The following is a 142,104-nucleotide window of genomic DNA, read 5'->3' as shown; positions in this document are numbered from 1 at the left end:
GAGTGACATTTCTGTACATGTATGTGTTTTTTGTTTTGTACATAGCTGTAATGGTTAGCTTTCATTTTCACATTGACTCACTCTGTTTCTCACCATATTTTATGGCAACTCCTTTGTAGCTTCACTTTGGCAGTCAAATCCAGTGGTGTGGATGGAGGATCCATGCCCTCCCTTGTCCAAACACTTGACTCTTAGAGAGTCAAGCCGTCCCAAGATCCGCATTCCTGCCGTGCCCTCAGACGGGCCGTCTTGTGCAGCATAGTTCCTTGTATAGTCTTTAATAGTTTATGTTAGTGCTTTCGCAACTAACCAATGTTGTGCTAGTTTATAGAACCCCCTTTTTCTGGCTGGTCTGTAAAAGGCCGTTTCACAGTTAAGTCCCAAGCAGCAGTCTTGTTCAGGGGTGAGGTGAGAGACGCCAGAAGCTCTGAAGGGCCAGTAACGCTGGTCCATTCACTCCAGCCAGATGCTAGACCAGTGGTTCCCAATATTTCCCTTCTCTTACACTCAAAAGCTTTTCAAGCTCCTTCTCCTTTGTGCCATACTTGATTATTTTAAACTGCAACTCATGCAAGACTCGCTGTAATCCTTATTATTAGGAAACACTGAGCTAGCCCAGATAGACCAGCTTTTTGTAGCATGCAGCTAATACGGCTATTTCAGCGATAAAACTGGCTGTTTGAAGTATATATTTCTTGTAGCAGTATTAGACAAAGTACACTGTAATGAAAGCTGGAAGGACAATGTGTGTGATGATTAAGCTTGTAATATGACACTTGTGAGCCATGTAATACATACATTTAATCAGGAGCATCTGATGTTAGCTGTATTAGCTACAGTTGCTAGCCTGTTGGGGTTTTAGTGACTGGCTGGGGTAAAGGCCTGTATAAGTTGTTGCCCTTCAGGGCCCTGGGGCTGTCTTTGACCTTTGACATTAGGATCAGGAACCATCTCTCAGGGAGAGGCTTGAACATCCAAAGGCCTTATTCAAAATCTGGAGGCCAAGATGCAGGTCAATGGCGAAAGAAGAAAAAGTATCCATCCACGGTCTGCATTTACTTAAAGTAGTTAAGACGTACAAGGTTTTCATATGAACAGGCAAAGTTGAGATTTTGTTGAACAAATATTCAGTGGAGGATACTTTTTCACTCTTGCATTCCCCTGCTCTCCCCTCAGTCTTGCTTCTCAGCTTTCTCTCTCCCTCTCTTCCCCTTTCGTTCTCCAGCTCTTCTTTTTTCTTCACAGGCTGTTCTTGTCTGGCAACTCGGCCTCTGGACTACGGGGAAAGTAGACGGTCGCTTTGTGTTCCTCATAGCGATCGATGTGCTTGAGGTGTACCACCATGTGCAGGGCATAGGCTAAGACAAGGAGCAGGATCAAAGATGTCACCAAGCCCATCAGGATGGCTGGCGTCAGGAAAGTGGCACAGTCACTTGCCGACGCAAACTTGTCTGACTGCACATTGAAGGCCTGGATCTGGAAGAGTCGAGAGAGGGCGGAAAGATCAGATTAGACAGTACTAAAGAGGGCAACTGGCTCTTACTGGGCTTACCAGGCACAGAGACACTGGGCACAGATGGACAGGTTGAGACAGACTAGCAGATGGCTAAACAGACAGACTGACAGACTGCCAAACAGACAGTCAACAGACCGACTGACAGCCAAACAGGCGGAACACAAAAGGAAATGGCTGGCAAGCAAACAAACACATGCACACACGTAGGGACCAGGGGAGAAGAAGGACTATGATATAACTGTGATTGTGCAGACAAAACAAGAAGAGTTACACAACAAAGGCTGGGCCCCGTGTGCAAAAGTGTACCTGGAAATCAGTGAAAGTGATGTGCCAGTTAGCAGATGTGTCAGTGTGGGAGCTGGGCACTAGCAGAGTGTCATATTTGTGCAGGCTGCTGACGTGCTGGCAATGGTAGGATGAAGTGGCAGGAGCGTAGACCTCGCTGGCGTTGAACGTGGCCTCCTGTGTCCAGTTGTAGTGGATGTGAACACTGTCCAGTGTGAACCAGTTTTGACCAGCTGCCTCATAAAAAGTGTTGGACATCTGCAGCCTGACAGAAGAGACAGTGTGGTTACATATGTGGGCTGGGGGTGTGTCTTTTAATACAAACATGGACTAGTCAGTGTAATAAATGAAAAGTCTAAGGAGGGTAGATATAAAGGTTTAAGGTGAAAATATCTGAAGCAAGCATTGGCATTTTACCTGATTACTAGACCCCGCAAGTCCTCCACATCACCAAACCTCAGTGAAAGCCTGTTGCAGAAGAAAACCGTAAACATTAATGTTATCAGATTTACCATAGAAAAACGAAGGTCAATTCGCAGCAGGCCACAGCAAATATCAAACCATAAAACCGTACTTGGCATTTATGTAGGTCACTTTAATTCATTTTCTATATCTCATAATAATGTATCAAATATAAGTTGTCTTTTCTCTCTATGCAGATAAGTTAACTTTTGTTATTGTTGTCTAGCACACTGTATGTGCCATTCCTGTCTTGTAATGTACTGTATTTCCAACCTTTTACCCGAACAAAGTTGTTTTTCTGACCCTCTCTGCCCACAGGTGGATTTGACTTACGTAGCTTTTTCCTTGGTGCAGATGGAGCCTTTAGTGTCCACAGGTGAGCTGGGGTTAAAAACCCTCTCAGTCAGATCAATGAAGGTATGGTTTCTGTAACGGATTGCCAGGCGCTTTGCCTTGAACAGGATGCAGGTCTTCCCATTGTAAGAAACACTCAGAGGGCCGTAAGGTCCCATCAGAGACTGGAGCAGCTTCCTCTTATTGTGAGACATCCCTGGCTGATGCCAGTGAAAAGGCTGCAAACATATGAAGAAAGGAATTCGGTGTGAGCAAAAAAAGAAAAAAAGAAAACTGCAGTGAACTGGCAAACAAAATATGGCCAGCAGCAGTTTTGCATTCTTTGACTGCCCTCTAGGGGGCGATCAGGCTTTTATTCTGACACATAAGATGTGCCTCATTTCAGGGGCTGGATGTGGCCCACAAAAGTCTGTGCTGTGAATGAGTTCTCCATCCTCCTGCTCCTCTGTGAATCATACCAAGCATGACAAAGACTAAAACAAATAGTGCTTTTATGCACGTTTATTTGGCTGTCAAATCAAATAATTATTGGTTTACAACCAGGAATTTGACCTCAAATTGCGATATATACATACCGGTATACATATATATATATATATATATATATATATAGCAGTAAATAGATGAAAGTCTAGAAATACAGACTATTTCAGCCACTTAACAAGGACACAGCAGCAAGCAACAGGAACACAACACGACATGCGTTCAAGCTATCCTGACCCTAAATACAGTATCCAGCCAGTTATACAACATGTGTCTGTGTTATCTGTGTACATCACCACCTCGTAGTTTATGATTTATTTCATAAAACTGACCAACAACAAGCGTTCCATGGTGCACAGCCCACTCCACCTCCCCTTATACATGCTGTTATATTCAATTTCAAAGGGTAATTGAAAAAAAAGACTCTTCATTGTGTTCATACAGTAAAATGTCCCACTGATGTGTGGAGTTGTAAAATATGTAGAGTTAAGTGTTCTAGCCTTCTCTGAACTGAGAGGTGGTTGGAGCGAGGAACCTTGTCTTTTCCATACAAAACAGGGGCTTTCTGAATTTGCATATAATAGTGTGATGGCTGTTAGACTGCTTTTCTGCACTGTGCAGATAGAAACTGCCCCCTCTAGCTTTTTAATCTCTTTGCTCAGAGGTCTCATCTCATTGGAGAGCATTTGGGCTAATCCAGCACTATTTTACAAGACATTTAAAGTAGCAGCCACATCAGCTATGAAATGAGTATTATTTTGACCTGTGTGTTTAACATAAAACATATGATTTATAACTGGCATTGTGAGGTATGGTAAAGGATATGACAATTTTCCAAAATATATAAAAGCTACTATACTGAATCCAGTAGTTTAGGTGAGGTTACTGCAAGGAATCGGTTAATCCATATGACATAATGTAACCCTGCCTGGATGCATCAGCTATCAGCTGCTACAGCATATGGTTTCACTGAATTTTCAGTGAAAGTGGTCCTATGTGTGTGGGTGGCAAGGATGTTTTACCTCCAGTGAATGTGAAACCAACAATATTCCCACATCCAAGGTCAAAAGCGGTGTGGCTGAGTGAGTATGCTTTGTTTTGTTTGCGGGCACATTGTGTGACTGTGTGTTTGTGTTTGTATGTACAGATAAAGAAAGCAGGCTGATGTGGAGATAGTGGGGGGGGGGGGGGGGGAGTGTGTGTACCTGCAGTATTCTCCTGAGTGGGTTTTCATCTTCAGGCGCCAAAATAACCTCTTCACTTTCTAAGCCGTACCCACCATCTTGACCTGAAAACGCATACACACATTAGCGCACCATGAAAGACTATATCTGTGTACATACACCAAGATCATTGCAGTGCTGCATTGCAGATTGCAACATAATCATAAAAGCCGTGCCGATTCCAAACACTACAGACACAAGCACAGAGAGATTCTGTGTACACCTCAGCGCTCAGGCTCCTATCTATTTCCAGTTGTTTTGCGTCATCACAGTGACTCATCAGCAGTTTATTTCAAAGCTACTAGAGTATTGTTCAGTGTTTACAAATACTCTTCATCTTGTTCCAGAAGCATATGATTTCCCATCATATGATTTTAAGAGGTATCACTATATAGTCAAAAGGCCTATATTTAGCCACACATCTGAATTGCCACTGAGATGTGTGGGTCACACACATACACGTACATACAAACACATATACAGAACATATTTCTAAGTCGTTTTATAGTGCACTGTGGCAAAGATGTCTCCAGCATCAGGAATGAAATGCATTTGTCAGGACTATCTATCCAACACATCAGCTTGAAGTTTGCCATGGCAGGTTTGATTGAATCAGGCCTTGTGTCACACTAGATTTGTTACTTACTTGATGTGACTCTTGTTGCTTGTTTGGGATTCTCTTTGCTGTGGAAGAGAGAGAAGACACAATAAGGTCTTTTTCATCACAAGATGCAGGGAGAAGTTCAATGTTTTTGTTGTCTTTTTTCAACAATTTTCCATAATGTGCACATGATGCTTATCTGGCACATTCCCTTGAGTAAGTTCATGATCGTACGATGCAGCAAATGCACAGCAATTAATGAGAATATTAAATGTTGTAAAATGTAATTTTCAAACTGTGCACAATTGTTTTTTTGTCAGTGCTTGTATATGTAGTCACAATTGATTGCACGCACTCTTCATATACATTTTAAACATCATTTTGATTTTAAACATGAGTATACTAAAGATAGTGTGTTTACTTTCACATACAAAGCTGTGGTTTTGAAATTTAGTTTGTGGTGCTGTTGTTCGACTGCATTGCATTATACAGAGAGAGGTTTATGTTGTTAGCCCTGCCTCAGTGATATAAATGACGTGGGCAAAGTAACAGAAATATGTGCTGCCAGGATACCGCACCACAAACTGCAGCAAAAATTATCATCAATTTGAAAAAACACCCCTCAACAAAAAATGAACATTATAACTTTTATGAAAGAGGAATTAATTGCCTGACTGACTGTATTAGCCTGTGTTACCTTTAGATGTACCCCAGAATTAGCAACAGTGCATCCATACAGTAGCTGCTAAACTGACAAATATACACATTTTTACAATATTTGTTACAGTGCTATACATGAGGGTTGTATGACCCTCTCCCCTCCTCTCATTTCCTCTCCACTGTTACATTATAAAATGGTTGAACAAAACATTGTAATCATATTAAGAGATTTAAATAATTGCATGTTTTACATCCTATATCAACAAATAGATACAACTCTGTACAACGTCCCGTACCCACAGAATTTAATAAGCAGTTCACAAAGTCAGTAGGTCTGCTCGGTGTCTATGTCACAGAGATTCAGTCTCAGTGTGGTGTATTGCTTTTACTAAATGACCGATCTTTGATGTGGGACTGACCTACATAGTGCACCAGGGAGAGAGGACTCACTATTTTCTCTTCCTTTACATGTTTGCCCTAGCTGTCCTCCTCTCAGTCTAACTAAACCCTGTATAGCCTTGGACTTCTTGGAGCTAATCCTGATCCTTTTAACTGTCTAATCAAAGACGTAATGCGGCAGCAATGGGCTTACTGAGCGGCGCTGACATGGTCAGTTTTGCTTGTTGTGATGGTCCACCCACTGCTCTGACTGCGTGGTCTGTCCTATCCTGGCCTGTCCTTCATGATCATCTGCCCTGACTCGTTAATCTCCACACAATAGCCAGTTATAATGGGCTTGTAAAAGGTAAACCCTAAGACCTGTGGGAGTGGATGTGACAAATGACGTCTTTGTTTTGTGTCATGTCACCAGGCAGCGCTGCAGTTCGTTTATTTTTCAGCTTCTGTCATAGATATTTTAAGTCCTTTTATGAATTGCAGCACAAGACACAAAAAGACACAAAAACAATGTGTGTTAACAATTTCATCTGTCACTGATACTCTGTTTTCTTTGTTATTTCTAGTTGAATGTCAATGCTGTGATCTTGTAGGAAACTCCTTTTAATAGATACATAAGATAGACTGAAGGTGGCCTGAATATTCACCAACCATACAAACACCAATAAACAGCACTGACTACTGTTGTCCAGGGCAGATCATACTTTGTTTCTCTCATTTGGTGACCCAGACGGTGGTTACCCAGGGCTGGCCCACATAAGTGATCTATATCAAGAACAACTCCACCCTATATTTTGTAGTAAAAATTAGTTTGGAAATAGTGATTTGATTGCTTAAAAACTGCTTTAATAAACATCTTGACCCAAAGGCAGAATTGCAAACCTATTTATTTGTTTGGTTTGGTTGGATGTTTGATCCCTCAGACACAGCTGATGGCATACATCTCATGTCAGCTTCTCAAAGTTTTAGTGATTGACCCACAGAGGACGAAGCGATTGCAGGTCAAAACAAGGTGAGCAGACTAAGCAGAGGCTAACAAAGGAAAAGGAATTAACAAGTCCCGTTTCTGATCACATGCTAAGTTGTAGTTTTAAAGGTAGGTTGCCAGACGTATCAATGCCAGCAGCCTGAAGCAATTATCTACCCGTCTGGTGCAGTTTGCACCTGGGCAATATTGTATAGTTGAGTGCCAGATGGATTAGGATTAGGGGTAAGTACAGGTTAGGTCCATTGGAGAGATGTGGTCCCTGAACAAGATGAAGAGATTAAGCCATGATGTCAGAGCTCGTGGTGCTGTGGACAAGAGCTAATTAATATATTTGAACTGACCTTTGATATCGTGACTTCACCATGGTCATTATATGATATGGAGTTCAAGTTTAACACTCATGATAATTCTGTCGCTGTACTGAACAAAGGTTTTGTATTGTTGTTCATATTTTGTACAAATTTGAACGTGGCGTGTATTGGGGGTGGGTGGGGGTCCCTACAAACACTGCATCATATTCTGCAGTAAAACCATCCATTTCATCCAATAAATTGGGAGTACAGCATGTTGACTGTCCCAGGTCCCTCATCATCACACACTGCACAAAGCTGTTGTTTTAAAACAAGTTTCAGCCTAGTTGACCAGACGACAGCTGCATGATGAGGTCTGTAGGATGTGAGTCAGTGATCAGCAGGAAAGTACAGAGCTGTAAGAGAGTAAATGAGCTCTTCAACTTACATCCCATTGTGCATGTGCGTGTGTGTGTAGTCTGAGTCTGTGGGTATGCATGGGCCAACTTCAACGTCAGCATTGTTATTGGCTTAATTAGAAACTCCCTGGGATGTGTACATCTGTGCGCATGTGTGTCTGCACATGCTATTGGATCCATTCCTATGAACTTGAATGTAATCTCTGCATAGTAGGCTACTTTATGAGTAACGATATGAGAGATTATGATTATGGTTAATCCAAATATTTACATTTGTCCAGGTGAATGCTGGCTAAACTAATATGGAAGAGCTGTCAAATGTACTACGCCTTTGGCAGACGGCAGTTGTGGCTGAAACCTCAGTAGCATGGTAGTTACCCCCACCCCTCCTTGTTCATCCCAAACACAAGTGATAAAGCACTCCTTCCTTCCTCTGCACCTACGCAGGCCTCAGCTGGCTGAAAGGGGCCAGAGGAGTCTGTGTAAGCGTGAGCGTGTGTGTGAGTGCGAACTAAAGCCCAGCCGTTTGTTCCTGTGCCAGTTTCGCGAGGTCAGCAACCCAGGACTGCTGCGGCCCCGTCATTGGCTCAGCCCATCACACAGTGCCTGGGTGCTGAACAGGCCCTTTATATAATCAAAGCCATGCCAGGGCCACTCCTTGGCTCACCTCGCTCCCCGTGCATACCCTTAGATATGTGCACATGCAAGTGTAAAAACATGCACCTACTGTACACACAACCACACACATATCTATTATCTCTGTGATACTGATTGTATCCTTCTCTTTTTTTTAGACATCCCTATTCAAGCCCACACATGGACAGCAGATTATCATCACTCATCCGTGCCTCTGGTATGCTGCCTAGCAGGGTGAAGGTGTGGTGTCTGCTCCCCAAACTTGTAAACAAGTTGGGTTTGCCTCTGCCACCATACAATGCTCAGCCACTGCTCTCAGACTCAGTAAACCAGGACCAGGCCATCCAAGCCTCTGCATCCTTGACGTTAGTTTTCCTTAAATACAGTGGTTTCCCAGTTGTGTGGTTCATTTGGCTCGAAGCCAGCTGCAATTTTTGATATCAGCTGAATGTGAACCTTTAGCCATTAGGTATTGTTTTTGGGTTCCCTAGAGCAATAGTCATTGTGTTTATTAAGAGTGGATCAGACGATGAGCGCTTGTTCTTATATTTCCTTGTATTACACCAACATGAAATGTCAAACCCAGCCATGTTGCTATTTCTTGCAGTGTGAACTACTTTTGCAAAGTGATGTTACTGTCGGCGAAACAAAAATATGTTATAATTTCAATAATTAAGAGCCACACAATGGTTTGGTAAATTATTGTGAGCCTGCCACAGTAGGGTAACATGTCTTAATCCCACACTGGGCAGGTGCTGGCCTATTAATAGATTTATTAGTGCGGATTAAGCTTTAGGTGTTTACTAAGATGCCGCTCAGAGCTCTTCTGCCATTTCAGTGTAACTTTGATTGTGGCTTCAAAATTGACCTTAGGTCACGGGATAGACTTTAAATCTTCTTACTCTTCTGAGATCAAATGCAACAGTGGTGTTGTGTGCAGCCCTGCATCATGACTGCATCAAATATTTATACTGATGAATATTCACGTTTCTCACTCTGTTGAATTCAATCATTAAAATAAACAGTTTTAACATTTATATGATATAATGCTGTTTATATAACGTTAAATAAGCGTTGAATGTTGCTAAAATTAGCTGTTGATTTTTTTTTAACTCTATAATCTTCTCTGAAAGGAGATAAGTGAACAACTTTCAAGTGGAAATCCAATACCTTGGCCTCTAATCTGTACCAATATTTGGGTCAGTTCATCAGTGTTTAAGAGTTTTAAGCACATGTTGACTGACAACCTGTTTAAACTGCAGACAAAATACTCCTTACCACATAAACACGTCACTAAATTGCACAGCTAATCAACAAGCTGGAAATGAGATGAATTCATGATTCTTGTGTTCAAGTGTTGACCCCATTTAATCTCTTTAAATGTGTCAGTAAGCGTTTTGCATTGGATAGTGTGAATGATATAATATCATAAGAGTATGCTGTTCCAGGCTCACAAAATTGGGTCATATCTAATTGGCCTGTGTAGTTTTTGTGCAATGTACTAGGCCAGGTTAACTTAACAGGTCACAGTTTTTCAGAGGTTATTTAAAAAAATTGCATATCTATTGTATAAAATGTGACTTCTACATATATAATTTAATACTGTACCTCATTGGATAAGGAATCTGAGATGCTAAGACATGTTTTAAAAAATAATTCATAAAAAGCTCATCTAGTAATTATATAGTAATTAGAATCATAGAAAATATACAATCTATCTTATTTCCCCTTAAAATGTGTACGCACATACGACTCATTACAACATTAAATGTTGTAATGAGTCGTAAAGGGAAATAAGCATGACCAGCTTTGTACAATACCCCTTGTATTAGTCTGCACTCTTCAGGGCCTTGCTGTAAAAAAACAGCTTGCAACAGCAACATTTTTTTATTTGCAAACAAATTGTGAACAACAGCTGCAAAATCGCATCCCATAGTTTTGCTCTGATGATTTATCTGAGCTTGTGCTGTTAGACTCGGTCTGGATGAGTGAGGAGGTTATTTCCAAAATTACAACTTAGTCTTCTGACCCCTAATCTGTACCCATATTTGGATCATATTTTCAGCAGACATGTATTATGCTTGGATTGCTTTACAAATATCGGTGCCATAGATATAATTATATAAAAATTAGTCATCATGGCAAATTTGTCAAATTATTGATGATGTTTTGAACTGTAATTCATTTGTTTTAGACACCTGTTTCTAATAGTACATGATGTTGAATGGGGTTGTTACATCTAATAAATATATTATATCGCAGTAGGACCTCTCTGACTGGTATTTTTCATTATGTTGTAAAGTGTTTAGTTTAGTATTAGTGCCACACAGAAAATCAGGCTTACTGAACATTTTCTCTTCATTAACTTTGTGCAACCTCAAGTCTTGCAGCAGTAGAGGTTTCTAACCCACTGTACCTTTCCTTCTGCATTCCCAACCAACGTTATGCACCGTACAAGGCCGATGAAATGAAAGCCATGAACGGCTGCTCTTATATAACAGTATCTTTGAGTGTGTCAGAGCTGCGAACAGAGCTGTGACTGGGGGACCAGAACTGTTACGTTGCACAGTTACGTACAAAGTTTGATCCAGGGAATAGGCTGAAAACCCCGGGAGAAATTAATGTAGCCATTCTCTGTGGGAGAGACTGCGGTGAAAAGTCAAGACGGGGATCTGTCAGAATTTTACAGACGGTGGATTGAGCTGGAATGAGAGCAGCCCCAAGAGACGGCATATTGGATTCTAAATCTAAAGTTATTTGCCTGTGAACATTTCTGCAAATAAGATTGTTTGTGCAACACACGAAAGCATGACAGTAATGATGTTTCATTCTGTGGCAATAAGGCAAACCATTTTTGACTGATGGCTAAAAAGCATTATGTCAGAAACTGCAGCATATCATGGCTTTGAAGCATTTACACTATAGAGGATTGTGTGGCATAAGTGTGAAGAGCCTTACATGGCTTTGGCATAATATTATACTGTAGGTCTTTGCCTTAATGTTTCTGTAGGCAGACAGGGGCTGGTGCGAGGACAGGCCCCGGCTGCCGACTCAGTCCCGTCCCTGTGACACTGTTGTGAGTGCCCCCAGGTTTGAGACCTGAATATTTTATCCAGATTTGACCTGCAGGACTGCATATGCATTATGCAGACATGGCCGGCTTGAATTCCCCCCCCCCCCCCCCCCCCCCTCTCTCTCTCTCTCTCTCAATGACTGCATCAGTAAACAGACCCCAACAGACCATCCCTGATGCATCCTTTCCTCTCCTCCCTGTCCCATCCTTGTTTACCTTCCCTCCGTCCGTGCTGCTTCCCCTTCTTCTCTCCTTCCCTCTCCCTGATACCTCTCCTGTATAGGCCCACTGCCCCAGCCTTATTTAGCTCCCTCCTGCCAGACCAACACTACTGTACAGAGACAACAGCCCCATCCGTGATCGATGAGCAGCGTCTGATGCAGTCCCCAAGACTGAGACAAACAAAGCCCTCGCAGCCTCAGCTCCCACTGACACACCAGCACTGCCTGCATCCACGCTTTCTGAGAACTCATACCCAAGGTGAGGTGGGGAGGAAAGGAAGGGGAGGCGAAGGAGAGAAAGAAAGACCCTTAGAGAACACATCAGCATCCCAGCATCCCTGCATGCATCTACCCCTCCACCCCCCACCCCCTCCCTCCACTCCCCCACCCCCCCGACACCCCTAGCTCTGTTCAACAGCCATAGAGAGGATGGATTTACCTTCTGTCCAGGATTTCAGGCACTTCTTCATAGACGAGTCCCGGCTGCGACTCTTCATCATCAGTGAAGGAGAGCCCAGGCCGGCTGAGAGCGGACAGCAAGGCGAGGGAGCAGAGGAGGAATGCGTGTGCAGCCATTGAGACAATGAGAGGAGACTGCCGCTGGTTGAGCTCCGCTTCATAATCTGCTCTCCTAGCATTGGCTGACTCCCACCTCCTCTGACTGACAGTCGCCGTGGCCAATCAGCGGCGAGCAGGAGCCGATCAGCGTGCATCACAGCCACAGCGCCCCTTCCTCTCCATCCCCTCGCTGCACCCTGACTCCCCCTGCCTCCCGCCCTACTCCCGTCTTTGTCATCCTCCCTCTGCCTCTCTCACTCTGCTCACTCTCCCACATCCACTCCAGTGCTCTCTATCCTCTCTTTCATGCACACATAGCCGCAGGCAAGCCCTAAGTATAGGCAGCGCGGCTCATTGTTTTTCATAACACATCTCATCATACCTGTGATACCTCCCACAGAACACACTCACACATGTAGACACACGCATGCTCCCTCGTGCATCCGTACACATGTTGGTCACGTAGGATAAGCGCACGCAGACACACGCGCGCGCGCAGTCATAACAGGAGCAGGCTCACAGACGCATGCACACTCACACACACCTCTGTGGAAAATCACCTGGGAATGTCAAGGTCAGATTGTGTTGGCAAGGAGGAGGACGGGAGGATGTTGACATGACTTTATGTGGCCACAGAAAGAAAGAAAAAAAACATGACTGCATGACCCAGATCTCCAGTGCGCTGCCACAATAGCAGAATTAATTCACTTGATCTATGTGTTGTTGTGAGCACTGAGAGGCCCCGCAGCTGAGGAAATTGTCCACTGAGGCTGCAAATATGGATGACAGGAGCAGCTGAGCAGCCGTTGGATGAGACGGGAACGAGGGTCCGACCCTGCCGACCCTGACGGCTGATCCCGTTTCTTCCTCATTATTTAGCCCCCATGCGTGAGACGCCCCCAGGATCTTCATACATCCTCTCTCTCTCTCTCTCTCTCCTTTATTTCCATATCCGATGATGTGATGATTTTCAGTGCAAAAACATTAGGGGTGGTTATATAACCAAATGTTGTGACCTATATCATGGTTGATTTTCACATCGATGCGTGGCAATGAGTCACACTGGAAGAGTGACTGCAAAATTTTTAGACTCTTCCTGTTGTTTTTCTTTCATAATTCACACAAGAAAGCCCCCCTCCTCCTCTGAAACACATTGGATCTAAAAGAGTTTCTCGTCATCACTGTGGGATATAGAGCCTCTACCTGAACACTCAGCAGATCTTAACACTATTTGAATTATGCTGCTGCAATCAAAAAAAAGCTCCATAACATGTGTGACAATCATAACATACAGAATGTCTATGCTAACACAGGTAGACAGACAATTACCTGACTGATTCAGTTTGTAATACTTACCTGTCTCTAGGCAGGTGAATATAAATGGATTAGTGTGTGGTGTGTATCTGAAATGATGCACAAACAACCTGAGAAAATAATAATACATCTGGTTGGGAGAGATATAGGGTTTACCAAAATGACCACACAATATAGGCTTGTGTGCCTATATGTGGCTCACTTACATGTGCATCCTTGTGCAATGGTTTATAGGACTAAATATATCATCCTGCGCTGCATGTGTTTGTGCTAAGAGGGCTAAAGTATTGCTGAGGGTATGAGAGGTCACCTGTGTCTCCGAGGTCATACGGTAATAGGAGGTGACTAAAGGCTGTCTCAGCCCTCCACGCCTGCCGCCATGGTCGCTTCGGCAGGCCAGTGTGTCAGTCCACTGGAGGGAAAGAGCAAACTGGACTGTCACTGCTGCCGTCAGAGAATGACAGCATCACAGAACATCCAACAGGAAGACATCCAGGTGTGATGACTTTAAAGAGATGACACGCAATACACTATATTAGGTTTAACATTAAATATATTCATTTTTTAAATACCAAGTGCAGAATGATAGTTCACCCCAGAAAAGCACTATTGTACTATATGTGCTATTCACAAAAATTAGTGGGCAACTTTCAAAATAAGAACAAATGCAAATGAAATGTTAAGTTAATGAATAAAAACAATAATGAACAATAAAACATAACTTTGTCCAATTTAGCAGATTAATGGGATTCGCTGGTTTGCAGTACATTATGGTGGCTAATGTTAGCTAATGCTATTTTTAGATTAGATATAAGATATTTACTGAGAGTTTTTATTCAATCAAGTCCTAAACTGTGAATTTTGTGTCATGAAGTGTCATGCAGGAGGAGACCACAGAATAAACTTTTAGTATTATCACATGAAATATACCTATACCCATAACACCCTGCATTATCAACAGTATGCAATATTGGATGAGTGAGGCCTCTAATGTGAGAGTATCAGGTGTGTTAATTCAGCTCAGTGGTCCTTCTGGAGGCTGCAGTCTGTGTTGGTGTTGCATTTGAACTGGTTGTTGAGGTGCCCACACCTCCCCCCTCCCCATTTTATGAGTTTGTGTTTTGCCCTCTCGCGGTGAGTCATACAGCAGTTTTGATTATGAAACAGATCGAACATACACAGCTGAGGGTTACTATCTATTTATAGGTCTGATCTCATATCCAACTTTTTAATCCTGCTCTTTATGCCCACATAGAACACAGAGGCCTGCAATACACAGAGTGATGTAACGGCCTAGAGCAGTTTTTGATCGCTGCGCAGCATGTGTTTATGATGATGATATAGGACTGCTAATCTAGCGGCAAGCATGAGCATCTGATGTCCGCAATGTTTAAGCTGGAGCAGCATTAATCAGAAGGCTGAAGCTTGTATTCATTAAGAGGCCTCAAGTGTTGTGGGAGGATAAGTGCTTCACTCTAAGGATTTAAGTGTATAGATCAGTGCAGAGGGTATTTAAGTGTGTGTTTTATGTGTTTGTTAATGACACAGGATTGAGAGAAACACATTTATGATTATGGGTTTTTATTGGTATACATATTTGCTGTCTGTCACAACACCGTAGTTCACTGTTTCTGTTGCCTTTTTTGCTGACAATCTATCTGCACAACATGAACACACACACACACACGCACACAGTCATACGCACACAATCTTTCATCTGATAAAATCAGTAAATAAGGCAACCAAACATGATGCCAGACTTTAATAGGTGATGCAAATATCATGGTACTTCCATATAAGTGATTTAATGTATTAATCTCATCATATAGTATGCCCATAATGCACATCTCCCTATTCAGGAGGTTTTCTTCCATTGCATTTACATCTTTCAAATGTGTTTAATGACAGAAAACTCATGATGAAATTAACTTAAAAAAAAAAAGTTTAATTGAAGTCCCAATCCTGGTTATTGACTTCATTTAACTACACAGTATATATTTCCAACACTTGTGACACATCCTTTATAAAAACTATCCTATTTATTAAATATAGTAACAATCTCCAGGTAAGCACACAGTTTTCTGATTAATCTGCTGAGATTACATAACATCCATAAAGGCATATTTCAACATTTTGGCAAATTTGCCCATTGCCATAATCCCTATAGTCATAGTAGCAGTAGGTTTGTTACCTTTAATTGTCGGTGCAAGCTGTTTTTCGATCAGCGGGGCAGAGATATGAGCTACTCAGCTAACGCTACGGAGGCTCATGGGATTGCCAAGTGAATGTGGTGAATGTGCAGGTCACAACTTGTCCACGAGAGTTGTTGGATTGTGTATTTTATGAGTTTGATGGGGGAAACCTGGAAATATATGCCTCCATAGCGTAGCTCTGAGCAGCTTGCACCTCTGCCCCGCCAATCGAAAAACAGCTTGCACCGACAATTAAAGGTAACGATCCTACTACTATGACTAAAGGGATTATGACAATGGGCAAATTTGCCAAAATGTTGAAATATCCATTTAAAAGCATTCAGTGTGTCACTACTTCATATCATATAGGCATTGTCCAGGGCAATATGATAAATGGAGGCTATATTATCTATTGATATGCAACTAGATAATTATGATGTATAAAGTTAAGAAATTAAGTCTTATCATCTCTCTATGCACTGTCAAGACAATCTGTTTGTACAGCACTCTTTGTTTAAACCAGGTAATATTTCTCCATAAATAAACATATACTCCTTGTATAAATTGTATATCCATTCATAAATCACACACCATGTAGTTTTTGGTTCTATTAACCAGTAAAGTTCATAGAGTTGTTCTACACCTTTAAGCTGGCAGGATCAATCATGTGATACAACGCAATTGAGAAACCCTCCAAACAGAGCAGTGCAAAGATTTGATTGGCTGAAACCTATGAATGGCCAACGTTAAATGATTAACATTCATGTCACAACACTGCAGTTTCATTCAGTCCTTGGTTTTTCTTGGGCTGGTGCTATGCCAGACTGTGCCACTTGAGGGCGCTCACACACATGACCCAGCAGGATGCCTTCAATCCTTCAGTCATATCAGACTTATTCATGAGGCACAATGTTACCATATGAAACGTGGTGATATGGTATAGGTGAGAAATTATTTGCTCTACAAAGGAGCTATGCAGTTGTACAGTGTCACCACTCCCATTGTCAAATAGCAGCATAAATCCTACCAGTGATCAGATTCAAGTCCCTGTCCACAAACTTAGCACCATACCTAATAAACTCACCCATCACAAAAAGGTAAACTAGGATGGACACTCGAGAAAAAAAAACAAAAAAAATTTCTAATAGCTGATGTGGAAAAAAAGAAAGAAAACTGAACACCAGAAATAAATAGTGGCCTTTAGATCACACATGCAGACAACAAATGAGCCAAATGACCTATAATATACATGTTCCGATTTGGTATCCTCCGCATGATAAAATTATTTTCTGTCTAACACATGAGTGTTCTCATGCTTTTAGATGGACTGAGATCTTTCTCAATATACTGAAAGACCCTTTGTGAGGATGTCAGGCCTTCTAGTAAGAAGCTCACCTAGATCTATACACACCGCTTTATCGTAACTATGAACACTTTTGTTATTAAAACACAACTGGAAGCTGGCAAATGTGTAGTCACGCAACGCACGTTTGCTTTTATCCCTATACCTGACTTACCTAAAATAAGAATTATAAAAAAAACACAGATAATATCAGAAGCACAGGTCTATAGTCAAACTAGGACAACAACTATCATGCCAAGTCTATGTTTATCTGACAGGCGTAAAGATAGTCATGATAATGTTTCCTTACTTTGTTATGTGATTGGATACAGAGCTATTGTTTGATTGTCTAGAAACTAAATGTAAGAGAGAGAGAGAGAGAGAGAGAGAGAGAGAGAGAGAGAGAGAGGCACCAGACTGTAAGGAAGGACAAGTAAAACAAACCAGTAAACAAATAAAGAAGTCTCTATATAAATATAAACTCTAGAATTGTCTGATAATTATGGAGTTGGTCAGCGCTTGATCAGTGCACACAAATATAAAACGGCAGTCCAGGAACAAATCGTTTGTTCTGATCGAGCATCAGCTTTATCCTCCCCGCTTTCTAACTTTTGCCAAGAGGCAGGAGAGGTAAGAATTAACCCCCAGGTCAGCGTCTAAAAGCAACTATACCAGAACTTTACCAGTCTATAAAATGAGCATAAAAGATAGAAGGCACAGAAACACAAACCCACTGTGGAGTGGGGTGGACTGACAGCAGCAGTTTTTTTTCAGGGGGGGGGAGAGCAGACTTGATGAAGCTGCAGGTCTGCTGACAGCAGATGGGTTGCGTACAACTTGCAATGTCTGGAAAAGAGCAGAGATATATATATTTGCTGTCTCATTTTCATTTAGTTCATTTTGGACTTCTGTCATGAGCGCCAGTCACTTTCAGCGGATGTTAAACCAAGAGGGGACTCAGTCGCGTACCTGAATGCAACCTCTGTAGACAAAAGTGGCTTCTTCATTTGATCCATTGCATAACTATCCCTAAACGGCACTGACCACAAAATGCTGGTGTACTTGAAGTCCCACGAACGCAACAAACTACTTACCTCCATTTGGTCTTTCAGATCAACATGAAGGAGGAAGCCACTTAATGCTACAGATGTGATGCAATCCTTTTATCACACACCTCCCATTCATCTCATTCTATTTCATCACACTGCCTTTCCCATGTCTTGTCTGATTCGCTGTTTTTGACCGTGCAGGTTCTGTTTTTCCACCGACCTGCTTGTGCACACTCATTTGTGCCCCCGCAGACACTTTCCTCAGTTCTCTCTTTTCCTGTTTGCCTGTGCCTTCAGACTTGCTGGTGCTACGTTGGTGAACAGGGGTTGTTGTTTTCAAAGGGATCGGTACTTTCCCTGGTGGCAGACGGGGATCTTCTCCAATGTTGACAGTGAGGTTGGTGTAGAGAGGCTCCAGCTGTTTGGACAGGAGCTCATAGGTCAGAGAGCTGAGGCCATCAGCGCGCCAGTTAAGTCTGGTCCTTTTCAGAAGGTCAAACCTGGAAAGACAAATTCAGGGTTGAACTTTAAAGGAATAGTTTGGACTGAAATATATAGAATACATCTTTCCTCTCAAGCTTTAGGTGATGAGCTTGATACCACTCTCTCATAACTTTCCACAGAAATGTAAGCTACAGTCCGGGGGCTGTTATCTTAGCTTAGCAGAAAGACTGTGGGTCGGGTGAAACGGCTAGCATGACTCAGTCCAAATGCAAGAAAAACATAAATTCACATGACTTTCTGGACTTTCCACTGCAAGTTACTGCGTCTGGAGAGCAATATTCTCAGCATTTATCACACCCTGGAAATTAACTATAATAATAATAATAATATATAGATAACAAATGAGACACAATGTGTTCATTAGTGAGCTGTAAATTTGCTATTATGTGGGTGTTACCTTTTAAGAGCCAGGCCAACTGTTTCCTCATTGTGCTTAGCTTGATATTTCATGTATAAACATGAAGAGTATTAATCTTCTTATCTAATTATAACAAAAATAAACACTATGTGTCTACCTTAAAATTATGAAGTAACACTACCACGTAAAAAAAATACCTTTCCATAAAAGGTAATAAAGTCCCCCGGACATTGGAAAAATAAGGTCTTTATCATGTTGAAGATATATTCCCGTGAGAACGTGACTTTGTGGTACTACAGCTGGTTTGCAGAAGCTTGTTTTTCTAATCAAGATAATCTATCTAAAGTATTTTAGACGAGAAAAAAAAATTTAACCAGAAAAACAAATGAGTAGGCTGCCCGTGGCTACAGAAATAGTTGGCACCACCGAGCGGGCAGAGAAAAATGCCAACTCCGTATAAAACAGCATGTCAACAAAAAATGAAACAACCATTATTGTAAGAGCAAAACCTGTCAGGAACTGAAGGCAGGACAGGTTTGGGCAAAAAGTTAACTGAAGCATAATCCTGATGCCTGTCTCCAGCAATGAGAATGAAGCCTGGAGTATTGGTGGCACAAAGTAAGTGATTATCTGTGACTTAAGCACACTTTGTTATTTTATAGTCTAAAATACATCCAACTAAAAAGAGACAGATTCAACTTTAACTCTGAAAAAAACAAAAAAAAAACAATGTATCTCTGTACCTGCGTGGGTTTTGCTCATTGCCTCTGTCTCCTTTATGCTTGATCATCTTGTAATGACCAATGGCCACTGGGGGGCGCATGATCTTCATGCCAGACAGACGTACCCTGAAGAAGCAGCACACAACAGGAATCAAAACAGCATTCTCCCAGTCAGAAGGACAAAATCGGAAAACCTAATCTCAGTCAGGATAATATTGGATCTACAAACCTAGTGCTTAACCATTCGCAATATTGCTGTTGCTCAAAGTAATAAAGTTATTTAATCTAGATACATGTAACCTCTAAGGGATACATGAAAACAGGAAAATAATGTAAACAACACTAGAATTGTGGGTGATGTATGAGAGTCCATACATGATGTATGAAAAACATGGCTGTTCCCTATTTCCTTCCTCTGGTGCTTGTGTAACATCCCAGTCATCTAAGTTGATTAAAACATCTAAGTAATGTTGTGAATGTCATCTATATGATCATTTTTTAAGATGCAAACTTAAAAGTATGAATGATATTAAAAGTAGGAGAAAAATAGTGTATTTTGGATTATCATCATCATCATCTGGCAAATGCTAGACGAGCCAGAGAGCGGAGAGAGGGAACCAAAGCATCATAGAAATTAGATGAGCTTCAAAACTGTTAACGCCTGCAGCCCAGCCCAAATTCACGGGCTAGTCCATGCAAATATACTTACTGAACCCAGTCCAAGAGACACACAGCAAAGCCACAGCAGTGGGAGGGCACATGTAGATGAAAGATGATGTTAGGGCACATAAAATAAAAGTTAATGGAAAAAGGAAAACATGAGGCAATGAAGCTGTGAACATGAGAAAAAGGATGATGATGGATGGATGGGCGCATGGATAAGCAAAGCAAAAGATATTGAAAGAGTATAAGTAGTGGAGAGAGACACTCGAATGGCCATGCTTGTAGTTGCAAGGTGTGGACAAACAATTCCCCTTCCTCACCTGGCAGCAATGTCATCGTCTTCTCCACCCCAGCCCCAGTACTGGTTGGGGAAGCCATTCATCTTCATATACTGGTCTGGGGTTACTGCAGACACCCCACCAAAATACTGTGGGTACGGCAGCCTAGGAGAGTCATATCACATCATTACATATCTCGGCATGTGTTAACATAAGTCCAGCCATGTGCACACACACACACACACACACATACTGTGCTTTTTACCTGTATCTGAACTTGTCCATGGCCACAGACAGGTGTGTGGGGAACTGTTTGTGGCAGGTGTAGGTGTTGTGGTCATTCTCAGGCAGCAAGTCAACGTCATGCAAGAAAATGCAGCTCCAGTCTTCATCTCTGAGAGCCTCACGCACCCCAACGTTAAGCAGCTTGGCTCTGTTAAAAGTACCATTCCCCCACTGAGGCCACAGACAGAAGCAGAGGAGAACACTTAACCACACATTAATGCATTCATTTAAAAAAACAAAAAAACAAACACAGCCTGTGTTAAAGCTGTTTGTGAGTTTTGGTTATATAGCCAGCATGAGCATTATCAAATGTTAATGCTAACGTTAATGCCTGAGGAAGAGGTTACAGTAGGCCTAGGCTACATCCTTTGTGAAGAGCTGAGGACAGATAGATAGAAGAAAGGAAGCAATAGAAGTAGGAGAGGGTTGCTTTCTGCTAACCACTGCTGATGACAGCTCTCAGCAAGTTAAGGAATTGCATGTGATGCTAAACTACAACACCTGCTTTAGAACGGCTGCTAATGCTAACATTGACTTTATGAAGCAATACCAAAACAAAAAGAGTAAACAAATGTGTATTTAGTTTTCAATTTAGTTCACATTTGTGCTACTTCATTATTATCTTTTGTACCAGCTAGTAGGCCAGCATACTGGTCTCCAACTACACATCAGCATTACGCAAGGATTATGAACATAGGTGTCACAACCAATACAAAATACATAATAATACTAATGTGGTAAGACATATTATTATTTCACCACTACTATCTGTGCTCTGCATAAATGTATAATCTTACTATTGTGAATATCAGTGTGGCACACCAACTATATCTACCAGCATTACACAATTCATGTTGCACAAGGACAGAGACAGTGATAACCACACACTGATCCTTTATCCAACCTGTACACACACAAACACTCGTAGATAACCAGACCTGCTGCACTATGTAGATGCTGTAGTGGATCTGCTGTCTCTGCAGGAAGGGGTGCAGGTGGTAGAGCAGAGCGCGGAGGTGGGTCTGCCGGTTCCGATACGGCACCACTATCGCTGTGTGGTGCCGGGGTTCACAGTCTGGAGGCCGATAACGTCCACCTGGCATCACTAATGGATTCCTCTGTCTGATCTCCTCTAGGGACAGAGGAGAGGAGAGATGGACAGACACAGGTCCAACTGGGGGGAGGAGAAGGACAGGACAGGAAAGGAGTTTTAGTCATGCTCTCTGGCTTATATCTCAGCAGAGTACCACACACTAACACTGACTGTTTTTTTTTTTTACTGGATATGCAAGTCATAACAGCACAAATGTAATCCCTCACTCCCTTACCAAGCAGTGGGGAGGGGATCTGGCAGTCTCTCAGCGGTGGTCCTGTGGCAGGGGGTCCAGTGCCAGAGTTGCGGGGCGGGGGAGGCGGCACTCCCAGATGACTGAGGTTGGTGTAGACGTCGTGAGGACGGGAGTAATCAAACTCTGGCTCTGTGGTGTGCACCAGGACAGACACCAGGCCTTTAAAGCCCCCAAGGGAGAAGTAGAGAACAAAGGCAAACTGGAAGCCCACCAGCAAGGCTAGTGTGCACGGGGAGTCCAGAGAGCGCCCGAAACACGCCATAATAAAGTGAGATCACAGAGATCTAGAGAAATTCCACGTGGGAAAATTCGATGGAGGTGTAGGAGGAGAAACGGGGAGGGGGGAGCAAGTGGTCGCTGGAGAAGGAGGGGGGAGGAAAAGGTAGAAAATGAGTAAGGGGAGGCAGAAGGAGAAGGGGGCGGGAGAGGAGGCAGGGCGGTGGACAGACTCAGATGTGCAGGTGGTGGGTATCCATTTGTAGGAACGGGTAATAGTAATGGTGAAGCTCAGTCAGCACTGCCATCACCTCTTGACCATAGACGTCACTGAGAGGAAAGAAGGAAATGATTGTTCGTTAATCACAATTACTGCTGGTTCTTATTGTCAAGTGTTTTCTATCAGTCTAAGTAAATGCAGCGTACCTTGATTTTACAAGGCTCAAATTAAAACCTGTCCCAGGCCATCAATCCACTCCACCTCTCTCCTCCTCTCCCTCCTTTCATCATCAAGCCTTCTGAAAGAAAATAAGACTTGAGTGAGTACCAATGCAGCAGCAGGTTTACCTCAGTAGACCACTGCTGTGTAGTCCAGTGTAAGCTAAATTAAGCTGGGGAATGACAAGCAGCTACAAACAAATGTCATGTTTGCTTCTTTATTTAGACTGGCTTATTTTCAGTATTTCAGTATTTATTTCGCACAACACACATGACATTAGTAGACAAAGCAGAAAAGAACAGAAGCAGATGTGTGGAGCGCCAGGTCTCCCAAGAAGCTATTTAAAGCTTATGGCGGGAGCAGCAGTGACATATTCCATGGAGCATATAGGCTTCCCTTGTGCAGGCACAATCGATACAAACATTCTTTTGTGCCTGTATCAGCCAAGCTTCTCAACAGCAGGAAATGATATGAACATAGGCTATGTGGAAATGAATGTATTATGAGTCAAACTATGGACGTATGTAAGTGAATGGATTAATGTATGTTTGAGGTTATGTGATGCTGATATGAATGTATATTTATGATTATAGTTAGAATAGCGGCCTGGATGCACAGGATTGTCCAGTGGTCTGTTTACTCCACCAGTCTTTTAACTTGATGTTCTTTTTGTACTGTATGTGTTTTTATGTATGAAACATGTTCCCTGTCTCCGCAACAAATTTCTCCCAACCAAGAAACTAACCTAACCTAACCTAATATATGGAAGAGAGGCTGATGCCTGGGGATCAGATTAATCCAACATCACAGTTCAAAACAATTTAATGCTACTGCAAGTCTCTAGAGACTGGACTCATCAATGGAAGTGCCCCGAATTTCCTGAGACAGGAAACAAGAATCCATAGCTATTAATTATAATAAAAAACAGAGGAGAAACAGCGCCATGGTTTATCAGCAGGCTGATCCAGAGGGCTCTCCATCCAGGTGATCAGCCTATCAGCATCAACCGTTAGGCCCGTGCAGGCAATCATGGGCAATATTTACATGTCTCGGGCGAAAATGGACTATGTCTGAAAAAAATTGAGTCTACGGGGTTACAGGCTGAGGGATTTGACAAAAGCTGTTCGTCATTCTGTCATTTTAATTACCGGGGCTCAAATAAAAGCTCCGTTGCACCAGCCGACTCACCAGCACGTCCCTGCGACATTTCAAATCCAGCCCCCGGCTTCCTCTGACAATCGACGGGCCGCTGCCACCGAGTGGACGCGATGGACCAAAAGATAGCCTACCGTTTTTTTTTTCTCCTTTGCCTTTCTGATGTTGGTCGCGCCTCCTCCCCCTCCTCCTCTTCCTCCACCTCCTCCTCCTCCTAATCTCGCATCCGAGCCGAAATCTCCCCGTAGCTGCTTAGAGAGAGCTGCAGCTGCAGACGCTTTCACACGCAAGAGCATCGCCGCATATCCGTCCAGTGTCAACACAGGCACAAGCGCGCCTCATCCAAACGCGGCTGTATCATCCAGTCAGATGGGCCGGGGCGCACCGCCGTGACGCGGTGGGCGGCATGTTTGAAAATGGAAACGGAAGTAATGATAATGCTTACACTAACGATTGACTGATAAATGCGTAAAATCACTGCTAATCACTGTCCAAAAGCAATTTAAGTGGAAGTCCATATAGTGGGCCACTCCACATCTGAATATTGTTGTCAGGCTATTTAAATTCATACTTTTTAGTCATTGAGAAAATGCAGGGTAACACTTATAAGGGTACCTTTAATTAACGTTAGTAAGTACATTATTAAGCATTAATTGACTGTTTACACATATATTAACAATCATTATTATGTATTATTTAGGATTAGGAAACACATTAATTAATGTAGCCTATTAGTTAGCAGTTAATTAATGTTTACTACTCAAAGTTAGTTAATAAATTATTAAGTAATAATACAAGTTGAATAATGTAATTAGTTATAATTATTTATGCATTACTCAGCATTAATTAACACATGAGTTTATATACTAATGCCTAATAATGTACTAATTAAGGGACCCTCATTGTAAAATGTTACTAAATGCAGTTTTCATATCGGTCTCTATTTCTGTGAAGAAACATTAAGATGTATTTTCTAGAGATGAGATCATCAGCCTGCTCTTTTTCTTTAGGTGTGTGTTAATCTGTGACAGCCTAGATGGAAAGAAGATCTCCGTGGGGGAAGAGCAATAGCAGGAATGGCTTTCACAATGCAGTAGGTACAGAACTACAGGGCAATCAGAGATTATACACTTTCATTTTCATTCTATTCAACAAAGGAACGATCACTGTTGGAGACATTAAATGTGTGAAAATACACAAAAATTGTCATAACGACCCCGTTTGACAAAAAGACTACTTTAACTTTATTTCTCACACGACATCCAATCCAGGGGCATCAGCTGTTCACTGGCTTAATGCAGCAGGCTAAAATGTTTTTATTCACATGCAGCAGTAGCTTGTCAGATTACAGAACAGAGACAGGACAGAATACTTATGGCTAAAGTAGTTCCACATAGGTAACCCCCTCCTCAGTAACCCCCTCGTAACCCTGAAGCAGATAAAGCATAACAGAAAAAAATGTGCAAAACAATGCATCAACACTACTATTGTTTGTAGCACTATGTGAACACACTGCCTTCATTGTCTCAAAGCAAAGCGGGTGTGTGTTTTCTCTATCTGGGGAAAACCCCCTACAACCTCAGTGTCCCCTCAAGGAATACTGTATTAACGTAACATACAGACAGCAAAGTGTTTAGTAAAGGCACAGAACAGACTCCTTCCACAGGCACACAGGTGAATGAGACAAGGTGTTTAGCTCTGGTGAGGGGAATTATAAACCGTACCTGTAGGTCTTTTAATCACTCAACCACAGTGACAAATACAAAAATGTTTTAATATGTACCGGCATTTTTAACCCTTTTGTGCAATTGTTTTTGTGTCTGCATATGGTGGAAAATAGCCCCAATTCTGTGACCCAGTTGTTTATCAATACAATTCATTTAATCACAGAGTTGAGGACCAAATGGCTTCAGACCAGTGGAACAGGGACGATGTGATGGAGCTCCCAAATCAGCACACACAGAAGAGTCACACAGAGCACCTTTATATTTATACTGTATATCTATATATATATAAATCTATAAAGCATTGCCTTTCTATTTTTTTTTTACTCATAAACCTAACCAAAATGTTAATAAGACAAGAAGGACTTCTATCACAAAAAGCACTATTGTGTAAAAAAAAAAAAAAAAAACATGGAATGAAATGAAATGAAATGAAATGTTTCACAAGTTTTCAGTACTCATTTTTCTTTGATTTAGACTGTGGATAACATTCCTCTCAGACAGTCTTCTCTTTTTCCTTTTCAAATGGTAAAACTCATAGTAAAAAAGTAAAAAAAAAAAAAAAAAAAAAAAAAAGATGAAGTACTGCAAGCGCTTTCTTTTCACTCACTGCCTTCAAGTTGTGATATTATATTGTTGACTTCTCCTTTTATTTCATCAGTTCATTTTTTCCATCACTTATCCTCTCTCCAGAAAAAAAAAACATTTATAATAATAAAAAATAATATGCAATATGAAGTCCCTTTCCTCTATCGCTCAAGTTTTTTTCATTATTTAAATTATCTGCTCCTCCTCCACCACCTTCCCCTCCCTCTCTCCATCTCTCAGCATCTCCCTGTCTTTACTTTTTGTAGTTGCCGAACTGAATGGCCAGCCGATCGCTGACGCAACGGAACGTCGCAGGCTGCACCTCCCAGTAGTTGACAGGGTTTGCGAACAGGCTGATGCCATTGTAGAACGCCCTCTTCATCCCAAATCCTTGAGGGCAGAAGTCATTCACATTCACCCGGTTGATGTTGTTGGTATGCAGGTACACCACCTGGAAAAAAGCAAAGTTGTAATATAGATGGTGAGTAGAACGTCAGTGTGAAACATTCAGCCTCAGGTGTTTGCACTCAATTGTTCTCACCTGGAGGTATTTCATCTCTGGGAGGCCTTTGGGAACACGAGTGAGGCGGTTGTTGTCCAGACGCAGCTCTCTCAGCCGGGTAAGGTAGCTCAGACTGCCGTTCTCTATGTGTCGGATGTGGTTAAAGCTAAGGCCCAACCTGGAAAAAGTAAGACAAAGGGGGGGGAAATATGAAACAGTCAGAAATCAGGGCACTGCATGGTACATTACCTTAGCTGTTAAACTGCTTAGCTGAAATGATTCTTATCACTGCAATGAAGTGATATTAAGCCAGGTGAGAATTAGAGCCACAGCAGCCTGGCAAAGCCCCGGCCTGTGACCATAAATAATCCCATTAGGGATTACTATGGTGTGAAAGAAGAAGGTAAGAGAAACAGAGTAGTAAGGAGAAAATATGTGAGATACCTTTTTCACAGAAGATTGTGTTGAACATGTCAAGAGCAGGAAAGCACAGTTGTAAATAATGAAATTAATGATTCAATTCCATTAACCTGCTTTAGTTTCAGTGTCCTTGTGTTTGTGCACTGTAAAATGTGATGAGTTGAAAATCTAAGAAACTGAAAAATTAAGTAGCCTAAATATAACTATTAGTTTTAAGTGATGTTTACTTTGTATTCACTTCACTAAAATTAAGTCACATTTACTCAGATTTATGAGGTTGTTCTAATATAAAAATGGAAAATGTTCTTTGCTGGGCTGGCCCACTGTGACACCATCATGGCTAACTGGGACACTGAACAGGCACAGCTTTGTTTCCTACTGGTAAAGATGTCTGCTGAGGGGCGGAAAAAAGGTTTGTTAAAAGTGCAGAGATCATCTCCAAGTTCTTGTTGCTGAGCTTGTTTTCATCCCACGTTTGATGATTTCTGTATGGCTGCTGTTGCGACTGCAGGTACAAACTCTCAGTGTCATCCAGCAGCTTTGAAGTAGCATGTCAATGTAGTTCATATCATTACCCCTAAGAGGCACTGCTGACAGGCAATGTATTATTTTTTCAAACCACTGAATAATTCCTTAAATCTGCATGCAAACCCCTCAGGATGACAGAAATTGGTCATGGGTAGAAATTAGTAAGGATCGGGGCAGTGTTTAGCTCAGTTGGTAGAGCACCAGCCCCATGTGTTGAGGCTAGTCCTCTACAGGCGAGCCCGGTTCGAGTCCCGCGCCGGGGTCCCTGCCTATTCCCCCTCTCTATGCCTCCCATTTCCTGTCTCTCTCAACTGTCCTACATTAAAGGCGGAAAAGCCCCTAAAAATATATATTAAAAAAAAGAAATTAGTGAGGATAATGGTGTGGAAAGTACCTGTACAGGCTTTTGTAGCGGCTCAGGTCCTCCAGCTCTATAGCCTGGATCTGGTTGTGGTCCAGATGAAGCTCATGGAGACTCTCTGGGAGATCTGAAACACAGACAAACTATCCGTAAGACTTCAGTTTAGGGAGAGGTTCGATTTCACCACCATTGTTGTCTTTTTCCATGTCCTACCAGTCAGTCCTTCCAGCCCCATTTTTCATGTTTATGTGAGATGTTGATAAGAAAGGGGGCTACTGTTAATAGCAGTATATTTATAATGTATTTCCCAGAATCTGTATTTCCTTTAAGGACAGCCTAAAACAGTGTATGGGGAGTATGATAGCATTTTATCCACACAGAGCAAATGTTACCTTTTGGCACCCCTGTCAGTTTGGACTCTGATATGCGGAGATAATTCAGTTTCAGTCCCTTGAAGGCTCCAGGCTCAAAACCGCTGTTCATGATGGGGTTTGCTCCCATTTCTGCAAGATATAGTGAATATTTGTGGCACATCAAAACAGCAGTCTCTTTAATCTTCAAAATCCAATGTCGGTGCCATAAAGCGGCAGAGGCAGTGGTGAGCACCACAGAATGTAGCCTAGATTTATGTCATCAGCATTTCTGACCTATGCAGTTCATGTTGACCAGGCCTGAGAAGGTTCCAGCTGCCACCTTCTTGATGCGGTTCTCATGGATCCGCATCTCAACCAGAGAGGGAGGCAAGTTCTTAGGGATGGTGGTCAGCAGATTTTTAGAGAAGTAGAGCTTCTGCAGGTGCTTGAGAGGAGCAAATGCTCTGGGGTGGACTTTGGAAATCTGGTTGTTCCTCAGGGACAGACCCTGAAATACAGAGAGAGAGAGAGAGAAAAAAAACAGTAACCAAGGGGAATGTGTGTGAAAACATCAGTAGCACCCTAACAGTCAGAAAATGAAAAGAAACTCATATCCAGAGTGGACAAAAGCTCTCTAGTGTATGTGTCTGAGTGAATTAAAACAGATCCAGGAACACTTCACAGCAGTCTATCATCCAGTAGACTGTCTCTCCACCTGTGCTGGCTGGAAGATGGAGACAGATGGAGGCTGAGGTAAACAAACCTTAATAGAGAAGTTATTGTATAATGTCATGTTGGGAGTTTCCCAGGCTGCCAGACTTAATATTGCTCTTGGTCAGCACTCTTGAATAAGGTTCAGGAGTGAGCAAAGCCTGTCTGCTAAGAGAGGCTTGAATACTCCCATTTGGGTTTGAGCTCAAACTTTAATACAATTAAAGCTCTCAGGGTGAAGGGCGGTGGAGGGTGAAAAAGAAAGGAAATGAACCTGTAAATCCCAAAGGAAACAGAGGGTCATAATCATATTTCACACCACTGAGGCCAATACAAGCTGAGCTGAATCAGTTGCACATCCTCAAGAGGTGCTGAGCCGACGCTGAGCAGGACATTATGGGTATGACCAGACTGTGTGCGTCTCTTACGTATAAGTTAGTGAGGCCTTTGAAGTCATTCTCTGTAAGCTCAGTAATACGGTTGTTCTGCAGGTCGAGGAACTTGGTGTCCGGTGGAATATTCTTTGGCACCTCAGTCAGACCTGAAGACAAGACCAATAAAAACACAGAAGGGAATCATACTCCATTAAATGCTTCCATGAGTGACTGTGAACCAACACCCAATGGGCAAACTCTTTAGGATATCTTAGTCAGACATACTGTAGACTCTGGAAAATAAATAGTCACTGTGTGTTTTAAAACCTCCATCAGGCCTAAGAATTAAACCAGTCATGCTCCCACACAATCTCAAATGAGCACTTTGGTGCTCCTCGACTATTATTTTAATGAGAGGTGGACATACACACAACCATGGAGGTCACACGCAGACGTCAAAAGCAAGACATAACTAACATTACTGGTTTTGTCACTGTCATAGAAACGCACACACATATTCTTACACAGACAGACACACAAATTCCCCTCACACCAGATGGGGACACCAGATGTTTCCCATCTGGGTTCCATTTGGTACATAGGATGTGACTTAAATACCTTCAGCGAAATCACACGTCAAATGAAAGGGAGACGGACGCAGCTCAGACAGATACAAACTGTGGGTGATAATGTATGAGTGGTGAAGCTGCACTTGTGTTTGGGAGCAGTTGTGTTTTAATTTTGGCTTCTTTGCAACAGTAAACACCTGCTGAGTAGTAGTGAAGAAATAGTGAGAATGTGCGGTCAGTGACAAGCATAAACACAAAAAGCTGTTATGGTTAGGCTTATTGTTCACCCAGCCATAAATTCATACAGGCTAAGAATGGGTTACAACAAGTGGACAGCGTTAAGAAATACACCTGCATTATTCCAGTCAGGGATCTCTCTGGAAAATGACTCAGCAGACGAACAAACACAGCAACCAGAGGTCATTAACAAGACCACATCACAGAGCCACGTCGACAAGTGTATCAGATGTGGTCGGTGGCACAGACAGGCCACGGTAAGCGAATCCTCTACAGGGGCCGACCTCATCCCTCAACCACAGCCATGATGCAACCAGGCGTACTGGAGAGATGGTGCCAGCTGTCCCACTGGGATCCAGTCTGCCACCAAACCACATCTGACCCACATGACTCTACCCAGAGCTGTCCATCTAGAGTTAAGTTTAGATATATGGCTTTGGCTGCACTGTGCCACACCCTCCATGTCACCACACAGGATCAAACCCTCAGCAGTTTCCTCTGTACAAACCATGTCCAAGCAGTGCTGAGAAATCTGGTGCTGTGGTTGAGGAGGCCTTATCCAAGGAATTGAATAAATTCATTAGTTGTGAGTAAAAGATCATGTTTCAGTACAAAAATACTGTTTAAATTATAAACCAGTTTTGGCCGCTGTGATTTACTTTTCTCTGTAATGAAGTTATTACAGCTGCCGTGAGAGCAACATTACTCCAGAGGGTGCATAATGCTACCAGGTGGATTTGTGTGGTAGGAAATATTTACCTCGCAGTCAACACCTGCAGCTTTCAACACACATCCTGCCAGCTGGGAAACTTTGAATTAGTGTGCCGGCATCAAACCTCCCAGACATGATAAACAAACCTGAAAAAAAAAAACTTTCACCAACACCCTGATTAAGCGAATCCCTTAACCCTCCGAACCCTCAAACCACAGCTCTTCACCCGTATCTGCCACCAATCGCAAAGACTTTACCACAAAGTGACAGAACTAGCACCCTCCTAAACCCCAGCGCCCCTCAAGACAAATACCCGACATCATGCTGGATGCACACTGAGAGGAGACAGACGCCACCGCCAAAATACATGTGTTCTAAATAAGCACTTGACATTGTGGAAATTATATGCTTCCACATTTACCCGCTGCAGAAAGACCAGGGACAGTAAATATATAGAGCTTGTAAAATGATGATTTGACAAAACCATTAAATCTAAACAGAGACAGTTTATTAGAGTTATAGAGCCAGTATAATATGAGGAATCTTTATGTCCTCAAATAAGGCTCAGTTAAGTTTCTGGAGTTCTGTAAAAATAGACGAGTCGGAACTTAGAATATCTACAGTCGGGAAATTGGAGCATTATGTTTATATGGAAACATGACTAAAGTTAAGTCTCAGTCTGACTGTAAAAGCACCATGTGAAAGTCATATTTTGAGAAAGGTTATGTTTTCTGGATTTGTCCAGAAAGAGCACAATATTTTTGAATAATAATGGCAAATTTTCATAATCCTGATGTCATTATTCAGATGCACATTTTTTTTTATCTTTATCAAACATTCCCTTTAATCCTCTCATCCTCTTTAAATCCTTTTAGACTAAATAATTCTTCCTTCCATCCTCCCTTCCTGTTTTGGGTTTCCATTGAACATCCTGTCTGCGTCCCAAAAACAACATGAAACAGCTTCTAAAAGACAGTAAGGATATTATAAACTTTGCATCTGCTCCCATTAAAGTGTCCCTTTTTTTTTACCGACACTTCTGTGTCTTTCTCTCTAACTCCCTCTCTGTCGCTCTTGATTCCATTTTATATCTCCTATTTTCTCTTCCTCCTCCCTTCCCTTGACTCAGTCTTTTCTCCCTTTCTCCTGAAACCATTTCTCTCTTCCTCTCCCACCCAGTATCTACACACAAAATCTGGAACACAAAATCCCTCAAAGAGATGTTTTCCCTTATGAAAATACACCAGTGTTGTCCTGGGGGAGAAATTCCTCCCTTAGATAATACACCAAAGGGGGGCTTTATTCTCTGGAGAGATGGAAGTCATGAAAGGCTCAGGTCATGCTCACTCGTTCATTTGTTTTCCTCTCCGAACCTCCTGCCACACTCACACACTGAGAAATGATGACAAAGCGTCACAGACATGCGTCTCAGTTGTTCTCACACACTCACTGACCGAGGTCAGAGCACTGGACGACCCTGAGCCGACAGTGGCAGCCGAAGGGGCACATGGGCATGTCAGGGATGATGGGCTCCACGGCCGAACCCTCTTCCTCGTCCCTCATCATCGCCATCATCCCGCCGCTGTCCATACTGTCCATGGCAAAATCCAAGAAGCCCCTCTGCTCGAAGGGCAGGGCAGAGGAGGGAGAGAGCAGCCGGACCACGCATAGCAAGAGCAGGAGGGAGCAATGTGGCAACATATTTTATTTAGACACCTGAGAAAACAGAAGAAGGAGGGAAGAAGGAGAGCAGTGTCAGTTTTACTAAACACAGTTATCAGTTTACACACCATTTTATTAGACACCCTGCAATAAATAAAGCTTTGTTTTTTTTTTGGTGAGGTTGTTGTAGAGGGGTGTTGTTCAATCTGAAAGTTTTACTACTGTATGTGGTGCTGTTGAAATATAAAGTATTATACTAACATCATTTTCCCATTCCATCAATAAGGAATGAAGATGTGCATTGGGATGTTGAAAAATGAAGAAAAGAATGAAAAAACTATTGCATAAACCCAGCTGGATGACCAAGTGGACAATGCAGATGACCGCCCAAAATCCCTGGGGGCCCCTGACTCCCAAAGGCCCCAAATGTCCCAAGATGCCTGTCAACTCATTTTTCTGCAGGAAATATGCTCTATTGTAACAACTGTCTACTAAGACACATGACAGTGCATTGTTACATATGATTGTTAAATATTTACCTATCGTACAAACTACAGCAAGAGCCCCTGAACAGGTTAATCCAGCCATGTGTATTAGAGTTATAAAATAACTGTAACACAGGTAGCAGTCAGTGATAAATGGACATTGAAATATTATGAAACGGTCTGCTTATTCTTAATTACAAAGCCCTATTGTTTACACCACACCTAACGGGCAGAGCAGGAGCTAGAGGCTGGGGAGGAGAAGTGCACTCATTCCCCCTGGTCGACTTGCCAGGAACCGCCCCTGGGAATGAAAGTCACTTAAACCACACTGGCGAAATGTCACTGTCTGCTTCCTGCACAGGGGAGAAAGTCTCTTCTCATTGGCCAATCAGATAGTGTGGAGGACATCACCTCAGCGGTGGAAAACTTTATTCCTGCAACCAAACAGTCAAACAAAGCCGCCATTCATTTAGAGAGGAAACTGGGTGTACTGCAAGACCAAGTGCAAATGCGTTTGTGTGTCTGTGTGTGTGTATGTGCGCATGCATGTGCACATGTTCCAGTGTATGCATGTCATGAAACACAGACGCCATGATGTCATAGCTGTGCACACACTCGTGGCTAATTGAGGTCACCAGACATGCGAGCATGTGCGTCCCTCTGTGCTTGCTTTGCTTTATCCTGCCTGCACTGACCTAACTAACACTTCAACACAGCCACTCAACCTAAAACCTATTTCCTAGAAAAACAAATTATTACCAGGCCAACTGATCCCTTCAGCAGGAAACTGTGACCCTTAACCTGAGGCTAAACCTATGAAGTAAAGCCCAGTCCTACAGTGGATGCAGGGCTGAACTACAACCTTATAATCTCTAACCTTGGCCTGTTAATTCCCCGCCTGATCCACAGCTCCGTAATCCACAGAGGCGTGGAAAATCTTGATACCAGTTGTGAGGGTATATTCCGGATAAGTTTAAGGGTCTGTCGCAACATGATCAAGCTTTCATTGGAGGCAAGCAGGAAACAAATTTGGGTTTTAGCATTATCAGGACTAAAAGACATGAAAGGAAAATGAAGGAGCGGAGGCTCACAGAGAAATTGACAACTCAAGAGAGCAAGAAAAAAAGTTGAATGTCATTTTTATCTCCCAGAGGTTTTAAAGTCGAATTTCTGTCTTTTTATGTGTTGCTAAAAAAAATCTAATTGTTCCTCTATGAAATGTGACACCATTCAAATACTTGCTTGATCTTTGCCCTGGTTATTTGGCTTAATAGGCCAAGATATTTGTGGTAGCAGAGTGTTCACAAGACTTTCAAATGGCCTTAAAGGGAGGCTGGAATAATACAACTGGTGAGGGGCTTCAAGGGCTTTTAAATGTTGGGGGAAATGCTTCTCATTCCACCCTTCATAAAAAATGCAAAAATAGAGCCTTAACAAAAACACTTCACACAGAAATCCAAAAATGTGTTCAGAGTAATACATCACAGTGAGTGGGCGATGAATTAAGAACACATGCTTATCAATTCAACTTCAGTACTTACTGACCACATTCATTGCTTCACATATCAATTCAGCTTTAAGCCCCTAAACTACACAGGACATCCAGTGCATGAGAAATGATCATTTTCCGTCTCTGCCTTTAAAGCTGCTTATGCAATCCTCTGCAACTGTGAAGCATTTCCATCTAGTCAAAGAAACAAAAAATATATATTATTTAGCGACGTTAAAAACTGTAAGACAAAGAGCCTGTGCATAATGTGGACCTGGCCTGGAAGAATGAATAAGTGGCCCCTACAGTCTGCTCCCTGCAATAAAAATAGCTGCCAAATTATACCATTTTGCAGAAAATAAAAAAACCCACTGGCCTTGGCTTGGCCAGAAAAATGCAGCCAAGAGGACATGGCTAGGGCATATATAGTCAGCATCACACAATGACACGCAACACACAAAGACACACACACAAAAGAACTGGAACACATACAGAAGTCACCACCAAGCTTATTCATATACCTACAATTTCTGCAATGTTATGGGAGGTATAACAAGTATCCTGTATATTATAAATCTAAAAATGTGACATCCATGCTGAGTTATGTGGAGACATATTTCACTGATCAAACCAACCAATTTGTCTGCCATTTGTAGGAAAGCATAGATAGAATGGATAGAGATTTGCAGACAGAAGTGCTGAAGGGGGGGCAACAAGGGAGACAGGAACAAGAACAGCCTATCATCATCCAGGAATGACACATATAAGGCTACTGCAAACACAACATGACGATAGGTCTAAGCTACATCCCACAATCAAGGAGCCTCTCCGGCTGTAATAACCACTTATAACAAACTACGGTGTATCAATGTTTTTCCTGTCCCACCGGTTAAGACCATGAGCCATCAAACATCCGGTCTGAGATGAAAAGGCTTCAGTCCTTCAGTTGTTGTTGCCTCAGCTCTCCTCCCAGCCAAAGGCCAAGAGGGGTTTAATGGATGGATGGATGGATGGATGGATGGATGGATGGATGGATGGATGGATGGATGGATGGATGGATGGATGGATGGATGGATGGATGGATGGACGGACGAATGGATGGATGGATGGATGGATGGATGGACGGACGAATGGATGGATGGATGGAAAGTTAGATTGATGGATGGATGGACGGACAAATGGATGATGGATGGATGGATGGATGGATGGATGGATGGATGGATGGATGGATGGATGGATGGATGGATGGATGGATGGATGGACGGACGGATGGACGGATGGATGGAAAGTTAGATGGATGGAAAGTTAGATGGATGGATGGATGGATGGATGGATGGATGGATGGATGGATGGATGGATGGATGGATGGATGGATGGACGGACGGACGGACGGACGAATGGATGGATGGAAAGTTAGATGGATGGATGGATGGATGGATGGATGGATGGATGGATGGATGGATGGATGGATGGATGGATGGATGGATGGATGGATGGATGGACAGACGGACGAACGGATGGATGGATGGATGGATGGATGGAAAGTTGGATGGATGGATGGACGGACGGACAAATGGATGGATGGATGGATGGATGGATGGATGGATGGATGGATGGATGGATGGATGGATGGCTATTCTTCCTCACTCACTGTTTGTCTCTATAGTGCAATGAAGTGAGGTATAGGGGGAGCGGGATAAGTGGAAGATGTGTGTCAGGCAGCGATGAAAAGGATGTGAGAGATGAAGCTGTTGTAAGTGTCTGATCGACACCTGCAACAACAAAGCAGTCATGGGAGTAACTTGGGAGTAACAGATCTGCTGCACTGTATACAGGTGGAAAACCACTGTAAACTATATAAAGGTCTGTTTTTCAGGGTTTAACCAGGGCCTCTCACTTAAGCATCCAACACCTGTGAGCTCAGCTTCATCACACAGCAGCAGTGTCTGAACCCACTAAAGCAAATCCCTACAGCCAGGCCAGAAGAGTGGAGACTGTTACATCAGATTCACAACAATGCAGTGATATTTGAATTAACCTGGGTGTCAAATCCACATACTTTTGGTCATAGTACTTAAAGGTGTACAGAAATGGCTGTTTGTCGCGCCTGTCGCGCCGAGTTGTCACGAGCTGCAACACGAGTTTACCCGAGTAAGGAAAACGAATTTGATTGGTCGTTATCGAGCGGGCGGGATATTCAAAGCTGGAGGCGAGCCCGAGCTCCGTGTGTGTGTGCATGTCTCAGACGTTTGAATGACGGATTACGGATCCAATATCAGTGGCTGGTGAATCGTGTACAGGCTGACGTATAATCCGTGCGCCTGCATTATCCAATGCGAAAAAAAAAATAGACACTTTTGTCCCGGATTTACTCAAAAATAGAATTTTGCACAAAGTTTGGCCTACAACGTCTGATAGATGAGTTATTACACTAATTTTATGATCCAGAGTGGGCTCAAATTCAATTTTCTTTTCTGTACACCTTTAATGTGATGGGGCCGTCTCTCTACTCTACAGCAGTGATTATTTTCCTTCAATAAGACAGTGGTGAAGAAGCAGCAGGAAATTCCCCAAAGTCAAAGGTGTGTCAGTTCATGCCAGCTCTCATTCACACACACACACACACACACACACACACACACACACACACACACACACACACACACACACACACACACACACACACACACACACACACATGGATAATATGACTGTCTGCGCCTCTAAGTGTGGTTAGTTGTCATAACAGGCAACAGAAGACAGACACTTTAATGAAGAGAGAATTCCAGTGGTTTGCTGTTGGAGTTGAAAGGTGAAGATACAACAGAGAGAAAAATCAGAAGTGCATGAATGGCTGGATAGATACATCAACTGATAATGAAAAAAAGGAAATAAGCGACAGTGTCAGTGAAAGCCCCATCTGGTGAACAATCCACTCGACAAGTGCATCATTTGTTTGAGTTTCCCACACTGGGTGCCAGAGATTAGCTTTACATTTCCTATATACACTATCCATCAAGTGGTGGGTACTTGTCAGCCCTCACATCCACTGCAATTACTTTGATGTGCCTAGGGTTCCCACACGGCAGCCTTTGCCCTTGTCAAGCTAAACAAACATATATTTAAGCTATATGCTGAGTGTGTTGCCAAGAATAATCATCTCCTCGCGATACAACACACACTGTTTGTTCTCCCATGACCACAGGCAGGAGAAAAGCAATCACCATTACCTCCCACCTAGTAGCACACAACCCCCTTTTTTCGCTCTCTCTTCACTCCCATGAATCGCTGCCACCTCTTCTCAGCAGAGAATGTTTTAATTGGTGTGACCACAGAAATCATCAGATTTTATATGCACATAACCCCCTTTTTATGGCTGCATGGTTTATTCACAGCTGCTGTTCTTGTCTGAACCTTTTGGCACTGCCATGAACCCTCAGAGCCGGAGGTGCCAAGATCCATCGCTATATCGATCAAAGGCATCAAAATGCTGGCTCGTCTCATCCGTGCGTTCATATTTAGGAACAGCTCAGCTCCTCGGGGCGCGCTGGCAGTTGTGCGAGCAAGAGTTAAGGTGGGGCAGCAAGCTCTACCAAAAGTTCCAGCTGGCGCCTCAACACTGGTTTATTGGCAGCCGCCACGTCAACACTCAGCACGGATTACCATCACATGGTGGCTCAAACTGATCAAGGTGCTGACTGTGCACAAAGCATTTGACATAGCTTAGTATTGTGTTGCAGGGAATACATTTTGGCTGGAGTCACTCCATCGGATATGTGTTTGTTTTCACTTAGAGGTTTGTGTTTTATTTTTTGTAAGCTATCGTTTTTTTCTGTGCAGGATCCAAGCTGACCCCCTAGGAAAAAAGGCACATAATAATCACACACATGTTTGCTTGTGGGAATGCAACACCTACTCACATGTATACACACACACACATACAGTATGGTATGTAAACCGTCTTTGTAATTAAGCTGAAGTCCAACTCCAAAATGATCTGGTACCTCCCTCATTTTCTCATGTCATGTCTCCTTCACCTTCACACACATGAACAGACACAAGTAGACAGACAGGCACACACACACACACACACACACACACACACACACACACACACACACACACACACACACACACACACACACACACACACACACACACACACACACACACACACACACACACACACACACACACACACAACCCAGATTCATGCACGCCTCAGATACACAAGGCTGTTAGTGCTAGGCGGGTCCGGTAGGAGCGTTCGGGTGGAGTTAACTGCTCCAGCGGCTGTAATTTGGTGACTGCTAGCCCTAAAAAAAGGAACTGTTTGGCAGCTTCTCTGTTGCCGCCAAGCTTGGATGTGGTGGCAAGCTGCTCAGCGCTGCAGGGACAAGGCCTAATCGGAGCAGAAAAGAGAGCAGAGCTACACAGATCATCAGAGGAAAAAAAGAAGGTAAAATCCAAGCCAACAGCAGGAGGACAGCTGATCTGGGCATCCATGTCTGTAGTGGGCAGATGAGGCTCATTCAGAGTATGTGAGGCATTCCAAAGTTTGTGCCAGTTGTAAGTGGCCTATGAATAGAGACTAAACAATGGCTCCCTTTTGACAGACCAAATAGGAACAGTCAGCGAATTTTATTGTCAGGACATGGCACAGACAAGATTTCCAGAGTATGAATTTAATTATAACTTGAATTCAAAATTGCAATAGTAAGGGGAAACATGTAACCACTGATTTGGCATCAAACTAAAACTGATCAATGATGGCACACAGAGAGGAACACGGAGCTGGAAGGCAGCTGTGAGTTTGAAGCTGGACGGAAAAGTCGGAAAACGAGACCGAGCTCTGAGGGGAATGTGGAGACAGACAGGTGGATGGACAGACAGACTGCTGGAATCACAGACAGGCAGCAGGTGTCGGGTGGTCAGCCCACAGGGCGGCTAATAGGCAGTCACACAGGAAAGTCAGGAAACAGACAGATTTCAACCATCATTTTGACCGTGTGACGATGGACTCCACAGTCTGACTTATAGTGTTTGATGAAGTCTTCAGCACAGAACAGAATGAGGCCTCACAGAGGGGAAAAATATGCTCCTTTTAAAGGACTATGTATTTGTTCACATCATATTACATATATATAATAATAATCTTCGTGCCAAATATCAGACTTCTCTCAACATATTTCAATATGAACTCTGTGTGGGTGCACTGAGAGGCTGAATTTGAGGGTGGAACAGGCCTGTGCACCAGATCGGGTTGACTAGATTGGCACGTGTCACTATAATTATTCTCTCTAAATGAGGATGCAGGGGTGGGGGTAAAAGTCCCGCTGTACATTTAGAGTCTGATGGTGAGAGAATAAATGTGCGTTGATCTGGGGATAGAGTGAGCGGAAATGAAAGGTTTGACTAATTATCATCCGGCTCTCTGATGATATGCTCCTGTTGAAGTCAGTGGAGACTCGGTGCGCCATCTAGTGTTAGTTTGGAGGAAGAGCTGACCTTGAAATCTCCAGTTTAAGATCCGCGAGGCACATGATGGAACAGGTTGCGATTTACGGCAAATAATAAAGACGGTGCTTTACATTATTGAGAGAAAATCTAATCTTTAAGATTCAAATTAAACAAATTCAAGTGGAAACTGTGTGTAAATATGACAAATCTAACAGAAACATAAACATTCACAATATAAATCTAAGCAAAGTTCAAAGAGTTTTGGAGAAGAAGTTAAAAGCTGCTTTGTCACTTGATTTCACTACAACAGTCCAACAGTATGAAACTTTCTAAATATCATAATGACTTTGCAGATTTCCATAATGAAATAAATTGACCGTTGGCCAATTAAAAGTTTAAGAATGACAGAATAAAATAACCCATCTCCCCTACCTTTTGGATAGTGATAAGAAATTAATTCCAATTTCCAAAATCAAAAATAGTTGAAGGGTGTTTTTTTTTCTCTCCCTCTGTGCGTCAGATTATCCTGGAGATTAAAAAAAAAAAACAGAAGTTGTCCTATATGTTCATCACATTTAGGGATAATTGCAGTATTTCCCTGTGGTCCTCTGACATCCAGTCGCAGCTCCTCCGCCACTCCGTGCCACTGCGAACCGCGTCAGGGAACCGTGTGTGCGCGTTTCAGTCCAAGCCGAGGAAATGACTGAGAGCCGGGGGGGTCGAGCCCATAAAGTTAACAAGCCAGCCTCCTTCTCGGATGGAGGGAAGAGGAGGAGGAGAACTGGGGGTGCGGCCTGAGTACAGTACCTCTGTGCTATTACAGTAACTGGTACAGTAAAAGTGTAGGATGTTACTTTTAGTTTTAGTACGATTCCTGTGATGATCAAGTGACACCATACAAATATCATGGACAATTTAATACCATAGAGACGACATTAAGGTATGCTGTTGTTATATTTCAGCTTTTTTCCCCCTTCATCAGTCTATAGGCATCAGATAATGACAAAGCAGCATCACAGTTTTTGAAGAAATTGTCAATCTCAGTCAGGTTGAATAGTGACCATCAGTGGACAGCCCTTTTTAGGTCCTGTTTGACTGGGACCAGCTCAGTGCTCCAGCTGGACATTCACAGAGTTGTCCCCCAAGCAACAGGGTCATCATTCTGTCAGAGGTTGAACCTCCAGCCCAGTCTGAGGTCCTGAGAGTTCTCACTCTGGTTTTCATTAAGGACATCTCTGCTTTGCTCCATTGAACTTTGTGACCAGTTTACTAGTCCCAGCAACTGAGAAATGCTCCCACAACACTGATGCTGCCACCACCTACTTCACCATGGTACTGTTCTGGTGCCCAGTTTCCTTCTGATTGAGACTTAAATGTTCATTCTTGGTTTTATTGTGTGTCGTAGTCTGAGACTCCTTAAGGCGCTTTTTTGTTAAAAAAAAAACAAACAAAAAAAACAATTAGTAGTAGAGACTTCAATCTGGCCACCCTGACTTAAAGCCCAGATTGGTAGAGAGCTGCAGTGATGTCCAGTCTTCTGGAAGTTTGTCCCATACAGGATCTTTGGAGCTCAGCCAGCATGACCTTATCGACCTCTTTTAGCAAGTCTCTCTCCCGTGAAAACTCATTTTGCTGAGCTCTTACAAACCATCAGTGCAGCAAATGTTTTGAAGCCTCCGTCAGATTTGTTTTTGGTTCTTGCACTGACATGCATTGTCAGCTGTGAGACCTTCAGGTGTGTCTTTTCAGATCATGTCAAATCAGCTGAATTCACCACAGGTGGATCCATTCGTGGTCTAGAAAGATAATCAAGAAAAATAGCACAGTGTCTTATTGTCAGTGTAACATCACAGTTTTTGCTTTTCAATTGATTTGCAAAAAGTTATATCATGTTAGTTTGTCATCACTGAATTAAAGTTATTTTAAATCTAGGGGATGGACAAAATAATAGGAAACCCTTTCCATGCCTACAGTAATACAATCAATTAGACCTACAAAAACTGCTAAAATGTTTTAGTCTTTGGGCTTTTTTGCCTTTATAATTGATAGGATATGTTCTTGCACTGTACTGTATTGCACTATGTATTGGTTTTGTTTTGCATTACTGTCTATCATTTAGTGTTATTGTCTGATGGATTCTGTTTTTTACATGGATATGTTGTGTTTCTATCGATGTCTCGACCTCTATGTCCTTTGTGTCCTTGTTTCATGACCTTTGTGTCCTTGTTTTGTGTATTTTAATGGCCTGAGGTCGTTTTACGTAACATCATTCCGGAGGACTAGTCGTAAGTTAGGCTTTGGCTAACACTGGCACATTTACAGAAATGTTCATTAATGTGCACTGTCCTCTAAATAAATAAATAATAGACAGTTAAGAAAGACAGAGAGAGGGGGAATGACATGCAGCAAAGGGCCACCAAATCCAGGACTTGAACGGACTGTGGTGAAGACTGTAGCCTCTGCATGTGGCGCCTACTCAATCCACTGGCGCCCCAAAATGTTTTCAGTTTTAAAAATACTGTATAATATACAATAACCCTATCCTGACACAGTGGCAAAAAGATTTGATATGGTGCACAGTGTCAGGGAAAGGCTGATTCACTGGATTTCATCATATTACAGGGTGTTCATCTTAATTTTAGAAATATTACCAGTACCAAAAAAAGAAAAGAAAAGCATTTCCCCAGTAGGAATGTCTTATGATATTTCCTCAAGAAGAAGAAAGGGATGAAGACAATGGACTTCATTTGAACTTTGTGTCTGAGGTCTGTAATTGCCATATTTAATTGCTTTTAAAGCCAATTTAGAGAGCACAGGACATAGTAATTTTAGCACAGCCAGTTAAAACCCAAGTTGAAGAATGGCACATCTCAGACTGACTCCACTACAGAGCGACTACAGCATACTGTAGCACAATGAGGTAAACCAAAGTGAGCTGTTTATTGTTGCTCCTGTAATGAAATATTACAAAAAAGAGGAACTAAAAGTGTGTAGTAATGCAATAGTATTCAAATATGCTCTGTTGAAGACGTATTGCAGTATGATGTTAGTTAGACCTTAGAGAGGTATGGAGGCCATTCATTCCTGGAAAGTGGTGTTTCCATGCATTATTTTACAATTGCAGAAAGTGAGTGAGTGTGAGTTGTTGTCACAGTGTTGGTTGGATAAAGAGTCTCTTAGAATCCCAGGTCTTAACACCTTCTCTGGAGCTGGTGCTGAGTGCATTGTTTTTGTCTTAAAACCATGGGTGTTTATGAGATTTGCTGAGCCATGCTTATATTTTTCTTTTCTTTTCTATTTTTTTGTTTTGTTTTTTAAATTGACCACCACTTAATTGCGTAAGCCGAAGTCACACATTTGTCTCTGATTAGCACTGGGAGAGTACACTGCGATGCTACCAAGCTTCACCAAAATCAGGCAGCAAATGTATTTCGAGGACTGTGATTATAAAACGTATGATTTTGTGTCTTCTCACGGTTTTCTATTAAATTTTGTTTTGGCAGGATGAAGTGTTCTCTTTCACTGACTCTCTGATTTCCTCTCCGCATTGCCAGCACCCAGAGCAAGACAGCAAGTTTGGCAAGCCACACCATCTGGGAGCCTTCCCGACCCTGCACAAAATCAGCCACACAAGCGTTTGCAGTGATCTGCACATTATCTACCAGCTCTGCAGAGATAGGGCTTTAGCATTAAATTATAATCGTTTTCCTCATCATCGAGATGATTGATCATGAAATTGGAACTCTTTCTCTTAAAGAGGGCAGCGTAGTGGTGTAATAAAAAAAAAAACACGTGGAGCAGAACAGATCAGTGCCCAGGAGGAGTGCTGGCAGGGGACACAATTTTGATAAAGGCTTTTGTAGATAACATTCCCTCTCTGCCTGCTTCCTCTCTGTCTCCCATTTTGTGGATTCAGCCTTACACTCCGTTTCTCGCTCTCCATTTCTCTGTCTCTCTCTCTCTCTCTTGCTGTGGTTCAGTTGATTATGGTGTTGGTCTGTAGCTAGAGGGCTTGGCATCCAAATTAAACTCTTTTTGTCCTACGAGTGTTCAACTTAAGTGTCTCCAGAGATTAGCACACCCACTTGTTTGCTGCCATGCGTGTGTGTATGTGCCTTTCTATGCGGGAGAGAAGAAAATAATATTGACTAAAGTGTTGTTTTCATGTTTTGTTTCTGGATTTGGAGTTCAGCCCAATAGAGTTTATTTCATGCTTGTTAATGTTGCAGGCTATCATGGATGAGAACATCAGGGCTGATGGCCGAGTGGTTAGCTGCCTTGCACCCTGCAGTAAGCACATTCTTGCTGATCCAAATAGTTGACCCTTCACACTGGAACCCAATCTCATGCTCTAGCAAAGGAACTGTCCTCCAACTTCTCTGCCCTGCTTTACCCACTTCTCTCTGATGTGCTTCAGAGCCAGGACGAGGAATTCTTTGAGCTGTTATTCTGTGTGAACTGGTGCTTTTTATTTTATCAGCAAGCGTTCTCCCTCCCTCCCTCCCTCCCACCCTTCATACTCCAATAACAAACACAGGAAGCTGCTGTCGCCGGGTAGAACAGACAGTACATGGGAGAAGAAAAGCACCACGGCGCTCTACGGTCAAACGCTTTCAAACGGACTCATGGCCTCAGCTCAGTGGGACGCGAAACATCTGTTGGGTGTGATGTGATGTCGGTTTTAACAGTTTAGTCATGTCACACGCGGCATGATGGATGACACTGAAGTGGCAAAGCCTGTCAAATTTGAAAATACCCCATTTGATGGGTCCACACAGAGGGGAGGTTTAAACATTTAGGATCAAAACGAAAAAGAAATCCATCTGTGCAAAACTACAGAGACGGGAATGTGCAAAAAAAGAGAAGTGCTGCAGTCTGGCTGTTTTTTAGGCAAAGCTTTGCACTGCTTGTACGCGCAGGAACTGCAGTATAAATGTGAATGTGTAGTTTCTTAGACAGTAATGTGCTGTTTGCAAAATGACTGTACAATTATGGAGAATGAAGACTGCACCACATGCACAAGACTAAGAGCAGAAATCTAACATGTGATTACACGCCCAGGCAGAGAGAGTGAAAAGTATAAATATATGTGTGTGTGTGTCTGCTCACGGTACATATTCAGAGCATGCATGTACTGTACTCTTATTTACTTGTTAACTTTCTCAGCTACTGGCTCCATTATCTCTCACATTAACTGCCTGTCTTATTCTGCCTCCATCTTTCTTTCTGTGTGTGTGTGTGTGTGTAACTCTAGAATCTGCAGGGGACCTTGCGTTCTTCATTTTGAGCTGCAGAAACACCGCTCTGTGTTGAAACCTCATACCTGGAGCCGGCTATAGTCAACCCAACAAGTGCACAGCCGGTAAATTACAACTTCATACTAAGTACACCGAGCACAGCTCAACATTTGATCATTTTAATTACATTCATTCACTTTTAATGATGTACTGTGAAGTGTGTTGGATCATTGTGCAGGTGGGTCGACAAATGAAAGAGACTCAACTCGAGCGTTGGGTTGCTCGCGCTTTGCATCAGCTCTCATGAAAGATTTAGTTTGTTGTTGTTTTTCTGAGTGAGATGGCTAAGACACATCGTTTCATTTTTGCTCAGCAGGAACTGGTGTAAAGCAGTCGCTTGAAATGCGATTCAGTTTGTCTACATGCCATGTTCACTTCATGCTCCTCAACCTCAGTGATTGATGTTAACACCGGATGAGGGGAATAAATAGAATTAAAAAGTTTAATGGAGGGTTTTGCTCTCGTTTCCCCTGTGGCTCTGTTATGTTCACATCATGGAGTAACTAATGAACAACTAATATGGGCAAGACTCCCGTTCATGTCATATACTGTATATCACAGAGCTGTAAACATTGACAGGATTCATGACCATATATGAGGGAGACAGAAGAATGGTGCATTGTTTTTTATGCTTTCCTGCAGGAAGAGGACGATGAGACAGAAAGCCATGAGGAGAGGGACAAACAGCAGGAAAGATGGACAGAGAGATACAGTATTGGCAATAGATGCGTAGAGAGGGAAAGACACAGAGAGAACATTGAGATCTGGGCAGTTGCTTCGTCAATAAGGCTGGCAGGGCACCAGAGCTCCAGCGGCTTTTATTCCCAGATGGGAAAAGAGCTCTGAACACGCTCCAGCTCCCTGCCTTCCTCTCTGTTTTAAATCTCCTTCTCTCTCTGTCTCCCAGCCACGTCTTATTGGACTCAACTAGACGTGAACTGCTACTCGTCTCATCTTTCACTGATTAGCTTTGAGACTTTCGGAGAACAATCGCTGCATTGTGGCTCAATATTGAGCTCCTTGTTTTTTGTCCCCCTCGAGCTCTGCTCAGCCCTAACATGGTTGTCACCTTTCTCCTGACTCCCCTAGTGTTCTCCTGCGTGATAGGCTGCCCCTCTGCTCTCACGCACACATACATACTTGCGCCCCAATTACCATACACAATCCTATAGTGAATGACGTTACCTCGACATGTTTGGAGGCTCCGACTGGGGCCCAGCTCGCAGTCAGAGTGACCCTGTGTGTTTTTACTGAGCGGCTGGTGGTAGATGTTTATGTTGGAGCTCATCTGGTCATACAGAACCTGCATGATGTTTATATTTTCCTTTCTAATGGGCTCCTTAGCTTCACTCTGTGTCACCAGAGAGTTTCACTTTTTTCTCAGGGACCCCCATGCTGCAGATGTCACATCCAAACAGTTTTATTTCCTCTTACCATGAACAAAGGCTCTTTCTGTAAGTCCTGCAAACAGCACCGACTCAAACTTGAGACATTACTTAATCCTCTTCAGTCAAAATACTCTCAAAGTATCACATACTCAAGTGAAAAGAATGAAAAACATATAGAACTGTATTTTGTGCAAATCCGAAGTCCACTGTAATGTATTATCCTTTACAAAACTGAGACACATTTCTTATAATAACCAGTTCCATCACTGTGTAAATTACACATGTGCTTCAATACATACAAAAACATAACAGTCATTTTCCTGATCAAAGGTGAGATGTGGAAGAAAACAATGGATTTGTTGATGCTGAAATGAAAGCTCTGGGTGGCTAAGCAAACTACATGATGAAGCTGGGCCTGATTCTGGGATGATGATTATGATGAATGGTGTGAGCAACGAAGGCAAAACGTGACAGAAAACCCCAAGAAGAACTCGTGTAGTTGTGTGTCATCAGGATGATGCACATTTGTCATTTTTGCATATCTGTGAAGCCTATTGGTACGTGTCCCTCTGCTGTGGACGGAGGACCAGTCCCTGGGCATCAGCGAGACAGGAGAAGGCTTTTGGAGAAATCTTCTCCACCTCCAGTAGATTATTTTCCAAGTGGACTGAAGCCAAGGTGGAGCCCGTATTACCAGGGTGGCACACTCCCCACTGCCTCACCAGCCTGAAACCACAACATACACAACACTTAAATTTAGATACACGACAAACTGAATGCTATACCTCAGTGACTCCTGACCAGGAACACGTGTCCCACAGCAGCTAAATCATAATTGTTGCTTTGGTCTCCAGTGTTACTGTGTTCAATCAAAAAAGAAGCTGTGTCTGTTCACAGAGGAATAAGAAATTGTTGTGACAACAAAAGTCATGTTCTTCATCCTAATGCTGATGAAGAAGCATTAGGAAGAAGAAGAATATGCAACAATATCCTTCTTCACTGTTTTCCTCAGAGGGATTACCAAAGGGAGCAGCGCTGCCAGAGCTAATGATTTTAGGAATGAATGGCTACCAAGCATGGAAACACTATCCCTGCATCATGATTGAATGGCGAGTGTTGTTCTACCTGATCTGGTTGTTGTCCAGTCTCAGCACCTGCAGGTTCTTAAACTGTCGAACACGGCGAGGGACCTCCCACAGTCGATTGTTGTCCAATAGGAGCTCACTCAGTGAGCGGTACGTTCCAACAAAAGAGACTTGCTCTATACCTTCGTTGCTCAAGGAATTGTGGGACAGATTGAGGGATTGTAGGCCGGGCTGTAGGCGGCCGAACGCGAAGCCAGGGATGCGACCGATTCTGTTGTGCTGGAGACTCAGTGTACGGAGAGGACGGGGCAGATTTACTGGGACAGAGGTGAACTGGTTGTGGGACAGGTCCAAGGTTTCCAAGGACCTGCGGGGAAGAAACACACAGAGGAATCAAGATTCTCAGTCTGATACGTATAATAAGTTGTTGACGTTGTTAAGCTGCAAACAGATGTCACTCTGGTCTCAAGCATAGTACTACCTGGGAGATTGAGAAGTAGGGGGGCGGGGTGGGGGTCTAAGCTGTGAGAGAGACATGAGAAGCAGCAGGAGAGAAAATAATGGGGCCTACGGGGCTGCACTGTAGGAGAGCATGGTAATTTGAGGGGGAATTTGTGGCTAAGTGGCCCGATAAGGAGCATGCAAATGTTTAGTTTGCGGCACAAAGAATCAACTGCCGGAGACATAGGGACCAGATCTCATGGGTCTGAAGCGAAGATGCAGCACAAGGGCTCAGTGTTTTCGTTGGAAGATCCCACACAGCTGTTGTGAGTTTACAAAACAGCTCACAGCAGGAGAGGAACCTAATTTCCTGTTCTTCCGCCATCCGTAGACCACACCGAAAGGGCCAATGGGCTCGGAACATCCTCAGGTGGCCAGCCAATGACCACACAGCGAAGTTTAACAAAGACCAATGAGGGAGCAAAGACAGCGGAGAATTACGAATGTGAGAGATGCTGGGATTGGCATCTGACTGATGTTCGGGATTTCAGTGTTTCTGCTACTTGAAAGAGTGACTTACAGTAAACCCACTGCTTTGACTCCTACGTTACACTCTCCACTGCTGTTTTTGCAGGGGATCAATATTTCCATTAGATAAATGATGTGTGACGATGACATGAACTTAATATACCTAATATTAGGACATTAAGCAAAGTCTGATCATTTATCAGTAGGTTATGCCGAGTATAAGTCAATGTTCCCATAGTTTGGTCAAACGAGATCAACTGTGGACTTCACGAAACCTTAGGTCAGTTACATGCCTCTCCGCTAAACACAGATATAATATAACACCACATCAATACAACCATAATGTCTCAGTGAAAACCATGTCAAGACACAGGGGAATGAGCACTGACAGCACAAAAACAGCTCTAATTCAAAACACGCAATCACACCAGCCAACTCTCCCTGTGTGCGCAGCAGGCCTTTTGTTTTACCTATTAGGATTATGGCACCTAAGGGTTGCTGTGAAAGTGTTCTTTCTGCTTGAAAATGTAAACCCTGAAATATTATCACTCTCACTGTTCTCAGTACCAGTTCAGACCAGTTGTGTGCTGTTGATTTGTATTCTAAATCTCTGCCAGGAAGCTCAGCTGCAGTCCGCCGCTGCTTAGAGCTCCACATGGTATTAATGAGAAGAGGGACACACAGTCCTCTCCTCTCAGAGTCCTCCACCCTCTACGCCCCCACCCACTGGCACCTACACAGATGTGCAGCGCACACACCAACGAACATGCAGGCCCATGTTCCTGCAACATGATGTGGAGAGAAAAACACCAACACAAAGGGAGAAATATATAAAAATACATGTAGATACAGAGATGCATAGAGACAAACAAAAACATGCATTTTAAAATGCAAATTCATCAATAGAAACTCAACATACCATACATATAAACAAATGTGCTTTCCTCCAAAAGATTTATTTCTTGGAATTAATTTCCTCATTTCTAAAACATTTATAGAGAAGAAAAACAACTGTTACACATAACCAAAGGTTTTTTATGTGCGCAAAGCATGGTGACCATTAATCAAACTGATGGCCTGCCCATCTTCGGGATGCTGAGTTTCAATGGGAGCCAGCACACAGAGCGGTTTGTCTCATTCTCCTGAGCACAAATACAATACAGCTCCATCTGTGCCGAGCCCACCATGCCAGCACTACAGAAGATGGCTTACGCACTGACAAAACCAACTAGGTTAGGTAATGTAGGCAGGCAGAGTGGAGGATAGACGGTATGATGGACGGATGACTGCAGACCGTGGCTTATCTTGTCATTTTGGCGCAGACTTCTGTGTGCGCTGAATTTATTGAAGTAGACTGATATCTGGAAGCATTTTAGCCACTTCTCACATCTGTTGAATAGAGACTGCAGCACATTTGGATTCGTTTAAACACTGAATATGACTTGGATAATCGACTGAGACAGTACTGTATACTATTCCCCCACTGTGTAATGTATCTAGAAACTGCTGTGTCAGATTGGAACGGCCGCCACTCCCAATATAATGTGTTTATAACCAAACAGGAAACCTTGAAATGTGAACCAAAGATCACTTAAATCAAAGTCGGAGGTTTTCCCCTGACATGAGTATGATGCTTTAGCAAAGTTGGTGTGTATCGGCGTGGTGGCGTGTGCATGTGTTCTTGTTTTCCCATTTATGTAAGCTTATTATGAAACCAATTTGCGCCGGTCCAAAGATAAAAAAAAAAGCTTCCATTTGAAAGACCTATCACGTTCAGACACGTCAGAACACAATTTTGATGTAATGATCACTGAACCTGCACCTCCATGCAATCAGCCCCAGCCTGCAGCAATGGTAAATCCAAGTGGAGACCCTCTCCAACGACAGCCTCTCTGTCAAAATGACTCATCTAATGAAAACCAAGTGGGAAAAAAGTTATACAATGCCATTAGCAAAAAAAATGCTTCCAGTTTAAACATAAAGAAAGTAAGACACCATTACTTTGTCACCTCTTAATTAAGTTTTACTTGATATTTTATAAGTTAATGACACGTTTACAAGGCCGTTACGTTATGCTGCAGCACTCAAAAAGAGTCCAGATTGAAATCACTTTCCCAATAAAAATGCTCGATTGCAGGAATTAAGAATTGTAATTTAAAACATATTATCCATAAAATATAATCATTTAGAACATAATTTAGGCATGTTCTGCTCTGTCAGTGAACATGTGTTTGGAGTAAGGTCTGTCAGCAACAGTGATGTGAGTCTACTTTTAAGTTTTGAGCAGCTAAGAGATGAGTAGATATGGAGGCTTTTAAGACTGTCAGTCTAGATGACAGGTTCCTAAAGAGCCAGAAGGAGACGGCAAACAGGCTGTGTGTGTGTGTGTGTGTGTGAGAGAGAGAGAGAGAGAGAGAGAGAGAGAGTGCTGCAGTTATGAGCTCAACAGTGAACACTGATATAGCAAGGAGAAGCAACTTCAAAACTGATTGTATGCTGCTGCAGATTTGGGTTTTGTTACACAACACGAGAAGGCTTAATGCCTATTCATGTTCATATTCATGTATGCAAAATTCCAAGTAAAAGTAAAAATACAGAAGCATTGTACTTGAATAGAGCACTTTTCCAGCTCTGGCTGTAAAAGCATGTGTTTTATGTTTGAATGATGTCCACACATTGACAGCATCTGTAAACACAACCAGAGGAACACAAACTGGAGACAGAACTCGGATATGTTTACAGCTCAGCATAGCACATAAAAAAGGACCTGGAAAACAAAGACTAAAAATTGTTATTAAGCTCATAACATAATATCAGATTGTTTTAACGAAGAACGGATCTGAGCTAACATGCTCAGTCTTAACAAGGTACATAATGAAGTGGGCTGCTGGCAGACAGCTTGGTCTGCAAGAGACAGAGTCCAGGTCCAAGCTTCACTCCCCGGTTTCTTGTAACCCCCTGTATCCTCCACTCATACCTCCAATCCCCAAAGCCCAGCACGAGGCAACAATAACACTGACTTCATGACATGGAACAGAGGCGCTCCGCTAACCAGAACCAGCACACTGCAGTTTATTTTGTCATTAAGCAATTTACTTTTCATTTTGTTGCTCCCCTTCTTCAAATCCTTTCAGTCTCACACCTCTGCAGAGCAACACGATGAAGATGTCGTTTCAGCAGGGACCTAATCATTATCTGCACAATGAGACAGAGTCCACCCACAGAGAAGTAATGACCCTCGCCCTTTAAGGTATCTTCTCTCGTGGTGTTAATTGAATTGGTTCACACTCCACTGTCTATGCAGTGCTGAGGGGAGATTTTAAAGGAGGCTAATAAACCTGCAGTGCCAATGGGAACGCTGCTGCTCTCCTCGCTAATGAGGTCAAGTGTCAGGCGTCACATATACTAGAGTCAGAAGTCAAATGAAAGTTTAGTGCAGCCAGGTAGAATTGTCTCCAGTGAATAATAACCTCTCTTTTACTGTTTTCCAAACTGTGATTACAAGATCTCATAATTTCTTCAGTCATATACATTCCCCGCTTAGGCTTTACTCAACTTTTGATTTCTACAGCACCTCCTATTGTAAATAATCGTTTCAGTCGTATCAATCCAATCTAAAGTCACTCCAGTTGTACTTTTCTGTACTTTTATTCTCTCCTTTGCGTTTTCTTTTTCTCAGTTTTCCCTGAAGCTTCCACTGTGGTTCACAAGGATCCCAGGGAGCAAAGAAAAATCCACTGGAATTCACTATATTTAAACAACACACACACACACACACACACACACACACACACACACACACACACACACACACACACACACACACACACACACACACACACACCATCTAAGCACATACGGAGCCATACACAGACACACGTACAGGCACACCATTGCCCTGGAGCTCTCCTTCACACGTCGGCTCATCTAAATACACAAAGTCAGCTGTCATAACTTCTGTGATATGCGTGCATGTGTGTGTGTGTGTGTGTGTGTGTGTGTGTGTGTGTGTGTGTGTGTGTGTGTGTGTGTGTGTGTGTGTGCGTGCGTGTGTGTGTGTGTATAAGTGTGATAAAGAGAGAGAGAAAGAGAGAGAAGAGGAAAAGAGAGGAAGAATGTCTGCCTTTGTGTGTATCAGTCAGAGTGTCAGCCAAAGACATGCAATATTGAAGCCAGATATGCTAAAGCAGCTAAAGGTACTTTGACTGGGTGTGAGTGTGTGTTGAGGTCTGTGATTCTGGATGAATCATAGTGTCAAACTCAGATTGATTGATATCAATAAAAAGAACAGTGAACTGATCTGTCCGAAACCATATTGTCTTTTAAGTGGAATGCACTATTTTGCATATTTTCAGTGCCATAATCATCAACTGATAACCACTAACAAAGAATGACAAAGGTGTTTAGGTTCCCAAACGACACCAGTCTGCCCTCTGGTGGCTGATACAGGGATTACAGAACATTATCATTATGATGATGATGGATGGATGGATGGATGGATGGATGGATGGATGGATGGATGGATGGATGGATGGATGGATGGATGGATGGATGGATGGATGGACATACTTGAGACCGGTCCAGGCACGATCATCGATGCCTTGCTCATGCAGCAGGTTGTGACTCAGTTCCAGCACCCTCAAATGACTGCAGCCCCTCAGCACCTTGTCTGGCACCACCCCGATCTGATTGTCATTCATTTCCAGCTTCTATACAGGAAAAAAACAAACAGACAGACAAACAGTCTGCATGTCAGTATCTGTCTCTCTGGCCAAGCAGACTCCCTGTATCTGATGCAAATAAGAAAAATCTTAAAGAGGAGGATTTTCCCCACAGGATTTCAGTAGAGTCATAGCAGTGCACCTGAAGTGATGGGGGAAGACCTGGAGGGATGGAACGGAAACGGTTGTTATCCAGCTTGAGGTTCTGCAGCTTCCTCAGAGGTTTGAAGGCAAGTGATGACACACTGCCTTCATGAAGTATGTTCTCTTCCAGCTCCAGTTTCAACAGGTTCATCAGGCCTAGAGAGGGGGAAATAAATATCATCGTCAGTATTTAAACTTTTTTTTCCCCCCCATTGATGCTCACTGATGCAACTCCTACCTTTGAAACACTGAGGGGTGAGGGTATTGAGTTTGTTGTTGTTAATCTTGAGCTCCTCAAGGGATGATGGCAGTACTGGGATCCTGGTGAGCTGGTTTCCATCTAGGTTGAGTTTCCTCAGAAAAGTCAAGTTCTGAGTGACACACACAGCAGAAGAAAAAGGAGAGGTGCACGGGCCAAAGAGATAAAACAGACAAAATGGTTACTTCACAGAAAATCCGCAATTTTCCCCTCTGAGCTTACCCAGAAGAACACAAAGTACACCAAATGAGAGAATGTCAAATCTGTGCATCTCCATCTCATCTATCATGGTGTATTTTTAGTAAAGCCACTCTGTGTGGCTCCTCGGTGAAAGCTGCTGTGGTTGGTGTGTGTCAAATAAAAACAGTGGACTGCATCTTTTGCAGTATCCCTCCAGCCAGGCCATCAGTCCTCTGTCATTACTGGGATGTGAACAGAAATCAAGGGAAAAAAATCTCTAAAAATAATTTCCTTTTATTCTCCACATCATTGGCTGCATCTGTTTTCCAACAGGTTTTATCCAGCCAATACTGTGAGAGTATGTCAGTGCTGGTATGTAATGATTGGTCAGAGTGTGGTGGGCTGCCTCAGTGTGGTCAGGATCTGTGTTTGGCCTGTGGTCAGTTAGAGGTTAAACCAGGGGTTATTCTTAGAAAGGATTAGTTAATGTAATTTTCAGTGCTCTTTTATTGCTGTAATGATACAGGATGCAGCCTGCTTTTTATTTTAATTAGATGCAAAGTAACTCATAAAACTGTCTAACTCACAGATTCACCCATTCACAAGTAGCAGGCTGCAGATTCTCCATGAGAGGGAGCTTTTCATGCCAGTATATAGCACCTATAGAAAAGGTAAATAATTGCAGCTGCACCATCTGTACTGAGGTTTTACTCTTCCAGTACCACAGTAACAGATGTTATTTAGAATTTGACACTTAGTCAAAACACTTTAAAAAAAAGAAACGCAATTCAACCTGTGGCTCATGTTTTAGCTCTAAGGAATTTATCAATTCTTTCCTTCCTTCTTTCCTTCCTTCAGGCTTAAATAAATAAAGCTTGCATCTGTGACATCAGACGGTGTTAACTAATTTCAGTGACAGTTACAGTTCAAATATGTGCATGTAAACAGCAACATTTAGCTGTTTATTTTCCCTTGGGCACTTTTTGTTTTGTTTATTTTGTCTTGTGGACAAATTGGGTTTTGCATTACATACTGATAAATAAGAGTAATTGTGAGAAATAAAACTAGGTGGATCCAAATCCCTGCAGGTTGGACTAGAATCAGAAGTTTGAGGCAGATTGCACTGCGGCAGCTCTGCACTTAAATTCTTTTCCGTGGATTTACCTTTGGGTGCATTTTATCACTAACAACGAGTGGCCTCTAGGATTTTATCACATGCCAAATACACAATGCCATACTCACAGACAGCGGGTTTTGGCTGAACGACTCATCGTCCAGTTCATTTTTGCTCAGGTCCAGCTCGTCAAGGTTGATCAGGCCAGAGAGAGCAGGAGGCGAGAGGCTTCTGATGTTGTTCTCTTTAAAGATAAATCACATTTCAGGTTATTATCACACAAGTAAAGTGTTTTGATAGGAAGGTGATGAGGTCATGTTATGTTGGCATATTTGAGCTGGACTTTTCCTCCTGACATTCATGTGAATAATGTCAATAGCCAGTGAACTTTGTAGCGAGCAAAACAACAGTACAGTATTTTAGGTAACGATTCACTAACGTTAATAGTATTCCCTCCTAAATGACTTCTAATTGAATCCATTTCATCTTAAATAAGCCTAGATGTAAGGATGTAAATGACAGAACACACACACACACACACACACACACACACACACACACACACACACACACACACACACACACACACACACACACACACACACACACCTGCCACGTCCAGCTTTGTGGCGTCCAGGTTGTGAATGATTGGCAGCTGAGTCATGCCGAGGCCCCTGCAGCTGATTTCTCTGTCAACAGTCTGACACTGGCCCGGAGGAGACTCAGTAAAGCTGCTCTCTGTTTCAGTTTGATTGCTGGGAACCTCTGTTGTCTCTGCTTCTTCTTCCTCTTCTTCTTCTTCTTCTCCTCCTCCTTCTGCTTCTTCCTCCTCCTCTTCCTCTTCCTCTTCCTGACACAAAAAAGAAAATGATCTCATTACCTTCACTGGATGGTTGGAAGAAAATCAAAGGTTGTATTTGTCCAAAAGAAATAACCTCTTCTTCTTCCTCCTCCTCCTCTTCTTCTTCATCATCATCATCGTCGTCATCATCATCATCGTCGTCGTCGTCATCGTCATCATCGTCGTCGTCGTCATCCTCCTCCTCCTCCTCCTCCTGGGCTTTCTTCTCATTCATCAGCCTTCTCTTCTCTGCGTGGAGTTCCCTAAGTACGGCCATGAGAGCGCTGGATCCCTCCTCTCCCTTCCCACGCTTCCTCCATCCCATCAGGGGTCGCCCCAGCCCTGCCTACGATAAGCAACACACCACATAACCTCATAAACCAAAGGTATAAATCAGTGCGCTCTGACACAGTTCTTAAACGAGTGAAGAGATGAAGAAATCATGTCTTATGTCTGTGTTCGTACTATTCTGTATGCATTGGCCTCCACTGGGGATGCGCGTCTCCTCCTCCCCACGGCACCTTCAGCTCTGTGCTGCTCTATCTCCTCTTCTGCCTCCTTTTGGAGATGCTCATCCTCCCTCTCTTCTTCAGTGATGATAACAAGTCAAAGCAGAAGAGAAAAAGAAAAGTTTGTGTTTTTTTTTTCAATCTGAAGTATGAGCTGAATTACTTTAACAATCAGTCATTAACAACAACAAAAAACATCTTACCAGCAGGAAGGGTTGAGCTTGAGGAGAGTGCATCTGATGCTGTATTAGTCGCTGGAGGAAGAAGCACTGCTGTTTCTAAACCTGGTGCCTCTGAAGATGTTTCAAAGTATGTTTCCACATGCTGGCTTAGTCCTGATGAGATTGTCCCAGTCAGACAAACGAACACGATCCACATCCTTGGTGCCTGCATCGCTGGATGTTAAACTCAGTTGTTCTCAGCTGGGAAAAAAACAAACATCCAAAAGATCTTCTGGGGAAGAAGCAAATCCCAAGCAATCGCAGACGATTATGACAAACAGAAGAAAGTCTCTGTGAGCAGCAGTCGACGTGACAGTTTACACCAGGATGGAGACACAAGGACAAATTTCCACAAAACCCTAGAATTTCAGGTTGTAAATAGCAATGTGGTAAAGTTCCTCTTGTGTGAGTCAGCCTAATGCACTACTAAAATGTATTGCACATGCCCCCTTCTGAGAGTGAAAGCTGAAATGAAGAAAGGGTGAAAGGGGATGGGAAGGAATATCTACAGGGCAGAGAGGTAAAAAAAAAAAAACTGACATTGTTAATATGGGCCCTTGTTCATCGTACCATGAAATACGCAGACCCGCCCTGCTCCTCCGTGTCTCCTCTCCCTCTCATAACTGTCTGCTGACACTAGGTGGAAAGACAGAGGTTTGTGGAGGAGTCGAGAGACGGGCGGGCAGCGAAAGATAGCAACTGGAACACAATAAGTTTCATACACCTGTGATACATTCTAGCTGACATGGTCGAGCGGTTTGAAACATGAATTTGTGACGCGCTGTCAGTTTTGTGTTTTTTTCTCACGACTGGATCAGACTGTGTGCTCTGAGCAGAGTGTGCTGATCTTGGACCCTTTCCAATCCAACACAGAGACAGGGTTGGTAGACAGTTCGGGTCAGAGTCGACCCTGTTTTGGTCAAGTTCCACTGGCATGTATGTATGAAACAAACACGACCCCTGAGGAGTGAACAATGAAGACATCTTGATGCTCTGTACATACAGACTGTACATGTGTGTGTGTGCATCCTTACGCTCAGTGCCACGCCAAACAGGTGCCACTGGCTGACTGTTGAACCAAACTGGGATTTTCACTGTGGGCTGCAACCTGCTGACAGCCCCTCTGTATTTGCTCACCAACCGCACACACTCTGTGAATCTGTCGAGATGTGTACGGACTTTGTTACGTCCCAGACGACCACTTCTGTTGGTGACAACATGGGTTTACACAGTATGAGCTGTTTGTAAAGCAAATGGAAAATATGCCCCCATATGTAAGGTTTTTGTTTTTCTGCAACTGGAGATGGACGACAGCAGGACCCAGACATATTCCAAATGGCACACTGGACAATTTAACACTAAACACAGAGGTCCTAATGTGATCTTCCAAGGTAAATAGTCATGTCTTCCAAAGACTATTCATTGAAATCTTGACAGGAACATGCAGTAATCCACTGACCACATTCAACTCCTTCCTAAACATCTGTCTGACCACACCCTGGATTAACAATTTCCAAAGCAGAGACTGTTACCCAGTACGACATATTCAACAACTCTTTCCTTTACTTCCCTAGTGATATTTACTGGTTTGAGACACAATGCGCATTTTTTTTCTAACCAACTCCTCAGTGAACTATTGTACTTTTTTCTCTGCCATCTCACCACAACTTTACTAGCTTGTTTTCTCACTCAGAATAAACATGGCTTAGACGGTCAGTGCACTGCCAGCTCTATAACATCTCTGACACTTATTTGTAAAAAGCCACATGTAGCAAACATCCAGTAAAACTAAATCAAGACTAAAATGTCTACAACAATGCTAGCGGCTTTGTGAGATGTGCTAAGGCAGAGTGGCGCCTCAGTAACACGAGTATGCTCACATGTTGATGCAAAGCAGGTACTGTTACAACTTTTACTACTACTGCTGCACAACATGCCCACTAACGTGTGCACAATACAAATCAAAATCAGTGGGTCAAACAGTGCTACTTTCACAAGAAGTGGAATTCTGACCTAGATTTCAGGGAGGGTCACCAGGGTGATTGTAATTCATCATTAAAGGGGGAATATGAAGGGCTGTGAGATGTCACAACCAGGACAACAGTTACCAAATTTCTCTAAAAAGCAGCGATAAACTCTTATGGTTGCACTAGACTAGAGGAAATGTCGGGGGAGTCGCTGGACTTCTCCACAGGGTTGTACGACTACTTTTAATTCATGGGACTGTGGATAAACCAGGATGTATTGATGTTTTGCAATTACTGTGTGACGCGTGGAAATGGATAAAGTGTCCTGTGCCATAATTTCCTTTTTTTGCCCGACAACCAAAATGATCAGTTTGTTCTTTTGTCCAGCTTAACATGTGCGCACAGATGTAAGGTGGGTTCCCTCGAGCTCAAGACTGTTCACAAGGCCAAAACGTTCACCCCAAACCTGACCTATGACAATATCCATCTGTCAAGAACAATGTTTGGACCAGATTTTAAGACATTCCCTCGATGCGATACTTGAATGTCACATCTGCAAAACTGGGAGATGGAAAACTGAAAATGCCGCCAGCACAGAGGCCTGTAAGGTAAGGGGGGGTGGGTCAAAATCAAGTCGGAACATATGTGCTAGAACAACTCAAAGCAATCTGTGCAGCCATGGCTAATAAACAACACAACCAATGTCATCAGGTTAATTCTTTTAATTCAATACATCACAGCAACAATAGCACGACAGGTGACCTGCAACGGCAGCAACACTGTGTGATGGCCACATGGTCAGGGATCATGAGAGGAATGCTATTACAGTTTATTACTAAACTGGTGAGACTTTACTGTGACTGAACACAACTACAAACGTGATCTAGTACATTAGATGTAAGACAAACCGTAACAGTGCTTCTTAGAAAAAAGAGCCATGAAAGCCAGCTGAGTGAGAGGACACAAGGGGTAAGTGTCAGGAATGTGAGAAAGAAATGAGGGTTTGGAACACAATGGAAGTGGTGGTCTGACAAATCAGAAAGTGGACAGGCTGATGGTATCAGCGGGGATTTGAATGGACCTGTCAACCTGCCACATTTACAGTATTTAGTGATTCTTTTGTCCGAGCCACTTCCAAGACCAAATGAAAATAAGGTACGGGATCAAAGAAAGGAATGTTGATGCAGGAAGAACAGAAAACATCTGGGAAGAGAAGTGGAAGGTGGAACGTTACCATCTCCAATTGACCACACTTCACTCCTATCCCCATCTAGCTCAAGCTGTGAGAGTGATTAGGTTAGCAAACTACACTCGAGTCAAAGCTGCGAGATGGCACTTGAGCACAGAAGTAAAAAGAGGTCTTCGTGTGATCATGCCAGGGAGCTGTTAAATTAGGCAGAAAGTTGGTCGACACTCAGAGCAAAAAGTGGGAGATTGAGGTGCAGTTCTTAGTTTGCAAAGGTCTGGCGCACGGCGTTGGCGATGTGCTTGGCGCTGATGCCGAAGATGTCAAGCAGCTCTTGGGGCTTTCCGCTGCGGGGAACACCGGATACCGCCAGCCGGGTCACAATGATGCCGGGCTCTGCGCCCACGGCAGACAGCACGGCTTCTCCAAGACCACCTGGACGGAGGAGACAGACCATCAGGGAGGGCAACAATGCATAACAGAGCTGTCTTGAATCATGTCCCCTGGTGTGTATGCAAATCAAAACCTAGAAATTCTGAAATGTCTTTGGCATATAATTCCAAATAAACCTTTAAGCAAATATTACAACAGAGAACAACCCACCCTCCTTGTAGTGGTCCTCCACAGTGATGATCTGTCCTCCTGTGGCTCTTGCACTGGACAGAATGGTAGAGGCATCCAGGGGCTTGATGGTGAACGGGTCAATCACTCTGATGTTCTTTCCTAGAATAATTTATTGGTAAAATATTAAATTAGAGAGGTTTATTAGGCCACGCTGGTTGACCATATGGCTGATGACTTCATCCAATGAGTTAAATACTTTAATTGTACATGGAGGTTTTGAGGCGTAGGCCTCAGATCAATTCCTACATGCAGCCACTAGAGGGCAATGTGAGTTTACCTTCACTGGCTAGCATATCAGCAGCAGCAAGGGCTTCGTGCAGAGTAACACCAGCTCCGATCACAGTGACCTTGTCACTGTCAGACTGGCGCACCACCTATTAAAATGCAGACATTAATTTCTGCATCAGTTCTTGTCCAGTTGCATTTTTTTTGTTGCCAGTGGTTCATTTGTGCAAAGGGATTAAAGTGTGTAAAATTATATTCTGTCTTTACCTTGGCTACACCAGGTTCAAACTTCTCATCTGGGGAGTAGAGGACAGCAGTTTCTGGTCTGCTGGTACGGATGAAACAGATACCCTGAGGATAAAGAGCAAGGTGTCACAACATAAGAATGCTGCTCCCTGGTCACTGTGAAGATATCTTTCTTGACATCAGCTGGCCTACCAACCTTGGTGTTGGCTGCTAGCTCAACTGCCCTCTCTGTGGACACTGCATCACTGGGGTAAAACACAGTGCATGTTGGGATGGCACGGAACATGGCCAAGTCCTCCAGAGCCATCTGGGAAGGACCATCCTCACCTGAAGGGACAGCATCAGTCAGGGCCCGGGTACATTCAACTGTGCACTATAGAAACAGAGTGACGCCTCGGTAGAAAGCTTACCGATGGACACTCCACAGTGGGACCCAACTAGGTTGACGTTTGTCTGGGAGATGGCTCCCATACGGATCTGGTCATAGGCTCTTGACAGGAAGGCAGCAAAAGTGCTGGCAAATGCAACTGTGCGGTCACGGGCGGCACAGCCAATGGCCACTCCAACCTGCCGCAACAAAGACATTAGTAAAATGGGTTAGTCTTAATGACAGTGGAGGCGATTAAGTGTGAAGGCTCACGTAAACCAGGTGATGAGCAGCAGTGAGGTTGAGATTATCAGGCTAGAGAATGAATAGTAACAGATTAGACCAATTTGGAGCGGCCTATGGTCCTGAAGAGTGCAGAGGGAGCCAAATATATCCGTCTTTCATAACCGTTATGAGTGAGGCTTCACAAGTCAGAGCTGATTGGTTGGTTGACTGTGCAGTGCAAACTGACCTGAACTAACCCTAAACCATTTTGTTAGTAAAAATTTAAGATTTGTGTTTACATCTTCTTGAATTGTCCTTAGTTTCATGTTAGCTACACTTCAAGTTCACCGCATTAGTGAGTAAACCACACCAAACTGAGCTGATGTACCATATTCTGTTCAGCGATGAAGCACTCGATGTAGCGGTCAGGGAAGGCCTTCTTGAAGGTCTCTGAGAAGGTGGAGTTCTTGGTGTCTCCATCAAGAGCCACCACTCTCTTGCTTGCCTGGCCCAGCTTAGCCAGCGCCACACCGTATGCTTTCCTTGTTGCCATCTGAAGGGGACACAAAGGGAAATGACCATGAGAAATGACAAATTAACAAGGCAATTAATAAGAAATAAATCCCCACAATATTCTACATGCAAGTCAATCCTGGAACTGGTATCATTGTGAGGCAAGGCCTCCACCCACTAAGCTGATAAGAGACGTTTTTGCTAAAACACTGCTATCAGTGACCTTTACCCAACTGACCATTATAGATCGATTAGGCTTTGCACCATCACTTTAAAATGCTTCATGTACGTTAGCCGACAATAGTTAACAAGTAAAAGTACCTTCTCTCCCTTTTTGTAGGCTGGGGGTGCGGGCAGGGAGATGGGGCTAAGGTCAGCAGGTGCAGCGTCCTCTTTTGGCAGTTCAGGACACAGGGTCTTGTTGGGGACTTGGATCTGAGCCTTCAGGTCATTCAGGAGGTCAGTCACTTTGTCCTTGGGGATGGGTTTTCCATGCCAGTTATCAAGATCCTCAATGTCTACAGAAAAGATACAAACACTTAAATCGAGGGCCTTCAAAAAGAGAAACATTTTGAGCATACCAAAACCCCACTTACTTTTGAGTCCTTTGCCCTTGAATGTCTTGGCAACGATGGCAGTGGGTTTACCCTTGACCTGCTGGGCCTGCCAGAAAGCTTTGCACAGCTCCTCCACATCATGTCCATCCACCACGTATGTGTTCCACCTACACAGACATGGCTCAGTTTTAACAGCATGCCGAGCATTACAACAAATATTAACCCAAAACACAGGGATGCATTAACTTCTGAACAAACATGCTGCACATCAAAACATTAACTGAGCAGAGGTGGAGCAGGTCAAATTTCAGAGGGGAGGGTACAGACACTCCTGCAGGCATGTGAAAAGGGGATGTGCATGACGAGTAAAATTACAAAACCTGTGAAAATCAACACCGTTAGAAATTGGTGATTTCATAATTATCCAAATGGAACAAAGTAATCTATAATTCTGGTAGTGTATTTAGAGACGTTTCCAAGTCTGTTATGCGCCAACCCGTCAAATTGTTTCCTTTGATATTAAATAAGAGAAGGAGTGGAAAGTTGGAATTGCTTCTCACCCAAAGGCTTCACAGCGTTTGCGGTAGGTCTCCATGTCGTGCTTCAGGGGTGCTGCCTCACTCTGACCGAGCCTGTTGACATCTAGGATAGCCACCAAGTTGTCCAGCTTGTAGTAGGAGGCAAAGGCCATGGCCTCCCACACTGAGCCCTCTGAGCACTCTCCATCACCCATCATGCAGTAGACACGGTAACTACAACACAAAGTACACAAGGAAAAAAGTCAATATTACCGTTTCTCCTCCAAATGATGAACTGCAACTTTCTCCTTTTCCCACTTACACTACAGTGAAAAAAACTAAACTACTGCATCCTGTGGCTCTCAAAATCCAGAGATATGCATCCGTCATGATAATATCAGGTGCAAGAAAATCAAATAACCCACAACAGACTTTTGTCAAATGTGTGTGGTGCTTGACAAGTATAAATTATCTTGGATTCCCATGTAAATCAAACTATTTGGGCGATTGTTCCCTTTAAATTTCAATAATTCACCAATAGCAAGGGGTCAATAAGTTCCAATCAGATGAACAAAAGTATCTAGTAAAGACTACAACTTTTGAGCCCAGCCTAAACACCTCTTGGCACTGCTTCATGCTCCCTGCTGGGGTGTGCTTCATTACAATTACAACTACACTACTCCAGATTTATCCCCTTAACAGATTATGGTGCATTGCATGCCACTGTAGCAAAGCAGTACTTAAGGCATTAAATGGTTGTCCTGCAATGCTCTTGTTTAAACAGTGTTGAGTCAAGAACACAGTGTATAATATTGCACCCAAACACAAACAGACTAGTTGGAGTATGGAGAACTCCTGGCCTTAAGCTACTTTAAACGTCAGGTACTATAAAAAGGATGCTCACTGGACTAATGCTGAAAACTCAGCAAAGACGGACCAGATCATCACACAGGTTTAAAAATATCGTTAGGACTAATCCCACACTGTCATCCTCGTTATGACTCCATAGTTTCTGCTAAAAATTCACCTGGATTTGTCAAAGTATTTGCCAGTGTAGGCCATCCCACAGGAAGCCCCAAGACCCTGTCCAAGAGATCCTGTTGCCACGTCAACAAAAGCCAGTTTCTGATGAAGAGGAGGGAGAAGAAAAACTCAGTATTAAACGCTAGATTTAGTACAATGGGTACATATTTTGTTTGCCTGCCAAGGAAACATGAATACCAAAGAGGAATTTAAGACTCTTGGCTTACTGGTGTGGGGTGGCCCTCCAGATCATTGTCAATCTTACGCAGGTTGAGCAGATCAGACTCCTTCACATAACCTGCCTCTGCCCAGGCAGCATACAGGACGGGTGCAGCGTGACCCTAGAGACAACGGAGGAGAAAAAAAAAAGGTTTTAAAAGAGACACTCATGTTACCTAGTCTCATGTGTATGGACCAATTGAATATAACTGAGTCGTTTATTCATGCCAACCTTTGACAGCACAAAGCGGTCGTTGCACTGGTTGCGAGGATCATCAGCTTTGTAGCGCATGGTGTGGAAGAAGAGCACCGACATGAGCTCTGCTGCACTGCAGCATGATGTTGGGTGGCTGGAGGGACAGAAACATCAGAAGAAGCCCATTAGAAGATTACAGTAAAATTACACCTTGTAAAAAGATGACAATATTCACACGCCATGCACACATGCATGTTCCTCCTCATTCAAGAATCCTTACACCGGAGTGTCAGCCATGAAAAGATCACACGTTACACCTCATTAAAAAAAAGCAACTGGTTTTAGTTTGTCAATGACGCTTCAGTAACAAAAGACAAACCGTTCCAGTCATTCCAGTAGAACTTGATGCAAACTTCCAAAACACAAGCCTCGACTTCTGAGAAGATCCTCTCATCATTAAGGATTATTCATACCACTCATATCAATGGATTGTTAATTTGCAACATGATCAACTCAGTTTGTTACTGCACTTCAGAGTTCTTTAAAAAAAAGTGTCTCAAAAAGATATGCAAACTTGTGAAACTGTTAGTTGTTGCAAACTGGTGGTACAACTACTGTAATCGACGTGTTTAGAAATGCCACATTACTCAACGGCATCTCTGTTTCCGTGTGTGGGTCAAGTTACAAATGGCATAATATAAAAACATGCTGGGAACACACAGGGTTATCTTACTTACAAAAACATACATTATGATCACTGTTAAGTTTTACAATTAAAAAAGAAAACAGAAATCCCAGTGCTCCATTTACCCCTGGTCCTTTTGCTGAGAGACAACCTGCTGGGAAATAAACTCAAGTAAATTCATAAAGACCATTACAAAAGCCATGTTTTGTGTGCATGAAAACAGCAGTACCAATGCATCTGCAGCTAGGCGCCATGATGCGGGTGTTTAGGATAATACTCGTTTACTTCCTCAAAGGACAAAAAGGAAGTGAGGAAAAACAGGTTCATCAACAAACATTTTGTTTCTGGACCTTACAGTTTTATCCTAAGGTGATTACACAATGCTGGATTTCCTCAATGGGTGTAGCCTAGATGTAATTAAATGTGTAACTATGCAGATAATATAAAACACAGTACTTCTAAATACTATGGTGTTGAAATTCCTGGCCAGGTGATTGACATGTGTTGCATACAAGATATTTATTCACTTCATATTTTAAATAAGTGTGTTCACTTTCCCACTGTATTCTGGTTCATCTGTTTAAGGCTATTAATGTGAATATAAATACAATCTATATAAAACAAATCAAAAATAAATAAATTACAATTCATTAACTGTGATGGCCTACATAGACAGAAAAATACATAATACATAAATAAAACATTATTCAATTAGGAGGCATTTCTGGCTTTTATTGAGTAAATTGTGGTTTTGATTTGGATGTCTGGAGGACCAGGCATAGCAATAGTAATCCTGATAAACAAGGAAGTAAAGAGCAGCCTGATCAACAGGTAGTTCACAGAAGTGATATGGTAATACTCTGAACAAGGACGGAAATCCCGGAAGCTATAACTATTCCCGTTTCAGCCTGTGGTGACATTTATTACAGTCAAAAGGAAAACGTCAGGTTACAACTGTAGTTCAGGGAACTTTGACTTCCAGGATGAAGCAACACCACAGGTGTACCTTTGACTAGCCGCCTTCATTAGGGTTATCACAGCCGACCTAGATTCCCTGGCGGCGGCTCGGTGGGTGTGCATTTTACACCATTCATTAGAAACATTCATTCATTCACTGGCGTTTTAGGTCGGAGCTGTAACTTTAAACTGTAGCGTCAAAATGACCACGAGATTCACTAATTCGTATGGTCATATGATTTTCTTGTTAGCTAGTAAAACGCGAGTCGGTGCTAATATATCTAACAACCATGTGACTTCGCTGCTAATAATTGTTAATACGGGGCATGAATTGTTGAGCTGAACTGTGCAGCTTTCACTGTAAACGCTGCCATTAGTTTTAAATTGTCGGCAACTACATTTAACGTTAAGGCTAACACACACAGAGACTGTTAGCATGTGCTAGCCATAGCTTGGACTGTGCACTGAACTAAAGTTAACTCACAAAATCTAACTGAAATGGGAAAAAGTACATTTTGTCTATTTGCACGCTAGCGGTCTAATAATTGTGGCTACGCTTTTCGCCGCGTGACGACAGCTCTGCAGCACGTGCAGCCACAGCCAGGCCGCACAGGTGAAGCGTGCGCGACCTACTGTATCATTATAGATACACACACACTTCTGCGTTTGTATCCTCTTCATTTTCAGTATTTGAAGCTAAGGTGAGTGACTTTGATTCACTTACCCGGAGTTAGAGGCGCATGTAGCGTTGATGGAGTGGATCCTCAGCTTGTTGGCGATGTCTCTCAGCCCCTGCAGGGTTTTTTCGTCGGGTTTGTGGTAGCTAGACATGGTTTCTGGCGTCTTGTCTTCACAGTCGTTTCCACTTGAGAAGTTGTGTTCAGGTTGTGTGGGTCACACAGGTGCTTCGAGGTGTCGAGGATAGTCGCTGAGCTGCGCCACGCCGTTGCTAGCTGCCCGGTACAAGTACAACCGAGAAGGAGGAGGAGCGACGGCAGAGGCAGGGGGACTTAAGTCTTCCGTGACAGCCACTCCCACCTAATGCAATCATTGGAGGACAAGTGGTGGTGCAAATTGCTGCTTTTCACACAAACCCCTTTCAGTTCATGAAAGATACAGATCTACGTTTACATTGTCTTATCATATCATTCTCTTTTTAAAAAAAACATGCAAATCGCCAAAAATAATAGCAGTAAGAGCGTGGGTTGCCAAAGAGGACATGAATTATGACTATCTTCATAGTTAGCCACTGTGCAGAGACCTGCATATAATAATATGGCATTGATGTGACATTATCAGGAAACAAAATAACAGAAATTCAACCTATCATATTGAAATCTTGATAAAAAAAAAATGTGCTATCTTCCCAGTGAACTTCCTGGTTGTGGTATGTATGCTGGTGTGGTGTGGATTGGAAATGTCACCAGCAATTTAAGATACAACTGCTAGTCATACACAATAGCATAATCTGATAAAAAAAAGAAAAAAAAAGAACTATATATTTATACTGATTGTATATTTCAGTACATGTCGATGTCCCACTCATATCACAATGTCACTGTCCCTTTAAAGCTGCAGCTGGATGGCTGCCAATAGGGAAATGGTGGTAGATTTTGCCCTCTCATCCTTACTCAGGGAAACAGAACAGTTTGGAGACGCAATGGACACCAACTTATTTCTTATTTGTAGCCACTGATACCTTGCTTTGTAACTTGAACTTGAACATGTCAATGGAAGCATCAGCAATGTTTTCATTTTTTTTTTTTTTATTGTTTTAAAAGTAGATAAACTGTAATAATTGCAAGCTTAATGTACAATGTATAGATGATGGATTATGTAAGATGCTTAATCAAGACACACACACTTATCACAGACAATGCAATCACAGTTACCCACCCACATTCTTTTAAAAGAAAGTCAAGGAAGTCAGACACTTCCTCATTTTGGCCCTCATTACAAATCTTCTGGATCAGGTATTTCCTCTTCTTTAAGTTCCTGAAATGATATTCATGCCATGAGAAAATCCAACAAAGGAGCAGATTGTGTTTGACAATGCCACAGAAGGAAAGAAGACAAGATGTTTCTTAGCTTTACCCTAATTCTCTCCCAGGCCTCAGTCCTCTCATCGATGGAGACAGGATCTTTGTCAATTCGCTCCAGCTGTGGCACAACAATCAGTACACTTAGGCGGTAGTCTGCCGTTTCCACCAGTGGGTTATCAGAAAGGACCAAGGCGCGCAGAGTGTTTGACACAAGTCTAAGGTGCTGTAGGGCCTTCTCATCTAAGATTCCATTGCCTCTAAGGAAGGGAGACAGAAATATTTGAGACTTACAATGTGGCATATAAGATCACATATAAGTTTGTCTTAATTAATGATGGAAGCATCAGGGACACTCTGATCTGATATTTCCTGCTTCGATTCAGCAGTGTACCTGACATTGAGGTATTGAAGACACTTCATGTTGGGGCTGAGACCATCCAGAGAATCGAGCTTGTTGTCCCGAAGGTGAAGAACCGTGAGACGTTCTAACTTCTCCAAACCCTCCAGACGATTGATCGTGTTTTGGGCCTGAACGGAGACCAAAGACAGTTACAAGCAGACTGTTGTCTAGTTGTCAAATAGTTACCGGTGCTATCAACCATATCAAAGTAGTTTTATTACCAGATATAATCGTTGCAGGTTGGGAAGATAGATGCCATCAGTGGTGTCTAAGTGGTTTCCTCTAAGCTCTAGCGATACCAAATTGCCAAAGCCGCCACACCGTAGACCTTTCATTGTCTTGATACTGTTACCTGCCAAAGAAGTTCCAACTTATCATGTTAAGGCCCTTGCAAAAATATACGCTCAGTGTCAAATATTTGATTGAAATCTTGTTGACAGATAAGAGTCAGCATTCTTAAAATTAAATGGTTACATGAAGAACAGAGAAGCCCTAACTGATGAAAAACACATTCCTATGTCTTCTTATCAATTCCCTAATTTTAAATGACAGCAAAAGTTAATTATTCTTAAGTCAACAAACATCTCTTTAGAATAAGTCACTTTCATGGAATCATGACATAACATAATCTTGATACTGACATAAAAAACCAACACACCAACCTGTAAGACTGAGACTCTCTAAAGCAGAGCCAACTAGACCATCTAATTCTGTCAGCTGGTTCGATGCCATACTCAGCCACTGCAGGTAAGGTAATTGATCAAAAGGTTGCCCTTTGAAGCATGCAACAGCATTATGGTCAACCTGCATCAGAAGAGGTGCATTCAAGTTTACAATCAACTAGATTGAGTAACTGTTAAAGCCCAAGTATGTTTTTTTTTTTTTTTTAAGAACAAAAATACTCCTTGCCTTCAGCCAAAGCATTTGGTTCAATGATGCCAGAGGAGAAAGATCAGTAAGGCGGTTGTTGGATATGTCCAGAAAACGAAGGTGAACGTAATTGCTGATTACAGCAATGTCAGTCAGTCCTCTGAGGAGTGCAGAAATAACAAATGGAACATTTTTAATGAAATGAAGTCAGATTCATAAGGATAACCTGAGGTAAAACATACAGGGCAAACATGCAATTCTGCTTGGCATGTATTTATCCCCTCCCTTACTTGTCTTTCAGGTCCAGTTTGACAAATGCATGTGATAACCCATTTCCTGTTCGACACAGTAACGAGAGCCCCTGGCTTATGGTATCTTGTGTCAGATGGCAAACCTGTGTCTGTGGAGCACCGGGAAGAAAATATGAAACAAATTGAAATTATTGGTTGTACAAACTGGGGGGAAAATGTACCACTGAACACCACCAATTTATGTAAAGGGCCACAAATTGAGCTTATACTGTAGACTGTGCTATGAATGTATCCTAATTTATAATATTTGATATGGTCAACCTGGATCTCAGTAGGCCTCTACTAGAAATGGGAAGGACTGTAAAAAAAACAATAAGATCATCTTTATATTTAGGATGACAACCAGGATTTGTAAAGGTGTTCATTGACGTTATTTTGAGTAGTGTAGCTTTAAGAAGATACTCATGTAAGTTAGCCTAATGTCTGCAAACATTGGTCAACCACATAATAGTTGTTAGCTACATTTAGCCACAGCTCTACCTTCTCGTCCTCTTCGACTCCGTCTTGATGCGTTTCCTCTTGCCAGTCTATATCCGACAAGACAGCATCTTCATCCACCTCAGACATCCTCGTTAACTGTAGCTTATGTTATCACAAAATGTAAAAATGACTGTAGAAGACCAACTGACAACTGTCAAAACTGCTAGCTGCCTATCAATGTTTCTGTGTTGGCTAAGTTAACTTTACTAATTGAAAGAAGCTAGCAACATGCAACACTTCAGCTTTGTAGCTTTACTTTACAATGTTTACCCAGACCGTGAATTGATCTTAAAAAGCAGGTTTTAACTCTTTCAAAAAACAAAAACAAAGTTAACTTCGGGTTACGTCTGACACCTCCGACGAGCTGGCTAAGCACTGTTTACTACTGTTGCCATGGAAACTACAGGTGCAGGCATAGACTGTAAAAAGAAGGGTGCAGCGCAGGTCAACATACAGGTCAATGTGCTACAATTAGTGCGGCCCAGGGCTCAAGATGTTGCATTAGAAACCTCATAAAGTGTAACACTATATTCCTCTTTTTTTTAAACCACCGACTTGCAAAAACACCTTTGGAAATTTCAAGTTAAAATGTCGAAATAATAGAAGTTCACTCGCTTGCCCATCCAAGACAGACCAATAATGATGAAAATGTGTAATTATTCTTAATTAATTTACATGAACTTAATGAAACACAGTCACATTATTCAGCAAATACAGACATAAAAAATAACTTTCTCCAGAGATAAGTATGTATTACATTGTGAAATCATACAGCAGTATGAAAAATTGAGACACTTTTCATCTACACACTAGTGTTAATGCGACCCTGTCCAGTTCATTAGGCCACAGTCTCTTCGCTCCCACAGTGGTATAAAAGTGCTCACTCTAAAATGTATACACAGTTCATGCCCAGATCAGTCATTCACTGAATGGTAAGGCATATAACATTAAATTAAAAAACTCTATGGTGCATAGACAGTAATATTAGAAAATTCAATTTGCTGCCATAAAGATCTACAAGGATCTTTCACTTTCATGCAGCAAATGTTTCCCAACCACATTAAGCTTGTTTATCACACACAAGCTCTGAAGCAAGTGAGAACTCAAAACTGCATCATACAGGAAGAAAGCAAAAAAGGTGCATTCTGTGCAATATCCTGACATCCATTGCTACAGGATCTGTTCATGTTTGTGTATTACCACGGTTGAGGTAATTGTAATGTCAAACCAAAATGAAGAGGTTTATCTCTAGATTTCTATATGATGTTAATGGTGAAGCGTTGCGTGCTGGGCTGTGTCCTTGTCCTGCCCAGGATGTTGAGGATTCAGGGTGTGGGCTCAGTCCACTTGCATATTGCGCAATAGTCCCTTTTTCACACCTCCCTGTAGCATCCTGGCACCGAGGCTAGTGCCCGTGATCCCATCACTGGAGAGAGAAAGACAACAGAGTGAGATTCTTCTCAATTAATTTACATGCACTTTATAACACATTATTCAGCAAATACAGACCATAAGTATTGTATTATGAACTCATGACTGCAATATGACAAAACGGCTACACATTAGTGTTAATGGGACCCATCATTCTTTTGTTTGGAGTACACACAAGTCATTACAAACTAGTTGCATTCATGAACATCACAATACATGGCTGTAGATAGAATGGAAAACTCTGACTTTAGCAGTACAAGAGGAAAATTCAATGCAGCATCCAAAATGTTGTTAATGACAACTTCAGCACATCGAGCACCAACTGAACACAGGGAGTCTCTTTATTACTCTACTGCTGCTTACATGGGGCTAAACTTCCTCCTCTTAGGATCAGGAGGTTCAGGTCCATCAAGTCTCTGCAACCAAAGAAAGAGAGGACAATGAGACCAACTCCCAGTGCACTTAATCAGCAACAATCATATTGACTCTGTGCAATGTTGTCAAACTGTTGTCATACCCCAAGGCATGACCAACCGACCTCTTTGCCTGCAGCTTCCTGCTGGGTTCTTCTCTGCTCCAAGTTTTGCTGAGGGTAGACAGATAACAAGGTCAAAGTTTAAACATGATTACAAAAGAAATGTTATTGGGCTGCACCCTTTTTTTTTTTTAACATTCTGATTGGGCTGCACCTTTGTCATTATGGAACAGCCTTTGGATAACAGATAAGAATGTATATGTGCCATCAATTGAACAAATGACACAGAAACATACTGGCTTGTTAACAGCTTCTCTTTGTTCATTATTTATGCAGTGTTTGCAGAGGCATGAAATGACGTTCAGGCTGTTGGTGCAATCACCTTATGGAGCTCAGAGAGCTGCTGGTGCCTGATGAGGGCCTCTTTACTGGGGAACTGTCTCCTACACAGCAGACAGGCCAGTTTTACCCAGTCCGTCATTCTCCCCTCCTTCTCATCTTTGTCGCCTCCTTCTTCTTCACTGTCAGTTTCTCCACTGTAGGCTGGGACCAGACCCTGCTGCTGAGGAGGAGAACTCTACAGATAAAAAGACACAAGATCAGAAACTGATGAACAAAAAGACATGGGATAATGAAAGTATGCTTGAGAATACACATAAAAGGATATGGTGTTAGTTCTCTAAAAGCAAATATGTAGCAAGCACATCATGGTGGACATGTCCTTACTTCTGCACTTTGTCGGATCTGGTCCAGAAAAATCTGAGGCCGTTCAGACAGCGCCCCCTGCAGGACAGATAAGCCAAAGAGAATAACAGGTCAGTTAATCAACTCTTTTCATATGCAAATACATGTCTTGCTCTGCAGCAGGACTGGTTGCAGGAGCTTTGGCTGATCACTATGATAAACAGATGTTTACAGCTATGCGTGTAAGTCTGTGTAGGGATCATCCACCTTTTTCTCCAGAACAGCGTAGCCTGCATCAGCACTAGCAGACTCCCGGCGGTCATCTTGGCGACTATGGCCCGGTGCCCTTGTGTAACCGGGAGGCAGTGCTGTGGAGCCAACGGCAGGGGAAGAGGCCACAGAACGCATGTTCTCCTTCTGTCTGTTGAGACTCTTCGCCCAGCGCTCCATATCTTTGGCAATCTATAGATATCAACACCAGGAGATAGATATTAGCCAGTGGAAGGTTTTCAATTAGTCAATGTTATATTCAGGACACAGAAGTCGGCTTTGAAATGAACAGCTCAGTTTAATTAATATGTTACTACTTGAACTTCAAGTCCAGGATGGAGGGTACCTGTTGAGCAGTTTTATTCTTGGGCTTGTCTTTTTTTTCCTTCCCAGATGCAGCAAACAGCGAGTCTGAAGGTGCTGTGCCATCGCTCATGGAAGCACCTTCAGCATTTGACTGGCTGGCAGCAGGGATATAGATGCGTTTCTCTCCATCCCAGTACATATACTGCTGGGAGTGAGGGTTGTAGTAGTACTGCAAAGAGGAAGAGAAGAGAAAACCAGACTAAAAACCTAAGGCAGAAGAATCATTCATAAAAGTCTTTCAAAAGTGACGTCTTAACCTTCTGACTGCAGTACATTCACCACACTTTTTACCTGGGAGTTAGGATCATAGTAGAGTCCAGTGAGTGGGTCGTAATAGTAGCCAGAGCTTTCATCATACTGGTATGTGGACACATCTGGCACAGCTACAGACAGAGACAGGACATTTGCCTTAAGGTCAGAGAACAATTTAAAAAAACACTGAATCAAAAAGATTAGCTTGACTGTTAATTCTTCCAATTTCAAATACCTTACAGATAAACACAGATCTGTAAGGAACATTAGCCACAACGGTTCATCCATTTTCAGTTTTCAGTGATGATAAATAGTCACAGTAACGGGTAAAAGTGAATACACAAAGGCTTACGGTATTGCTGGAGCTCGTGTTCAGTGCCTGGGGTAGCAGGTTGGCTGGGAGCAGCTGGTTGTGGTTTTCCGACTATTTCAACCTGTGGCGAGACAAAGCTCTTTAATACCGACTGTAATGGCTGAATTAATGCAAACAGCAGGGAAATCTAATGTCATACCTGTGTGGCTGGTAGGGCGGCAGCTGTGGTCACGAGAGCAGTGTGCGTATGAGCGAGAGGCTGCTGTACGACTGCTGATCCAGATGTCACTGCCTCAGATGAAATGGCAGCTGCACATACCGGTAGATAACCACCCACAACGATTAGTCAAATGTACATAGCTACACAGATCACAAGGGTAACAAGCTCTGTGTATGTGGCATATGTGATACCAACCTGGAGCAGCTCCTCCTGTGTATGCACCCATCAGTGCTGCTCCCGCACCGGGTAAAGCAGGCACCCGGGCATCTGTCTGGGTCTTGAAAGTTGTACCATCTAGCCCAGAGTATTCATGTCCCTCTTGATTGTACGTTACTGCTGCCCCCTGCTGATACACCGCTGTATCTATACTCTGACCTCCACCTGATCCGTTCTGAGCAGTCTGTGTGGGACGATTGGGCAAAAAAAATGAAAACACAAGAATGAAACATCTGGTGTGAGATGAAAGACATGTTGCAACCACATGTGTTATTTGCTATAGTGATTAGTCATCAAAGCTTACCTGTGTGACAGCCCACTGTGCAGCAGCTATAGCTGTGCTGGCCACTGTGGCAGCACTTACTCTGCTGCCGTCAGTCAGGAACACATCACTGACAGAAAATATAGAGAAAGAGGAGGTTATAGTGATGTTATGTCTTTTACCGGAAACATTCATTTCAACAGCATTTCTTGCGAAAAAATTCAACAGACATTAACATTTGTTCTTCTCCTAAGCCGTTTCTCATCTACTTTATTCACATAGCCAGTTTAAATATGACTTAAGGTCACAATATTATCCCTGGTGTAATAACCAATAATTTGTGGTGCACTTGTGTTTCCTTTGTAGACAGGTTGGGGTGTGTGAGTGTTTACCGTTTGGAGCCTTTGGCAAACTCCACCACAATAGACTTCCCGTCAATAGAGAGAGCTGGCTGGAGAGCCTGCAAGATCTGGAGCAGCTGAGACGCCTCCTATAAAAAGATACACAGACCTGTGACTGAAGTGCAGGGGCATTTGTAAGGAATTGTCTGTATCTATGTATGTTTTGGGTAAAGCTTATTTTGAGTGAATGGCAGTACTCAAACACATGTTTCTCACCACTATAGTAGAAAGCTGTAGAAAGGCAAAGCCCCTGTTGAGATGCGTGTGCTTGTCCTTGATAAGACGAATGTTGGAAGGGGAGAGTGTGGCAAATGGAGCCAGAGCAGATAAGATGGCTTCCACTGAAGTATGAGGACCAAGGTTTCTAAGTATCAGAGCTGTTGAAGGAGAACGGGAGAAATTATTAGAATTTCAATTTTTAAAAAACAAAAAAACAATTCAGTATTCAAGTATACCCCTTTCTGACTTGTAAACAACATCAAAACATGGCAAAAGTATACAATTCTTCCATTATCTATGTACAATTAAAAAAAAAAACCACATGCAAATATCAACAACACATAAAAATAGATACTTCCATGGCAATAAAATGTCAAGAGACAGACTCACTGTCATTGGCAACATCTGCTTGTTGTGTAGCTTGTCCCGGGGTGACAGTGGGAGCAGACGAGTGGTAGGGTGCTGGCAGGGGCAGTAAGCCCTGGGCTCCTTCCTTTTGAAGACCAACAGGCAAATCCCTTTGCAACTGGGGCAGCTTCAGCTCAGCCTCTGGGAAAGACAACATGACTTTTATATAATGTGTTATGGTGAGAGAGGGAGCTTGTGTGATTGTAATGTTATCATCAACATTATTTACAACAATTTGTTTTTAAACTTTACCTGATTTAGGAACACTGCATTTGAAGCACTTCTCTCTCCTTTTAAAGTTTTGCACACCACACTGTTGAAATGGTACACAAGCTTTTGTTAGATCATTTCTCCAAAGAGAAAGCCACTAATGTGACTGCAAGTCATTTGAGCATACATATTTAGATTTCATGCAATGCAATGCAAACACACACACAACCTTGTTGCAGAGCCAGTCCTCGTTGGCACGCGGTTTTGGGTCGCTGTAGTGCATCGACACCCTTTGTCCCAGAATCAACAGCACCCCCTGAAAGAAAGAGAAAGAGAAGGAGGGGGAACAAAGAATGATTATCAGTGATAATTAGGCCACACATGCCAGAGAAAGGCCTCATCTCACAAGAGATGAGAGAGAGTGAAAGGGACGAGAGGGACAGAGAGAAAGAGAGAAGAACTGAGGCTGAAAGAAAGAGGACACGAGAGAATTGCAACCTTCAGCTTTAGGAAATTGGGACGGACTGAGGTGGTGTATGTGTAGTGTGTGGGTGTCCATTTTTAAGGACACAGTGTGTTCTGTTCAATTGTGTCATCCCTCCCCCCTTAAGGGGAACCTTTTCTCAGTTTGCCACACATTCCCATCCCATCCCATTGTCATCACTTTCGCCTCCCAAATAGACAATAGCTCCAGCCTAAAGACGTAATAATGGTGGATGACCTTGATATGAAAGGTTCAAAAACAAGAAAATGAAGTACTATAGTCGTTCTGATTCAACATACAATAGACCGTTGTGTGAGAAATTATAGTCATACTATCGATACTACCCCAGAGGTGATAAACTAAGGAGACAGTGAGAACATGTCGCTGACGACACAGGAGCATGTACTGGACAAATGAGCGTGTGACTAGGAGGGTCCAGATATGAAAACTATGCAGTTGGGCCAAAGACAGACAAACGTCAGCATGATATAACATGAATTTACCTGTTTGTGCAATTCTGTATAACGTAGAAAAGAAAGGTAGTGTAAAGATTTATCTACTTCAAGGACAAACATTAATTTCTCCGTACTAGAATGCACCATTTGCAAATGACAGGGCATGATATAGTGTGTTTATCCTGTATTAACCCACATGTCCCATTTTATGCATGTATATACATATATGTATGTGTGTCTGTGTAGGGGAGAGTGACCTGGTTGGTCTCCATCCAGCGGGTGGCCTCCTGTATGAGATTAAACTCGACGAAGGCGAATCCTCGGCTCTGACCTGGACACCGCCCAGCGCCATGGTAACCGAACAACAACAACAACAACATAACAACAACGCAGTGAGGGGTTAGTGCTTCATGTACAGAGGAGAGAGAGACCCTGTATCAGCACTAATAAAATAAACCATTGCTTCCTCTCGCCCTTGGAAGTAACACATTTGACAGCCAGTTGGAGAGCCACTGTCAAATTCTCTGCAAGGGCGGGAGGATGCAACGACAAGTATCTCAACAGGGTCAAGGAAAGAGGGGGGAGAGAGAGAGGGAGAAACCTACCCACTCATCAGTTTGAGGCTGAGCTCTTTGGCTTTGAATAACGAAGCACCCAGGCACCAACACAACAGACACACACACACGCCCCTACTCTGAGAGTCAGAGAGCTGGCTAAACTATGTAGCACTGTGGTGGGATGAAATATCTTTAAATGCTCCACATCCTGTCCATGCATTACTGTAACTGAACACACTTATTTAATTCAACACATTTTTAGTTTAAGAACTTTTTTTTAAAGCAGCACTGTGTATCAAAGGTTATATTTTTAACATTTAAAACTGAGTGGTTTGTCTTATAAACAGTGATGTAGGAGTGAGAAAGACAGTAGAGCAGAGGACAGTAAGTGTGCCAATGTCACACAGGCACATCTTACACAGAAACCAATGAGTTCAGCAAAGGGTGAGGGCCAGTGAGACAATGACCTTTATGGAAAACCTTTAGAAAAAGGTGAGCTTTCTGAGTGGTATGGATGACACTCTCATAGCTGAGAGATAGCTGCCACACTTGTATCCTGACACACACTCAAAAAAAGCTACGATGACAAACTCAATCAAACACACTCTTGCTTCCGCTGTTCATGTCTCAGGTGTTACTGTTAGTTTGTGAGCAATGTCCATCTAATCAGACACACCTCGCTTCAGGATGGATGAGGCAGAATCATGAAGGGGGTCAAGACAAGAAGAGAGCCAAAGTGAGAGGGAAAATTAAAGCCATGGAGTGAAAACCTATAACCTATAACTATATTCATGCATTCTCTTAGAAGCAAAAGATAGATAAAACTCTCCTTAGAAGCGTGCATGGATGTTTTTGTTGCCCTGCGGGCGAAAGCGAGATTACAGACACTGGCAGACCAGGGTCAAAGCAGGAATATAAGCACAAGCCCGTATATAAATATAAATGTGTTCTTTACATCAGCTATTTACTCTGCGTCAGAGTAGGAAGAAAGAGAGTAAGAGAGGAGGAAAACGATTGGGAGGACTCTTATTAATAAGAGAGAGAGGACCAAGCAGATAAGAGAGTCACCTGGAAGAGAAATGAAAATGACAGAGCGGGCTATGGATGAGTGTAACATATAAGAAGAGAAGACAAAAAACAAAACAAAAATCGGGGCAATGGTTAAGTTCTCACCTGAAGATTTGTTCCTCATGAGGCGAACCTCTCTAGGCTGGATCCCCTGCTCCTGAAGTTGTGCCCGTATCTATGAAAACGGACAGCGTGTAAGCCTACTCACAGAAAGACCCATGCATCGTCAGACTGCAGAGACAAACATGTCCAGGAGACATCCTCTCACCTCATTGGCTGTTGCATTGGGTGGAAGCATGCGGAGCATTATGATGTTGCTGGGCCTCTGGTTGTGGTCCAGATCTGCCCGGTAATCCTGATCCCTCTGATCCAACTCCTCGAGGGACAGGTCTGGAGCAGCATTCCCAGATCCATGCTCCTCCGACCCCACTGGAAAAGCCTTCACCAGACACAAAAAAAACATTTATGTAATGTACAGAAGAAAATGTTATAAGCACTATAAGAGGATGAAATTCTTACGGCTTACCCTCCTCTTCACTGCCCCACGAGAGAACCTGTCCTCCTCTCTCTGTCTTACTGCATTGTAATCCACCTGTTCAGAGTGGGCGCCTCCACAACCCCAGTTGCCCTCCCTACTCCCCGAGTGAGGGGCACTGCTGGCACCAGTCTCTGGGAAACCTCTTCCGCCTTTCCCTCGACCCCTGTCCTGAGGGCCGCTCCGTAGCTGCTCAAACTCCCGCCTGGATCCCTCCTCATCTCTCTGGAGCATGGGAAGGGTTAGATCAGGCTGTGACTGAGTGCAGGGGGCCCACGGGAGCCCTTTCCCCTCATGCGTGATGTCCCCTCGCCCATCGGCTCTCTGATGAAATCCAGGGCGATCTTGAAGGCGCCCCGGTGAGAAGTCAGGGGCAGCCAGTAATTTATCATCACGTCCGTACGGTCTGTCCCCCTCTGCTCTGACATCATACCCTGGTCCTGCCTCCTCGTCCTCTTGGCCATAACCTCTGTAGTCCATATCCCTAAAGTTGTGATCGTTATGCGTGTTGCCATAGCGACCTAGGCGGTCACCTCGTCCACCCCTGCTAACAGTGAAAAAAAAAACAATATGAGAGGATTGGTCTGGCATGGTGTAGCCTACACTTTAGGCGGAAAGATATAAAATAACCGGTTCACTCACCTCCGCTCATACTCCATGCCGATCCACTGACTCTGCTCCTGGTCTTATCTGATTTCAGAGACAAGGAACAATCATAGACAGATGCGCATTATATCTTACACACCATAGAGACAAGATTTGTAAGCATCGATATTAAGAGGAAGCTATATCCAGGATGCACGACTACAATATACAAACTGTGCAATCGAGGTAGCGCTACCTCTTACCTGTCACCAGGTTAGCTGCATTTACGGCACTGCGCTGCACAGACTTACCCCCTAACTTCAAAAATTAAATCTATCCGCGCTGCTACACACACAACTCACCAGCGGCAACAAATAAACAAGAGAATGACCCTGCACCAATAACAGGCGTGCACTATGTACGTGCGGTGTACATGTCCAAACTTAGGAAGTAATCAACAATGACGTATGGCGGTCATCCCCTCGTAGCGAACATGCTAACTACTTTAGCCTGACGCTGGCTAGCTCGTCCCAGCGTAGACGCTGCGAAACGGTTGTCGGCTGTTGCAAAAACACAAAAACTTCGGTTGTGAGCGAAAGTGGAGAGACACTCACCAGCGTCACATGTAGCCGGCAGTGGCTCGTTGAATGTCACGCTGTGACCCTGGAAAGAAGCGTGTTTTATTTCTCTGAGATCCTAGTGTAAAATGGCCACATCAAGACAACATTTCGGGGTGGGCGGGGCCAATACCTGACTCGAGTGTTTGATTGGTGCTTAGAAAGCGAATGCATTTATCTGGACGATGATTGGACAAGACGGACAGGCCAACCCTAAACTAGTACCCCATGACAGAAAGACTGAGAAGACATAAATTTGATGCGTTTTTCTGTCATCTTCAGATAGAAATCATAGAATCAGATATTTCAGTTATGATATTTTTTATTTGGGGGAAAAAAGTAAAATTAATGGTAGAAATATACCGAGAGCGGTTTGTACTTATTAATGAATACATGGGTCAAAGACATGAATACACCATACAACAGAAAACCCTAATACCAGCTTTATTTGGAAAAAAAAAAAATCCAGAAATCCCAATATGTCACAGTACAAAAGAAAGAAAGAAAAAAAAATGCTCTAGCAGCCCACCCCCAAAATCTTCCAACCTTGCACCCCAAGCTTGACCTTCAGTTAATTAAATGAAATAATACTACGGTTACAATTTATCATTAAACTGACATAAATTGATCATAACAGCAGGATTAAGTATAATGATTAAAAAATACTAAGAAAATTTAGAGACATCAACAATAAAAAGTTATAGTACAATAATGACAATATCATAAAAAGGGCAATGGGGAGGGTTGAGTAAAAGGCAAACTTGAAATACACATCATTAACATGTCCTTACAAGGCCTTGTAAGACATACAGTACATAATGGACATTATAGTAATAAGATAAGCCTATCATCTATATGAAAGAATATTTCAACTTATCGACTACACCACTCATGATTTGACCCACTGATTAACACAATCAAATGAATCTCTGGTATACACAAAAAAGGTCCTAAAAACTCATAATATGTTTAACCTGATTGTGCCTCTAGCTATAGTACTATGTCTTCCAGTAAAGTGAAGTTTTCTATGTCACTCTGAGTATCTGTTAATTCCATTACCCGTCTGAGCCAGAAAATGTGGTCATCAGGGGTAACTTTGGCATGGAAACAAGGGGTTAGGTCATTGACACAGGGCTTTTCCATGCATACAGTACGTAGACACATATGTTAATACACACACAAATACACACACACACACATTCACTGCATGCAGACCTGCACTGGAAAAAACAAACCACCATACAGTTGCACACAATATGCGCACGCACACGCATGCACACACACACACGCACACACACACACACACAAACATACACTCTGAAGTTCAGGTAAGTAATTCAGTATGGGAAAATATCTCATACAATCTAGTTTAGGCATACCCCTGCATAGCGCCTGAGTCAGAATATGGGCCTGAAGGAGCCAAGCCAATGACAGGGAAAAAGCATTCAAAAACGTGAAGTGTGGACACTACAAATGACAAAATAACACCCCATCTAAGTTATGAATCCCCACCCCTCAACTTGCTCTTCTTGACCACTGCTCTCAAGGCACTACATGTAGGCGATACTGTGTAAAATCCACTTAGACATGGTCTTAATTCAAAACTATTTTATATTACTGTCTTTTTTTCTCTCTCATGTTCCCATTGTCTTTGGCCTGGTAAGGACCTTTTCTCTCTTCATTCCCATCATGGCACATATCAACTTGTTTACATCAACTCAACTTCAAACCAGCCCTCCCCCCCACCACCTGCCCTACAGACTTCTAGGTCTGAAAATGTTTTGATAGGAGAGCAAGATGGCACGTAACCTAATGTATGGACTAAGGACCGATGAGTGGAAGCCTATCAAATCATTTCAGACCTACTTTAATTTACTGAGGATAACTGGATGATCCAAAATTGAGCGTCTGCAAAACTTTTTTGGGCCCCTCCCCAAATATTCTCCCCCATGTCAAATCTCATTAGAAGCTGCCCCCTCCATCTGTGCTTAAGAGCAGCTCCCTCCTTTTCTCCCAGAGCCTATAACAGAAGACAGGTGGACTTCTTGCCACGTTTCTTGGCCTGCAGTGCCGCCCTAGTTGCCATCTCAAAGACTTCCCTCACACCATCTTTGGTTTTGGCAGAACATTCCTGGTAGCCGTAGGCACTGATGCGGTTTGCCATCTCTTTGCCGTCCTCATATTTAACTGGTTCCTGGAGGACACAAGTCAGAGAGAGGGTTATGATTTGGAGACTTGCACCAACAAATGTGAACATTCCTGTGTGTTTTCAACAAAAATAACTGACCTGTTTCATTTTGGCAAGCTCTCGCCGGGTGTGATCATCATTGCGCAGATCTTTTTTATTACCCACCAGGATGATGGGAACATTTGGACAGAAGTGTTTTACCTCCGGGGTCCACTTTTCTGGAATATTCTCTACAGTGAGTCAAGGAAAAGAGTGCAGTGGTTAGCAACATATGTGATTTTTTACAATTATAATGTGTTCAAAATTGTGTGGCACAAGTGCTGCAAAGACCATACCTAAACTGTCAGGGCTGTCTACGGAGAAGCACATGAGGATAACATCAGTGTCGGGGTAGGAGAGGGGCCTCAGTCTGTCGTAGTCTTCCTGACCTGCTGTATCCCAAAGTGCTAGTTCTACCTGAGAATACAGAGACAGACTGATGTGAATGGACAGTTGCATAGATAAAAATTGAGAGTTTGACTGTGTAATTAAAGTATGTGACAGATGAGACTCATTTCATACGGTTTGTATGCTTAATTTAGGAAAACAGGAGAGATAAACAGTTTCAATCTCAAGGAGATATTTGAAAACAAGACTAAAGAGACTCTAAAAACATCATTACAACAGTAGTTGTTTATGGGTGGATGTGAATCAGATTAGAGCTGTTATTGGCAGAGATCATTTAGAAAACTTGGATTTCTATTAGAGCAGAAACAATTAATTGATTAAATGATTAGACAGGTGGATCAAAGTCAGTAAATTATTCATCAACTCTTTTGATAATCCCTAAAGTGTTCCAGTAATTTATAAGGCATGACTGCAGGGGCAGGATTAAGCATTCACTATCTGTATTCTAAAACGTGGGCATTTGCTGTGATAGGAAAGTACAGCACTGATTAGTTGATTAATTAAACCACTGAAAATTAACCAGAAGCTACTTCTGAGGTGAGGATTATTTGCTTTCCAGTATCCTGAATAATAAAGGCCAAATTGTTTAGGGGGTTAAAGACTGACAATTGACCGAACCACTACTTGGCAAATTAATAAATAACAATACAATAATAGTAATAGAAATTACCCTTTACTTGAACATATTGTATTGGATTCACTATTTTGACATTTTATTGACGCCATATGCTACTGATATTATACAAAAAAATGGACGTTTAATCACAAAAGAAGACTAATCAGCTGAACCCAAAGTTCAGACAAAAAATTACCTTTCATCATTCAAAATACGTGAAGTCATTTTAAAAACAGCAACCGAACTAAACTCATACAATATTCTCATAATCTATTTTCTTCAATCAACTACGGTAATTGAAAAAAAAAAAACATGAAAAATTGGTATAATACCTTCTTACAACTCAGAGGTCTTGAATGGTTTGATTCAGAGCTCAAACCTCAAGGGTATTCAATTCATTATCATCAAAACAGAAGGGCATTCATTTCTCCTATTTAAAACCCAAAAGTGATTAACAACATATCTGCCAATCCAAAATTTGTAAATGAATTATTCAATCATTAACTAATTTTTGCAGCTGTACTGAACAATGTGATGCATCAGTGTTTTACAGTGTGTCTTACCTGTTTCCCATCCACTTCAATGTCTGCCACATAGTTCTCAAACACAGTGGGCACGTAGACTTCAGGGAACTGGTCTTTACTGAAGACTATAAGCAGACAGGTCTTCCCACAAGCACCATCCCCAACTATCACCAACTTCTTCCTGATGGCTGCCATCTATGGGGGGAAAAAAGAACAGAACAAGGTTATACCTAGACTATTAAGTACAAAGTCACCCACTTTCCACTGACAATACACCCGAACAACATTTTACTACTAGTGTACTAATGCTCAAACAGGGCGAGCCAGGCGATCAAGCTCCCTGTGTTGTATGCGGTAGCTACAACTGCAAGTCTCATGTATGGTATGTTTCATCAACAGTTCCTCCTGTTAAGCAGAAGTAACACACACACAACGTTGGTAAGGCTGGCAGGCAACCTTCCGTATGTCTAATATCTTATTTTAAATATCCTAATGTACGATTAAATTAAAGCTAAAAAAAAAGCCCCGGCTGGAAAACAGGGAGGCTGCCTCGGCGGTAGAGGGTGTAAACAGAGAGCATTTCCGTGCTGTGTTCTCATTCCTGCTGAAAGGCTGTGCAATGTAGTCCGGGCCTGTCAAACCAGCTAACAGCAGCTAGCAGCAAAGCTAACGGTGTTTCCCGTGGTTTAAACTCCTGTCACTCCAGGTATTCTCTCTGAAATCACGACTACATAAGTCATCGCACTACCGTGGCTCTCCTGTGACCGAAACGAGAGTCGGCTTAAAGTTTAAAAGCTGTAGCAGAATAAGATTACCGCTTGATGTTTCAGTGTCCGCCTTTCTCCTCTTCCTGACCGACTGGAAAACTCCGCCCACGACTCATACGCATGTGCGCAATTACGTCACCCCGTCAGCAGGATGCGGCTGCGGCACCTTTATTAAAGATGCCACATAATAACACTTCTCTGAACTGTCTCTGCCTTTACTTGTGCGGCATATGAAAATGAAATGTTAGCCTAGTATATTAAGATCGTTTGTGATATATCGATATATGAAACAGTAGCCTATAACAGTCGAATATAGCCAGGCAAACTATCCATTTCTGTCCATTTATCAGCCTACTACTGTATTTTAAGTAAAATTTAGCATCTATTTTTCACTTGAGTAATTGCGTTTGCGAAGTTGAGCGAAAAAACTGAAAACTTTGTGTGATTAGTAAAACTAGTTGCACTTGGTGCACCTTTGTCAATAGTGCAATATTATATTAGTTACAGAGGCTGACTTTAAGCTAAACAAGTAGCCTTTTTACTTCTGCGGACAGACTGATACATAGGCTCACCTTTGATTAAGTAAAGGATATGACAACAACAAACACAACAGTATCAATGGTAAATTCAATAGCCTTTAACTAACATTCAAAATCCAAGTCTAATAATCAGACTTTTTTATGTATTGGTATTTAATTGACTGTTATCAATAATATCAATAATGCATTACATTCACTTGATTTCATTGTGTACAAAATGTTCTTAGGATTTTATGCAGTAGACACAAACGTAGAAAAATATATACATACATATACATGGAAATTATAATAGGGCTAGAGAGAAAATATAGCTCATTTTAATATTTTCAAGTTTCAAAGTTAACTGTACATATGGAGAAAGATGTAGATGAAAAGATGGCATAGGGTACAAGTACATATCTTAACAGTAGGCTATATCCTACATATATTCTCAGAAAACTGTATAGCTCAAAATTAGTCCGAGATTTTTAGCAAAAAGTTGAATCATGAATCGTTGACTAATTTCTATTCCACCCAAGAATTACATTTCTGTATTTGGACTTATGTTAGTAAGCATGAATCACAGTTATCTTACATTTAAAGCTCTGCACGGTGTGCATGTATATGGCTCACTCACTCCTGCCTGAGAACTAGGGCACAGAGACTCTTAAGGCTACAGTCTGTCTGAGCTGTCTCAGCTCTCTCACTCACACTCCTCAAAAACATCCTTGTGATAAAGGGGGACGAGGGGTCACCTCCTCAAGCCCCCTTGAAAGCAGCCATGGCTTCTCTCTCACTGAGGCTGAGAGGTTACAGCAGTGCTGCTTCTATTTGTTTCTATGGACACTGGAGGTAAAGTTGCTCTGATTGGCTGCCTGACTCAGCCAGTCTGTGCTCTATTTCCTGGCGGTGGCGGTGCTGTTGCTGCGCTGGTAGAACAGCACATAGGCTTGATTGGTCTGAAGCTGGTTCTCTGAGACTGGAGTCACACTGCAGATGAGTAAATTGAGAGAAGTTGTGAGAAATAGATCCAAGTTTATACGGAAAGTGTCTCAACATAAATGACCCATAGATACAGTAACCTAGGTAAATACTGTCTGTCATATGCAGTTGACAGGGTCATCGCTTGTCAAACGAAATGACCTGGGTGCAGGTGGCTCTCACCTGCAGTCATTGTAGAAGCACCAACCATTTTCATCAGAACAGCAGGCTGTGTAGTGGCCCATGTTCACGGTCCCAGAGTGGTTACATATTGCATATAAATCATAAAGAACTGGGCCTGTGGGGATGTCACATTAAAAAATAAATAACAACAGAAAGCGCATGAGCTGTGGATGAGTTACTGATTATGCATTTATAAACCATTATTTTCTATTAAATTGTATTTTTTTTGATTTTTCAAATCAACTGTAGCCTATAATTAGTTGTTTTTAATTGAAGTCAATATGGAATTGATATCATTTTGTCATTCAGTCGATTATAGTTATATATCTGTAAGATTGACTGATGATCTTGAAGCTCTTCATTGTATCCACCTCTCCTTCTCCTTGTGTTTCTTGTTTCTCTGAGCTGCCGACTATCAAAGTAAAATGTCATAAAACAAGAGTTTAAATGTGTTGTCATTGTGTGCTCTGCTTCCCTTTGTCAAAATTAATTACTTTCACCCATGTGTTGTTCCTTCTCTTTCTTCTGAACAGTAGAACCTTGATAAGCCTGCTGTTTTCTAACCTCGCCTGCACACTATTATTTCAGCTCAGCCAAAGCACTGCATTCGCATAATGAATGAAACAACACTCAGTGACATGATTGTCCTAAACATGCAAATCAAAGCAGGAGAGGAAAGAAAAGTGTGGTAGATTTACCGCAGTCAGCAGGTCCATATCGTCCAAGGTCTAGGTTAGTGAGTGGGAAGGACACATATACTGTACTTTTACTGATAGACCACCGTGATGTTGTGAAACGATTCAAATCTGATTCAGGCTGTTAAAGCATCATGACCTGCTGCACATGAATTTGACTTGCCCACAGTATATAGACACATTAAGGGGTTGTTGCCAAGGATACGGATCACAATAACCTGTGGAAACCTCTGGATGGACAGCCGCTTGGTACACTCTGTACGTCTGTTACACCTCTCACACATCTGAAACACACACAGACAAAAAGACACCTCAGCATTTTACAGCACAACACATTATTACTGAATATTATGTTCTGTCAGCTCATTATTGGATCCTGAGTGAACATGTTAAGTCTGTTCTGTACCTACTGTTCAGTCTGTGTCATTTCTTTATTGGTTTGAAGTGGGTGGGGCTAAATTGAGGATGTTGTCATGTGTGTCTATGCAGCAATCGCACTTAAGCAACAGAGTCAAACTGTGATGACAGCCGTGAGTTCCTTTGTTTATGTTGCCACAATCAGTCAGTGCAACTTTTTGATCAAACCACACCCTGAGAGTCCTGCTGAGACACAATAGCTGAGTTTTTGAGCCTTAAACTGTGATTAGATGATAGATTATTACTTTCTTTTCAAACTTTACCTTAGTTTGAGTTTGAGTTCTTATTATATCACAAATATTTAAGTTTTTCTCTGTAATGTGTTTTCATACACTTGCTTCCTTGAAACATTCTCTAATTTTCAAAATCAATTGTCAGACAAAGTGTCCTTTAATTTCCTTTTAGATTTATCAAACTATAACAATAGAGAGGAGATTTAAATACAAAACCGGCGTCGTCAATTCATGTCTTGAAGACACAGTTGAAAAACAATGGTGGCAGATAACCTCTTGTTAGTTTGGACAGTTTTCTCTTCTTTAGACTGAATTGTCTTTTACCATGCTGCTGTAATTTTGTGAAACAATAAAAAGCAACATAAAAGAAAAGGTAACTCTCAATGAATCTGATGCAAATGAGAGCCACAGTGCTAGCTCATCTTATCTACAGTTTACATTTCACATGATTAATAAAATATAGGTCACAGATTGATGGAGGGGGGTTTATCACTCTTTCTGTATTAACTTACTGGTGAATTCTCCTTGTCCAGTTTCTCCTCCTGAGAGAAGAGGTCCAGACACTCCCTCAGCGTGACCTCCCCTGAAGAGCTCCTCTTGGGGATGGGCAGCGACAGATCACAGAACACATCGAATGTGTTGGAGTAGTGGGAGCACACTGAGCAATGGAGCGAACTCCGCAGCTGCCCTGAGAACAGGTCTGTCAGATGGGTGGAAAGAAACATCATCAGTGCTGCATTGACCTTATTTTTGGAGATGATAGTGACTGGATTTTGGTCCTCACCTACTATTCTGCTATCATCTCTTTCTAAGTGTTTCTTCCACATGGAAACTGCCTCCTCTGAAAGTCTGCAGGGGGGGGGACAAGAGATGAGTTAGGGGGGGACAGAAACTAACTGTGGTCACATGAAGGGACATGAGAGTTTCACAGATTACACTTTACAACATGAACACACTCACCTAATTCTAGCATATTTTTGTTCAGGTTCCTTCCCTGTCCGCCGAACGTAGGCCCTGCGGTTGATTTCTGTGTGCAGCTTGTCTAACAGGAACCTGAGAAACTCCTGAGCATCCTGTTGACTGGGTTAGACACAGAGAGATTTCTTAATATGACTGTAACAGGCAGCTACATTTATACAGGCCCCGATAATAAAACTGAAAAACAGCATGACAAAGCGGAGAGCTAACAGAAATAGTTAACGTTTTTTCTTGTGATGGAAACTATTCTGCTGATCTAAAGGTGGCCTGCTGCACTTGCACTTTTAGCATTGTGCTAGCATTAATATTGCCTGGACAAAAGCCTCTATAAATGCTGCAGTTAACCTTGAGGAAAACAGAAAGGTAACCAATAACATTCTTACCTGTAACCACTGAAATAAGGCACAGCTTCTTTAAAGATATTGTAAAACTGTCGTGGATTAACAACTGTGTCTCCTTCATTTACATCCCACAGGCCTGACAGCACCTGAGAGAAAGCTGGTACAGGAGGAGAAAGATGCTTTTAACAACAAGGGAAAGAAACATTATGTGCGAGAGGGAACATGGAAGTGAGAGAGGAACACACCTTCCATGAGCTTGGCGTCCTCTTTGGAGAACTTCTCATGCTTGTAGGCCTTGACAAGGCAGTAGTCCCTTAAGCCACGTGTGTGAGACAAACACTGAACCACTGCATTCAGGAAACACTGATTGGAAACAAAGCGAAGGGGGAAGGTGAGCATGGTGATGTGAAAAATGATTTTGGCAATCCCGGAGGTAGAGATATTATTTCAAGAGTTTGCTGCTGCATCAACACTTACTGTGTTTCCAATGTTTCTAAGGCCAACCCTCCCGCTTCCTACTGTCAGCTGCTCTTTCTGTAAAGTAATTTTTTAAAACGATGACAGGAAGCTACTACACAGAACTGCACATACAAGATGTAGATGAATATTCATTTGTCTTTAAAAGGAAACGTATGCACAAGTACAGTACGTTGTGTCCTACCATTTGACCCCTGGCTGTGTCTGTCTGTCCGCTGTAACCCTGCCATGTCAGTGTGTGTAACATTGGTAGGACAGATTTAGTCTTCTTATCTCATTAACATAACAAGAAAGTCTAAAAGGAGGTCAGCCTCAAGCAGTCATCCTATTAGTGACCAAGGACTGCTGACAGGTGCTGAAACACGTGTGTGTTGATATGTACTCTCCATTAATTCCTCTATACGACTTATCTGTCTGTGTTTACATTTGACTCATGAGTGTCCCCGTCTACATTCGGAGCAAACTTTCAGGACTTTTAGCGGTTTGAGCATGCAGTGTGAGCTTCTGCCGTGTTGTCATGTTAAGTTGTGCGCACCTCATTGTCGGTGACCAGCAGCAGGCCCATCAGTGAAGTGTAGAGGACAGACTGGGAGATGTCAGCCGTCTCTCTCTGGATGCCTTTCTGAGACACCAGGGTTCGACACAAGGCCTCGCAAGACCCCTCCACGTTGACACCGCTCGCCCCTGGCATCCTGATTTACCAGTAAACCTCACAAGAGTCCTGACAGTGATACAAGAGTCTCCCAAAGAAATGCAAGCCAGGTGGTTTTTGCGCCTCAGAGTGGGTAAGATGCAGTTTTTTTCACATGCAGGATCAAAGGTGAGCAGGAGGTGGTCGTAGTACGTCAGCTGTGTCACAGAGAGTATTAGCCTTTCTTCCCAGGAAAATCACGCGGGACGTCATTCACAACTGAGGGCACAAGAACAGGATTAATTTGTGAATGAACATTCCCCTTTAGGTAAATCCGTATCTTGAATAGATGCAGTTTATCCACTCTGGCTCACGATTCTCCCTACTAATTACAGCACACTAAGCAAGTCTGAAAGCCACGGTCTGGGAGAGATCTAAGTGAAACCAGATATCAATATATCTTCTAGAGAGCACATGGTTATGAACCGAAGAGGTAATAATAGTTAATCAAGTGCCCATTGATTTAAATGTAAAAACTTGACTTCAATTCAATATGAAGTCTGAAACAGCACAAGCCAATCTGACAAACAAGGTGCGATCTGACTCAGTGCCCGAAGTAGATTCTCGCTGTTGTTTAGTGCAGGCAAAGGATAAAATCTTGCAAGTTAGTTTGCAAATAATGCCTGATAAATTCTGAAGTAATAGCAAAGAAACAGAGCAGTTCGGACTCACCTGATCACTTGGTCACTCTATCTCTGGACAAACTGTCCCAACCAAACTGTTCCCATCACCTGCTGAGCTGTTAAAAATGCATGGGGACGTCTACTGTTTCACTCTGTCTGTAGGCTAGGACTGAAAGTCTACCTCTCTCTCCCCTGCACTGCGACCAGTGTCAGAGTAAGAGGGTGAGAAAGGAGAGAGGGAGAGAGGGAGGGAGGATAATCATCTCTAATCTTTTCTCTGTAGATCTCGTGGCTATACTTAGACTTTTCTTTGTATACTTTTCCATGAAGTTCTCAATAAACTTTTAAGTGTCAGTTTATTAAAAAAAAAAACAGGCGCAAAAACATTTAACATTGTAAATTCACATTCAGTATCACTGTTCCAAAGCTGTACAGTTTGCATCATCACAAATCCATGACAAAGAGCAAGAGAAGACAATCATCCACGTACGAAATGCCATGTGTATCAAAGCACAATCATCTTTTACAAACAGTCCCTTTTATTTTCTCCAATGTCAATAGTTAACATGTGGACCCCACAGGCCTCCTGGTGCTCAGTCCGCCAGTCAGCGACTGGTGTGGTCGGCCATTTCTGTGTCCGAGCCGAGGCTGAGGTCAGCTATGTGACACAGGGTGGGGTCGGGGTGAGGGGAGAGCTGGCTGGTGTTGGCCGATCGGTCTCTTGACTGGACGATGGCCTGGCGCAGGCAGGTGATCCACTGCTGCTTGCTGAAGGAGTCGTTGGCCTGCAGGCTGTACGGGTGAGCTTTGGAGCGCCCTCTGCTGCTCACACGGAAACAGTTCTTCACTAGAGGCGACAGAGAAGGTAGAGAAGGAAATTGAAAGGAAGCAAGGTTGTAGGGTTTCATGTCAATTAATGGGACATCCCTTGCAAATATGAAACAAAAAGTATAAATAAAGGACACAGGTCATGGACACAGGTTATAATCATCAGTTGCAAGCCCACAAGTTTGTCTTATTACAATGAGCACAACATATTTATGTGTTACCTTTATCATTTCCCCCAGTGAAGGCTCCTCTGAAGGTGCTGCCCCCACCAGCCTCCCCATCTGGGATCTCCTCTAGATATAACGAAGCATTGGGCAGAGGCTGTCTGTACACGTTGAATACCGGAAATCCATCCCTGTCCTCCGCCGGCTTGGTCAGCACCAAAGCCAACTCAAACAGGAACACATGCAGCCGCTGTCAGAGGACACAGTCATGCATAATGTGAGAGAGATGGCTTTATGAGCATATTTACTGCTATGGTTAGATATATATTAATAAAATGAAGGTATAGCAACTATTATTCAGATTTTATGGTGAAATCTTCATAAGGATGAGGACATATACAGATATTATTAATATATATATGTACATAGCTATTACACATCACATATGAATGTAGAGGATTTGACCCTCTTTGGTTCAGATATAATTAGGTCAAATAACCACAGGAAAACCACTCAAAGTTCAACCAACGGAAAGTTAGAGTTAAACATGACAACAGAGTGCCACTACCTGGCCCTTGTTGTTCTTGAGCTCTCCGTGACAGTAGAGGAAGCGGGACTGTTGGATCTCTGGTAGTCTCTGGCTCTCTTCGAGATAGCTGAGCCCTCGTCTGTAAAACTGACACTCAGCCTCCCCTGTTTTCTTGTTCACCTCCGCCACGATTCTATGGATCAGGTCCAGCTGAGAAGGACAAAGTGTTACACAGCATCAGCAAAAACCAAGCGAGACACTGTGTGGTTGACATTTAAAATCCTGAGTGGGACTAAAATAGGACACAGCTCCCATCATGCATTTGAGATAAATATGGGGTACTGTATGTTTATAATGGCAGCATCCTATTTTACTCGGGAAGAGCTGGTACAGCACTACTCTATTTTAGTCTCTACCTATAAAGGATACATGTACAACATTTATTGTGATATTTAATATTGCACAATTTTAGGATTTACCGGTAATCATTATGTTATAGGCTAATCAATAGAGCCTCATGGATAAATGTTATTGTTCATGCTTTAAGCATCATGTCAATCTAATGCCGATAACCTGAGTGAAAGCGTGTTTGTTCTGGTGAAACAAGTGAGATCTGAACTCTCTGGTGCATTTTATCTCCTTCCTTCTCCTACACAATATGGCTGACATTTTTATTAAAACCATCCTATATAATTTTTATATCCTGTACGTACAGTATGTTTATATTGAGACATAAAATGCACAAGCACAGCAACTCACAGCTTCAGGCAACGTGTCCTCATCAGGGTGCTCCGGAGGGGTGCACTTCTTTATTTCCTTCAGCAACAGTGGGTATTTGACCAAACGGCTTCGAGGAAGATCCAGGAAGTTCCACAGGTCCAGCTTCCTGCTGAATGAAGACTCCTGACACAGGCGCAGGAAGTGCTCCACTCGCTTCTCCTGCTTCTTCTGGTCCAGCAGGGCTTTAGCCCCAACTTGATTACAGCAGTATGTAACATAGGCCCCCAGATGAGGGAACTGCAGAGAGGAAAGTGTGTGTGGGTGGGTGGGCGGTTGGGGGGAAAGGAACGATGATCAGGTAAGACATCTGAAGTCAGATAAAAGCTAAGATGTACAAAGACTGAACTCAGTGACTTTTGTAGAGGAACATAATAGAGGGAATACAGGAAGTGGAGACAGTGAAAGTGGGTTGTGCCCTTATCTCTTCTTCTCTCTCACCCAGTCAATCAGCGTAGGCCCAATCTCCCCAACTGTCTTCTCCGATCCCCTCAGCCGCTCCAGACGACTCAGCAGATCTGATATGAAACAGCAAACCTGATCTGGTTTATTCTTATTACTTTTAACGACTGAATTAAAGCATCACCACAGCCATTGTTGAATTATAACACATAATATAAAGAGTGTGTTTGGTTTTTTGTTTTGTTATGTGTTGTTTTTTACTGATGTAGCCATCAGCAAGATTATAGTTCCTGTTTGGAAAAGTTGAGTGATAGTGTGAAAATTAGAAATCAGATCAATATGATTCCACTGAAATGATTAAGACAGATGGAGGTGTTGCAGATGCATGGGTGGAGATTGAGATAACAGAATAGAGTGCAAGATGATTTACCTTCATGCAGGGGAATGAGGGAGTCCAGAGTACCAAAGATCTGCCCGAGCTCACTCTCTGTCATGATGTCCAGCTTCAGCATGGGCTCATAGTACACCTGGCGGCACACGCACACACACACACAAACACAAACACACACATACAGGGCAAGAGGCCAAAGTGAAGAGAGAAGCAACTCAATTGCAGAAGTGTGAGAAGCTGGTGTCAGGGTAACTGGAACAACTGGTTAAAATGATGAGAGGTTCACATGTATTCAGTGTGTTCCACCCAGGTGGAAGTGTTTTATTGGCCATTACCTTCTTAACCAGACTGAGGTCCTCGATGAGTTGCCTCTCTCCCTGAGTGAGCTCATAGATCACCTGCAGGGAGGGAGAGACGTGACCGTTTGAAAGCTTGCAACCAGACAAGTGGCACCACCATTCGCAGACACCATCATGTGGATGCAAACACACAACTTGCACAAGTGGTAAAATACACAGATGGACTGCATGAGCTTTCACAGCTGATTGTTCAATAAAGGAAGTTGAGCCTCCAGTGCCAGCTCACATCCTCTTTCATAATCCCCGTGTAGAGCTGCTTCACAGAAATACAGAGCAGGCTCTTGTCACCCCGCCCACACTGCAACCACAGCCCCACAGCTTGACCCACTTACCCCCAGACACACACAAAAACATACAGAAACACACACACACAAGCGCTTTATATTTAATGGACAGGCAGGTTGTACAATTCTGTAAATGAACTAAATATAGCCCTCTGCTTCTCGCACCTCTTGACGTTTGATCTCCTTCGCCGTGAGGTCATGACTCTCCACTGTGTCACTCCAGCATTGGCTGTTACGCCGCCGTGGAAACGACGAGGCCTTCGTGCGAGGCCGCAGGGGAGCCGGGGGCAAAGGTCGAGCCTCTGTGCGAAAACTAATGGACCGCTGTGAGAAGAGCAGAGCAGATGAAATGCCGGCACGTATTAGTAGTTTATGCTACGTAACAGTAGGAGTTTGTGTTTGTGCATTCTTACTGAAATGGACTGTCCGATGCGTTTGAGAGCGGGGGTCTTCACTGGGGTTATGACACCTGTGAGGCTATTGGACTTTGCCACAGGTTTGACCCTTTTATAACTTGGCTCCTAAAATGAAATCATCATTGAACTTCATGTTGATGCGTGTTAAAAAAAAAAATCCAAGTGGTTCATTTATCAAACTACAAACTACTGTCTACTTTAGAACAGCTGCACACACATCTGGCACCTGCAGAGAGGGAAGCACCTCACCTCTGACTCCTTCGTGTGGTCGAACATCATCTCACCCTCCTCGTCTTCCTCTTCATCCTGCTAAAACAACAGGATGGAAAGATGTAAGTTAGAGGTGAGGTTGAAAAACACACGATGGGGGTTCAGGAAAATGGAAAAAAGACAGAGATGTCAAAAGGGGTGAGATACTATGGTGCAGATCTCTCATTTCCTGTGTGACTCTTTCAAAGAGGAAGGAGGTTAAACTATGCCTCTGTAGTAAAATACAAGATGTCTGCCAGTTTTTTTTTCTCCTCCACACTAACCACATCAGCTGTATATTCAGTGTAGTAACACTGCGAGATGTATTGAACTATCTGTGTTTTTTTTTGTTTAATCTGTTGCATAACACAAAACGAAGCTGAAAGCAAAACAGGATTATTTGGAAAGTGGAAAAATTGCTGTGGTTGTGATGTGACAAAACGTGACAGTGACATGATTTGAAGGTTTGTGGAGTCAGAGAGGGTCTACAGCCACACTGCAGAACACTGTGTTCATATCACTCTTGATGCTGAGCTCTGTGCTCAGCATTGTGGTCACAAAGGTAAGGTTGACTAACTTCCGCTTGTTACAGAGAAACACACAAGAAAAATGAAGACACACAGCAGCGACACACGTTATTGTCAGATATCACACTCACCTCTGTGATTCTGATCACAGTCTCAGGGGCCGGGTCTTGTTTTCTCTTCTTCTATAAGTACAAATTTTAAAGTGTAGGTGAGTTTCTTTGGTTTGTAGGATCATACGCAGATACGTTTCAGACAGAATTAAATGAGGTGATATGTAATAGATTAGTGTGACATACCCCAGCATGGTCACAGTGGCTGGAGTGTGTCTCTCCTGACCTAAAAAGGGCAACACTGTTAAAGTGCAAACGTGCTTACACACTGTGTTATTTTATTTGAGCTAAACCTAAAAAGTAAAAAGTAGCTGAGTAGGATTCTAGTGGCCTGGTTACCTCTAGCAGCGCATGTTGAAATCAATAGTTACCCTTACATAAAAGAAAACTAATCATTGAAGGTTAATCTATTTTGTTCTTATCATTTTCAATGTCAAAAGGTTGAGTTTTGACACCATGAATCCAGATATAAACCAACTTTAAATAACATTCGTACATTGTTCCCAGGTCCAAACAGAGTTTACAGCACCCAAAGGTGGAAAGAGTTGTTAACAAATATAAAAAGAAAAGGTATCATACCAGGAAGTCCTTGATTCACCAGTCTCCTCCACTTCCATCTTGTCTTTGTCCTCAATGCATCTTCAGAGAATCACGACACGGTCCCAAAACGAGAAACTTTGAAATAATCCAAATTTTTACACTGGTTTTTAATCTGCCCCAGTGGTACAGAGCCGATTGTTTGCAGGCAGCTTGTTACAGAGTTCTGTGCACTTCTTCCTCATCACAGAGCCGACCACATCCTTTAGCGTTGCACACACTCATGTATCCGCTCTTGTCAGGGAGGAGGGTTCAAAACTCTACTTCAGCGTTATCACTCAAACCTGTCAATTGGTTAATGGAACTTTGACACTTAACAGAGCAGAGGAATGGGATTGAATATGTGAAAATGCTGCAAAAGACAAAAGGAAGTGAGAGCAGCTTTCTATTTAATTATTAATCGTATGTGCTTTGGAATGAACTCCATTACCTATAGATACATATGTACAAAGAGCCAGGAAAGATTATTGTTGTATCCCCTGTTAAATGACCTCCATCCTCTGACTGACAGGGTTTCATTCGAAGTTTATCAGAAGGCGTTTAGCTGATTCAGGCTGTGCTTCCCGGATGTGTTATGATGAAACTTCTGAAGCGCTTCAAGCAGGTCAGACAGGAAAAACACAAATCTGACATGTTCCAGTTCTGTTTGAAGTGCCACACCACATAAAAAAAAGATCCCCTTAGTTATAAAATTACAATTTCCCCTTAAAAACGGTCGAACAATGTGAAAAAAACACTCAAGACTCAGAAATGTTTTTACATGTTTATTCACTATCACACTAAGTGCTCGCATTTCAAGATACATCTCATTGCCTTACTCTTACACTGTAATGTCATTTGGAGTTAACAAAGTAGAAAGAAGACAGTTTATGATCTACAAGGTGTGTGTGCCAAAACATTGCACCCCCTTACCCCCACCCTTCCCTCCCAAAAAGAAAAAAAAATCAAATATAACAAGACACATGAAATATAAGAGAAAAGAGAGAAAACTGATGTCATGTGCAAGAGCCCCTCCAAAGTCAGAGTGCTGGATGAGGTGGGTGTGGGGGTGCTTCCTATTCTGACAGTGTGAGATTATTTTCCAGTCAGGAGAGGCAGTCGACTCAGGTTTAACTGCGTTTGTGGGCGCTTCTACAGTTTCAAATTCAGGGTCTCAGGTAGAATTAAGGGCAGTGATATGACCTTGTGGCAAAAATGGATTTTGAATACATGTGTCACTACTTTGGGGATTTCTTAGCTCAATGTATATTACTTAATGAGGTGCATCTTTGAAAAGAAAAAAAGACGACAGCAATGTGGGACCAGGTCTACGAGACAGGGGTTGAAGGAGGGAAGAGAGCAAGTAGAGTGGAGGGAGACAGTTTGCTGGATTAAAAAAAATCCCTCCTTTAGTGCTGAAGGCTAGTAAGAGTGTGTGGATATTTCAGAGGGACACTAGTTGGGCTATGGAGTGCCAAGAGAACACTAAGGCTTAGAATTAAACTGAGCAGAGCCTCTGCTACAGAGAAACATCAGGAGGTCCAGTATACATGCTCCCTTCCTCCAATGACACCCCCTGTTCCCACAGCTGAGCACCAACTGGATCCCTAACACACATACAGGATTCCTTATGTCAGCTTACTGGGGCTATGTACACTCAGGCACAGGTTTACACAAACCACAGGCCTAAAAAAAACTGATTGATCCAATAGAGCTGACGTGGATCAACCCACCCACCCACAAATCCCCACCTGAACTCCTCACTTAGAACACCCAACCCCCCGTCTCCCCCTGCAACCCCCACCCTCCAGTGGGTGGGATCAATGTGGAGCTCAGCGGATGGTGTATCTGACATAGGGCACTTCCACGTCTTCGTCTGACATGTCATTACAGCACAGCTCGAACACCAGGGCTTTCACGTGCTTTCCCAGCTTCTTTTTGGACACCTTAGTCACAATCTCTGTCATCCTGTGGAAAAAAAAAAAGAATACAATTATAGAAACAGATCAACAACAAAAAAAAAAAACCCTCAGATTTGACATGCGTCATAAATGTTGAATACTCACGGCAGGTCCAGTCTCTCTTTCAGTTTGGCAGCAGGCATGAAGAAGGAATAGAGCATGGACACTCCCTGAGAAAGCATGGTGATCTCCAACTTATGCTCATTCTAATGACCAACAGAGGAAACATAGGATTTTGGTTAATTGTGGACCAGAAACCACATGGCAGCAGACAAATGAGATGAGTGGTTGAGAACATACTTTAAAGTAGTCCAGAAACTGTCGGAGTGTCATCTCCTCCCCATTGGGCTGCAAACCTGTGACCTCAAAGCGATCCCACAACGTCCAGTCCATTTCATAGTACTGCAAAAAATAATGAAGAACAGTGGGGATTATGAGATGTTGGTGGCACCGAAGGATCTCTCAAAGACAAACTGTGATTGCTGTTACAATTAATTAAAAAGAAAAAGAAAAAAGAACACGTTTGAAATACAAATTATTCTCCTCAGCACACACTGATCACATCAGTGTGAGAAGGTGAGTTGCACTCACGTACACCCAGGCAGACAAACTGTATCTGCCTGATGCATCAGTATTAGCATGGCTGGATCATCATTGGAGGACAACACATCTTATGATTGTGTATAATGTTGAGAGCTGATATGTAAATATTTCTCACAATGTTACAACTGACATCTGGCTGAAAAACAAGAAGGTGTGTACCTTGTGTTTGGGAGCAGCGATGGGCTCAGAGAAGGCAAAGAAAGGCAGGGCCAGGTTCATGAAGCCATTTTTGAACGTCTCCAGCTTCTTGTGACCTTGGACAATCTTGATGAGCTCCAGGCACACCAGACCCACCACTGCAGCTGTAGTAGTGGCGATCGCAGGAATGATCTTGCCAGCTATCAGTTTGCTCTGGATTAGATGGTGAATAAAATAACTTCGATTATTTGAAGAGTTAAACGCCAGTACAGAACAATAACGTCAGTAAAAAAAATACACAATATTGAACTTTTTTGAAAGTTCTTGCCATTTTAGTTGTGACAAATAACCTCTGGACAGTGAAATTACAGATTTTCTTGTCATGAGCATCCAAGTTGTTTTTCCATTCCCACAGAATAACAGGCCTAAAACATGACTGTCAAAGTACCCTACCTTGTGCCTGTCTGTAGGGGGAATGTCGTAGTTCTCTGCTCTCAGGTTGGATGCTGCCACAATGAAGTCCATGTGGAAGTTGGTGTCATCATCCTGTTCAGACAGGGTCCACCACATCCACACAAAAAGGGCCATGATTAGTGCAGGTTAAAGGCAAATGGAGGACAAACAGAAGAGCTGAGACTACAGAGTTGATATTTATAGGAGGTAATATGGTGTACCTTCTCAAAGTCAATGGAGCAGAGTTTGAACTGGGAAGACTCAGAAGAAGGCAGCAGGGTCTTCAGCTCTTCCAGTCTGGAGTCATCTATAGATCCAGAGAGAAATCCACAGTTGCATTTTTAAAGACTAAGACTATCTCTTTCTCGTCTTTGGCGGAAATTGAGATCTACTACAAACATATTTTGTGATCTTGGATACTTACAACATACAGGGTTTTGTGCCTTACCAACAGAGGAATTGCTATTCTGCAGCTCCTGATCAGAGACGTGGATTTTCACTCCTGAACGAGGGGTAAAGGTCGGCACCTTGACTTCCTGCAAGATCTTGACCACACCTGCACGATCAGTGCTGCCTGGCATGCCGTACGTCTGAGCAAACAGGTTGGCTCCTGCCAATATATAATCCATGTGCAGGTCCTAGAAGGGGCAACAGCTCTGTCATTACCTTGGTACTGATGGATTACACAATGAACTGATTACACAATGAACAGATACGTACATTACTAGTGCTGAACTCTAGGGGGTGAGGACACCTCTTTGGACCAGACCAGAAGGGGGCACCAGAGCTGGTGACCTGAAAGACAGATGACATTTCAGGAACCAAAATGCAAAACCGTAAAGCGAAGGCTTTTGTATACTACCGTTAGAGAAATAACAAGAACTTAGAAGAGGAGAATCATGCATACCAGTTGTGGTTCATGGTTGGTATTTGCTTACTCTTACTTTGCATGTTGCATGCAATAAGAGTTTTAAAAGTTAATGCAATTCCCATCATATATACATGCCTTTTCTGTGGATATGATACCAATCCCAGATTGAAAGAAAAACAAAAAACCCAGATCTCTCTACTGCAGGCTGAAAGCTCTGTGCATACCATAGTGCTGTACCATTTAATTAAGTCTGCACAGACCAACAAAACTACAAACACAGAACAGCAAATCACAGGAAAAAAAAGTAGCGTGCACAAGGCCAAAATGCAGAAGAAAAAAAAAGATGTGATTTTAAAACATTTAGTAGTGTGGATGTAGCCTTATTGAAATGGATTGAATGATCAATAGGATGTGATGCGAACAAAATTGATAAATCAAATCTGAGGGGGGGGGGGGGAGTACAAAAATAAATCAACTGTTAGGATTGTATGTTAGGATTTCTCCAGACCAGACAGAAAGCATTTAAAGAAAACAGGCGTAGATATTCGTCATGCAAAGAGGTCACTGTGTACCTGATCTGGGGGGAAGTTGTGCAGTAGCTGACGGATGTTGTTGCTGTACTGGCACTGCCAGTGGTTGCGTGCCCAGGCTACACAGTCGGCCCAGCTGTGGGGGCAGTCTGTGACGAGACTCTTGTAAACGGCCTCCAGCACCTCTGCAGGCTGAGCTCCGGGAAGCTTCACAGTACGCTCCATGAACTTAGGATCTCTGCAACAACAATCGTCACAAACCTCATAAGCTGGTGACCACTATGTGACGAGCTGTAGCTTTTTGTTTTGACACAGAAGGCCACTCACGAGAGGTACTGCATGGCGTTCTCTGGTGGCTGTTTGAATAGTCCCTCAAACTCATCACGGGCCCACTGAACAGGAGAAAATGATTATAAATACACCCATTTCACCAAACCATAGGCCTGATGTGTGTTTCAAACTTAAAACGGTTTCAGTCAAAGTATCCAAGGGTTGAAAAATAGTCCACTTTCTCCTATTTCTTAGAGAGAAATATGATGAAGTGACGTTTATGTTTGAAAGAATGTAACATCTTCAATACTCAAATCCCATTTGTGACAGTAAATTTAACTTAATTGTTGCTATTTTTAAAAAGATCACTCACTCCCCTGCCTGTGTCTTTCTTAAGCTTGGTAATGTGCATGTTTGCATCTACTGACCTGCAGTGTGTGTTCAATGGCATTTGGGAAGTTTTTCAGGGTGCAGATGGGGATGGACTTCTCTGGTGGATCTTGGCTGGAGCTGTAGGACTCTGTGAGGAAGGGGATCACAACCTGGACATTGCCTTTAGTACCCAGAGTACCGGACTCGAGTAAGGGTTTACGGTAGTACACACACCTCCGATCCATGTACATACCTGCATGGAGGGCAAAAACAAGGCCAAAAACAGAGTTCAAATACAGAGCAGCAAAAAAATATTTGGTTTTAAAACAACAATGATCCAGAATTACCTTTTGCGAGTAAACACCCTTGGTTAAAAGAAAAAGAAAAAAATCACTTACGTGCATCAACATTGTCCAGTGCATTGGCCACTCCATCAAGGCTTTCAAAGAAATCATCGTCGTAAACCCTCTCTGTGTCGGGGCCTACTCTGTTCTGGTGTCCTGTGATCCTGATGGAGGGGTTCATCTGCTTCACTGCCGCTGCTGCTGTGTCGCTCTTCATTTTCTATTGAGACACATGCATGATATTGTGATTTCCAGTCCAATACCAACAACAGTATCACAACCAAGTGAATACTTAGGTCCGACACGAAAAACATGTGCAAGTTTTAACAATAATCATGGCCTGTTCATGTAAATTATGGGCTCCATCAACCACAAATGCTTACCACCACATGTGAATTAAGTAAGGCAAACACTATCTGTTAATAACAGTGTTCTAATGCCAATCTGTACTGTGAAAGGTCACTGCATTTCATTTATCTTGACATGAAATAACCAGTACTCTAATAGACCCAGAATGAGCCATTATAGCCCCAGGCATCCTGTTTTCTCCATCTAATGCTGTACCATGACATCATCCTTTAGCAGCAGTTACATTATAAGTGCACTCAGGGGCCCTTGCAATGAGCAGAAAATCAGTATGTAGAACCTCTTGGAAATATTAAATTCAATGAATAAATACCCAACCCGTGTTTCCTACTGCTTCATATTTACAAACAGACACAGCTGAGCAAAGACAATGATACTGACCGTGACATCTGAGGGTCTAAAGAGGAACTGTCTGTTGAGGTTGGATTTTTCAATGGTGTCCATGTCTGTCACAATGACCTCACCCTCTCCGCCAGCCAGTCCAATCATGGCAAAGTTTTTCAACAGCTCACAGCCAATGGCACCAGCTCCAACCTGGAATAATTATAGGTCACGCAGTGAGTTAAGTTCTCCAGGTTGTCATCCATGTTCTATGTTAGGATGCCATGCCATTCAACAAACACCAACTACAGCACTACTGTGGAGAAATTTAGAATGCCGTTTTATATATACCACTCAATGACGAATAAAAACCAATGAGAACGGCTGGTAATGTTTTTTTTTCATGTGAACAGATCCTGCAAAGCCTCAAAGTCCACTATTTTAGGTACTGACTTTTACATTAAAAAAAAAGGTAAAAAATAAGCACAAATACAGACATTGTGAGTTTTCATTTTTGCACCAAGATAGTATACAGAGGTTCATAATAAAGGACTTGAAAAGGTTTAGCTCGATATTACTTTTTACTATGAGCAAATGCCATTAAAGAATCTAAATGTGTTGGACTTGAAACTCTGATTTTCTTGAGCTCTATTTTTTTTCCTGCAGATATGAAGAGCTGGATGTGTATGTGCACTAAAAGAGTATGTGCAGTCACAACAGAGCACATATCCAGAGAAATTAAGTATGAAACCAAGTTGTGGCTCAATTATGCATTTTTAAATACTCTATGAGCAGCAATATGTTTATTTAAAGTCACGTTAAGAGGACCAACTCATAACTGTTATTGACAGGAATATAACATAGCACCAGACTTTAAATGTCCCTTAGCAACAGGATGCCAGAGGAAGTGTTGGAAAGTTTTCCATTGGCCGACTCACCAGGAAGTAGCGCTGTTTGGCAAGAACATCCTGCAGCTTGGTGCCAAACACTGCAATCTGCCCATCGTATCTGCTGTTCCTCTGGGAGAAATGGATAAAGGCAGAAAAACAGGTTCAACACACTCGTTTATCAGCTCCATGTGCATATGTGTTCAGTAACTGTTTGCAATTTCCCATTTAACACCTACAGGGGCACACTCTTCCTCTGTGAGAATCGCTTCCTCTTCTGCCAGGCACTCCAAGGCATCAAAGTACAGCCACTGCATTATTGGCATAAACTTCCCTGTGCATGCCTGAGGAACAGAGTATACACAAATGTTAAAAAAAAAAAAAAAAAAAAAGCATTTTTGACAAACAAAATTTGTGATTAGAGCAAGTTAGTGCAGTACAGGTCCAAACATGTCCAATCACACATGGGAAGAAACACAGAAAAGCTGATAACCTACTCCCTCCCTTTAAAAAGTACATGACTCGTCAGGACTGGGCTATTGGATTCCATTTGTCGATAACACTGACCTTCATCACTTCCTGTGCAGCCAGACCACCAATGAAGGCATTGACAGGGGCCAGATCCCCAGAAGCAAGATATGACACCTTTTTGATAAGAGCTTCATCCAACTGCTCCACTTTGGCGGACCCTGTCTGGGCAGAGTTCACCTCCTTGGCCAATGTCAATAGCTCGTCTCCATCAGCCTGGACAAAATACAACTCGGCATGATGAACATGTCACGAAATACAAAACAAAATTCTGCTTTGTTCCAATTCAGTACATGATTTTTCTAACTATGTGGCAAATCTTTCAAGCTTAATTTTGTCTGTAAGTAATGATAGAAGCTTGGGTCATTCACATACATTTTAAAACAGGCTTAATAGCAAAAGGAGGGTGGGAGTGTGGGGTAAGTAATTTCAATCAGTTATGATGGTGACATTACCTGGCCCCAAGGTGTGGGAAGGTGGTTGTGTTTCTTCTGGAAGGCATGGATAGCCTGGAAGCCTACATGCAGCTGCCCTGGACGCTCAAACTTGGCAAAGTCTGTCATGATGATTTCTGGCTCAGCCATGGAGGAAGAGAAGGATTTCTGTACAGGAAAGACATACGTGACAGTGAGGACAGAGTTGGACTAGCATATATATTTTTTTTTTCAGTTAATGTAGGTCTGCATGTATAGAGATGAGATTGGGATTACACACAGTTGTCTTTGTAACCAAGCTCTTAAACGTGTAAACTGAGGTTTAGGTGTGTATTTTAGTAACATTTTAATTTACTGTGATGCAAGTATTACATAATTTTGTGTGAAAAATGGCAAGATGTGTCACTTACAAAAGCGATCTTCTTAGGCATCTTGACCTGGGAGACGATTCCTCCTCTTACATAATCTGTAAAGCCAGCTGTGTCACAGATGCTGAAGGTGTATGGACCTGAACAGAGAAATAATCCCATGTCAGTTTGAAACTGTAATATCAGAATAAACAAAATATGTTTTTTTTAAATCCTTAATTGGAAACTGGTCTTACCCAAAACCTTAATTTCCACTGCCTGGCAGCCATTGAGCTCCGTCATACCCTGGACCTCTGTGAAGGTGACATAATCTCCACTCTCAAAGCCATGACGAGCCTCATCCAGGCATGTAACAACCCCTGGATTGTCCTGGAGCAACCAACAATGAGTATTATTGTTAATTAATTAAAAAAACAAACCAGTCTTGAAACCTGATCTCCAGCAGCAGCAACTGCTTTGAAAAAACACCCCTGCCTGGACATAAGGACCAACCTTGGTGATCATGGAGATCATGGCACTCAGGGGCTGCTCTCCATTGGTGTCGTACACTATCATCTCCTCACCAAAGTCACAGAAAAGCTGGCTGCAAAACAGAATCCACAATGCATATATTTGTTAAACATTGACAGATGTACTAGTGTGTACTAGGACCAACAAGCAAAGGGTCACACTCTTACCCAAACAGACCACGGGTGTCTGCAACAATCAGCTTGATTCCTTGGCTGTGGCATAACTCCCCCAATTGCTGCTGCTCATCCAGAGTTGAGTTAGTCAGAACTACCACCTTGGTTGCAAAAAAAAAAAAAAAAAAAAGACACAGATTTGAGCAACGTTTCTTTCAGAATGCTGAAATTAGGTTGAGGCTTCTACTCAAAACATACCTGAAACTTGGTCAGGTAGTCTTCAGTGAGTGCTCCAGTGTAGGCGGTCACAGGAACGTAGTTGTTTAGTTCAGCCAGACGGTGCTGGCTCACCTCTGCCCTGTTCTTCCCCAGATCCTCCTCCCTGAGGTAAAACTAACACACAAAATACATATAAAGATGTTAGAGAAGAATTGATGCCAAGTCAATAAAGTTACAGCTGCCAATCCTGGTGAATGAGTGCTAAATATGGCCATAAGGGAGACTGGAGGAAATTACAACCTTGTTATCACCTTTGAGCACTTAGACTAATTTTCTACACCAAAAATGGTCACACAGGTCACTTGTAATAAGAAATAATTCTGAATTCTTCAAATTTCACACAACATAGGAGCCTTGTCTCTTCATTAATATCACAATGATAAGAAACATGTGAACATAAACACTGATTTATCCAGGTAATTTAGTTCTGATCTTTTTTCAGATGTTACAAAAACACAGGTAAGAGTGGAGGAAAGGCCAAACTGAGGAGAACAGATGGGATTTCAAATTTAGGTTAGGTCTGAACTTGAGTGTTTTAATAAGGCCAATTCCTATAGAAGACTGGTGATGAGACAAATAAGTGACAGAAATATACATTGGCTATTTAATTCAGCTTGACGGACAGGCAGATGCCAGGAACTTAAATAGACATGTTTGAGAGCACAAGGTCAAACTCAAATTGGATGATCAAAGATACAGCTGACACACAGCTCTAATAACAACCATACACTTCTGTAAGGTCACAAAAAAGGGAATATTTGAATGAATGAGTCTGAATGAACACCTGAGCAGTCTGTTCACACATTTATCTACCTGGCTAAACAGACTGAATTCAAGGTCTCGGGTTGACAGACAAAAACAATCTCTGCACTGTAATGATGTTCTAAAACAGGCTTTAGCTCAACTCTGATTATGACCCAGGAAGAGGCCACCCTCTGATAAATCTGGGTCAGCCCATGGCTAACAAGGGTGGGGGTGGCGGTAGTACTCTTTTTGGATGGCAACAATACAACACGAGTGACTCATAACAGATAGAGCCACGCTGTACTTTACAAGTAGGCTCAAGGCTGCCAAATAAATCAGGACTAAAGGACAGTAACTGATAGTGAATCAATAACTGAACTGAATAATAAATTAATCACTGCACTCATGCAAAATGGAAATATCCATGAACACTCCCTACCTGAGAGGAGAGGTCTCTCCATTCTGCAACTCCATGGTCATGCACAGTGACACTTCTAACTCCTCCCAAGATGACATTCTTGGCAATCTCCACTCCAAGACCTCTCATACCAGAGATAAGGACATTGGAGTTCTGCATACGCTTCATAGCATCATGGCCCAACACGTAACTATAGAGGAGAAAGAATCATTAGAACAACTCAGAATTGTTTAAAAATCAGTCCAATAAGAAATTATGTAAAAAAAAAAAAAAAAAAAAAAAAGTTCCCTAATTAGGACAAGACTTCAGAAGAGAGAAGACTTACAGTTGTCTGGAGTACAGGCCTTCATCAATCTCAGCATCATTGCCATTCTTAGCCATGCCCTAAGAAGACAGGAGGTGTGATTAATTGAAGTTACAAGTTCTCACCAAAAGTATGCAGTATACATGTTCGCACTTACGTTGGCAGGTGTGTGGGATAGATCAGTTCTGACAGAGTTAGAGGAGGAGCAGTGGGATCCCGTCTTCGTCTCTGATCCTGACAAGCGACGCTTCTTGGACAGCGGCGAGCTGGACATCTGTATCAACCAACAGCATTAGAACAACCAGCTGACGAATTATGCCTCACATTTTTCCTTTACCATTTTTTTAATTAATGCATTTAGTATTAAATAATTAAAATTGTATCTATATTAGGCAACTGTGTACATGCACACATTTCATAGAGGGCTTCAAAAGACAAATTCTGATTCAAATTCTTAAGAAATATATTATTCATTGCTATGGCTCCATTAAGATGAGTATCCAAGCTAAACGCAACCTAATCTCCTTCATGTTGTAGGGAGGATTTCTAGTCTAGAGAGCAGCTGGGCTGGCTGCAGGCCAAACACAAATCTGTTAGAAAACGGACTGAGCCTGGGAAGAGACATGAATAACAGCATTATCAGTCCTTTTCATGCTCAGAGACAGCGGTGGCTTGTTTATGTACTGCTATTGTTTATTATACCAGTTTTTCCTGACCGCTAACATTGTTTAAAAAACAGCTGAATCATTAAAACTTCACTGCGGTAAAGTAAGCAACACACACACACACACCAACTCGCAGGTGTGGACACAAGGATCACACTGTACCGATGGAACTATCCTCGGTTGTGAAGACACACAGAGGACCCGTTTCTTTGCCGAAATAATATTTTCCAAAATAACATCCGATTGTAGTGTGTTGAGCGCAATCTTCCGGATAAAGCCCTCCACCACCGTAAGTAAAATAGGCCGCAGTATCTGGAGCACATCCCCACCGCCTGACGAACATGATCTGCCACAATTTCCGCATCCAATGCAGCTAACTTCCCCGCACCCCAACAGCTTAACTTTACCATTAAAAACCTTCCTGCAACTCCTCGTGATAAAAGGGAGTGGAGTCGACTCTTTCCCAAATCACGGTGCAACCATCGAAAAACGGATTTTTTTTAGTTTGTGTTAAAACCGTTGTTCGTTAGAAATGAAAATGAAGGCATCCGGCATGATACAGCAAAGCACCGAGCTCCCCCCGGTTAGTACTGTTATTGCTAGTTCCCAACCTTACACATAACGTTAGCTGGTAACAAATCATTTCAACACTTTCTGCATTGAAGAAAGGGGTGCAGCAAATGTCATTCAACAACACCATGCGGAAACCGATTAGGTAGGTTACCACTAATCAGTTAAGTGATTTGGCAGGTGGACACGGTCGGAACATTAATAACTTAGAGGCAAGAAAACACCACTGTCAGCCTGTCCATTAGCCGCTCGGCCTAGGCCTGCATTACCTCCAGTGCGGAACATAACTTTACAAGCTAGCAGCTGTGGCTATATTGCAACCTGCTCGCAAATACCAGCAACGGGTTGGTTTTGACAGCTAGCTACCACAGCTCCTGTATTGGTATAGTTTCGTGTTATTCGCATTAAACAAAGAGCAACCCTTTAACTTCATCGTTAAAGGTCGTAAGCATTTTTTTTTTGGCGAATGAAATACTAGCCATTACACTCGTGCCTCATTGATTTCTCTTTTCTTACCAATAATGCTTCTCGGTCCCTTCCCAATGCGAACCCGCTCCTCTCCCGCAGTGTCTAGATGTCAGTAATAACGATGACTGTAAAATCGACGGTTGGTACAAACAAAAGAAACGCGATGCGGAGATTATGGTGGTCTTTACTATATTGTCGAGTCACTATGTCGTTGAGCCGAGAGTCTCTCCTATGTAATTGCGTTGCTGGCTTTGCGACTGCAGACGGGAACAAAACCAAAATGGCAGATGGGGAGAAAGGGGCGGAGGAGCTGTGACGCATGGGCTGAAATATTCAACAGGAAAGAGCGGCCGGGAGCACGCTGCTCACCCAGGCTCCCAGCTCATTGGTTAGTTAGCCGAAGCCAACGCGCACTTATCCCGCCCCTGCTACCAGCAGATGCATGCCATGTACATTACTGTACAATGAACTACAAGACCTCCAGAAATCCATACGAAACACATTGCAAATCTAATAAAAACACACGCAGAGCACATCTGATGCAAGTCAACGAAAGCAAAGTTCCCCATGCCGACTATTTAGTCTCCCCGTCTCGTCTACCGCTGCTGAACGAGGTTCATCAATAACAGCATCTTTGTTTCAGTGAGAAGTGGCTGCGTTGTGCAAGTAGACTCCAGATACAAAGCTCAGCTCACACCAGACGTGCCACAATGAATTATCAAAGAAAATACCTAATTTAGAGCCAGAAACCCCTTTAGATACATCCTCACATCAACTGCATTGTGTTTTTTGGAGATATTATCTCACCCTCGCAAAATACTACGAGACGAGCAGGATGTGCTGAGAGATGCAGGAGATAATTGGGACAGGTACGACACCAGGTAGGTTATAGACTAGCTGTAGTGATGTTGACCGTTTGGGCCCTCAGTCACATTGAGGTTAGGGGTGAGCATTCCTTGCAGAGGAGGAGTATTGGGGGAGGGGGTGCCTGGCAAATGACAAAGGCCCAGGGAAAGAGTGGGCCGCATATTCTCGGGTACACATGTCGAGGGGGATCCCCATTCTCATCTTCTTTGTACGAAAAAATAAAATACACATCTCCCCCTAACCCCCCAATCTATCAGAGCTGAAGCGCATGAATATCATCAATGTCACGTTAACACGCTGCCCAACTTGCCAAGCTGGAGACAGACACTGGCCAATATTACGTTACTGTGGTAACATCGATTGTCATGGTACCGTAACGTTAAGCCAATAAAATACATCAATCGAGATGAAATATTGCCAGCAGGTCCTCCTAGGTTACGTGATGAAGTTAGCTGGTCTCTGTCTCTAAACATAGCACCCGACTACTGTTTGTAGCCAACTAGCTTTCGAGCTACAGTTAACGTTAATTACAACTGAACATTAACACAGCATTCTCTTGCACAGAAAGTGTGCAAATGCTAATTTTTACGGTTACGTGACAGTGGCTCGAAAGCTACCGTTAGCCGAGACAGAGACCTGAAATGGTTCAGATAGCCGACGGCGACTAACGTTAACGGTTACCAATAACGCAGATCAAACGACTGCGTAGTTGTTAGCTTGTGTGCAGCTAGCTTTCGAGCTATCTAGCCACCCAACCACTTTTTCCTTCTTGTGTCGCTATAACAGCTAACTGGCTAACGTTAGCCAACTAGCTGGGGAGCTAACACTACCAAGACAAGAGCTTACACAAGTGTGGAGAACTTACCACATCCGATATTACTCGGCCTGATCTGTAGTATTAAAAACGGCTTGTATTTAAGCAAGAAATCTAACAAACAAATGTGACAATTCAACTGTGCCGCTGACTGCAAACTGAAAAGTGTGTCAGGGTGGCGGGCTCTGTGTGAGTTTTTCCGCTGGACGGCTGCCTGCCCGGCTGTTCCAGAACCGTTTCCCCTCACTCTATTTCAGTTGAAAGCAAAGCAAAGCAGCAACATGTGCACGTTACAGGACCAACCATCGTTTCGGTTCGGAGGGGTAACCGAAAAGTGAATTCGACTAATTTCTCGTAAATACCTTCTTTTACCGACATAAAATGTTCGGCCACACTGCTTTGAGTGTCAAATATATTGAAATACATGCTGTTACACGATTTAATTATGCAACGGCTGTTAATTACTGCGCACCCTTTTTTCACCCCCGTGCCCTCACAAGCATAGACTAACCCGATATTCAGGCAAGGGCTAATGGGACTTGTAGGCGTGACGCTACATTAGAATCCGTGTACAGTTTTAAACCGTTATCATTTCATTTGAAGTGTAGCTGAAACCTTTGAATCAGTGAAAGAAATCAAGACGTTGTTGTTCATTTTTCTACTTTTATTGAAAGTTTTGCAAACAGAGCACAGTTTACATAGGGACAGAAAAGTGGATGTCAAGACTTAATTGAGGAGAAAAGCACATAACCTGGTATTACATAGATCAAAAGCAGAATGAAATCCAGAAAGACTTTTTTTTTCTTTTTTTTTTCCATAATATAAAGGAGCAAATTTATACTGACAGCACCATCCAGTTAACAGTGCCAAAGGGATTAGTTGACAAAATAAACTTTATGGGCAATAATTAGGCTATGGAGAACTTTGGAGATATAACAGGAAGTGTACGTGTGTTTGTGTGTGTGTTATTGCAAAGCCTTTTTACAATATTTTGCATCTAGACATTTTTCCCAGCTCAGTAACAGTTCAAGATTAAGTACAATATATGATAACCCAAATCTCAATCTCCCGCAACCAATGGAAAGGCTTAATCTGTTCAATTTCACATATTTGTGTACAACTATGTGACTTCAAGCTCAATTTTGCAGCCTCTTTACAGAAGGAATAGCTACATAGCTTAAATAAACAGAGTAAAAATAAATAATAAATATTCAAATAGGATGAGCTGATTTGAAAAAAAGTGAATGAAGAAGTTCACAACATGTGAGTAGAGCATGAACTGGGAACCCCGTTTCTTTTCTATGTATTTACACTTTGTAGAGAATAATGCAAATCAAAACACACCTCCTCAGCTGTTAACTTTCACTGTTTGCTGAGAATTATTCCACACTGTTTATACTTCCGTAGATTTGTAATTTTGCATTTGGAATCCAGTAAAATGTGTAACTTGTGTGGTGAGCATTCATGCACACAATCTGGATTTGACATAGGAACACATTTCTGTGATCTTGGTCTTTGCAGCTGTATAAACAGAGATACAGTAGCTACTTAGACACTGGTAATTTGACTGCCATAGGGGTGATTTCCTTTAGCCAGTCATCTCATTGTGAACACAGAGCCAAACCAAACCAAACTGTGTGCTTACTTTTCCTCTGGAAAGCAAGTGGGAAGATACATCTGGGATGTGACAGAGGTATTAAACCATCAAGTCTAAGCTATAAATCCAGTGCTCCGGGTGTCGGATATTGCATCATGCACACCTGCTTCATAGCCCTCTTCCCATCCCAGCTCTGGGTGATTGGTTTGAACGAGCCGCACTCCTCTGTCCATCCCTATCTTCCTGCTCTCCTACAGCCTGGGGTGAAGCTTGTGTGGGTGGAGAGGGTGGGGGGTAGGATGGAGGAGGGATAGTCAGGCGAGGGAGAGATGGCAGCACAGGTCTGGGAGAGGTGGGAAGAGGTGGAGGAGTGGCCGAGGTTGCAGTTGAGGTGTGTTGTGAGGATCGGGCACGGGAGGTGGCGGGTGAAGCGTGCGCGCTCCGGGCACGCGGTTGTTCAGCAGGACAGTCACTGATCTGCTCTAGCAGCGAGGGCATGTCTCCCTCGATCTTCTCCAAAACTGCAGCCATTTGCTTTTCTATCTGCTCTATCACACTGTCCATTTGCCAGTCGCTTGTAGTGCTGCTTCCACCTCCTCGGTGCTGTAGCCCAGTCCCATATAACCCTGACGCTGCGCCACCTGTGTACAGGGTGCTGTATGGACTCCCGTAACTCCCTGCCATCCCCATGCCTACAGTCCCAACTTCTGGGTTGTATGGTGTGGCGTGACGGCCTAAACTAGCAGAACTGCCGACTGTATAACAGCCCTGTCCTGTCACAGGACCTGCCCTAGCTATGCTAAACTCAGCACTATATCTGTCAGTTCTCCTGGCATCCCTATCCCTTCCTGTCTCAGGGCTGGCATCATCCCTTAACCGAACTCCTAGTCCAACATCAACCCCAGGTCCAGGCCCTATTGCTGGGGTGACTGATCCTGCCACTGACCGCTCTGCCACTGCCTCAGGTACTTGTGTCTGACACCAGCTTCCATCAGCCTCATCCTTCTGCTGCTTCTGTGTGCCTGATCTCTTCTCCGGCGAGACTGTTGCATCAGCAGACGCCGTGGGTGGAGGACCATGGAGTGTTGCAGCCATTTTACGTTTGCTGCTGGGATCAGGGGAGGCAGATGTGTGGTTTTTGTCAATGGTGGTGCCTGAAGAAGTGTCTGACAGCTTGGAGGGGTCAGGCGTCACCACAGGGGTTGGTTTGGATTCTGGAGCAACTTTATTTTGACCCAAATTGGCAGCCAGTTTTCTGGTTCCATCACCTGTTGCTTTCTTTAGACTGGCCTTATCGGGCTCCGCCTGTGTGAGTGTAGGAGCCACATTTGATAGAGGCTCTGATGGGGACATTCCTACAGATGGGCCTATACTCATCTTTACCTCCTCCTGTTTTTCTCCTACCTTACTCCTCCCATCATCCTGGTCCATACCCGGTGGTGTGTTTTCAACAGTAACCTCTAAAGACACACTACTTGATGTGACCCCTCCATCACTGGTCAGTTTGTCTCCCTCATCACTTGTACCCTGAGACACACCACCCTCACCATCTCCCGCCGCTTCACTGCTCTGCCCTTCAGCTGAACTGTCAATTAATGCCTCTGAATTCTTCAGTCGTTGCATGAAAGTGGTGACGCGGATTGCTTTCTGCAAAACAGATAAGATCAAAGAGGAAAGGAGAACAGAGGGAAAGAGAGTTAGATTTACAGTTTGTAACACTTACATTGGCTTGATTCACTTCACAAAACCCTAGCCTACTGTTGGTTATGGTAAAGCATATAAGCTTTAGAGACAAGCATTTGACAAAAAGCCTGTCAACGCACCATGATTTAGCATCATCATATTGAGCGCTGAGATGTGCGGTAAGATTAGTGCCAGTTGTTTACTTCCAGGAGGCTATGACATATTGTACCCTGGTTTAAATCAATCTCAAAGCTCACTCTCCCCAGGCAACTCCTTGACTGCTTGTTGAAATGAAAAAGTAAATAAACAGATAAGTGTGAATCTCCCTTTCCTTCACTTTTCACACTCATCTGACTCATTTTGGTTCACAACCAGTGAAGGAGTAAGAGTGGAAAGTGTGTGAGCTTGGAAGTTGTTTCTAAACCAAGGAACTGATTCTCTGGAAGCGAGAAGCCGAAAAATGTCACTGAATACAACATGGTTTGACCTCTGTATCGCTTCAAGTATGACTGAATGTAACACTGAGGTACATTAGGGACAATGAGCCAGGATTCATGTAAGAGGTATGACAGAGGGGGGATATTGTTCAAATCACTGCAGTTCGACAGTCCACAGTGGCCTATATCCCTTATATCCTTTCAATTTCTCCCTCCTTATCTACACCAATATAAAGACTACACAAGTAATGAGCCAACCCTCTTCCCTGCTGTTGATCATTATCTTGTTTGTACCAATCTCGTTTCACAGACTAGTGCAGATGAGGAGTAAGAAAGGAGTAGAGTGGGCCACTTTGAACATCTAAGCCTAACCCAATGAAGAAACGTGGGGCAGAGTGGATGGATCTCTTCTGGAAGAGGCAGAGTGACAGTAGGCAGGAACAGAGCTTATGAGAAGAGCTTCACCACCCCAAACATGATCAATACATCTCTGAGGTTCAACTTTACATGTATCCTATTTCACCTCTAAAAACCTCCTTTTCATTCAAGAGGGTGTTTGGCCGTAACAAAGATGCTTTGTTATTGAATCATGCCAGACTAAATGTGAGTTTCTGCCCATGCTCTGTCCTGCCACTCTCCCTCGCAATGAACTACAATACCTTCAGCTCCTGGGAACCACATGGGGGAAGAGAGAAGAAGGTTATAGCTGTTACTTAAGCTGTGAATTCACCAGAACCATCTTGATTTCCTCCGTCTTCTTGCATTCATGTCCCAATCACCGTACATGATGGAATTCAAAACATAGGCTACATCTGTAGAGCTGTGTACTACACTACAATAAATTATTATTACGAATAAACCAGTTATCCTCATCATCACTAGGGCCTTACACCATAGCTTTCGTCTACTTCTCCATCTTTTCCTCTGCTGCTTCCTCCTATTACCTGCTTTATTTTCCACATAAAAAGTTGAAATGAAATCATACCCTCCACTTGGCCTTCGCAAAGTTCTTCTCAAACTGGGCACAAACACCATCCTTCAGATTTTTCTCTGATGCGCCATTCCCTGCAATCCTGCCACAGATGACAGACAGCATCAAGTGAGCCTGAGTGCTGTTTATGTGTGCCAGAATGTGCAGGATGTGCATACATAGTTACCATTCATGCCAAAGCGCATCTTGTGCTGTGATTCTCAGCATCTGGTCCACCTCCATAAGTCGACAGACAAGCTCCTTTGCTGAGAGACAAACAGGAACAAAAAATATTTTAAGTGATGTCATTTGAGATTCAGGAATTCAGAAAACAGTATTAAGAAGTAGTCAAAGTAGTTACAACAACAGAGAAAGTGCATTTTTAAGGATGGTACCTTATTGTGAAGAAGCAGATATGAAATAGTTTGACCTGTATACATTAAAATATCTTACTTATTGCTTGGCTACTGTCAGAGCAGCACGTAGAAGAAAAGCATTTAATGCCATCTTGTGGTGGAGATGTGTACCTGCTGGTGAAATGTCATCCCAGTAAGGAGAATCAAACTCAAAGTCTCCAGCCACAATGCGACAGAAGATGATGCGATTATGTAGATCTGTATTCTCCTCCTCTGTCTCATCATAAAAAGGCGGGTTACCTGATAAACTGGAAAAAGGGTAAAATAGAGGGCCAATATATTAAAGGTGATAACTCTGAAACCGTGCAACAGTATGGCTTGGAATGTGCTATTTAAATCAAACAAAGCAATTAGAGGACTGTTTTTTTTTACAAGCAGCTCATTTGCTATTATAGCTTTGGTAATTATTGAAGGAGACTCACAGTATAAACATAATGACACCCACAGCCCAGCAGTCCACAGGACGACCATATCGGTGGCGAGCTACCACTTCAGGGGCTAAGAAAGAAAGAAAAGAGAGGTATATAAAGAGACATATAGAGAGATCATCAGAGGAAGAGATAATCATATAGCTTGGGTTTTCATTATCATGAATTCACCATTATACCACATTCATAATTTGTAATTGCTCCCTTTTCACTCCTTTTCTCATTCCTCTCCTGCCAGCGCCTCTGTTCCTTTTCCTTATTTATTTGTCTAATTACTCAGCTCAGCATTGTGAATAACTGTCCTGGCCTTTCACCAGAGAGAACCAGGCCAAAGCACATCTCGGCTCTCCAAGTTGCCCTTCATAGACCTTAGAGAGACAGAGCAGTGTGAGATGTGATGAGATGAAAAGACCGGGAGGAAGAGGGCGAGAGTCGGATCCTTTCAATTTTATGTTGTGTGTTTCACTTGGTTTCATGTTTTTTTTTTATTTTTTATTTTTATTTGCTGTCAGAGTTTCTTTCTGACAGATTATCATCTTCAAAAGCACAAGAAAGTACAGAAGATAGCGTATGCCCCCAGGCCTATATTCACAACAGAGGGTAAAGCTAATGGAAGGACGTATAGCTTAAGAGGATAAAGGGACAGAGAGAAAAGGTTTTCAAAAAACACACAGAAGCACAAATCTTGGTAAATAGAGAGTATCCTACCCAGGTACTCTGGTGTTCCACAAGGCTCTGTGATGGGTCCATTCTCAAACCTGGACAAGTAGAAATCTCGCAGAACTACTTTGTTGTGGTTGTTTTCTGTGTAGTACATCAGGTTTTCCAGCTACAAAAAATAACATGATGAATAAGTATTTTCTTGCTATTATGTCATGTCATCAAGCAGTTGGTCACTGAATGCACAGATATCCATCCATCCACCCATTGGCTATCTGTGCAGGGTTATTGGAGCCAAACCGAGCTGACACAGGGCCAATATAGAGACACAAGCAACCTTACATGCTAACACTCACACATAAGCGCAATTTAGAGTTGCCAATCAACTTGTTTTGACTCTTTGGACTGAGTATAGAGAGAGAGTGAACACTGGCACAGGGAAACAAGCAACCTCCACCCAGAAAGGCTCTAGGCTTGAATTGAACCCAGAACCTTCCTGCTGAAAAGTGACAGTGCTAACCACTGAACCACCATGACATCCATGCACAAACTACGGTGCACATGTAAGATGGGTATTTTCATAGATCATCACAACAGCACAAATTATACTTCCTTCAGGTTTCAGGGTTTTGGTTGTCTCAGAATAACTAATAAAACTTTACTACTGCACCAACTGTCAAAGGCACTGCTCTTTTATTACATGTTACAAAGTTTAACAAGGTGAGAATGAAACTCCTTTGTCTCTCATGCCACCAATGAGATTCTCATGACAAATCAGCCATTGATCAGTCTACTATTTAATATCAAAGGGTGATGAAGGTTGTGCTGTTTAAACCATAAAACCAAATCATCATTTTGTAATATTTTAGTCTGTGTGTTTCACCATGTCCCCTGGGCACAGTTAAGTTAATTTGTTTATGGTGTAGCCTAATTGATAGTGAACAGTGAGGTCACATTCATAAACAAAAATGAAAACAAGTGTTCCAGGTTCAAATTGTCACAATGACCCAAACAGTTGATGTTTAATAAATAGGAATAGATCACCAGATTCATCAATCGAGCAATAACACTGTAAAGGAAGCATCTTGGCCACTCCTTTCATTCCATCTCTACTTCTGAACAACCATCCGTAATTTTTATACAGGGCCTATTGCTTTTGTCCACATCATATGGACTGAATCAAAGTTTTGACTTACACCAGCAGGGGGAGTCTGAAGCCCAAGAGATGCTTTAATTCCATCCTAATGGGTTGATAATGAGGGCCAAAGATATGAATCTGTCTATGAGTGCAAATGTGTATGTGTGTGTGCGTGTGTATGTATATCACTAGAGATTGCATTAAGCCATAAAGACAGTCTTTACTCCCTCGCTAAAAATGTTATCAAATGTTGAGTCATTAACTTAGATGGCAGTGCTTGGCGATGCTTTTATGCGTCTCTGAAGAGATTCTGTTCGCTAAATACTGAAAATTACTTTCAGGGGTGTGGAGGTGAATCTGCCACTCATTCTATAAATCTGCTGGCTACATTTCTTCCACACACACACAGCCACACACTTGCCATAATATAGGGAGAGGGTGAAAGACAGTGAGTGAGTGTACACCTTCAAGTTCCTGTGAACTATGTTGAGGGAGTGTAAGTATGCCACGGCCTCGAGGACTTGTCTGATGACATTGGAAGCGTCTCTTTCTGTGTAATTCCCTTGGTCCAGAATCCAGTCAAATACGTCTCCTCCTGTGGCACTGCACATGGTCACACACACACACACACACACACACACACACACACACACACACACACACACACACACACACACACACACACACACACACACACACACACACACACACCATCAGTGCACACATTACCAAAAACACTAATAAAAAAGAATGCAAGTTGGCACGACTGTTAACCACATGTTGCCACTCAATAATTCACTTTCCGCTCTCAGTAACACAGTTATCCAAAGCACAGTGCTTCTTGATTTTGTTTCGTCCATTAGCAAGCCAATCTGCTTTTACTGGCCTACAGCTATCCCTGCTAAGCAATTAAAAAATGAGAGTACTGGCCATTACTCTGAAAGACTTGCTTAAGTTTCGGGAGTAAAAATGATGGGTGTGATCATCCTGAATATCCGTCAGCAGAGCTGGTATAGCGCCTGCAGGACTGGTAAACATCTGAGCTACAGGAACAGAAACCAACACATAGACAGACACAGAGGAACTGCAGTCACATTGGGTGAAGCCGATCTCTGTGTTTTTCTGTCATACTTGGGAAATAGTTTGTCCTCTTGGCTTCAATCAAAAGTAGGCCACTGCTTTCGGATACAGTTGCAATGTTGAGAAATGCAATATTCACAAGGGATGTGGAATGGGTGCGCTCTGGTGTATTGATCCTAAGCTCTCTGTGGAGACTCTGTTACAGCAAATGAGTGATTCAGGAGCACTGAGTAATGTTGAGTGTTACTAAGAGCAAATATCTCATCAAATCTAACACCTTCCTCTGTTGCTGAGGGGAGCAACAGAGCACACAGTAATAAGAGGGTAAACTCAGCCCCTGCCCTCGAGGTATGGATTTGTGTGCGTCTTAAAGTACAGTACATTAAGGTAGATACACAATTAAGACACACACTGAAATACACACTGGCAGAATTGATTACACAAGAAAAATAAATAGCGAAACAGTAAAAGAAATACTCACAGTTCCTGGATGATGAAATATTCTTTCCGGGTCTCAAATGTGTCTATCAGCTGAAGGATGTTAGGGTGGTTGACCCTGAAAGAGAGAAAAAAAAAGTCAGATAGCTTTTGGCACTGAAGAGACTCACACACGCGCACACAATAAAAGGTGCTAACCATTCACTGACATTTGAATAATCTACAAACAAAGAAAAATTGTGTGGGCTTAAATCATATGACAAAACATTCTCTCATTCTCCTTTCTCTCTGCTAATTCCCCATCCATCATTCAATCATTCATCCATCTGTCCACTGAGTGACTGCGTACAATTTCAGGATCATGATTTCGTTCTTGGCAGCCTTCCGGACTTTCCTGCCGTCTTTCTTGAGGAATTTCTTGCAGACAAACACCTTGTCTGTCTGTCTGTCCTTCGCCAGGCACAGCTCGCAGAACTCCTTCCTACGCAAGAGGAAGAAAAACAAAAACAAGACAGAAAGACGGACAGACTGAGAGAGTGTTCAGTGTTTGGAGAGAGAGGGAGGATGCTGGAGTGAGAGCATGTGAAACTGTTTTAGCTGTTTTTAAGGCCCACCTCAAAAACTGGCATAAAAACCTTATTTTTCTATAGGCCTATTGCACTGTGGACATTGTCTTTGAATGGGACTTATATACCCGCTGCTAAGTCTCCAATGTCTTGGTCCACTGTAAGCGGCAGGAGAGGGCCATCACATTTGGATCCATCCATTTATTCATGCACTTTATCTATTTAAACTTGCACTTGCACTTTAAAAACTGGTACTTTATACCCGGCACTGCACTTTATGTATACGTATGAATGTTTATATGATGTGAGAATCACTGTTTAACTCTTTGTGTATTTTTTTATTATTCTTAACTCTACCTCTTATTCCTCTGTCAGTTTGTTTATTACCTGCCAAGGGACTGCAGATGTAAATGAGCAGGCTTGCTAACTCCGACACATTTACATTTGTATACTCATACTGATGTTCATTAATGTGTATTGTCCCTTTCAAATAAATAAATAAATACATTTTTGATCACATTTGAAAATATGGCCCAGGAGAGACGCAGCAGAATATTAAAATTAGGTGGCTCACAAAGTACACAGGGTGTGCGGTGAAATAAAGTGAGAGTCATTGGGAAGAATAAAAGGGTCATAAATAACAAATCTGAAACATTGCTAATTGCTCTCATAGCTGGACATCACCTGGGTTCGAGCCTCAGAGGCAAACAGACCTTACCCAAATGGATTTTCAGGAGCTGTGTGATTCAAATTAAAATACAGGGTTTACAAAAGTTCACATTATCTTTAATGTCCATAAAAACATGGAAAATACAACTGCATCATTTTTCTCATTCCTTTTAATATGTTTCATCCTACTAATGAAGTTGTAATGATCTTAAATGGTATATCTGTGTGAGTTCAAGAGGCCCACAAGAGAAAAAATCAACGAAAAGCAATAAACACACATTCTTGTTTTCATAGAATTATTAAGAACACATATAGAGCAAATGTGTATTCTTAACTCTGTGTTTGTGTGTGTATTACATAAAAGATGAGCAGAAATCTCTGCAGCCAGATGCTGATGTTGCCATATGGCCTCTTACACTGATTGGTATGTGTGTGTGTGTGTTTGTGTGTGTATGCTGCCTTCAGTGTGTCAAGGAGAGGTGTTCAGAAAGAAAGAAAGAAAGAAAAAAATAAAACAGTATTTGGCCAGTCAGGCAGAATGATTTCACAGCTCTTTGAAAATATGTCCAAAAGATTTTTTTTCATGACAGAATATTTAATGGAATAAATGATAACAGCGTTTTTCAAGAACTGACAAAAATATACAAACAATTGGTTAGCTAAAATTTGAAAAATGTGTTTGTTAAGTCTGTTACACGCTATACTCATGCTGTTAACTTCTGCTATTTTTTCAGTGGAAATGTTTGATATGCCAAACCCAGTCTGCTGGGATAATGGATCCAATTCAATTTGTAATAATTCATGAAGAGAATAAAACTATTTCTGAACACTGGAATGTGCCCATGAATTCTACATGGGTACTTGAAGGAAAAAAGGCAACAAAAATACACCCATAAAGCTTTACGGTACTTACGCTCGGAGGACCTGTCCAATCTCATATTTGTCCGTGACATCAGACATGCTATCGTAAGACCGCCCATCTCGCAGGGCAAGGCACCCAAATGGCATGACGTCATTCACCTAACAAATAAAGAGAAAGACATTTCAATCATTGCACCACAAAGGGAGGAAGTAAAGAATTAATTATTTTGATGACACCTTTAGGTAGCAGACAAAGGGATTGCGAAGCAGCATGGGCAGGCATGTTAAAAAGGAAAAGAGGTTCTGATGAAACATTATGAAAGTCTCCAGTGGTTGAAGTCAAAGACACCAAGGGAGTGTCGTTACAATACAGTACATTGGAGAACCACAGTTACAGCTAAATCAGTTTCTGAACAGATCTGGATACTAACGCTTCTGGCGGCCTGATTCCGTGCCAGTCTTGTCAACAGATACTAAGCTACCCACTAAGCTTCTCTTTACTCTGCTAAAGTCTGCAAAATCTGTCCAACGTCTGTCAAGTTCAAGTTAAACTTTATTCATAAAGGGCAGTATCCCTATGTCCCTAAAGCAGCTGGCTCCTTCTGCAATCTCTGACAGTACTGGGCTTTAGTGACAGGAAAATTGTTTTGTTTTTTTTGTTCATTTGTCGTGTGTGTTTGTGTGTGTAATAGTTTAGATTGGTCCTCTCATCTAGATCAGTAGTTCATGACCTTTTAAATGTGCTCACTCAGATTTATCGTCTTACTTTATAGGAACTCACTGCAAGCGCTGCATTTTTCAGATTTCAGTGAAACTCAGCAGTTGAAGTCCAGTGAAAAGTCCCAAATGGTAAAAAGGTAAATAATAAAGTGCACCAGGTAAATAATAATCAAAATTTGATAAATCATGTTAATTTAATAATGATCCTTTTCAGAGATCAAGAAACCAGTGAATGCACAGCTTTTGTCAATAACTTACAAATCCTCTGTTTGTATCGTGGCAGTGTTGGAACACACTGTGTTACTACCCTCTGATGTATTATTAGTACAATAATGCACTGCAGGAAGCAGGAGGAGGACTATTTAGAATGATGAGGGAAAAGCCAAGTTACAGAAGACGACAGACTGGCTGGTCAGAGGCTCCTCCTACAGCAAGAAGATAATGAGCTAAAACATTAGAGGAGACGAAGAAGACAGCTTCACATGATGGAGGATCAGCTAAATGGGTCTGGGATGGGATGAACTTGACAGATGGTGAGAGCAAAGCAAATTGCAAGTGCAACACATTTGTGGGAACTTGTGATTTCCATTGTTGAAAGAAAGGTAACAAGGATGTTCAGCTGCTGGATGAGTCAAACATTTAGATTAAATTTAGTTCAATGAAAAGATTCCATGATTCCTTATTTTCTGCAATCAGCAATTGTTTATTTCCCATAGGTAAATTTAAATAACAGCTGAAAAAATTGAGGTGGTCCTAAACTTTTGACCGGTAGCGTATAAATATATGTTTCACCATCAGATTTAGCTTGTGACCCCACAGAAGGTTCCAAACGCCCAGGTAGAAAATCAAGGATCTAGATAGTGAATCAGCAATCGATATACCATCTCACCAAAGACCTCAGGCAATCCTCACCCACATCCTTTAAAAACTCCATCTACTGTAGGAGACAGATTCCCTGGAAGCCTCAGCCATCCATCCTCAAGGTCCTTCTCCTCCTCCTAAACACCCGACCTAAGCCATTCCTGTGGGATAATTCATTTCTCTTATTTCTCTTTACTTTCTCTTGGTGGAGATTTCGACCCACAGTTTATCTCGCATCGCTGTAGGGCTCAGGACAAGACAAGACAAGTCCATGGAAGTGAATACATCTGGGAAAGATGTGATAGGGGAGAATGGGACATAGCCTTGATTATAATGTGAGTGATTGTAGATTCAGCTAGTAATGATGTGGAGATGACTTCAGGGTTGTGTTGTGTGTCTGAGAGACGGAGCGAGACAGAGAAGGAGAGGACCTGGAAAATATGAATCGAGGACAGAAAGACAATAGAAATCCTTAGAGGTAATGATATTCTGCTGGTGCTAATTTAGGATTAAGGAACAGATAACAGTCATGTAATATCCTCACTGACTCTCTCTCACTCTCTCTCTCTGTCTGTCTGTCTGCGTGTGTGTGTGGAGTGTGTAGCATCACCACTGTAGATGATAGGGCCAGAGGTGCCTCTGATCTATGTTGGAGGTGGGGCTGGAGAGTACTGTGTAATCCCAGTGCTGGCCCTAATCTTTAATCTGTACCCCTAATCCAAAGCACTGGGATACACTGCATGCGTATGTACATGCATGCGAGTGTGTGTGTGTGTGTGTGCGTGCGTGCTTGTGTGTCTGAGCAAGTGCAAAGGTTGATGCGGATATGTCACATGTGCAGATATGAGTCTGAGCAGATGGGTGCATGTTTGTGTATGTACACGTGTGTCCATATGCGCATCCCTGTGTGAGTGTAATACCACAGTGAGACCGAGGGGAGTTTAGCGCTGGATTGAAAAGGCCTAGTTTTGCCAAAAGATTATGTAAACACAACAATATTCCCATGACAAGGTCCAGGACAGTGAAGGTGAAGGCTGACTTAATGTGAATGGAGCACATCCCTCTCATGGGAACAAAATGTCCCCATTAAAATTTTTAAACAACTGCTTAACTTCAAATGTCATAGGATCAGGTCTCTGATAACTTTTTCCAGATTCATTTTTTAAACCTGTTCATGTTTTCATCGTACATCTGCAGATGGTTTTCAAAACATCAGCAGTGACCTGGGCAGAATGTCAGTGATTTGCTGAAGCTCTGCTGAGCACTGTTATAAAAACAGTGATTGTATCTTTCAGATTCTGCGCCACCATCAGCCCTTTCCCTCCTATTTCTCTACAGTCAGTTTGTGTTTAACTGAAGCTGAAAGTTAAAGTGATGTGCCTCTCTTTTTGTCGTCAAATATTAAATCCCTGAAGGCTTGAAAGGTTCCTGGCTTTGAAAAACAAAAACAGTGGCATGCTGCCCGTATCTTTTGTGTGAAGACAGGTGGTTTCTTGGCTCAAATCACTTTACGGTCTTTCTGTTTTGTCCTTTTCTTCCTCTCGCTTTGTGCCATCAGCTTCTCAGGCTAAAGACTCAGATGCCGTAAAACACCACACACACCTGCAGAATACTGAGTCAGTATGAACCTTGAAGTTGACGGAGAGTAGGTGGAGATATTGGAGGGTGTGAGAAGAAAAGAAGAAGATGCAAAGGGAAGGGAGGAGTGGGAAAGATGGAAGATGAGGAAAGAGGTGAGAAACGATGGAAACAGAGAGGCAAGGGGGAAAGGTACACTGTGACTAAGTGAAAAGGTGGATAGAGAAAATAGTGCGCGGCAGAACAAAGTGTAAAACACAGAACTGCAGAGGCAGATTGAGAGTGCCTCTCAGCCTCAGTCACAGCTACGGGCGTGTGAACGTTTGCACAGGTGAACGGGTGTGCGTGTGTGGGTGCATGTGTGTACGTGTTAACAGGCAGTGTGTGTGATAATGTGCTCTGTGACTCATGTTTATGAGGGTATGAAGGGCTGTCCCCAAAGTCAGAATAAAACTTGAGGGCACACTGACAGAGCAACCTCTGCACACACACACACACACACACACACACACACACACACACACACACACACAAAAATCACAACATGCATTGCTCGACTGGTGCAGGTAGCACAGCATCAGAGATAAAGTGAAGCGCTGAAGTACAATGCAACATTTCAGTCGCCCTCAGTGACACCACCTCTCATCTCTCAGCAGCAGTGCTACTTGGAATCATTGAAGCTGGGTGCTTCTTTCTTATTACACAGCTTAAACATTTCTGCTGTCATGTTGCTCCTGTTTTTCACCAGTATTTTATTTATAAAAATATAAACTATAAATAAAACTGTCAGCATGTTTAACGCTAAACAAACATGACAAAGCATCCAGTGTCATTTTGTCAGTCTGGTCCAATTATTACACCTCATCATTTTGCTGTAAAGCTGTGATGTGAATGTGGATATGCTATAGATATACAGTAAATGTGCCATTTTGAGTGTTTTGTTTGTATTACTGTGAGGATGAACTCATAAAAAATGCATTTGCAAGGGGATCCACAGGGGCACTCACCATATTGTGTTATACAAGCTGAGACATTAATGATATTAATCATATCTTGTAAGTAAACATGATTAAAAACAGGGCTTGTGCTGGGTTATGTTTCTCTTTTTAAATCAGTTTGGTAAAGCGCTGTATGTGCAGAGGGTTATAGAGTTTAGCCTATACATTAAAGTAAAATGAGCTGTTTGATCATTTGGTCATTCTGTGGAACTTTAAGGACAGAGGGATGACTAAGTTCAGTCTTTGCATAATGACTCAATGACCTTTGTGATTATACTGTATGGCACTTGCTTGCATGCACATGCACATCTGCAATACTAGTGAGAGACACAAGTGCACACACCTTGAATCAGCTGTTTAACTCAAGAGGTTAAAATAAAATAGAAAAATCTGTGCGTGTCTCCTTGAATGATGATGGAGGAATGCTGTCAAAATGAAGGAATCATTGACAACTGTACAGGTTGCTGTACATGTTGCTTATGCTTTTGAAATACACACAATTAGAACACACAGGCACACACACACACACACACACACACACACACACACACACACACACACACACACACACACACACACACACACACACACACACACACACACACACACTCAGGTGTGAAGGTACACCGAGCTATTTGAGACATCGCACTTTATCTGCAGCGCCTTAAATCAAATTGCTTGCACATGTCTCTGTGTCTGAATGTGTCTGTGCGCTTGTTCACAAGTGTTGTGTTCAGTCTGCAGCGAGACTCAAAAATGAATCGCATCGAATTGAAGTTCCTTTTATCAGCTCAGAGGGGAAGTGTTTCAGAGGTTCTTGGCGTCAAGGTTATTCTAAGAAAATCTTCTATTTACTGGCACTCATCTCTTTAGCCATCCCAGCCTATTAAGCCCATCTTGCTCACTGCAACTCAGGCAAATAAAAAAATAGAAACACTTCCACGTTTTGCAGCTCGTCGTTAAACGCAAACTCAATGACACGTTAAAGAAAGGCTAGTCTATTAAAGAGCCTAGTCTATTACTGTGTGACAATCCGCCGTGACTGGCTTGGCGTTTGATTTGTCTCCGGTATAGAGAATGAAAGACAGTAATTGTATGTTATGTAAATATTTCACCGACTGCTGCACGGATCTGCCACCACAAATTCTTCCCCATGTTGTCAGTCAAGTGGTTAGGTGTGTGTCACTGTGTCCTTGTCACTGTCAAACAGATGCAGCAGAGCGATGGTCGTGAATCAACAACGCCGCCATTATCAGCGTCCCCGCGATACAAATCCTGATATCTGCACAACGTGATAAAGTGATGCCGCAATGGCTTTGTTAGGAGGTGACACTAGATCTACGGCATGATAAGATAAACAACAGCATTATGTGTGTGACCGGCTGTGGCTGTGTGTGTGTGTGGTTTTATGAAATATATTAAGTGTGTCGACATTCGCCTCAGGAGAAGAGTGAGAGCAGCAGAGGGTCTACTGCTGACCTCAGGTTACTTCTGCCTGTGTGAACAATAGATGACAGGCCTTGCATGTCAGACTCCATGTGAGCATTAACCACCTGAGATACACACACAGACACACACACAGATACACACAGACACACTGCTTTCACAACCGTCACCAGGAGCACATACAGCATACGCAAGCACATACATTAAACAACATTATACATCATTCAGTGCACTTCACCGTGCAACTGTCCTCGTTGTACGTGACAGAGAAGTACATTGGACATATCTGTCCCTCATTAGTGCCCGACATGTCACTCTGCCTATAGCATGTCAGCATGGACTCAGGTGTGTGACTCTACAAGACATAACACATTTATTCCTTCATCCAAACTGTGGGATCGTTTCACTTTCCCCCCGCGTCTCTCTCGCTCTCTCCCTTTTTTCTTTTTCATTCCTGCTCCTGTACCTTTTCCTGCCTCTGTGTTGGCTTTCATCTCATGGCTTCTGCCCTCACCCATTCCCATTCAGCACAACTCTCTGTCCGAAAAGGTTTAATCATGGCAGGTCCTCATGGAGGTAAGGGGAGGAAAAACATCATGGGATACGACTGATGTTGCAACCCCCACTGTTACACTAATGGTAATATAGGGAGCAAGAGTGTGGACACGTTTGCCGTTCCTGCACTTTACAGCACTCAAACCTTGGGGTTATGTGTGTGTGTATGAGAGCAAGTAAATGTAATAAAGACATTTTTTATTTTTATTTATTTATTTTATTTTACATTGATGTTGTGTATCTCCCCAATCCCCCCCCACCCCACCCCACCCATCCCACACACACACACACACACACACACACACCCTTTTTTTGTCCTTTACATGTGTTTGCGTTTTTGTTTTTTATTGTGTTATGTTGTATGATCTTGTGTCGTATGTTGTGATTTGGTGTTACTTTTCTGATGAGCTCGTCTTGTTGTCGCAAAATGAAAATTTTAAATTAAAAAAGAAAGTTAAAAAAAATGTATTAAATAAAAATAAAGACATTTAAGGGATGCACATGAACGCAAACCTTCGCAATAATGAAGGGAAATCTGCTATGTTCCAAAAGCCCTCATAGGGGTAATTAAGCACACCATTATCATCATGTTTCCCTCCTTTTAATAAGATTAGCAGTGATTGCCCCATATTTGCTCCCACCTTTATCATCGTTTGCATGTTTATTGTGAGCAAAGAAACATGCGTGTCTTCATCTGTGCAAAACAAGACATGACAGTTGCAGCTTGTTTTTTTATTGATCAGTCAAGACTTGACTTGACAGAAGAAAAAAAAAACACATCAGAATTGACTATTAACACAACATCTGTGGAGCTTGGGGTTAAGAATTCTTCAGAAGAAATTGAAATAGATCCATGGCCTTGTGACTTGCACTGGGTGTAATTAGAAAATAATAACACAATGAATATTCTAGACACAGCTGAAAGCACTTTCATTAATATAATTTTGACCTGCGAAACTTATTTCCGGTAAGAATATAATGGCGTTAAGTAGGAATTAATTCACTTATTCCTACTGAGCTCATTGCCCGACTTGATGAGTGAGTTTCAATATTGAGCAGACCACATAGCGGCCTGATGTTGGTCCCAGGCCTTATCAAGATGCTGTGACGTGAAAGTGGGACAAATATAAGAGAGGTGAGGACATGACGGAGTAGTACACAGGAGAGAAGCACCGAGGGCGATGAAGAGGAGAAGCACATGAAGGGCAAATTATCAGTATTGCTGTGCTTGTTAAGATGAAGTGTACTACAGGGTCTAGGAGTGAGAAAGAGGGTGAATGGATTATTGCTCCACACACACACACACACACACACACACACACACACACACACACACACACACACACACACACACACACTGACACAAAAACTGTACAGAATTAAGAGTTCCAAATGTGTGGATAACATATAATATAATGGGTTATGTACTGTGTATCTGCTGCATTTGCTTCTTGAGTTACCAGTATGGGGTCTTCTTCTAGCTTGTTATAAACACTAATTCCCTTCTTGCTCACAGAGCGGCTCTCATCTAACGTCTGTGTGTGTTTATGTGTGAGGGAAAAAGGAAGCGAGGGAGTGTGTGTGTGTGTGTGTGTGTGTCTGTGTGTGAGAGAGACTGCAAGGCATACGCAAGGCCAGAAACAGGCTTAATAAGGAAACGCTCTAATGAAAATTCATCACATCTGCCCAGAGAGAGAAACCCATTTTCAAATGCAGACACATAAAAATCCACTAAATTCCCATAGTTACACTTTCACACACACACACACACACACACACACACACACACACACACACACACACACACACACACACACACACACACACACACACACACACACAGAACATGGATATGCACTTGACTATTGCCTTCTGAATGATAGGATTTGTCTTTGTAAACATTACACAACTCCATCTCTCCTCTGCCTCCTGTCCCCTCAGTGGATCTGTGTGGGCCTTGCACAGTAAGTGCGTCCTCGAGGAGAAGAGCCATGAGTATCTTTCTTTTTTTTTCCAGCGAAGGAAGTCCAAGTGTGTGTGAGTGTATGCATGTGTGTGTGTGTAGCTTTACGTATAATGATGCAATGGTAGGCTTGCTCTTTCCGACATCAGAATAGCCTGAGGCAAGACCTGCAGGCACGCACACACACACACACACACACACACACACACACACACACACACACACACACACACACACACACACACACACACACACACTTACTCTGCATCTATAGAATACACTGACTGAATGACAGATAGCGGGTGCTTTTTGTGAGCGTCTATGTGCATGGAAACAATTTTAGACTAAATCTGAGACTGTGAGTAGTCGGAAACATAAGCAGACGTGCAAAATCACACGGACTGAGACAGGAGCGAAGTTGGATTTAAAATCAAAATAAAAAAATCAGAGCTCTGAAAAATAGCAGGCTATAGAGAATAATAAGCAATGGGCAAAGCAAGGCAAACGAAAATAAATTATACAAATCCACAGCCTAAAATGTGCATTTAAACATTTATTTTTCTCTTATAAGAGACTGAATAAACTAAATGAACGATAGTGTGAACTTTTTCTGTCTCCTCTAATGTTGAACCGACTTGTCATTTGTCCCGTGTGGTAAAACCAATCTGTTTTCATCCCTTCCCCACACCCTCCTGTTTACATAATGTTATGCCCTCGACATGAGGATCAGAGTTCAGATGGGTGTAGGGACGGTAGGGAACTGCCTGTAGCCATTAAAAAAAAAAAGCGACTTGCATATTTTCAATTGTCTGAAAACATTGACTAAAGTCTACAGTCTCTAGCTAGTTTCTGTCTCAGGCTGTAGGCTACTTAGCCCAGCATGCTATGAGATACAGTAAATGCTAATGCAACCCTATACTCACAATAACAATCCTATTGTGTTTATATTTTAGTAATGGTTGCTAACATTTGCTAATCCATTAGTAATCAGCAAATTTCATGACAATCGTTTTGCTGCCTGCATGTCCACAACGCGTTCTTAACCCCATGAAAGTCAAACTGCTGGTATTGCTAGGAGAAAGATTAGGGCTCCTCACTGTCAAACATGTGAAGACCATCACCAATCCATCTTGTAGATATGTGGTGCTAATAACAAAGTGAGGGGGCTCACCAAAATTCATCCTCAGGGGAATTTGACTGTGGAACAAATGGTGGACCAACTGGCAGACCTTTTGCTACTATTCAGTTTGTTTAAAAAAAAAAAATCTAGAGTGATGGCAGTGCAGCTCAGATTTTTGACTGTGGAAATAACACTTCTTATTACAAGTGGATCATGTTTGCTATCATGATCAATTGATTTCATTTGATTTCATCAGTGACAGCATTGCATGGAAATGATTTAGGCTAATAAAAACATACAAACGGCTACAGTACCATACAAAAAGGATGTGAATGTAACAAATGTCACTCAGAGAACCAGCTGAAAATCTTACATCTGTGAAATGTCAGCTTCATTTTTCTCCTGAGACTGTGTCAGAGAAGAATTGATTTAGCTAATATTTGTGGCCGTAGTTTGTGATTTTGTTTCACAGGATTGGACTACACTACACTGATGGGCGCACCATATGTTTTGTGTTGTGTAGGTTAAAGGTGGAGTAGGGAAATAGTAAGGTTGTTGTATAACACTGTCTAATAGCTCACATGATTATTATGATGTCTACATGAGCCAAACTGTGCCTTCAGGCAATTGTGTCTCTGTCTGGATCAAGGACATAAGCTTCAGTAAATACTGCCAATGTGCACCAGTGAATCAAATGAAATTGTTTGTAAGCTTGTGTAACCTCACGTGTATAGGCCTAATAGTTTTGCTTTCTGTGTCCTGGTGAAATGTTAAATGATCAGTGTCACCATCTAAGAGGAGCAGCCTTGTGTTAGTGTCTCATGCAGCCTCCAACTCTTTATTTTCAACTATGTTCACAATTGTGTGGATTAAATTGAAAACACAGAATATTCTCTTGATTTTGTCCTCCTATCTCTCGCTAAGCTTACATTTTCTATTCCTGGAAATTGGGATTTTCAAAAATGCTCTCTCGTATGGGTTTTGTTGATTTGAAATTGCCAGCCTTGTGCTATAATGAGGATGGAGCAAAAGAGTATCATGGAAACGCTTTTGTGTACAGTAATTGTCAGCTCGACCTTATATTAACATAACCACAGTAAGTCTGCTCACAGGCAATGAGAAGACCCACCTTGTTGTTGCCTCCTGTATTCTAATTTTATGATAAATCAATATATTTGGTGTAAGACAACTGTACAATTGGGTTTATGTCTCTAAAACAAAACTAGATTTTTCACTTCACTCTGTGCAGGCTGGGAAAAATAGACTTCATGCAAAAAGTTTGTGGTGCAGAAAAAATTGCCATGCCAAGCAGACCTAGTCGCACATGGCTCACGTGTCGAACATAAAACCACTGAATTAAACGGCTCCCGTCAGCTCTGACACACGCACACCTCGCAGAGTGCAACATAAACACTTTCAGCAGACATGGAAGATTAGACAAAAGGATGGAGATGGAGGAAACGTCGCTGTTGTTTCAGAAGTTTGAGATCATTATGAATCATTCAAAGGGTATTGTAACACTCAGAGGAAGAAATGTGGAAAGCTGACGGCTGTATACCTTTCAGTGTGTGCATGTGTGTGTGTGTATATTACTGTGCATGTGTTAGTGACTGGGAGGGTCAGTGGAGAGGAACAACGTCTGTCAAGTGGTGTCCTCCAGAGAAATGTGCAGCACAGGGTTGAAGTTTTGAGTGTGTTCACACAAACACTGTCGCACATACTGGAGAAACACACAATGTATCAATGAATAGAAATGTATCTCCCTTCAGGGCCATGAGCGGAAGTTACTTTTACCAACCAACTTCATTTGTGTGGGTGTGTATTAGGGGCACTTTTGGTTACACTTATCCACTCTTGGATGATCTTGATAACACTCTGGGATAGAGTGTTATCTCTCTCTCTCACACACACACGCACGCACACATCGCACTCACACCTCTGTTCACTCTGTCAAACCATGGATGCATTATATTATAGGGTTGGGATTAGGTTAGGTTAGGGTAACCCTATGTAACGGAGGTCCGCGGGTATAGTCACAGTCACGAGGTACCAGTAAGGAGAAGTGACAGCGTGTGGCGGTTAGCGGTACTGAAGTTAAACTCACTCACCCATAAAAGACGTGCTAACCAACTTGCCAAGTGCTAATTTTTGTTATTAAAGTTTTTATTTGTTTATATGAACATATATAAACAGACAGTATTGTTTTTAGTTACAAGACATCCCATGATAAATGCTAATTTTTTAAAACAACCAACCAAAGCATTCAAAAATGATATTCACATCAGTGCAGCCAGTCAAATCATCACAGTGTAACAACAGTATTACAAGTGAGAAAGTGGTCCCATGACCTCTTGAAATTATCAACATCATCGTTGATTCTAGCTAACATGTGTTCATATGATACAACCTCCAACATTAATTCCCTCCACTTTTTAACATTTGGAGCGGATGTACTTTTCCCAAGTGCTCATTGAGCTCTTGGCGAAACGGTTAGCATTGTCGCCCGCGGTGAGGGCAGTTCACAGAACAACTACAGTAACACCTATATCTTATAATACATCCATGTGTCAGACCCACTAATGCACCTACCTACAATCCACCTACACAAACACACATACTACAAATGCACGCACACACGTGTTTAGCCACTGGCCTCATTGTTAGATTTGCCCTCTCAGGGGAATAAATTAAACAGTAAAACCTCCTTCGCTGATGTTTGAGTGCGTGCAAGTGTGTGTCCCTGCTCATGTAAATGTGTGTGTGTGTGTGTGTGTGTGTGTGTGTGTCAATCCATTGATCACGACTGCATTAATTAATTTCTTTTGTGGCCAAACGTGGCCTTTAGACACACCGCGCAGAGTGCCTCTCCAAAACCCCAGACTTAAATTGAGAGGCTCTAACCACACCTCAGTTTGCATGCACATACACGCACGCGCAGGCACACGAAAACAAAATAAAACACAGAGTGACATGGGGGAGAGACACTTACCGATATACACACAATCTAACACATAAACATAAGCTTTCACAGTCCCTGACTCCCTGTCATACAACCCTCTAACACTGTTTCTCCCCAGTGAATTGACAGCAGAGAAAACTCCACCAGCTCCCCTCTCGCTCTCTGTTCCTTCACTTCCTCCTCACAAAGGCTCAGTGTGTATGTTCCACCTTTGCTGACTGACATGCCAGATGCATGAACATCACCTGACTGAGCTCTAAATAAATGTACCACAGTCCTGACAATGTGCAGGAGTGCTACTGTATTTGTGTCTATTCCTGCTTGTCGTGCAACACCACCTATCTCATGGAGATTTCCAGAGAGTCTTAATGACCATAGTGAGGTAAACCTCCATCAATAAAACAAAACAAAACAAAACAAAACAGGCTCCATCTAGCAGGTATGGATCATCAGGTGCATTGGCACTCTGCGGTTTACACCAGGACCTGTTGCACAACATATTATTTGTAATAGAAATGCAAGCTTAATTTCATTCCGGCAGCCATTTCCATAAATTTTTACATGACCCTCCTGAATCATTGGCAAAATAAAATATCATAAAGTATTCTCCAGGAAAACAATGCTTGGAAACTCACAAACACAATATTCATTCTTTGCAGACAGAGTTTGGACCCAAGGCTAGCTGATAATTTAATTTCTAAAGTTTTGGCATATTTTAACCTGAAACAACCTCAAACCCTGTTCTGCTTTTTTTCTTTCTTTCTTTCTTTCAGAATAATTTGGCTGCTCATTAAATAATCCTTCCATAAGTTGCCTTGGAGTTTCAGGGGTCTAGAGGCCGGTGCTGCAATGTGAGTTTTACACTATCAATTTGTGAGAGGTGGTTGTTTCTGCTCTACTGTGTCACATCTGCAGTAATATGAACCCTGAAGGCTTCTGCCTCGCACACACACACACACACACACTTCTGCTCTAAAAAAGAGGAGACACAGCTGTACATTGTACGCATATATATATATATATATATATATATATATATATATATATATATATATATATATATATATATATATATATATATATATATATATATATATATATATACTAGCCACATCAGATTACTGTAGGTGCACGGACTATGGGATGTCTGGCAGAGAGAGTTGAAGCATATGCCACACTCTTGTGAAATTAGAGGCACTTAAACAGACATCCTTGATACACACCTACTGTTACAAATTTTATGACTTCTGCACTACAACCTAATCAAGTCTTCATGCGTATGTGTGTGTGCGTGTGTGTGTGAGATGAGAAGTCTGCTCATGCACAAGTGTTACAATGAAAATTGGGTCATTTGGTCTCATGGGAAAGTTAGAGTGGGAGAGACAGGGAGGGGGAAGGTTAAAATAACGGACACACAGATAGCGAAGACAGATAAGAAAAGGAAGCAGGAGTGAAGAAGAGGAGGGTGATGGTGGAATAATGGCTGTTATCCCATCAACCCTCGATCCAGTCCGCATCACGTCAATGGCATGTGTAAATTACACAGTGATATGAGTGGACTTCTGCAAGACAACTCTGGAGTTTAGGAAAAATAATATCAAAACATTTTCAGAATCTAATTTTGGTTCCGATTCACCTACAGACTATCTTAACTCTATTTTCTCAGTGAGATGGAAGACACAATTTGATATTTGATATTGATATTGATATGTTATATATTTTGGAAAGGTAAATTGGGAATTATTAACTATTGTGATTCAGAGATTTATAAGAGAAATATATTTTAATGAAAAGATTGTAATAAAAAAGTTCAAATGGAACCATGGTGAAATGAAGAGGCAATTAAATCAGAAACAGAGCCATTAGAGAAATGAAAAGGATTCATACTTTACTGAATCCATTACACTGTAAGAAAGTTCAAGTGTTAGCGAGAGAAACAGTCAAAAGAGAAAAAAAGTTTTGTTGGAGGGGATTCTGTATTATAAGAACACAATTGGATAAAGTATGTGGGAAGATTTAAAACTATGAGGGGAAATAGACATCAAATAAATCTTCCAGTGTTGCAAAATGAAGGCGAACTTGCTTTTAATGACATGGAAAAGCAGAAATGTGTTAGCCAAGAACAATGGAAGGCAAGATCAGGAGTCCAGGAGGATCAGGAGAAAAGTGATATCTCAGAGTGCTTTACACCTTCCTTTTTCCATTCATGAGTCGAGAGGGATTCCAAATGAGTGTGAAATGACTACTATGCTGCTGGTAAGGACGCTTTGGGAGGATGGTGTGGAAAGAGGCTGTCATGGTTCCCATTAAAAACCCTTCTGATTTAGTTAATTATAGACCCATAGTGTTGAAGTGAAGAACTGTAAGGAAAGGCAAACAGACTACACTGAAATTGTGACATTATGATAATATTATTATAGGACAATTGCATGTCTGAGTGGATTTAGAAAAGGATGTAGTATTTTACATCCATTTTTATGTCTTGAATCTGAAAATAGAAAGTGTGTTGTAGCTGTTTAAAAGACTTATGATATGATGTGGATGGAAGAGCTCTAAAAAAAGCTATATGGGTGTTGGAGGTAAAGTACACACAAAAACTCCTGGGTTAAAAAAGAGACCAACTAATTTTTGGGTTATTCTACCCAGAACATTGGAGTAGGGTGAAACTGCAGTACCGGAGGCTGCAATTTCAGGTCCGCAGCTTTAGGACCATTCGATTTTCGTCACAGCGCCACCTACGTTTAGAAGGACTAGAGAGGATTAGATGGCAGAGAGTGAATACAAGTTGGCCACTCGATCTGCGAATTACGTAACATGGGCTTGCCACATTATGTGTTAATCGACAAATACCTATAACTGTGGTCCTAAAGCTGCAGCCTCCGGAACTGCAGCTTTACACTATTGGAGAATTGGGTTATTGTTTTTGACCCAACTTTTTGGTTGAATATTTGACCCAAAAGTTGGGCAGGGTTTTTCCTGCGTTCAAAATTGCGTGGCGGCCGCCTCCACCTTATTTTGTGCCGCCCCCAGCGATATGCAGGGTTTTTTCTGCATTATAAATTTTGAGGCGGCCGCGCGCCTGAATCTTGATTGAAAATCAATGAAAGCTCAGTGGCGCTGTTTTCAACCAGAGACGTTCTCAACTCGACCGCAGCAGAAGGGGTGCATTTGATTTAAACTCCGGGCCGGGCCGCAAGGTGACGTTGACGCGCTGCTTGTGTGCCCGCGGGGGCGGGGCTCATCGGGGCTCCGCTCCGTTCAGACGTTGTGCTGAGCGTGAACGCACCTCACCAGCGCAGAGCGTGAAGAGAGAGAGAAGGAGACGCGGTGGTGTCCTTTGCAGCTTGGTGACAGGACTTCGGGTACCCGTAAAAGCCGACTCCCAATTTACTGCCGGTCCCAAATTTTTAATAACCATGCTAGCGTTTCACCAACTCTCATCTCCGCCAGTCAGCCTCTCAACCTGCCGCCTCTCTCGCGTGTGGGCGCACCGCACGTAAACACACTGTTTTTTTCTTCTTCTGTCAGTGGGAAACACTGATCAAGCTGTGCGTACGCACAACTCTCCGCAATATTTAAGCAATATATCACGACAGGCCGTGGTATATGCTCATTATACCACGGCTATATATATATAGATCTTGGTGGTAGTAGCAAATATTCTACTACCACCCCCCCCCCCCCCCCCCGCTGCCGCCTCAGCCGAAATTTTGGCCAGGAAAAACCCTGTTGGGTTATATTTGACTACAATGTTGGGTTATTTTAGCCCAAAATTTGGGTCAAGTATTCAAGACTTTTGCCGACTGATGGAGCGTGAGGGTCTGTCTCTAAAAACAGAGCAGCTTTCCGGTTGTGACCGACCGTCGCATAAGAGAAGCGGAGACACAGTGCGTGGGTAGCATTTTTCCAATGCACCGGCCTGTTACATCACAGAATTACCCAACCTTAACCCAACCAATGGGTTACTCGCTGAAAAATAACCCAATAACTTGAACAACCCATGAAATGGGTTAAAATCGTAGCCCAGAAAATGTGTGACTCTGAAAAATAACCCCAAATTTTAACCCAAAACCAATAACCCAGAAATTGGGTTAAAGAAATAACCCGACATTTTTTAGTGTGAGACCTTTCAAGATAATATAATTAGTCATCTTCTATTCTCTATAATGATAGTTTATATTTACGGCAGTATAAGGCAGTAAGTTCAGATAGTGGTAAGTGACTTTGTGCAGATGATGGAGCTGGGTAAGAATATGTTGTGAAAAGTCCAAGGGGAAATCTAGGAGCTGAAAACTGGTCTCTGGTGTGGAGATTGAAGTTGTCTGAAGATAAATCAGAAACAGCCTTTTTTTTTACAAGAAAAAAAGATGTGAACATGTTAGTTTAAAACTGTATGAGTGAAAAAATATGAATAAATCTAAGGAAATGAAAAAAGAGGGACAATAGCCTACTACAAGCTCTCATATTTATAGGGAAATGTGGCGAAAAGGTCACGTTGAAAAATCACATTGATAAAACAGAGGATTAGGGGAGCTGATGGAGTTGCTCTTGGAAATATTTATACAGCCTTGATTAGGTCAGTCCTAGATTAGAGTTTCATAGTATTTGGATCGGCTGCATATGAACAGGTTGGACAGAATCAGGCTCAGGCTCTATGGTTATGTTGTGGAGCAGTCAAGTCAACACTATTATCAGCACTGGGAAATGCCTTTTCAATTCAGAAAGACTAAATGAATGGCCAATTATTGGGAAACCCATGGGGACACAATGAATTTCACTGTAAAAAAGCAAATTATATATATAATATAAATATATAAATATAAATTATAATTATTTAAAACCATGCCAAATAGCACTTGAAAGAAAATGTAGGCTATTATTTGATATCAGACATGCGGGAGGCTGGAGTGGAGAATCCATCTATCTGGAAATTATGACAGCTCAAAAAGAGACTCAGGTCAATTGTGACTTTGACCTGTCCAAATATGGAAATGAGAGAAACTTATTCATATTTTTCCACAGGTTCTCTTTTGTCATGGACTTTGATCCAAAATGGTATGTAATGGTACATATTGGCCACTTGGTTTTTGGGAGGTTACTGAGAGGTTCAAGGGTTGTTGTCACAACCTGCCTAATAAAGCTGCTCTGCTTTACAAGCTCCAACTGTTATCAATAGGTCACAGTCACACATGGTCACACCCATGAAAATGATAGAAACTACAGATAAAATGGTTGGTAGGAAAGATAACTTTTAGAGACAACACCCTACTACCACTGCAAGCAAGTGGACACATAGGCCACATGATGAATGCAAACAGGCATCAGATCCTTGATAGGACAGTAAGCTGTTTTGAGATCAGATAGCCTATAAGAGCAGATATCACTCTCCCTTCAGTATTGTCCAAAGTGATGACTGTTTGTAACCTTAAGTGGCCAAACACTGCTGCATATAGTTATAGGTTCAACTAGTGGACATATAATTTACAATAATAAGGTACATGTCATGCTTTGTCAAAAAGCAGAGAAGTCATTACACTGCAATTTGATGGAGGATAAATGCAAAGGTGTTCATGCTGCTTGTTGGGAAGACCATAGTTGTTTGCTCTAAAATAGGATATGGAATTGGGCCGGATTTACTAAGATCCCAGATAGCGGGCGCTAAATTGTTTGCACCCGCTAAAATATTGCGTGTTTGGTTAGTGCACGCAAAACAGCTGATCTACTAAGAGTAACCCGCTAAATGACAGCACGTGCAAACCGCAGTATTCAAATTCAAAGGTTTTGCGCGTGGTAATCGTTTCCGCCATGGAGAGAGTGGACAGAGAGCTGGACGGACGAAGGGACAGAATGACATTTGCATGTGTGTTCATCTCTCTCTCGCGCTCTGTTTAGATTAATAAACACAAATCGCTACAGGGCCCAACTCGTCATACAGTGACGAACAGGCAGCAGCTTCAGCGACAATCACACACCTATAATATGTGTGTGTGTGTGTGTGTGTGTGTGTGTGTGTGTGTGTGTGTGTGTGTGTGTGTGTGTGTGTGTGTGCTGCTCATGATCCAGTGGATTAATAGAGAGCTCAGGTGGGACACATGGATCTAAACGCTCTGACCACTGACCAGAGGGATCAAAGACGGGTGAAGGCAGCGGTGACGTCTCAGTCTGGGACCGGGACTGAGAGACGGAGCCGAGCAGCCAGGTACTGGAGAGGAGAGGAGAGGAGCGCACTGCAGGACAAACGTGTGCCGTGCGTAACGGCGCGTAAAAGACTTTTAACACGGCTGAAAAACTGTTACAGAATTACCCAGACGTGAGGAAATGCAGATGTAAGATCATGGGGCTCTAGTAGGCATCACATCAATAAATGCATACGTTTTCACAAAGTTGTATCAGTTACTACATGGTTTTCAGACGTGGTAAATAAAGACGCAAAAACAGCCACCGCAATCTCTTCCTGGTTTGGAAAATCACATTGCGTGCGCTAAATAAATCAATTTGCATCTACTCCTCCCAGTATTTTGCGCGTTCTGGCAGAAACGCCCATATTTACATATTCATCAAGGCAAACACACTAAATGGATTGCACGTGCTATTTTGCCCGTTTGAGAGACGCAATCCTCGGTTAGTCCGGTTAGTAGATCAGGTTCCACATGTGTTTGCGCGTGCTATCACATTTGCACACGTTTTAATACACGCAAACCTTTAGTAAATCCGGCCCTAAGGTAGTAAACAAAAAAACATAAGGTTCCTGACACATAAACTTGAGTAATATATTTGAATTCTAATCATTTTGTGGAGGTTTAAATTGCTGGGGTCAAATTGAACCCAAAGATAAAAGGTGTTGGTAAATTTGAAGGTAACAGGAGGGTTAACAGTCTTCATCAAGTCTATATATGCAGGAGGTGCACATTAAATATACACACTGTGTAATTAGCCCGAGGGTACCGCAGGCACCTGTACACTCTGGGCTGGCGTGTAGCATGCTTTTGTGTAGCATCTAGATGTGATGAAATATTAACAGGGTCCTCTAATGGGACTTCATGTCAAATGTTTCCATTGTATTCCAAACATCACAGCTCTGACTTGTATGCATGTCATCAAAATCAGATGAAGAATGTGTGTGTGTGTGTGTGTGTGTGTGGGGGGGGGGGGGGGGGGGGGGGGCGTATGGGCAGTATAAGTCTGTCTTCCAAGGGTGATAAAATTAAGAATCTCAAAAAGCACATTATTAAACCTCTTGGGGCTGAATCAACAGGACGCACACATCCTCTAAGGCTGTTAAACAGACTTATCCTGCATAGCACATGAATAATTCATGTTGAAGTAAATTTCCCATGCAATCTTTGATGATGCACAGCCAAACTTAACATAGAGAGTGTATCAATATTAAAAGTTAAGAAACATGTCTGAATATCCTTTTTGTATACTGCACAACTACAGTGGGCTACAGTTTTCTCAGATGCAGCCAAACCACGATAATTTAGTGCTCTAAATTAATATCTGTCAGACCAACTGGTTTACAACAATGTATAGGTCATGACCAAACAGCAAATCAGTTTTGCCAGTAAGTGCTATGTTGTAAATAAATAAAGCAGGAGGACAGCAGAGACAGGCCAAACAAAGTGTATTGATTGCAAAGCACTAAATCCTTTTAAGATCTATATATTTCAAATGCATTCATAGAACAGTCATAAAGGGAGAATGCAAGAAAGTGACTAAATGAGAGACAAAGGAGCAAAGTGGTGGTTTAGGATGAGAGAAGGAGAGATGAAAAGTGGAGAGGAGCGAAGAGTGAGCACTGGTGCCATGACAAAGAGGAACATTCAGAGGAGAAAATAAGATTGAGATGAAGATGACAAGAAAAAGGAAGAATGAAAGACAGAGACAAAGCATGGGAGA

The 142,104-nt window shown here is 42.4% G+C and overlaps 11 protein-coding genes and 1 pseudogene across 20 annotated transcripts; all 12 read right to left on the bottom strand.

Moving 5' to 3' along the window:
• Nucleotides 1-1,239: 1,239 nt before the first annotated feature.
• On the bottom strand, nt 1,240-12,183 carry atp6ap1lb (ATPase H+ transporting accessory protein 1 like b; the record flags this gene model as incomplete). Its single annotated transcript, XM_083974618.1, has 7 exons — nt 1,240-1,476; nt 1,823-2,066; nt 2,219-2,269; nt 2,597-2,835; nt 4,306-4,388; nt 4,970-5,007; nt 12,047-12,183. 7 exons carry the CDS (start codon nt 12,181-12,183, stop codon nt 1,240-1,242), a joined length of 1,029 nt encoding a protein of 342 aa, XP_083830744.1.
• Nucleotides 12,184-16,144: 3,961 nt separating this feature from the next.
• b4galt3 (UDP-Gal:betaGlcNAc beta 1,4- galactosyltransferase, polypeptide 3) lies at nt 16,145-22,503 on the bottom strand. Its single transcript, XM_083975674.1, has 6 exons — nt 22,201-22,503; nt 21,811-22,046; nt 20,853-21,043; nt 20,630-20,752; nt 19,668-19,772; nt 16,145-18,562 (listed from the first exon to the last, which is right to left on the bottom strand). The coding sequence occupies exons 1-6, from the start codon at nt 22,481-22,483 to the stop codon at nt 18,205-18,207; spliced, it is 1,296 nt and encodes a 431-aa protein (XP_083831800.1). The 5' UTR covers nt 22,484-22,503; the 3' UTR covers nt 16,145-18,204.
• A 4,093-nt stretch (nt 22,504-26,596) lies between these two features.
• bgnb (biglycan b) lies at nt 26,597-40,883 on the bottom strand (the record flags this gene model as incomplete). The annotated part of the gene is made up of 8 exons (XM_083975486.1): nt 40,639-40,883; nt 32,565-32,826; nt 29,647-29,759; nt 28,802-29,015; nt 28,547-28,657; nt 28,188-28,281; nt 26,885-27,023; nt 26,597-26,794 (listed from the first exon to the last, which is right to left on the bottom strand). The coding sequence occupies exons 2-8, from the start codon at nt 32,809-32,811 to the stop codon at nt 26,597-26,599; spliced, it is 1,116 nt and encodes a 371-aa protein (XP_083831612.1). The 5' UTR covers nt 32,812-32,826; nt 40,639-40,883.
• Nucleotides 40,884-47,442: 6,559 nt separating this feature from the next.
• On the bottom strand, nt 47,443-56,743 carry LOC310988102 (extracellular matrix protein 2; the record flags this gene model as incomplete). The annotated part of the gene is made up of 9 exons (XM_083974617.1): nt 56,670-56,743; nt 56,299-56,550; nt 55,973-56,213; nt 55,492-55,607; nt 54,049-54,181; nt 53,809-53,966; nt 53,515-53,654; nt 48,017-48,343; nt 47,443-47,617 (listed from the first exon to the last, which is right to left on the bottom strand). The coding sequence occupies exons 2-9, from the start codon at nt 56,527-56,529 to the stop codon at nt 47,443-47,445; spliced, it is 1,521 nt and encodes a 506-aa protein (XP_083830743.1). The 5' UTR covers nt 56,530-56,550; nt 56,670-56,743.
• A 2,865-nt stretch (nt 56,744-59,608) lies between these two features.
• On the bottom strand, nt 59,609-67,436 carry tktb (transketolase b). Its single transcript, XM_083975482.1, has 14 exons — nt 67,167-67,436; nt 64,837-64,954; nt 64,613-64,726; nt 64,390-64,487; nt 63,405-63,596; nt 62,884-63,011; nt 62,609-62,805; nt 62,163-62,327; nt 61,593-61,749; nt 61,379-61,509; nt 61,204-61,287; nt 60,989-61,085; nt 60,691-60,810; nt 59,609-60,522 (listed from the first exon to the last, which is right to left on the bottom strand). Exons 1-14 carry the CDS (start codon nt 67,271-67,273, stop codon nt 60,350-60,352), a joined length of 1,881 nt encoding a protein of 626 aa, XP_083831608.1. The 5' UTR covers nt 67,274-67,436; the 3' UTR covers nt 59,609-60,349.
• lrrc23 (leucine rich repeat containing 23) lies at nt 67,337-70,632 on the bottom strand (the record flags this gene model as incomplete). Its single annotated transcript, XM_083974616.1, has 8 exons — nt 67,337-67,480; nt 68,537-68,741; nt 68,876-69,012; nt 69,106-69,236; nt 69,547-69,688; nt 69,794-69,914; nt 70,045-70,154; nt 70,546-70,632. The coding sequence occupies 8 exons, from the start codon at nt 70,630-70,632 to the stop codon at nt 67,337-67,339; spliced, it is 1,077 nt and encodes a 358-aa protein (XP_083830742.1).
• Nucleotides 70,633-71,188: 556 nt separating this feature from the next.
• On the bottom strand, nt 71,189-80,687 carry rbm10 (RNA binding motif protein 10). 6 transcript variants are annotated; one of them, XM_083975473.1, is made up of 23 exons: nt 80,571-80,687; nt 80,014-80,061; nt 79,363-79,918; nt 79,105-79,275; nt 78,942-79,011; nt 77,469-77,542; nt 76,502-76,588; nt 76,315-76,375; nt 76,045-76,203; nt 75,652-75,812; nt 75,427-75,524; nt 75,077-75,164; nt 74,752-74,956; nt 74,536-74,645; nt 74,376-74,457; nt 74,063-74,154; nt 73,752-73,940; nt 73,403-73,597; nt 73,178-73,234; nt 72,834-73,028; nt 72,494-72,562; nt 72,340-72,392; nt 71,189-71,971 (listed from the first exon to the last, which is right to left on the bottom strand). In XM_083975473.1, exons 2-23 carry the CDS (start codon nt 80,028-80,030, stop codon nt 71,884-71,886), a joined length of 2,877 nt encoding a protein of 958 aa, XP_083831599.1. In that variant the 5' UTR covers nt 80,031-80,061; nt 80,571-80,687; the 3' UTR covers nt 71,189-71,883. The 6 variants fall into 6 exon arrangements, with proteins under 6 accessions (XP_083831599.1, XP_083831603.1, XP_083831601.1 ...); XM_083975477.1 differs by having other exon boundaries at nt 72,515-72,562; XM_083975475.1 differs by having other exon boundaries at nt 79,363-79,915.
• Nucleotides 80,688-80,877: 190 nt separating this feature from the next.
• Nucleotides 80,878-85,237, bottom strand: LOC310988769 (rho-related GTP-binding protein RhoA-C-like; annotated as a pseudogene). The gene is made up of 5 exons (XR_014596489.1): nt 85,164-85,237; nt 84,388-84,543; nt 83,097-83,217; nt 82,861-82,991; nt 80,878-82,767 (listed from the first exon to the last, which is right to left on the bottom strand). The product of XR_014596489.1 is annotated as a rho-related GTP-binding protein RhoA-C-like (transcript).
• Nucleotides 85,238-86,529: 1,292 nt separating this feature from the next.
• On the bottom strand, nt 86,530-90,629 carry usp21 (ubiquitin specific peptidase 21; the record flags this gene model as incomplete). The annotated part of the gene is made up of 11 exons (XM_083974615.1): nt 86,530-86,623; nt 86,798-86,912; nt 87,496-87,603; nt 87,698-87,776; nt 88,655-88,842; nt 88,927-88,991; nt 89,103-89,222; nt 89,504-89,618; nt 89,707-89,824; nt 89,939-89,995; nt 90,474-90,629. 11 exons carry the CDS (start codon nt 90,627-90,629, stop codon nt 86,530-86,532), a joined length of 1,215 nt encoding a protein of 404 aa, XP_083830741.1.
• Nucleotides 90,630-91,601: 972 nt separating this feature from the next.
• On the bottom strand, nt 91,602-97,084 carry arhgef3l (Rho guanine nucleotide exchange factor (GEF) 3, like). Of its 2 annotated transcripts, none has more exons than XM_083975484.1 (13): nt 96,868-97,084; nt 96,475-96,514; nt 96,310-96,360; nt 95,652-95,711; nt 95,400-95,507; nt 95,152-95,310; nt 94,679-94,741; nt 94,383-94,479; nt 93,992-94,068; nt 93,533-93,790; nt 92,813-92,983; nt 92,302-92,494; nt 91,602-92,099 (listed from the first exon to the last, which is right to left on the bottom strand). In XM_083975484.1, the coding sequence occupies exons 1-13, from the start codon at nt 96,903-96,905 to the stop codon at nt 91,858-91,860; spliced, it is 1,557 nt and encodes a 518-aa protein (XP_083831610.1). In that variant the 5' UTR covers nt 96,906-97,084; the 3' UTR covers nt 91,602-91,857. The 2 variants fall into 2 exon arrangements, with proteins under 2 accessions (XP_083831610.1, XP_083831611.1); XM_083975485.1 differs by having other exon boundaries at nt 95,652-95,708.
• A 558-nt stretch (nt 97,085-97,642) lies between these two features.
• On the bottom strand, nt 97,643-111,318 carry uba1 (ubiquitin-like modifier activating enzyme 1). Of its 3 annotated transcripts, none has more exons than XM_083975471.1 (26): nt 111,114-111,318; nt 107,836-107,952; nt 107,700-107,758; nt 107,396-107,564; nt 106,192-106,326; nt 105,988-106,094; nt 105,803-105,893; nt 105,547-105,679; nt 105,353-105,450; nt 104,964-105,110; nt 104,548-104,724; nt 104,220-104,324; nt 104,032-104,112; nt 103,154-103,306; nt 102,461-102,626; nt 102,119-102,315; nt 101,748-101,812; nt 101,463-101,658; nt 100,740-100,814; nt 100,444-100,657; nt 100,241-100,326; nt 100,020-100,112; nt 99,588-99,779; nt 99,126-99,227; nt 98,931-99,031; nt 97,643-98,832 (listed from the first exon to the last, which is right to left on the bottom strand). In XM_083975471.1, the coding sequence occupies exons 2-26, from the start codon at nt 107,950-107,952 to the stop codon at nt 98,697-98,699; spliced, it is 3,195 nt and encodes a 1,064-aa protein (XP_083831597.1). In that variant the 5' UTR covers nt 111,114-111,318; the 3' UTR covers nt 97,643-98,696. The 3 variants fall into 3 exon arrangements, with proteins under 3 accessions (XP_083831597.1, XP_083831596.1, XP_083831598.1); XM_083975470.1 differs by lacking the exon at nt 111,114-111,318 and adding an exon at nt 109,430-109,673; XM_083975472.1 differs by lacking the exon at nt 111,114-111,318 and adding an exon at nt 109,430-109,673 and having other exon boundaries at nt 100,468-100,657.
• Nucleotides 111,319-112,827: 1,509 nt separating this feature from the next.
• camkvl (CaM kinase-like vesicle-associated, like) lies at nt 112,828-122,152 on the bottom strand (the record flags this gene model as incomplete). The annotated part of the gene is made up of 10 exons (XM_083975481.1): nt 112,828-114,306; nt 115,765-115,852; nt 115,937-116,015; nt 116,277-116,413; nt 116,588-116,663; nt 117,302-117,422; nt 118,856-118,994; nt 119,953-120,027; nt 120,259-120,390; nt 122,058-122,152. 10 exons carry the CDS (start codon nt 122,150-122,152, stop codon nt 112,828-112,830), a joined length of 2,421 nt encoding a protein of 806 aa, XP_083831607.1.
• Between the last annotated feature and the right edge of the window lie 19,952 nt (nt 122,153-142,104).

This window comes from Trachurus trachurus (genome assembly GCF_905171665.1).
Source record: "Trachurus trachurus genome assembly, chromosome: 7".
NCBI lineage: Eukaryota > Metazoa > Chordata > Actinopteri > Carangiformes > Carangidae > Trachurus > Trachurus trachurus.
The sequence above is the reverse complement of the archived record's forward strand: the minus strand, read 5'-3'. Positions and strand labels throughout refer to the sequence as shown.

What these genes read in the sequence shown, in the direction of transcription:
- arhgef3l (XM_083975484.1), bottom strand. Translation starts at nt 96,905, where the DNA reads ATGGAAGTGGAGGAGACTGGTGAATCAAGGACTTCCTG. An exon ending in AGGACACGTTGCCTGAAGCT is followed by an intron (nt 92,984 to 93,532) that starts GTGAGTTGCTGT and finishes TGTCCTTCTCAG; the next exon opens with CTGGACCTGATCCATAGAAT. An exon ending in TCAAGAACAACAAGGGCCAG is followed by an intron (nt 92,495 to 92,812) that starts GTAGTGGCACTC and finishes GTCCTCTGACAG; the next exon opens with CGGCTGCATGTGTTCCTGTT.
- tktb (XM_083975482.1), bottom strand. Translation starts at nt 67,273, where the DNA reads ATGTCTAGCTACCACAAACCCGACGAAAAAACCCTGCAGGGGCTGAGA. An exon ending in AAACGCTGTGAAGCCTTTGG is followed by an intron (nt 63,012 to 63,404) that starts GTGAGAAGCAAT and finishes ATGTCTGTGTAG; the next exon opens with GTGGAACACATACGTGGTGG. An exon ending in CCACTGTGGAGTGTCCATCG is followed by an intron (nt 61,510 to 61,592) that starts GTAAGCTTTCTA and finishes CTGTCCCTTCAG; the next exon opens with GTGAGGATGGTCCTTCCCAG.
- b4galt3 (XM_083975674.1), bottom strand. Translation starts at nt 22,483, where the DNA reads ATGGCGTGTTTCGGGCGCTCTCTGGACTCCCCGTGCACACTAGCCTTG. An exon ending in GCATCTACATAGTGCAGCAG is followed by an intron (nt 21,044 to 21,810) that starts GTCTGGTTATCT and finishes CTGTGGCCTCAG; the next exon opens with TGGGGGAATGGTACTTTTAA. An exon ending in ATGGACAAGTTCAGATACAG is followed by an intron (nt 20,753 to 20,852) that starts GTAAAAAGCACA and finishes TGACTCTCCTAG; the next exon opens with GCTGCCGTACCCACAGTATT.
- uba1 (XM_083975471.1), bottom strand. Translation starts at nt 107,952, where the DNA reads ATGTCCAGCTCGCCGCTGTCCAAGAAGCGTCGCTTGTCAGGATCAGAG. An exon ending in CTGCACAGGAAGTGATGAAG is followed by an intron (nt 104,325 to 104,547) that starts GTCAGTGTTATC and finishes TCTGTTCCTCAG; the next exon opens with GCATGCACAGGGAAGTTTAT. An exon ending in TCGCTGCTCCCAAACACAAG is followed by an intron (nt 99,228 to 99,587) that starts GTACACACCTTC and finishes TATTTTTTGCAG; the next exon opens with TACTATGAAATGGACTGGAC.
- rbm10 (XM_083975473.1), bottom strand. An exon ending in ATGCAGTGTTCCTAAATCAG is followed by an intron (nt 76,204 to 76,314) that starts GTAAAGTTTAAA and finishes TGTCTTTCCCAG; the next exon opens with AGGCTGAGCTGAAGCTGCCC. An exon ending in CACAGGAGGAGCTGCTCCAG is followed by an intron (nt 74,646 to 74,751) that starts GTTGGTATCACA and finishes CGGTATGTGCAG; the next exon opens with CTGCCATTTCATCTGAGGCA.